The sequence below is a fragment of the Lynx rufus genome, unplaced genomic scaffold (genome assembly GCF_022079265.1).
Source record: "Lynx rufus isolate CCGP_SWC_20201006 ecotype Redwood Valley unplaced genomic scaffold, mLynRuf1.p SCAF_19, whole genome shotgun sequence".
Lineage (NCBI taxonomy): Eukaryota > Metazoa > Chordata > Mammalia > Carnivora > Felidae > Lynx > Lynx rufus.
The window spans coordinates 23,897,640-24,028,138 of NW_025814833.1; the positions used below are offsets into that span (position 1 = coordinate 23,897,640).

General features: G+C 39.2%; 2 protein-coding genes and 1 long non-coding RNA gene across 3 annotated transcripts; 1 reads left to right on the forward strand and 2 right to left on the reverse strand.

Moving 5' to 3' along the window:
- The first annotated feature begins 3,974 nt into the window (after nucleotides 1-3,974).
- Nucleotides 3,975-14,475, forward strand: RAB33A (RAB33A, member RAS oncogene family). The gene is made up of 2 exons (XM_047082064.1): nucleotides 3,975-4,267; nucleotides 14,020-14,475. The coding sequence occupies exons 1-2, from the start codon at nucleotides 4,010-4,012 to the stop codon at nucleotides 14,473-14,475; spliced, it is 714 nt and encodes a 237-aa protein (XP_046938020.1). The 5' UTR covers nucleotides 3,975-4,009.
- A 1,807-nt stretch (nucleotides 14,476-16,282) lies between these two features.
- Nucleotides 16,283-20,216, reverse strand: LOC124514016 (uncharacterized). The gene is made up of 3 exons (XR_006962562.1): nucleotides 20,164-20,216; nucleotides 17,920-18,005; nucleotides 16,283-16,675 (listed from the first exon to the last, which is right to left on the reverse strand). It is a non-coding gene; the product is annotated as an uncharacterized LOC124514016 (long non-coding RNA).
- Nucleotides 20,217-30,941: 10,725 nt separating this feature from the next.
- ZNF280C (zinc finger protein 280C) lies at nucleotides 30,942-92,205 on the reverse strand. The gene is made up of 20 exons (XM_047082057.1): nucleotides 92,115-92,205; nucleotides 84,209-84,254; nucleotides 84,043-84,089; nucleotides 77,876-78,022; nucleotides 74,922-74,987; nucleotides 74,684-74,820; nucleotides 70,620-70,734; nucleotides 67,547-67,717; nucleotides 67,292-67,401; nucleotides 60,870-61,090; nucleotides 57,037-57,194; nucleotides 56,279-56,379; nucleotides 55,369-55,515; nucleotides 48,433-48,564; nucleotides 44,726-45,039; nucleotides 44,114-44,254; nucleotides 36,060-36,122; nucleotides 32,915-33,033; nucleotides 32,730-32,766; nucleotides 30,942-32,605 (listed from the first exon to the last, which is right to left on the reverse strand). The coding sequence occupies exons 3-20, from the start codon at nucleotides 84,071-84,073 to the stop codon at nucleotides 32,596-32,598; spliced, it is 2,220 nt and encodes a 739-aa protein (XP_046938013.1). The 5' UTR covers nucleotides 84,074-84,089; nucleotides 84,209-84,254; nucleotides 92,115-92,205; the 3' UTR covers nucleotides 30,942-32,595.
- Nucleotides 92,206-130,499: the final 38,294 nt, after the last annotated feature.

Sequence of the window (130,499 nt, forward strand, 5' to 3'; positions counted from 1 at the left end):
GATGGAGTAGCTACGGAAGGACTTCATCCAAGTGGTTCTTGAAGTGTGTCTGGAAGGATGAGTAGTAAAATTCAAATAGTGGAGGAGGAGGAATGATATTTCAAAGGGTTAATACATTGGGACCAAAGGTAATATTTTTAGTGGTTAAGCACTCCTTGACTTTGGATCCAGTCTTCCTAAAGGTTGAATCCTGCCTCTACCACTTGGGCAAATCACTTAATTGTGCCTCACTTTCCTCACCTACCAATCTCATAGGGTTGTTGTTTTGAAGATTAAATGAACTAATATTTGTAAAGTATTTTAAAGGAAGCACCATGCTGTTTAAAAGGCTCAGAGGTATAAAACAAACCCCAGCATATTTTCAGGGGACAACTGCCTCAAATACTTACTAAGAAGTAGATAAGGACAGGCTAACATGGTGGGACCAGATGTGACCTGGCAAGAGTTTGGCGCTAATCTTGTAGGTGATGAAGTTATTATTATTATTTTGTATTTGAGAGAGAGAGAAAGAGAGAGAATCTTAACCAGGCTCCACGCCCAGTGTGGAGCCCGACATGGGCGCTTGATTCCACAACCTTAGGATCATGACCTAAGCGGAAAGCAAGAGTCTGATGCTTCAACCAACTGAGCCACCCAGGCGCCCCTAGAGAGAGAGAGAGAGTATTTTTTTTTTAAAGATGTGTATTCATTTTTGAGAGACAGCATGAGCGAGGAGTGGGAGAGAGAGGGAGACACAGAATCTGAAGCAGGCTCCAGGCTCAGAGCTGTCAGCACAGAGCCCAGTGCAGGGCTCGAACTCACAAACCATGAGATGATGACCTGAGCCAAAGTCTGACACTTAACCAACTGAGCCATCCAGGCGCCCTGAGAGAATCTTAAGCAGGTTCCACACTCAGCTCAGAGCCTGATGCACGGCTCAATCCCACAACTCTGGGATCATGATCTGAACTGAAATCAAGAGTCAGATGCTCAACCAACTGAATCACCTAGATGCCCCTATTGTTTTTAGTGGAATAGGGATAGAGAATGAAATTACAAAGGCCTCGTTTTTGGAAGTTTAACCAAGGAAGCAGGCTTAATTGGGGGAAAATAATCCAGGGTTTCCTTATTCATTAAAAATAATTTTCAGAAGTGCAGGCAATGGGTGACTTTTTACCTAGGACTGCTTTGGGGGATAAATATTGAAAATACCAATTACACAATAGGTCGTTAAAATTGTTTATATTTATTTAATATATTAAATGCCTAACATTGATATTTATTGCTATTTCTAAAAGCCAATAACAATAATAAATATGGAATACAAAATCATATCTGTTGGTGACAGAGGCTTTGGAAAACAGTGTCAAACTGATCAGGTACCTATGAAAACAGCTGGGTGTATTTGAAAGTCAATCATTTAATAATGCACAACTAACACAAAGAAAAGGTGCTGTATAGCACATTTATTTTTGCAATAGATGCAATGAGGTACTTAAAAAATCTCTTTAATGAAAAATTATATTTCATCATTTTTTTTGCAAAAGCAATATACACACAACAACCTTACTTCCAAAATATAAGTGGAATTTCCCCCCAAATCTCACCCCACAGAGGTAACAAACGCTCTTTATTAGGGTATGGAGCCCATTTCGAGATACCATAATGCCAGAAATCAATGTTTCTACCTTACAAATATATAAACTCTCAGACATAGTGACAAGTTTTTGGTGGAAGCACACATGTAAATAGTCTTAGGAGGATGTAACGTTTTTATATCCCTCAGAAAGTGAGCACTGATTCTGGCTGTGAGTTGGCAGAGCTCCTTTCCACTCTACCTACTGGGGTATGACTAATTAATACTTACTCCCCTAACCCCCTGCTTTATAGCTACTTTTCTGTAGATAATTTTCACCAAGAGCATTACAAATGCAGAAGAGAATAATGCAGGAAACTATTATTTCTATATCAGCCAATCAAAAAAACAAAATACTGCACATGAAGATTGCTATTCACACTGTACAATAATAATTGGTATTCATAATGATGACCTTGGATTAGCCAACTAAGATTAAATCCTTCTCGAAATGGTTTTAATATTGAATAGTATAATCTAGGATTTTAGAGTGACTCTAGGGTTTAGTGAGTGACTCATATGTATGAGAAGAGTTAGCTATAAATATATCTGCTAACTCATCTAAGAAAGGTTATTAACTAGAAGACCCAAGTTTTCACAGCCATTTTGAGTAACTTGAATTTGGCTGAGCAATCACATTCCAATTTGCATATAGATCTATCACTGATGCACTGAATTGTTCTTCTCATAGTGGGAATGGATTTAGTCACGTTTGTCTCTTCTGCAGCTCAGCCTCACACACAAATAAGATGGCAGCTCTTGTGTGCTGCTGGTATCCCTGACTTTGAAGGCATTAGTGAATAACTCATATGTCGGTGCAATCAACATATGTCAAAATTGCCTTAGCCTATGAAATGTGTGAGAGGAGGGAGAAAGTTTTAAAAGCAAACAAAATGGGTGCATTTTATTGTATGTAAGTTGTACCTCAGTAAAATTGGTTTCAAACAAGCAAACTCTGAACCTGCAAATCACTCTTGGGAGACGGAATATAGGTCTCCACCAAGATGTGTGATGCTTAGTAAGCTTTGGGAAGCTGCCCCCTAATACCGTAAGAAAGTTCTGTTCATTTATCATCTTCCAAGCATAATCTAGACTTCGGGCAAAGTAGACCCAACCACTTTGTTCTACATTCAGTTGCAGAGGGGTGAACCCTCCTTGGGGTTTCCAATTCCTTTTGAAACTGCACCATTCTGGAAGGACTTATGATTATATGGACATTATTTCAGATGGAAGACACTGTAAGGTTTATGCTATGTCCCAAGATCCCTCCTCCTAGGTCTGTAAGGGTTAGTCCAAGAAACAAGGTTCCCTTTTGCTGGAGCTGCCACCACTAGCTTCCCCCCTTCTCCTACCCTGTATGGCCCTCTCCGGCGGCGGGCCTTCCCCATTGGCCAGCCAAACACAACCGACCGCGACAGCCAATGGAAGCCGCTCTCCTGAACATTCAGAGGATGGGTGCTCATGGTGTGATGAAGGGAGGTTGGCGCCTGGCACGCGCCACCCCCCCCTACATCTGGCAAGTCGGTGACAGAAACAGTAACTCCCCCTACACACGCACACCCCGCGCCCCCGGCTCCCTCCTGTCAGCTGCGCCGGCCCCCACAACCCAAGGCGCGTCTTGGCAGCACCCTCCCCGGCTCCTCTGGGCGCGCGAGTGCACCTGCTTACTCAAAAAGACAGAGCATCTCTTTATCCCCAGGCTTGGGAGGGAGCCGAGGAGGCGTGCTCAGGAGGTGAAAGAGGTGTCTCTGCCCCTCCCCGCCCTCCCTCCGGGTACTGTTGCTCCGAGGCCGAAGTGCTCCCGAGAAGCCTTAGGGTGCAGCTGTCTTTGTCCTCCCCAGCTGTGCCCCCTGCCCACCGACCCCGCGCGCTCTGAGAACGCGGGGGTGGGGAGCCCGCAACCTATAAAATCAATGGGGGCGAGGAGAACGGAAGACCTTCCCCGGTCGGCGTGCGCCGCTCTCCACATCCCCTCCCTTTCCTCAGGCTTCCGCCCTCCGGTGTGTCCCAGGGGTCCAGGCAGGGGAGGGCCTAGGCGGCGGCCGCCTGGAGAGCGCCGTGGGGCCGCCCGCGCGAGCGTCCGGTCCGGGGCACGGGCAGGAGGAGGAGGCTCGCGGCCGGCCCCTTCCGTCTCTCGCGCACTCGCCGGCTTTTGTGCCGGTGCCTCGGAGCTGCAAGGAGGGTGCGCTGGCGGAGGAGGGGGGCCTGGGGTGAGAGGCACCCCCTTCACGCGCGCGCGCACACGCCGCCGGCGCACGCACACACGCGCGGACATACACTTACAGACACGCACACACACGCACAAAGCTCGCTCGCCTCGAGCGCACTAACGTGCCCGCTCTCTTTGTGTGGAGCCCTCGAGCGGGGTTGGGGCCCCGGTCCGGTCCGGGGGAGATGGCGCAGCCCATCCTGGGCCATGGGAGCCTGCAGCCCGCCTCGGCCGCGGGCCTGGCGTCCCTGGAGCTCGACTCTTCGCTGGACCAGTACGTGCAGATTCGCATCTTCAAAATCATCGTGATTGGGGACTCCAACGTGGGCAAGACCTGCCTGACCTTCCGCTTCTGCGGGGGGACCTTCCCGGACAAGACTGAGGCCACCATTGGCGTGGACTTCAGGGAGAAGACCGTGGAAATCGAGGGCGAGAAGATCAAGGTGATCCAGACGGTCAGGTCCGGGAAGGGAGGGATCTGGGAGGGGGCCTCGCTTGAGGCATCGCTCTAGTGGTTGTAAACGTCCAGCGCGTGGCCGTGTCGCCGCGTGCCGAGCCGAAGACCCTCGGCACCTCCTCATTCCCTTTCGTTTCTCTCAGTGGCACGGTCCCCACCTCACCCGTTTTGTTAGGGCTGGCGGGAGTGGTTACACTCCTGCCCTTTGCCCATGCCTGCCACCTGCCATAGGAAAAGCATGTTTGATCCCATCCTTGACCCTGAGCCGTGAGCAGTGGCACCTGTGGGCAGAGGGAGGTATAAGGCTAAGGCATCTCTTGCTCCCGGTCTGTGGGATGGATCCCAAAGCCTTTGCACATCCTGAGGTCTCTTCTACTTCTTGGGTGCTGGTGGGCTGCAAAAACCCACTTCGGCTAAGCCCTGAGGCGTTAGAGAAGGGGAAAACATGGAAATCCACAGTGAATGAAAACCGCTTTATTTTAAACTACAGTTTATGGTTAGGATCAGGACTGAGGTGGAACAGGGGTGAAGTGGGGTGGTTCCGGCACAAAGCCATGAGCCCTTTTAAAGCAATTGAGGCAGGGTCACCCGCCAGCCCTTCATAACAAACTTGTTCTTTTGGAACAGTCTCCTCTCAAATGGTATCTTGTTTATTTGTCTGGGATACCTAATGAATGAACTACCTCATTACTCATTCTGTTGGTATTGTCTTCAGCAGGCCCTTGTAAAAATGCAGAGCAACTTATCTGAGGGCCAAGGAAAGTGTCTTGCTCCTTCCCACCCCCACCCCCATTAGCTTATTTATCAAATTGGCTAAGTACGGATATTCTCATCTGACCATTTGTGTTCACGCTGGTTCAGAAAAGGTAGAAACTCGACAGGACAGATACATTTCTAGGTGCAGAGGGAGGACATGGCAAGGGCAGCTTCATGTGTCAGGGGTCAGAGGGGGCAGGATTATGGGCAGGAAAGCACCTCAAAAGGCCCTGGGCACTAAATACCAACTCTACTGGATCCACAGCTAGGTTTTCCTTGAGCCTATGGTCTGACACTGGCTGTTGGGTGGAGGTCAATTTCCCTCTTGCTGGTCAGGAGCCCAAATGACCCCAAGGTGCCTCTTCTGAGTGATGTGGAGAGAAGGGCTGAGTAACGGGGGAGAATGATGAAACACTAAACTGTGCACAACTCCAGATTCCTTGATTATTAAAATGAATGTGTTTTAAAATGGCTTCGGAAACTGGGCCGAGGCACTGGATGTCAGGAAGATGGGCAGCTAGGTACTGGTAAGGGAGAGCTCTGGAGAGCAACTGAGCCCCAGGGTCAGGAAGATGGCACACTGTTTTGAAATAGAGACCTTGTTTGCCCCTTGCATTTTGGGGGGAATTGCTACATTTCCTTTTTAGTATATGTGCTGCCGAAGCGAGCACACTACATTTCCTTTTTAAAGTCAAAGTAGCTGTCTGTATCTTTTTCTAGGGCTCATATATTGACGTTTGCTTGGTTAGGACTTTCTCTAGTGTGTCTAACTTCTTTAATGTAAGGTTGTAAGATTCTGGAATTTCTGGGCACCAGGGTGGCTCAATCAGTTGGGTGTCTGACTTTGGTTCAGGTCATGATCTTGCAGTTCGTGGGTTCGAGCCCCATGTCAGGCTCTGTGCTGACAGCTCCGAGCCCGGAGCCTGCTTCAGATTCTGTGTCCCTCTCTCTCTTTGCCCCTCTCCTGCTTGAGTTCTCTCTCAAAAATAAATAAACATTAAAAAAAAACTAAAAAAAAAGATTCTGGAATTTCTGAAACATGGCTTTTTAATTTATTATTTTCATTTTTTAAAAAAATGTGTATTTATTTTTGAGAGAGAGGGAGAGGGAGGGACAGATAAAGAGTGGGACAGAGGATCCGAAGTGGGCTATGTGGTGACACCAGTGAGCCTGATGTGGGGCTCGAACCCACCCACAAACCGCAAGATCATGACTTGAGCTGAAGTTGGATGCTCAACCAACTGAGCCACACAGGCACCCCTATTTTTTTTTAAAGTTTATTTATTTTGAGATACAGAGAGAGAGAGGGGGAGAGAGAGAGAGAGAGAGAAGTGGGGGAAGGGCAGAGAGAGAAAATCCCAAGCAGGCTCCATACCGTCAGCAGATACCAATGTGGGGCTCAAACTCATGAACCCATGAGATCATGACCTGAGCTGAAGTCAGGCGCTTAACCGACTGAGCCACCCAGGCGCACCCTGAAACATGCCTTTTTATATCCAAAGTAGAAATATACTTATGGATGTGTTCTTAAACCCTCAAAGACCTTAAAATTTAATGTTACTGCTTGCTTAAAATCAAGTGTCACATTGAGCCAAAGAATTCTCTGGATTTAAAAGAGGGAGAATAAGTCCACCTGAAATTCAGATGGAGGAGAAAGAAAGTGTTTGGGAGTTTGGGGCAAGAGGAAGGAGAGAGAACAGGAGGAGAGGAGAGGAGAAAGCCAGAAGTGGGAAAAGGGAGGTGAAAACAAGTAGAAGAGGGTCACTGCCCAATGGCCTTGGGGACATTTTTAAAAGACTCCTTCCTTCCTAACAACCAAGTACTTAGCTAAACTGGAGTTTACAGTCTTTGCCAAAGATTCCAGACTTTTTCCCAGAGGGCAGAGCCTGTGACAGTGTGACTCACTAGAAACAGAGCTCAGCACAACACCATGTGCCGATAAGTGCTTAATACAGGCTTTTTTGGGAAGATGATATTTTTGAGAGGGCAAAGCCTTGTGACACCGTTCATAGAGGAGCCCTCCGAGTGCAGATTCCGAAGGAGCCCAGGGTGGGGTGTGGGAGTAGGGAGATAGTGACCCTGCCTCTTGTAGAGCGGCTGCAACTTCAGGGCCAAAGGCAGCAGGCAAGACCAGCATGTCTGTGGGAAGATGGCAGAGCAAGGCAGCTAGCACATGATCTAGATGGGAGGAGATTTTGCCCCACACTCTGGCTGGCCTGGAGTTTTTCAAGGAGCAAATGCCAAATCCATGCTAGGAGGTGACTGCCAAAGCCTTCTCCCTTTGGGGGAGGGAGAGAAGTCCAATGTGACAGGCTGAAGTGGCCCTAGGCCACAGCCAGCAATAGAAGGCCATCAGGCTACAAATGCCAGCCCTCACAGGAGGATGGCAGAGAGGTCTCTGCAAGCCCTTCTCTCAGTCCAGGGGTAGGGTGTGGCCTCTCCTGGGCAGCCTCCCTGTGTCCCAGGGTAGTACATACATCAACCCCTGCAGGGGGGTGACTGAGTTCTCAAATTTAGGGCTACTCTCTTAATTACAAGGGCCATCTCTAGGGCTTCGAAGCCCCATTTGGTGTTTCCAATCAATGTGTCCCACCCCCTCTCCATCACAACATTTATAATCCAGTGTTTCCTGGTTCACATGAACATCAAGAAAAGCTTCCAATGAGTAGGCAATAATAATAATAATAATAATAACAACAACAACAACAACAACAACAACAACAACAGCTTCTACATATTGACTAAACCAAGAGCCTGGGTTAGGTGCTTTACAGGCACTATCTTATCTGATCTTCACAGCAGCCCTATGCAATTTGGACTATTATTATCATTCCTATTCAACAGATAAGGAGACCAAAGTTAGAGAGATTAAATAACTTGCCCAGAGGCGCATGGATCTGAGTTTCAGTCTTTGAGCCTTGAGCCCAAGCACTTGTCTCTCTCACTATCCTGAGTTCTCTGTGACAGAGTCAGAACTTCAATGTGGATTCAAAGCCCAAGCTGTTTAACACCACTCTCTGCTCTAGGGGGCAATTTCTAGCCTGGGGGGTGGGGAGGTGGGGAGTGTGCTCAGCGGGAGATGGCAGGCTGGACAGCTGTCCTTGTGGTCACTTCTAGGCCAAGGGTCCAGGGTTAGAGCCCTGGAACTTAGGAGCCTGCAAGATGTCTCCTTCAACTGCACCCCAGACACTGAGCTGAGTACCTAGGTTTTACTTTTTGCATCTTGACTGTCTCCCTTTGGATGTGAGAACCCGAGAATGTTCAGAGATGGAAGAGACCTTAAAGAATCTCTAAACCAATGTGCTCATTTAACAGATAGGAAACCGAGGCTTGGAGAGGGAAAGTGACAAGATCACACAGGGACAGGCCTTCCACTCAGGTTTCCCAATTCCCTTGTGGGTGCTCTTCCCTAGCAATTTGGGCTGGTCCCATGGTGCGTCCAACCCACGCAGTTACCTGTGACAGGGATACAGAGGGGCGTCATATGGGAAAGCTGATGGCCCTTCATGACATCAGCCTAGGAAGTGTGGAGGCCTTCTTGATCCTAAAGGAAGGGTGGAGCTTTCCTTAATGACATGATATGTCCATCTCCTACAGGTTTAGCTAAATCATATTAAGCCTGCCTCAGTCTAAAAGCACTGGAAAGTGCCAAATAGGAGTGTGTGAGGGGTGAGATGGGGGAGGTAAGAGAGGAGAGGCTCAGAACTAATTTTTGAGCCATTCTTTGTAAATTCTCATGGAAGCACCCCTGCTCCTGTCTCGTTTAGCTCCCCCAACAGCTGGTACCCCTCTGCCCCAGCCCTCCCGACCAGGCAAACTGCAGGTCAGCTGCGGCTGTGGGCAGGTGCCACCCAGGACTGTGGACTCTCTTCCTCTGCTGAGCGCTTGGACAGACACCTTCCTGTGTTATATTACTGAGGGGACAGAGGCTGAGCTCAGTGTTCCCTCAGAAGCTGCCTGCAGTCAGAATGACATCATGTCTTCCTTAGGGCTTCTGAACTTCCATCTTATGCCAGTTCACTTAATGGCTAATTATCCATCAGTGTGTGTTTCTCTGCCTGCCTTGCTGCCTCTCTTTCTGTGTGTGAGTTTCTCTTTGTCTCTGTCCTCCTTTGCCATTCTCTGTGTCAGCCTTGTGTATGACTGTGTGTGTATCTTAGGTGCAGATGGGACAGTCCAGCTAAATGAAAAAAGATTTGTTTTCGACTTTTCCCATCATCCACTTGGGCATCCTCCAAAGGTTACAGATGTATCTGTCTCCCTTTTTCTACTTCTACCCTCCCCCGCTGGCCTCCAACAAAAGGACATTCACTCCTCATCTATAGAAAGATGCCAGATATGTTCCAGAGGGAAAAGAAATACCCGTGTGAGCTAGGAGCACGTGCAGGGGTGGGGGACTTGCTGAAGCTTGCTCAGGCAGCGGCAGCCCCAGGATAATGGTTTAAAAGCCTAGATTTCTCTTCGGCAGCTCTCCACACTGTGCCCCTGGAGCCTCCTCCAACACCCCTGTCACTCTGGGCCTGCCCCCAGCCGCCTGTGGCACGTTGCTGGCATTGCTTTCTTTCCCCCTCCCCACTGACTGCCTTGGCCTTGGCTCCATGCCATCATCAAGAAGCCAGGCTTTCTGTGCTTTCCAGGAGGAGAACCAGTGCATCCAGGGAACAGTGCTACCAGGACAGCCGATGGGCCCTCTGAAACAATGGCAACAGCCAGCACTTACAGAGTACTTCTATTTTGCAAAAGCTCTTTCTAGTGTGTTAATCTGCCTCGTCATTTACTCTGCTACTAAGTAGAGGAGCTGGAACCCAGGTCTCTCAATGCCATGCCTACTGCTGCTGCATCTGTGATAGCACCCGCTCAATTAGCTGTTGGACCAGACTTGATGGTGGAAGTTTGGGGCCAGGGAGGAAGGGAGAGTACGTATTAGGCACTGTGTCATGTACTCATGAGGAATGCTAATCCTCACAGCATCCCCACGGAGATGGCTGAGGTTATCTTTAGCTTCCAGGGGAGGACACTGAAGACAGAGTAAGTAACTCACCTAAGAGCACCTGATTAGTACATGATCCTGTTGAGGTTTGCACCCAGGCTGGTTGACTCCACGATGCCCTCACTAGCCCTGGGAGAGAAAAGAGGATCTGGGGAGCATGTATGTGGCTAGGGAGCAGCCAGCACACCTGGCTACCATGTGGATGCGGTGCCCACAGGAAGGGAAGAATGGATGAGAGGAGTGCCAGCTGGAAAGCGGGAGGAGATGCTTTCGCTGTCTGGCAGGGATCAGGGGTTTGTGAGGATGCTAAGAACAGGGACACCAAACTCCCAAACAGAATGAGGTCATTTGTGTGCAGTGAACTGACTGCTGCGCTCTCCCTTTGTGATGGCTCTGAGGCCACACCATCCATTCTGACTTTGTGCTATGAGCAGCCTGCTTCCGGACTCACCGCTTGCCATTGACGGGGGTGCAAAGAACTTAGAGTGGGGTTTATAAAAAGCTGCAATGGGAGCAGTGCTACACTTTAAATTCTGAGCCTCCAAATAAAAGCTTCAAGGCTCCCCGTGGCACTGGAAAGGCAAGGAGGTCTACAGCAGGAAGGATCCTCCCTGCAGCTCTGGCAGTTTGGATGGTGTATACAATTCTGAAGGCAAAGAAAAGCCAAACAGCCAACCCACTCAGCCCCAAACACCTCACACACTCCCACCCGTGTTCCTGCTGGTGGCAGGTATTTTTAGAGTTCTGAGCTCATGGTGTTAAAGCATCTGCCACATGCCTGAGGGCTGGTAGGGATTCAGCCTTACTCAGAGGCAAGAGTTAGGACTACTGGAGGGTGGAGGTGGGGATCAGGAGCCAAGTGGTAATGATATTCTTGTGCTATACCTGCTCTCTTCCCATTGACCTCCATACCTTTCCTGGCCTGCTCTTTCTTTCTGCTCAGAGCACTGGAGAGGTGGAAGAAGTGAAAATCTTTTCTCTCTCTGCTTTCAGAAGCAAATCAGTGTTCAAGGACTTACATTTTTCTGTGTGACCAAAGTCGAATGTTCTTTCTGAAATCGCCTTGGGAGATACGTAGGATGCCAGACTGTAGTTTTGGTGGCTCATTACTGCCTTTTGATGATGATGATGATGATGATGATGATGACGACGACGACCATGGTGACAAGTGATCTGATGCAGAAAAAGGCTGCTTACAAGTTTGGCTGGAGAAATGTCAAGAGCACTGATGAAACAAGTAGACAACAAATAATATATTCTAAATGGTGTGGTACAGACTCAAAGTACAATAGAAAGTTAGAAGAACAGAGAATTGAAGAGAAGGTGGAGAAGAATGGAGTTTTAGGAAGAATGTGGGCATGAGCCGAACCTTGAAGGATGGGTGAGATTTGGAGAGGGCAACAAGGGGGCGACCTGTTCTGCTGGGGAAGGACGGACTAGCAGGACCAAAGGTACAGAGGAGGGAATGAACGGGGTATAGCTGAGTAGTTTGAAACCAGGCTGGGCTGGGCTGAATGATGTCAGACACTTTTCCATTTGAGGCCACATGCAGAAGAGGGCTGTCATAATTTCCTAAAGAGGAGGGTGTCACGCTGATACAAGCAGGGATTTAGGAAGCCTAGTTTGAAAGCAGCATGCAGGAAGCACTGGAGTGGAGACATCAAGAATCCAAAAGACTTTGCTGTAGTCCAGGAGTGAGGAAAGGAGGGTCTGGCCTAGGGACATGAAAATCAAAATAGAAGGAGTGAATCTGACAGTTGTGCCAAAGGAACGTGGCAGTCATGTCAATAGAGGAGATGAAGGAGAGCCTAGACAATGAAAATTGATGTTCAGAATGATGATGACTTGGGGCCCTGTAAGATCTTCACTCAGCAAAGAGATTCAATTATATTTACCAGATTACACTTACTGACTGCTAACTGCAAATAAAGGCTATACTTGGTTTTAAGAGCCATAGTAGTCAATTAGTGACCATAATCAAATTTTCTTTGATAACTGAGAATTGCATAGGGCCTTGGGCCATCGTTCTGAGAATAAATTTCTCTTGTCCAAGACTTTGGATGTATAAAGGGAAATAGATGGGGTGACTGTGTGTCTTCTACTCCAGAGTATCCCTTGGGAATTGTGTCTTTGTATGTGTAACTGATAATCAGCATTTTTTCCTTCATAATTTGGCCTTTATCCCAAAAGCTGAGATGCAGAAGAAAAATCCAGTGAGCTAAATTGCCTTTTTCACATCAAAGAAGTGAACTTAGAATAAATGGAGCTAAAAGGTGAGATTTTTTTTTTTTTGAGAGAGAGAGGGAGCTAGAGAGCAGGGGAGGGGCAGAGAGAGAGGGGGACAGAGGATCTGAAGTGGGCCCCTGCTGACAGCAGCAAGCTGGATATGGGGCTCGAACTCTTGATCTATGAGATCATGACCCGAGCTGAAGTTGGACGCTCAACCGACTGAGCCACCCAGGTGCCCCTAAAAGGTGAGATTTTAACACTTTGTTTTATTTAAAAAGTCATGCAAAGGGCACCTGGATGGCTTAGTCAGTTGAGCGTCTGACTTTGGCTCAGGTTATGATCTCACAGTTTGTGAGTTCGACCCAGGCATTGGGCTCGCTACTGTCAGTGCGGAGCCTGCTTCAGATCCCCTGTCCCCCTCTCTTTTAAAAATAATAAACAAACATTTAAAAAATCATTTGTCTAAAAAAATAAAAAAAAATAAAAAGTCAGGTAAAAATACAAGACAAAGTGTTTAGAAAATTTGGAATATACCAAAAAAAAAAAAAAAAAAAGGAAATAAATAACACCTATAGTCCCACTGCACATAAATACCATTAATATCCTGGTGTGTACACTTCCAGTTTCTCCTAGGTATATGTCTATTTTTTTAAGTTTATTTATTTTGAGAGACAGAGAGAGGGAGGGAGGACGCGTGTGTGCACGTGAGTGGGGGAGGAGCAGACAGCAAGGGAGAGAGAGGGAATCCCAAACAGGCTCCACACTGTCAGCACAGAGCCCGACACAGGGCTCGAACTCATGAACCATGAGATCATGACCTGAACTGAGATCAAGAGTCGGACCCTTGACCGACTGAGCCATCCAGGCACCCCGGCATATGTCTATTTTTAATATTAAAAATATTAAGGCCATAGCATATAAAAAATTTTGTATACTGCTTTTTTCACTTCCTGATATTTTATGAGAATTTCCTCCACCATTTATTCTTTGAAAACATTATTTTTAATGGCTGCATAATAGCCCACTGTATACATATGTACATACACTTCTGCTATTCTTAGTGATCATTTAGGTTGTTTCCTGTTTTTAAAAAAGTATAAACACTGCTATTAAGATCCTTGTACAGGGGGAGCCTGGGTGGCTCAGTCAGTTAAACATCCAACTCTTGATTTCAGCTCAGGTCATGATCTTGCGGTTTGTGGGTTTGAGCCCCATATCAGTCTCCACATTGACAGTGCAGAGCCTGCTTGAGATTCTCCCTTTCTCTCTCTCTCTCTCTCTCTCTCTCTCTCTGCCCCAACTCCATTCGTGGGTGTGCACGCTCTCTCTCTCAAAATAAATAAGCTTTTAAAAAATTAAAAAAAAAATCTTTGTACAGAAATTTGACCGCATCTCTGCTACTTTGTATGGATTTCTGGAAGTGATATTATAGGCTTGAAGAGTTTTGAAAATTTTCAAGGTTCTTGATAATATTGCCAAATACTCCTCCAGAAAAGCTGACCAATTTACATCCCAGTTTTTCAACTAAAAGCCTTAATATTTTTCAACTCAAGATTTTCAACTCAAATTTTTGAGAAAAATGTTAAAACCTGGAGAGAAACTTCTCTGTATACTTCGAAAAGTCCATTCTGTCAGTCTTTCAAAGAACCCCTTCCTGTGTCAGGGCTTTTCACCTCATTTTTATAAGATCACAGAACCATATTTTCTCCTATCCATTCATGTTTCCTTTTCTGACTCCAGATATGGGTTTTTGTATCTTCCAGGTTCAAGTATGGGACACAGCAGGTCAGGAACGCTTCCGCAAAAGCATGGTTGAGCATTACTACCGCAATGTGCATGCAGTGGTCTTCGTCTATGACGTCACCAAGATGACATCCTTCACCAACCTCAAAATGTGGATCCAAGAATGCAACGGGCATGCTGTGCCCCCACTAGTCCCCAAAGTGCTTGTGGGCAACAAGTGTGACTTGAGGGAACAGATCCAGGTGCCCTCCAACTTAGCCCTGAAATTTGCCGATGCCCACAACATGCTCTTGTTTGAGACTTCGGCCAAGGACCCCAAAGAGAGCCAGAACGTGGAGTCAATTTTCATGTGCCTGGCTTGCCGATTAAAGGCTCAGAAATCCCTGCTCTATCGTGATGCTGAGAGGCAGCAGGGGAAGGTGCAGAAACTGGAGTCCCCACAGGAAGCTAACAGCAAAGCTTCCTGTCCTTGTTGAAACCAAATGGTGTAAATACAAGATCAATTATTACTGGAGTTTTTTCTTTCCCTTTTTTTTCCTGTGCCTGCAAAAATGCTGACATCTGCTTGTTTCCATACAAATTGATATTAAAATAAAATTTGTATAGATTATCGCACGCCTTGATGTCTTGCTTTCCACCAAGAAGACATTTCTGATTGTGAGGAGAAGAGGCAGCTCGCCCTACTAGAACAATAATGCTTTGCCAAGGCACACGCCCTACTAGACTTCTATGCCACCTGAATCATTTGAGTCACTTCTTCAGGACTAATTCATTCTGTCACTCAGTGTCATCAGTGGGCAGAAACACCCAGAGAGGGTGGGATATAGACCAGATATGTGGAAGGATAGAGAAGTCTTGAAAGGAGATGCTAACTTACAAATATTTCCTAGGTTCCTTGGATGTTGAGAGTAGGCTGCTCTCTCCTCATTTCCCAAAGTTTAAAAATAAAAAGTATAGGTTGCCCAAGGGGCCCAGTTGCTTCCAAAGTAGTTAAATCCTGCCTCCCATTTTTTTTTTTTTTACCAAGCAGTCTGTGACAGCCAGAGTGGTATTTTCCCCCTACCCTTTCTTGAAGAGGGCAGGGCTCAAGCTAACAAATATCTGTTATGCCCCCAGATCCTTGCTAGGTGCTATGGAGGAAACATAACAAGGGGACGATTTGTCCCCTGTTTCCAAAGACGCTCTGATCTGGTTGTGGAAACAGTGCCCATACTGAAACTACTTGAGAACAAAAATTAAACAATATCACCAAGTTTGAGGCTGTGCTATGGGAATTGAGAGCATTATGTACTCAATGATAGGGAGGAGCCACTGAAAAATAACTTATTTTGTATGTTGAATAAAGTGTTCCATCTGGTTTGGTGGCGGGGGGGAGTGGCCAAAATAGGGAGGCAGGAATGACCTTGGGGGTTGAATGAAAGGACAAAAGCTGAGCAGCCCTAGTGGGGGAGCTGAGGATAGGGAGGCGTACAAAAAGAGGCAGGACAGTTTGTTGCTCTTTGAGGCAGTGGGAGTTTTTGTGGTTTTCCAGCAGGAATCCTGTAGGTATTTGTTAAATGTCTGGTCCTATGGATGTGAAAGTCCCTTGTCCAATTGTTAAAGTAATTAAGAGTGGCTATAAAGGCATAGCTATAACAGCCTCAGAAAGATTTATTTCAGGGGTACTCTTTTTTTTAAATGTTTATTTCTGAGACAGAGAGAGACAGACCATGAGTCGGGGGGGGGGGGGCAGAGAGAGAGGGAGACACAGAATCAGAAGGAGGCTCCAGGCTCTGAGCTGTCAGCACAGAGCCCGACGCGGGGCTTGAACTTATGGACTGTGAGATCATGACCTGATCCGAAGTTGGTCACTCAACTGACTGAGCCACCCAGGAGCCCCAATTTTTTTTTAATGTTTATTTATTTCTGGGACAGAGAGAGACAGAGCATGAGTGGGGGAGGGGCAGAGAGAGAGGGAGACACAGAATCAGAAGCAGGTGTTTCAGGGGTACTCTTTAAGGCTGCTCTCTTGTCAGAAGCCCATGGGGAGAGGGTCCTAGGCAGACAACCCCTGAGCACTTTCTTCTGGTGGGTGAACCCAGGTCTGTTCCCTATCCTCCTCCCCACCCCCACCCCAGCAAAAGATCATATATTCCAGAAGCGCCTCCCACCCAAACAAATAGCCTGTCTGGTCCTGCCTAGTTGTCCTTAGAGCCCTCTTCCTCCAGAACTGGCTAACTCCCCACCCTATCCCCATCCCACCCCCACCTGGCCTCAGGCTGAGTCCCAGTCACCGGTTTGGTTTTCATTACTTGGCTTCTGCCTTGATCCGTCTTTGAAGCCTGCCTAGTACCCCAGTTAGGGCTAGGTTTTGTTTTTTTTTTTTACTAGTTGTCCCCACCCAACATCCTGCCCCTGAATCTCACCCAAGGGGCTAGGAGCCTGTTGTCTGTTGGTGAACTGCTTGCTGAACCCCCTGTTGCTATACTTCTCCCCAACTGACTTGGGCCTTGGGCCTTGTCTCAGACTTCAGATGCTGAGTCCTTACCCAGGACACGACCTGCTGTTGTGTGGTGTCTTTTGGCTCTTGACTTGGCTGCAGGGCTGGGCCATCTCTCAGTCGCTGCAGGTACACTTATCCATTCTGATGGTTACATTTCAGTCTGGGTCTTGGCCTGTCTTGTTCAGGGTCCTTCTCTGCCATAACAGGGTCAAGATAACAACATTCTGAGTCCTCTAATCAGGATTGCCTCTTCTAGACTGGAATTGCCTCTGACACCTTTCAGTCATTCAACAAATATTTACTGACCATCTACTATGAGCCACTGTGCTAAGCCCTGGGGATAATGCAGGCGAACAATTTAAATCCTGCTTTCACAAAGGAGATAGACACTATACAAGAAGTGAGATACATAATGAGAGAATTTGAGAGCAATAAGGACTCTCAGGGTCATAAAACAGGGTAAATGGATGGAAAGTGAGGGAGGTGGGGGAAGGGCAACATATTAGATACAGTGATCACAACAGGTATCTTCGAAGAGGTAACATTTGAGCTGAGACCTGAATGGAGAGGAGCAACCAGGTATGAGGTCAGAACGAGAACCCCAGGCTGAAGAAACAGCAAATGCCAAGGCCCTGAGGCAGAAGTGAGGTTGGTGTGCTTGAGAAACAGAAAGGAGGCTAGTGGGAGCAAGGGACAGCATGTGGGCAATGAGGTTGAGAAGTAGGTGAGGCCAGGTCTGTTGGGTTGGAGTTTTATTTAAGTGCAGTGGGAAGCGAGTGGAAGGTTTTATCATTACCTAGACTCAATAGCCTTTGGTAAGATTCAGCAGGCTTGCTGACCAGCAAGAGCAAAAAGCCTCTACTTTCCTTAGCTCTTCTGAGAGGAATAGACACCTTTCCTGGATGACTCCTGAATGTGGGCCTTAGGACTGTCATTTCCATACTGGCTGCCCCCCACCTTAAAAATCAGACTCTGAACTTCCCCAAGACTATCATCTTTTGGTCCTGCCAAGGCTCTGGTAATTTTGCTCTGAATAGAAGGTGCTCACCAATCCTACCTGCCTCTGTCCTCTGAGCCTCACCTGCGTGATCCTGTCCTTTCCTGCAGTAATGACATTGTTCTCCCTCAGGTGCCTGGGAACAGCCAAGAAGTCCTGGGGCTTCCCACTGTGACCCTGGGAATCCTGAGAACCTCCAGGCTCCACCCAGTCTCCTAGCCCTAGAGCTTGCTGCTGGCATCAGCAGGGTGGCACAATGGCACTCAAGCCTCCATCAGAAGGAGCAAAAGGATTTGGGAATGGGCTGATCCCAGAATGCCACCAGAGGAAGGGGACTAAGGAGGCCAGAGAATCATGACATCCTTGTTGCTGTTGAGGGTGGTGAGGAACAGGGAGAATCAAGTGAAGTGAGGTGCTTCCAGGCCTCTCATGCAGTCTTACTATGTCTCTGGAATGATCCATGATAGCCAGTATGTCTCCTCTACAGATCGTCTTCACTTTTCAGAGCTACACCCTTGAGTCTTCCCCTGTGTAACAGAGACAGGACCAAGAGAAATAACTACCAACAGTTGAATGCCTATTATATGCCAGGCTCTGTGCTAACACACCACATTCCTTCACTAGCTCATTTAGTGCTCCTTCCCCGTGAGGTGCGGATAACAATTTCCATTTTACATATATGAATATAGATGTACTGATTTAGTGACTTGTCCAATATAGTAAGTGGTGAGGCAAGATCTGTCTCACTTCAAGTCTGGGCTCTTTCTATGATATTATACTGTCATTCCAGGTAGTTCCAAGCTCCAGAACCTTTGCAGGGATTTCAGGTTCACTCTAGCCGGTCCCCCTGATCCACAGGGGTTTGGCAAGCAGGCCGTTCAGTAACCAGGTGGCCAGCCTGGGACATTCCTCCTTGAATGGGATGTCCCTGGCCAGATTCTTCCAAGAAGCCCAAGTGGCTGACAGAAGTGTCAGCTCTGGGACAAAGGACCCCCTAAGATGTCCTTGCCCTAGACAATAAGCTGGGAACCACACAGCCAGGTGGACTCTGCTGCTCAGCCTTTAGGGCTACAGGATTTGTCACTGGGCCCCCCAGAACTACCCGTCCCCCAGCATCTGTGCATTTGCTCAGGCCCCCACATTCAGCCTGACGACTGGCTCTGGCCAAGTTCATGAGGCAGAGGACTCTCTCAGCAGGATCCTTCGGTCAATCAGCCCAGGACCAGATCCTGCTCTGAGCACACCACCGAGAGCAGTGCCCGGGAGGGACACCTAGCCCAGAAGAGCTGGAGAAGCCCACCCCCCACGTGAAGCTGACTTCAGACCACCCTGAGTACGGGGTGGGATGGAGGGCGTGGAGGTGTGCCGAGAGCTCCCTGGATAGCACGGCTCAGCTTCTCTAGCAACAATGGCAGATGCAGAAAGAGGTCAACGATCATTCTCTTGTAACCCCTGAGGGGACAGGGTTGCTGCCTTAACTTCTAGAGGCTCTTCTCCACTCACCATCCCTCATCCCCCCACTGGGAGAGGCCTTGCTCTCTGGAGGGCTGGGCCAGGCTCCACTGGTTTCAAATCTTTTTTTTTTTTTAATTTTTAAAGTTTTATTTATTTATTTTGAGAGAGAGAGCGAGAGAGCAAGTGAACATGACCGGGGGGGGAGGGGCAGAGAGAGAGAATCCCAAGCAGGCTCCACACTGTCAGTGCAGAGCCTGGTATGGGGCTCGAGCTCATTAACTGCAAGATCATGACCTGAACCAAAATCAGGAGTTGGATGCTTAACCGACTGAGCCACCCAGGGGGCCTTCAAATCTTGTTTTGTCCACGACCCTAACGACTGGCAGTGGGGCAGTAGTACTGAGCCAGGATCCCAGAAATTTCCCTAGATTACAGGCTTCCAAATGCTGGCTCGTAGACAACTGCATGAAAACTGTCGGCAACCTGTTAAAATACAGATTTCCTGGGACACTAACGCCACTCTGATCTACTACATCTGGGAGCAGGGCTCAGGAATTTGTTGTTTCTTTAAAGTTTTATTTAATTAATTTATTTAGAGAGAGAGCATAGGGCAGGGACCGAGAGAGAGAGAGAGAGAGAGAGAGAGAGAGAGAGAATCCCAAGTAGGCTCCATGCTACACGGGGCTTGAACCCATGAATTGTGAGATCATGATCTGAGCCTAAATCAAGAGTTGGATGCTAAACTGACTGAGCCACCCAGGCACCCTGGAATTTGTATTTTTAAAATGTCTATAGTTGATTCTCATGTGCCTCCAGGCCTCCTCTCTCTGGCCCTCTCTCCTTCTCTGTGGTTAAGTGAGTATCCTCAGGCTTCCTGATGAACTCTAAAATCAGAAACTACTTTTCCCAAGCCAGAGCTTCATGGAACCCAGCCTGGTAAGGTGGATCCTTTCAGTGTCTTTTCTTAAGATAAATGAAAGTGTTTCAGTCATATCAAATGTCCTTGCACTGTTTGTCTGAAATTACTAGGCAAGTGCCTTTTAACCCTGAGAGACAACTGAAGAACTAATTCGGAGTATAAACACCTCTATGCTGTGAGGACCATGCTGGATGCAAGGCACAGATTAATTCAGTAGAGAAATTGCATGTCTGTTGTGTGCCCTCTGCTGGTTAAAATGAATGAAGGTTGGAAAGTGTTTACCAGTAGGAGTTTTTCTGACTGGTACTGACCATTTCCTGGGTTGGAAGCCCATCTGAAGGAGCTAATCCTGGTCCCAGTCTCGGCACTTAGACACCTGAAACTAGAAGGGTTACTAATTAAAAAAAAAAAAGCTTTATGAAGGTATAATTCATATATATAAAACTGAGCTTATTTAATTTATACAACTTAATGAGTTTGGACATAGGCATATGCCCATAAAATCATTACCATAATCAAGGTAATAAACATATCCATTACCTCCAAAAGTTTCTTTGTGCTTTTTTTGTGTGTACTTTTTTTTTTTGTTTAAGAACACTTAAAATTTGTTAAGAGGGGAGAGCTCATGTTAAGCTTACTCTTCTAAGTAAGCTACCTCTATCAAATCACTGGGGTTCAACTCTCCTAAGGGAAATCTGTGAACCCTGGTAGGAACTACTAGCGTGGCAGCAGGGAGGGAGAGGAGACATTGAGAAGCAGCTCATCTGCCCAGGGAGAGAAGTTTTGAAGCTGGGTAGGTAAGGAGGCCTGAGAGCCTTAAGAGACACCATTGAGGGCACAAGGATGCTCCTCTACACCATGACACAGTCTTGAAATAGACTGGGAAACAGACCTCATGACCTGAGCTCTCCAGTTGGTACTTAATCCCTTCCCTAGTGACTAAGTATGTGACCCTTTGCATTTAATCTTAAAGTACTGGAGGAAGTGCCAGGTAAAAGCATAGGTAAGAAATCTGGCCTACCTGATCCTTACCCACCAATCCCAGGTGGAAATCTCAATGCTTCAGATAAAGAGGATGGACCCCAGCTATTGTGGTCTCGCCTATCCTTCCAGGGAGATCACTAGATGGGAAGAATATCAGACCTAGCCTAGTTTCCAACCTCTATACCTCCAACTGAAATAACGACAACTATTAGTGGCAGCTAACATTGTTTACGATGCACTGCTAAGTACTCTGTTATGTGCCTAACAGGAACTATCGTGTGTAATCCTCACAACCACCTCTGAGGCACAGAATGATCACAGTAGCTTGTTCAGGGTCACAATGCTGCCCAGTGTTAGAGCAGGGTATAGCCCAGGTCCGTCTAACTGCACAGCTAGAGCCACAATGCTAACTTCTCTTATTCGTCTCTATTTCTCGTAAGCCTGAGAGAAAGATGCGCTCCTGGGCCTGAGACTAAGGACTCCACCCCTGCTGCACTTACACCAAGTAATAGATGAAATGGGAGTGGATGCTAGGCACTGGGTCTTGAGCTAGTGAAATCACTAATAGCTCAGGTATAGGCCCAGAACCTGGGGGCAGGGACTGAGTAGGTAGCCAGGGATCAAACTGTCCTCCTAGGAGTGAGGGCAGGATAAGGAGATGGAAAGTCTAGGAATGGGCTGGCTTTAACAATTGGAACTGTTTTCTTTTCTTTTTTTTTTCATTAAAAAATTTTTTTTTAATTTTATTTAGTTTTGAGAGAGAGAGAAAGACAGAGCACAAGTGAGGGAGACGCAAAGGGAGAAGGAGACACAGAATCCGAAGCAGGGTCCAGGCTCTGAGCTGTTAGTACAGAGCCCGACGTGGGGCTTGAACTCACAAACTGTGAGATCATGACCTGAGACGAAGTCGGACGCTTAACCAACTGAGCCACCCAGGCGCCCCTGGAACTGTTTTCAAAAGGGGTATTTTAGAAGAGCTTCTTTGCACCATTTGAGATGGGAAGAAATGACCTCTAAGATTCTTTCCAGTTTTCCATTCCAATGTACAGTGTGATCATGCATTAGGTTTTTTTCAAGGTCCACATGTATTTTAAGCCCCTTATGAAGACAATGCAGTTTTAGGCCTCTGAATAAGGATTGCTTATTTGTCTACAGATTGTAAGTCAGCGCTGGGGTGCTTGGGTGGCTCAGTCGGTTGAGCATTCGACTTCAGCTCAGGTGATGATGGCATAGTTCATGGCTTTGAGCCCCACGTTGGGCTTTGCACTGACAGCCCGGAGCCTGCTTCAGATTCTGTCTCCCTTTCTCTACCCCTTCCCTGTTTGTGCGCACTCTCTCTCTCTCAAAAATAAACATTAAAAAATTAAAAAATAAAAAGGAGTCAGCTTTGAAATTGTGCTTGTTTTCATTAATGAAAATGCTCAGATTTGACTAAAACCAGGGCAGGGAGGATGATGTTTCCGTAACATGAACAAGTCAGTACTTTCTGATACCATTTTATTTTCAGAATGACAAGTGAACTCAGTTTGTTTATCTGTAAAATGGGATTGAAAATCATCTTTACAAGACTTTTTTGAAATTTTAACTAAGATAACATATGTGAAATGTAGTTTACAGAAAAAATTCATATATTATACTTATTCAATTTCCCTGATACAAAGGGCACAGGGAAGAAATGAAAATGGAAGACATTCAGGTTTTTCCTGATCATTCAGTTTTGAAAATGAATCTGCATTGAATATATTCTGGTTTTAAATTATTCAGAATGAGATAATTTGACCACAAAGCCACTTGAAAGTCACCAAAAGAACTAAATAAACTTTGAAAATCACTCCACACCGTGGTCTTTAGGACATTTGATCCAATCAATATCAGACAACTGATTAAATAGCCTAATTTTCTAAGCTTAAGATATTTACTGATTCACTCAAGAATTCTTATGCTCTGAGGCTCCAAAGGTTTGCGAAACAGAATTACCTCATTCTATTGTCAACATTTTATCAAGAAAAGAAACTTGTACAACTTAAAATGTTCCTTCTATTGTTGACATTTTAAATGTCCATCAACTGATGAATGGATAAAGAAATTGTGGTTTATATACACAATGGAATACTACGTGGCAATGAGAAAAAATGAAATATGGCCTTTTGTAGCAACGTGGATGGAACTGGAGAGTGTGATGCTAAGTGAAATAAGCCATACAGAGAAAGACAGATACCATATGGTTTCACTCTTATGTGGATCCTGAGAAACTTAATAGGAACCCATGGGGGAGGGGAAGGAAAAAAAAAAAAAAAGAGGTTAGAGTGGGAGAGAGCCAAAGCATAAGAGACTGTTAAAAAGTGAGAACAAACTGAGGGTTGATGGGGGGTGGGAGGGAGGGGAGGGTGGGTGATGGGTATTGAGGAGGGCACGTTTTGGGATGAGCACTGGGTGTTGTATGGAAACCAATTTGTCAATAAATTTCATATATAATAAAAAAAATAAAAAATAAAAAAATAAAAAAATAATAAAATGTTCCTTCTATAATGAATGTAGTCAGGTAGATATGTTGGAGAATTGGAGAAGGGAGAAGATGATAAGGGGCAAACAGCAATTCCAAGATTGAGTGACAATATCCTTTACCTCTGAAAACAAGGGTACTTCTTTTTTTTAATGTTTATATTTGACAGAGCACAAGTGGGGAAGGGGCAGGGAGGGGGACAGAGGACCCAAAGTGGGCTCTGTGTCGACAGCAGCGAGTCCAATGTGCCACTTTACTGCTGGTATTTACAATACTTATAATTTATAATACTTATCCAACAGGATAAGTAGCTGAAATTCCTGGAAATGAATTCCTGGTAACAATTACTTAAAAGTTTCCTGTAAGGAAAGGACTCTCTAAGCACAAGAGAAATGTTTTCCTCCACAGTAGACTGGATTCTATACTAGTTTTCAACAAGACAGTGTCATTTCATAGCCTTTAGACAGAACTACACTCATTTTCAATGTTAGAGAATTACACCACACGTAATTGAAGCACTGTGAGAACACATCACCCACCCAGCAGTTTGGAGGAATGTATTACAAGACCTGGGCACTATAAGACAAAGTTACAGATAACCACAGTCCTGATGGATTGCCACTAAAACTGTCAATGAGAAGATTCCACTTACGAACAGCTTCCAGGGTCTTCTCTCAGCAGTGGTAATAGTAGCAACAGCAATGAAAGCAATAACAGCAGAAGCAGCAGCAGGAATAGCACTAACATTAGGGGTAGTAGTGTAAGCAGCAGCAGTTATTGAATGCCTACTTTTTGTCAAGACAGCACCAAATCAGGGGCGCTTGGGTGGCTCAGTCGGTTAAGCGTCCAACTTCAGCTCAAGTCATGATCTCACGGCTCGTGGGTTCGAGTCCCACATCGGGCTCTGTGCTGACAGCTTGGAGCCTGGAGCCTGCTTCAGATTCTGTGTCTCCCTCTCTCTCTGCATCGCCCCCCCCCCTTGCACACTGTCCCTTTCTCTCAAATATAAATAAACACTAAAAAAATTTTTAAGACAGTGCCAAATCTTACACACACACAATCCTTATAGCAAATTTGTGAGGAAATTGTCATTACATACCTTTCACTGATGAGAAACTGAGGCTTGAGGTAGTTTATTTGAGGCTCCACAACTGGTTAGACACAAAACCAGGATTTACACCTAGGACTGTCTTATTTCAAGGCTTAGCTCTGTTTACACCACCATACATTACAGTGGTATGGATAAACACGCATGTTTCAGCATGAGAGATTAAAAACAGAAGAGATACACACTAGCCTGAGTTTGTTAATGACAGCAAGCTTTTCAGGTGGTCGAATAACAAAGTGACAGGGGTGAGGCTGCAGAAGGATCTCAGAATCAGAGAAGTGAGGTGTGTGAGTTTGAGTGTGAGGCAAACCATGGTGTGGTCAAGAGTAAGGCAGTATAATTTAGGGAAAATACCTTAATATTATTTAAAAAGGCAGTTATGACTCAGATGAACCTAGGAGCACTCATATAACTTCCATAAAAATAAAAGTCTGGTGTGCTTGCGACACCACAAATCTAATGGCATGCCCACCCAGTACTATGTGCTTCAACAATGACTCTCAAGAAAGACACAATGGGTTAGGAAAAAGAGCTTATCAGAAATGATTGTAGAAAGGTCATAATGAAAAATAGGCTGAAGATCTATCTGAATAAAATGAAAACAACAATAAAATCAGGAAGGGTGGTAATAAACTAACAATAATAGTAACAATGGGGACTTACATTCCTGTGTGCCAACCACTGTTCTAAGTGTGTATACCTAAGTGTGAAGTCATTTAATTCCCTCAGCCTTATGAGTAGGTACTGGTGTCTGCATTTTAAAAATGAGGAAACTGAGGCACGGAGCTCAAAGTCACACACATTTGGACATTGGTAGGGCCACGAACTCCATCCAACCTCGGCAGTCTGCTGCAGAGCCTGGGCTCTTAGCCACTCACCCACACTGCCCCTTTATGGTACAGGGAGGGTTTACTCTGGGGTCAGGTATCAAAGCTCATATCAAGGAAGATCTCTTGAAGCTGTGTAAGCAGGAAGTAAACTTCACAAAGAAACCCCTTAATAGATAATAACAGGCTAAAAATAGTAACAGTTGCAAGAAAAGTAGGCAAGTGGGTAGACTGATAAGCTAAGCATAACAAGTTATAGAGAGAAGCTAGACATTATTACGATAAGCTTCTTGAGTTTGAAATAATTTAAGATGACCACACCCTCCAACACAAATTACTGGTCTGTTCCAGTTATTCATTTCTTAGATTTTACATACATCATAATGAACATACAATTTTTTTTCCTGATATAATTTCTAAGACTATGAAAATGGATACTGCTAACCTGTTACATACTCCACCTTACAAATGATTCATGAACATGAATGAAATGTCTAGAAGTTCATCTTAGTCAACACCCTCATTCAACTATTTTTTATTTTCCAGTTCAGAAAATCTGACTAATAACTAATCTAGGCCAGCATTCTCCACTGTATCTTGTGGAGATTAATGTTTAGAAGTTATTAAGTATGGGGGGGGCAGAAATTCCAGGGTCAAAATAAGTGCTGAGTTCTCTTAGAGAACCAAACACATGTAGCATGAACAATCCAATAATAATCTATACAAGTATAACCCAGTATTTCCTAAGTTTATTTGACCATGGCACCTTTATGTTGCAGACCATTTATAAATTATGGACATTCACTCTAGATCTAGATGATTTCTTTTTTAAAAAAATTTTAATGTTTATTTATTTTTGAGAGAGAGAGAGAGACAGAGTGTGAGCAGCGGAGGGGCAGAGAGAGAGGGAGACACAGAATCCGAAGCAGACTCCAGGCTCTAAGTGTCAGCACAGAGCCCCCTGACACGGGGCTTGAATTCATGAACTGTGAGATCATGACCTGAACCGAAGTCGGATGCTTAACCATCTGAGCCACCCAGGTGCCCCAATATAGATACTTTCTTTTGCAGAAGTGGAAGAGTGTTATTTTTACGAAAGTCCATGGTGGGGAGTTAACCATGCCTAGGACTAACTGGGGCATTTCATTCTATTAATTTTGAAAGAGTGCCTGTTTCTGCTATTTGGGGATAGTGGTATGTGGCATTCTGAATTCACTTTCTTCTAAGAACACTTTATAACTGATGTTTAGGTATAACCAAAATAGCATCATAGAATCCAAGAACTCTAGAACAATTTAGTACCCATGGTGTACAAATAGGACCTCTGAGATCAAGGACACGGTCACTACCCTGGAGTTCCTTTCACATTACCTGCAACTCCTTACTCTCTCCTCTGCTGATTCCCTCTCATCTCTCTAACTTCTTGTTGTTGGAATGCCCTGGAGCTCAATCTGTGAACCCTGTCCTTACTCTATCCCTAGTCTATCCCCTGGTGATTTCATAGCCTTGTAACTCTTTAATAAATTTAAATGTTACTGACAGCCTGGACTTCTCCTCTAAACCCCAAACTCACACATCAGGATGTCCATGACATCCACACCAGCATATCTAATAGGCATCTCAAATTCAAACATGTCCCAAATCAAAGTCCTCATCTTCCCTTCCAAATCTGCTCCTCCTTTAGTCTTCTCCATCTCAGTTAACAACATCACCTTTCCAGTTGCTTAGACTAATGGCTGTGCTGTCCTCCACAACACTTTTCCTCTCATACCTCATACCCAAACCACCAACAAATTCTGTTGGCTCAACCTTCAAGATAGTCCCCCAGTTGAGCCACTTATCACCTACACTTTCACCTATCCTAGTTAAACCTCTACTATCTTCCATCTGGATTGTTAAAACAGCTTCCTAGCTGACCTCCCTGATTCTGCCCTTGGTCCCCTACAGCTTATTTTCAAGACAGCAACTAGTGATCCTGTTAAGACTGTAATTAAGAATGTTTGTTTTTCTTTTTTCAATTTTTTTGAGGGACCTCTCCCTTTAAGTATATTTATTTATTTTGAGAGAGTGCCTGTGCATGTGTGTGGAGGAGGGGCAGAGAGAGAGAGAGAGAGAGAGAGAGAGAGAGAGAGAGAGAGAGAGAGTTTCAAGCAGGCTCTGCACTGTCAGCGCAGAGCCCGATGTGGGGCTCAAACTCACGAAACTTGAGATCATGACCTGAACTGAAACCAAGAGTCTGCTGCTTAACTGACAGAGCCACCTAGGCACCTCAGAATTTTTGTTTTTCATTGAGGTATAAAAGACTTCTCCATTCAAAATCCACTAATGGCTTCCTATCTCTGAGTGAAAGCCAAATCCTTACAATTGCCTAGAAGTCCCTATACTACATGGCCCACATCATCTCACAGGCCCCATCTCCTACTACAAGCTCCCCTGTCCAACACCCCCTCCACTGCAGCCCCATCGGTCTCGTTGCTGTTCCATGAGCCAAGCGTGACCTTACTTCAGGACTCATTATTTCTACCTTGCATCACATTATGTTAGCTGATTTTTATTAGGTTAGGTTAAAAAGGTTTCCTTCAAATTCCTAATTTGCTAAACTTAATAAAGTTTGTTTTTGTAGAGGTGAGATTCACATAAAATCAAAATTTAAGAACTCAACCATCTTGAACAATTCAGTGGCATTTAGTTCATTTACAATGTTGTACAACCACCTATATTTCTTTCCTAAACATTTCCATCATACCCCAAAGTAAACCGTGTAACCATTAAGTAGTCACTGCCCATTCCCACTTCCCCTCTCAGGCCCTGGCAACCATCAATCTGCTATCTCTATGGATGTATCTATTCTGGATATTGCACATCAACGAAATTATACAATATGTGATCTCTTGTGACGGGTTTTTCTCACATAGCATGTTTTTGAGGTCCATCCACATTGTAGCATGAATCAGTACTTCATTCCTTTTTTTATGGCTAAATATTATCCCATTGTATGAATATACCACAATTTATTTATTCCTTCATCTATTGATGGCACTTGAGCTGTTTCCATCTTTTAGCCATTGGGAGGAATGCTGCTATGAACATGCATGTACAAGTATCTGAGTCCCTGCTTTTTGATTCTTTTGGATATATACCTAGGAGCAGAACTGCTGGGTTATATGGTAATTCCACGTTTTAATTTCTTGAGGCACTGCTGAACGGTTTTCCACAGTTGCTGAACCATTTTACATTCCCACCAGCAATGTGTAGGGGTTCCAATTTTCTCTTCAGGGCTTTTGCATTTGCTATTCTCTCTGTGGAACGCTCTTCCAATAGATAATCAAGTGGCCTACTTCCTCACTTCCTTCAGGTCCTTACTCAAGGTCCTCTTCCCACAGAGTCCTATCCTGACCACCAGATTTAAAATGGCAACCTCCCAACCCCAGCCCATACTTACCATCCTCCTTGCCCACTTTATTTTGCTCCATTGCATTGATCATCATCTAACATACTATATAAATTTCTTATTTTTTATTGTCTTGTCTTCCGCCACTGAAATATAAGCTCCACCAGGGAAGAGATTTCAGTCTCTTTCCAGAACCTGGAATAGTGTTAGGCACATAGTAAGTGCTCAATAAGTACTTGCTGAACAAGGAAGTGAAGCCCAAAGAGATGTTTTGGCAAAGTGTGACAAAAAAGGACAAGAAGCTAAGTCTCTGTAGTTCGGAGGTTATTTTTCTAATAATGGTGATGGATTGAAACTGAGCCAATCACACCTTTATTCAGCTGTAACCTTTTAAAAAGCACACATGTGAGAGATGGCTATTTCTAAATCAAGTGAAAGAACTATTTAGAATACCCTGAGGGTAATGGGATCAAAATGTAGAGCTAATACTCATTTGCACCAATTAACACTCAACTAACTGCCTATAATAAGAAGCTTAGTAGTGACTGAAATGTTTTATTGAAACAAAGCAAAAAAAATGGTGCTACAGGATACAGAACTTTAAGAGTATTATACTTTGAGAAAATGAACCTAATACAAACTGTAAGAAACAGAATCTTATTGGAAGAACAAAAAGCTGTACCCCTATCTAAAATATTGCTATAGCAACAATGTGTTTTGGTTTATCATATTCTTGAACTATAACAGATCCAGAGAAAATATCTGTATATAAAAAGAGAATCTATGTTGAAACCACAAAGAAGTTATTTCTGGGTAAAAGTTTAAAACTTGGTGTAATTGGTGCTTAATTTTTCACTTGAACATGGTTAACATGGCAAAAATTTATGTTTTCATTACAATTTTTGAAAAGTAAAAAAAAAGATAGATGGTGAATGAAAAAACATTCTAGAGGGACAGATAGGGAAATAAAGACTCGAATATTGTCAAGTCTACTACTAAGAAACAAGTAGTAGTAAAAACACTACTAACAAACCACACTTTTAGAGATTTTGGAAAATCATTTACAGCAGAGATCAGTCTGGGGGTGCCTGGGTGGCTCAGTCGGTTAAACGTCTGACTCTTGATTTTGGCTCAGGTCATGATCTCATGGTTCATGAGTGTGAGCCTCCCGTTGGGCTCTGCACTGGCAATGCAGAGCCTGCTTGGGATTCTCTCTCTCCCCCTCTCTCTGCCCCTCTCCTGCTCACGTTCCCTCTCTCAAAATAAATAAATAAATAAACATTAAAATAAAAAAAATGTCTGGAAAATTAAAACTAATAGATTCCACATTTTTGACTGAATTACAAATAGATTACATAACAGGTGGTCATTGAAATTGGCTTTCAATATGTCTCTGCTATAAGCTGAATGTTTGAATGTGATGGCATTAGGAGGTGTGCCTTTGGGAGATGACTGCATCATGAGGGTGGAGCCCTCATGAATGGGATTAGTAACCTTATAAATTAAAATGTTAATTTACTTTGAAAGAGAGAGAGGGCACCTGCAAGCCAGCTGTGCAGAGGGGAGGGGCAGAGACAGAGGCAAAGAGAGAATCCCAAGCTCTGACAGCATGGAGCCTGACACGGGGCTTGACCTCACGAACCATGATATCATGACCTGAGCCAAACTCAAGAGTTGGACGCCTCACCGACTGAGCCACCCAGGCACCCCAATGTCCCTATAAATTAGACACAACAGAACTTTCTCCCCACTTCTGCCAGGAGGATACAGCAATAACATGACCTTCTATGCACCAGGAAGTGGGTCCTCGCCAGATACTCAATCTGCCCGTGCCTTGATCATGGACTTTCCAGCCTCCAGAACTATGAGAAATACATCTCTGTTGCTCATAAGTTACCTAGTCAATGATACTGTTATGGCAGCCCAAAGGGACTAAGACAGTTTCAAAGTGCAAGTAAAAAGTACAAGAAGTTCTGATGTTAAGATGAAAAAACCACTCATGATGGAGTCAAACAACTTCAAAGCCTGACCACCTTAATAGTTATTAAGATCACAAAGGGGCTTTGTCAGCCTCCAAAGTCCAAGAAATTAGTAAAGTATAAATAGTGAACTTTTAACTGTGCTGGAGGAAAAACTGCAAGATGCATTTGGTGAAGCTCTCAGTCTGTAGGCCAAGGAATCAGGCTTCCATGTAAGAAGCAAAGCAATGCTCCTAGTTACACGGTAAAATCTACAGCTTTTATATGACGTTATTTATGAGAAAATAATTCCTGAGGCACTTTACCAATACAAATTTTATTAAAAAAATAAGTAATAACATCAAAACTGTTCAGCAAATCTATATTCAATGTAACCAAAATAAACAAACACCAAATTAAAAAAAATATACATCTATATATATATGGGCAAGAAACAAGTGCATTTTTTGGTCCCAATATTTTCTGAATATATTATCTTTATCCAAAGGAATTACATTAATGGCTAAGAAGATATTATGTATTAGATGTACAGAAACATAACTTTAAAATTTGTTTTAAGGGCTGTAGGAAGTGTTTTTTGCCAATTCTTTATGTCTTTGAGCTCCTAATCACTAAGATAATGTTAATGATAGTCCCAAGACAGACAGAAGATGTAATCCTGTCTAGTGGTCTGAACAACTACCAAATCTAGAAGCTATCAATAGGTAGCTACGTGAAATTTGTAGAGAATTCTAAAGAATTTCTTGGAGTTCTTAACAAAACAAAACAAACACAAAACAAAAGTTTTAAAGAAAAGAGATAAAAGTGGACATAACAAACACACATCAATAAATTTGGTGAAGAACAACATAAAATCAAGACAAAATTAAACTTAAAAAAATTGAATATTAGTATTGCTGAAAACTCCTAGGATTAATACTGGATAAAACTTTAAATGACAGTACAAATAACTATAACGTTGGAACTGTAATTTTAGAAACTTATTTTCCAAGAACATGAAAGTAACCTTGGTTCCCTACACAACCAGTTTTTATATTCCTTGGACTGCATGCATACTAGACGAAGATTAAAGGGCAGCAGCCAAAATGATTAAACTCCAACTTGGACGTTGAAGCATTGATTTGATGGGCCTTGCTTGGTCAGAATGAACCCATAGCGTAAGATCAAGAACCAAAGCCCCCAGTGGGAAGTTGTGCTCAATTTGGTGGGCCTTGAGGTCATCTCTGGCCAAATTAGCATCAGCCTTATGGGAGGCCAGTCATGAAGGAAGGGACTCTCCCCAAGATCTGATTTCTTAAGGCCACAATCTAGAGGAGGTCTCACAGTCAAATAATTCACATTCCTTGGAAAGAGAGAACAGGCATCAGTTGTGTCCATCGAAGGGGGACACTGACCAGGAGTATCCTGGACATTTTTTGAAATTTCTGTGTTGCTTCTGCATCTGAAAAATATGAAAAATAGAACAATGACAGACAAGGAAAGAGGAAAAAGACAGCTATCTGACCTAAAAATGTAAGACTTATAAGAAATTAACTAAGAAACCAGACAAAACAGACAAAGAAAATGAATAGCCATATCATTTGGAATGCAATATTCTGAAGGCAAGTACAGCAGAGAAAAACACAAACTATTTTAAGCAAAGCAAAAACGACTATGGCAACAAAAGCTATTTTTGGAGAGAGCCAACTGGAGAAAAAAGCTTATGTTAAGATATGTTAACCTGACACAAAGATAAGGTGGAATAAGAATCTAGTGCCATCTGAAAGCTGAAAAGAGCTGAATCAGAACTAGTGTCATGAACTGCTTAACCGCCTTCGTGTGAGAAAACACTTCAGAAGTTTGAACTTAGGAAACTGCCTTTGTGTAAGAAAACACTTCAGAACTTTGAACTTAGGAAATTCCAACTTGTCTTGCACCAGGTTGCACGAGCTCCATAGAGCAGGAATCTATTTCAACAAGCGCTTTAAAAACAAAAACAAAAACAAAATACTTTAATATTTTTCATTTCTATTAATGGTACATTTAAAAATGCAACAGTGCTAAAATCCATCAAAGAAAAATGCACGAAATGGAAATTAAACTTACTCAGACGAGGGTTCAGAAGTTGAGGTACTTTCAGGAACTGAAATTAGAAGAAGAGGTTTACATTTACAGTAGTATAGGTGATGAGTGACACCATCAGTTTAGTACGTAAGAGCCCATATTGTGGCTGATCAAAAGTACTGGAATAAGTATCAGAAATTCAAAGTAACACAATTATAAATACATACCATTCTCTATTACAACTTGGCAAGTATGAGTTTTACGCTGACTTAGGTGTTTAGCCATACGATCTAAGCCAGAAGAATCAGTTAGGAAGTCACATTTAAGGCACACTAGAGTAATGCCCCTATGAAGAAGAAAGGAAAGCAAAGGTTTTCATCTTTTATCCAAGTCCATAGGCACGTTCAATAATTATTTTTCCATGTAATAACTCTTGATTTGCTTTTTATGTGTTATGACCATCAATTGCCAATTTTGTTCTATAAGCCTGATTTATCTGAAATGGTACCCTAGAAAATGACATAGCCACATTTAAGTTATGCTAACATTTACTGCTTTATAAACCACTTCCTCTCATACTGGTTGCTAAAGGACAAGAGTCAAGAGACCTAAAGCCTAATCGTGGCTCCACTAACAATTTGTGTAGCTTGTGCAAGTCACATTCTTTCCGTGCTTTGGCCCATTTCTGAGGACCTTCTTTCCACACACTCTACTGCTAGATGTGACGGATACAAGAGTGAACAAAAGAGGGCAAACTCTGTGGAGCCTATAATCTAGTATCTTATTTTAGAGGTGATAAAATTAGAAAAGAAATGGGAAGGCTTTAAAAGTAAATCATATAATTTAATTATTGTTATTACCAATTAACGAGCGTAAACATAGTTTTATAGTTCACTGGATGCTTTAAATTTAAGTACTTCGACGTGTCAAGGAATAAAAACCAGTAGCATACCTTAGACTGACTGCTCCCCTGTGGTTCTAGTCTTAACAGCCTGCTATATATTTATACCTGGGTGTCACGCCGGAACATCAAAAATGATCTTCATACACTGAAATTGTGCTTTCCTCCCCAGTGCCAAAAACCATTCCCCCTAACCAATCTCTCTTATGATGTCATGCTCCCAACACAATGGCTCAAAATTATCTCTGACTCTCTTTTTTCTTAAAATAGTCAATATTTCAAATATTTTATATTATTAAAAATTTATTGAGCACTTAACTCTGTGCCATGCTGAGGGTTTTAGATATATTATCTTATCTGAATCCTATAACAAACCAAAGACGTAGGTGTTATAATTATTACTTTTTTTTATAGAGGACAGGGTCAGGTTTAAAAACCTATCAAGGCCAAAATTAGATTTGAAAGTGAGCCCTTTGATTTCAGAGCCCATGTTCTTAAACAGTGTAATACCACTTCACCACCTTAACCCAGATTCTTATTAAGTCAATGTTAACTACCATAATAATCTTAAACAGTCCATGTGCCTCCTGCAATTGAGAACTGCGAGATCATGACCTGAGTTGAAGTCAGATGCTCAATTGAGCCACCCACGCGCCCCTGCAAACCTTCTTATGTTACTGTAGTTACTTATATTCACACCTTAACATATATTGTACATTCCTTGAAGGTTGGACAAGCCTTCTTCATCACTGTCATCTTTATGGGAACTGCTACGATGTGTTATACATAATAGGCACACAATAAATTAAAAAAATGAACATTGCATTTTAACAAAATAATAATTACAAAATTTATTGTTCTATAGAATTATAAATATGCTAAGTCTCATACACAGAAACTAATCAATTTTATATTTAAATCTGAGGCCCATCCAAATTGAGAAAAAAAGTCTCAGATCTTTAAAGTCATAGAATCAATTTAAGAATCAACCACACAACTGAGCTTGATAACAATGATGTAAAAATAAAATAAACGCTCATCTTTAGAATTAAAAAGTCCTTTTTCATTCTTAAAAATTCTACTTCCTTAAATTTAGTAATACTTTTAAAATAGCATGAATATATTTTTAAAATAGAATCAAACTTTCCTCTGCCTATGAATTGTTGGTCCAACATCATCCACATATGTAATTTTCAACATGTACATTAATTTGCTCAAATATTTACAGAATGCCTACCATGTGTCAGGCACTATTCAATGCTCAGTAAACATATGGCATAGACAAATATCCAAACCACACACATTCTAGTGAGAAGACACAGACAATAAACAAAACAGTGAAGTATACAATATGGTGGAAAGCAAAAAGTGAAGAAAAATAAAATAAATGGAGATAGGTAGTGGTGGGGATGGGGCCTAGGGGAAAGGATGCTATTTTAAATGGAGTAGTCAAAGAAAGTCTCACTCACTAGACTAGAGATTTAAAGGAAGGAACTGGCCATGCAGATATCTGGGGAAGAGTGAATAAGGCAGAAGGAATAATGAATACAAAGGTCCTGAGATGTATCATCTCCCATTCCGCTTTTCCATTAATCCAAAGCATCAAAACAAGTACTGGCTAAACTTAAGTCTACGTCTTAGCCATAAGACATCTTTTTTTTTTTTTTTTTTAAATTTTTTTTCAACGTTTATTTTTATTTTTGGGACAGAGAGAGACAGAGCATGAACGGGGGAGGGGCAGACAGAGAGGGAGACACAGAATCGGAAACAGGCTCCAGGCTCTGAGCCATCAGCCCAGAGCCCGACGCGGGGCTCGAACTCACGGACCGCGAGATCGTGACCTGGCTGAAGTCGGATGCTTAACCGACTGCGCCACCCAGGCGCCCCGCCATAAGACATCTTGATGCTACCAAAATCTTGGCACTGATATTTCAAATAGCAATGACAACATGAACAAAATAAACAAAAGAAGATGAAGTAAAAAGAAAGCAGAAGAATGTGGAAAAATGATGCATAGTGGATTCTGAGCTAAGCGTGTGTGGTATAATTAGGGTTAATTATCAGTGCCTTTCGAAATGTTCATCAGCAATTCCTTTTGTAGAGTAAACAGGTTGTGTACTTTATTTAAAAATGAAAAAAAAAATCCCAAGAATTATGAAGGCTATATATTGCTCAAAATCAAAATGTGTTAGTCAATTTACTAGATTATTTTAAACCTCTTTTTAATCTTCAAATATTTTTTATTTTATAATGTAAATCCATGAAAGTTTCGCCTTATTGCCTAACACCACTGAAACAAAGTTTAGCCAGAGAATATAGGCTATTTCTGCTTTGTTCTATGCTATAATGAAGAGAACTGTATTATGTCTGGTAGTAATCACTTCATTTTCCAAACAAGGTACTCAAGAATCAGGTTAAAAAAGTTACTAGAATTTTTCAATAGAGAAAATGGAAAAAGATCAACTAGTTACCTGAGAATTCCAGAATGCTTCTTAAAAATATAAAACCGTTTACTTGGATGGTTGCTATGAGAGCTGGAAAAAGGACAGATGAGATGTTATTATACAGTAATTCATATTAATTTTATGAACATATTTCAAGTACATGTTTAGTTTCTTAGCTTTGAATAAAAGATCATGAGCTAAATTATTAAAATTCTATCATTCATCTGTTTAATTCAAGATTAAAAAAATGTTTATTTATTTACTTTGAGAGAGAGAGAGAGACAGTGTATAAGCGAGGGAGGGGCAGAGAGAGAGGGAGAGAGAATCCTAAGCAGGCTCAGCGCTGGCAGTGTAGAGTCTGATGCGGGGCTTGAACCTACGAACCGTGAGATTATGGCCCAAGCCGAAACCAAGAGTCAGATGCTTAACTGACCGAGCTACATAAGTGTCCCTAATTCAAGCCTTTTATTTTGTATTTTCTTTTTTAATGTTAATTAATTAATTAATTAATTATATTGAGAGAGAGTGTGTGCATGCATGTGAGCAGGAGAGAGGGGCAGAAGAAGAGAGATATTCTCAAGGAGGCTCAATGCTTAGCACAGAACCCAATGCGAGGCTCGATCCTACAACCTTGGGATCACGACCAGAGCTGAAATCAACAGCTGGATGCTCAACTGACTGAGCCACCCAGGTGCCCCTTCCTGAGAATATTCTTAAATGATCAGTACCCTCACCATTATTTAAAAAACCCTCAAAGTTAAAAATGCAAAGAGCATAAAATTAAATTTTTTCAACTATTAAGAGTTGAAAACTATTTATTTATTCATTTTTAGAGAGAGAATTCCAAGCAGACTCTGCACTGTCAGCGTGGAGCCTGATGTGGGGCTCAAACCCACAAACCATGAAATCATGAGCGAAGCCAAAACCAAGAGTCAGACGCTCAACCGACTGAGCCACCCAGGTGCCCTAAGAGTTGAAAACAATTTAAAAGGTATTTGCTAATAACGTATTTTGCTATAATATAAATTGTTATGAATAATAATTATCACTTTCTTACACTTATTAGCAAGGGGAGAGAATCTGAATGATCCTCGAGGTAAATGCTACTTGGGATAAATTACATTACTTGCCATCAGTAAAGTGAAACATTTAAAGAATCTTTTGCAATTATTAGGAGAGCCTTTAGAGAAAGCGAATTAAAGAAAACAGAGCTCTATGCCCAGAACAAAAAAAACACTAACCAAATTTTGCAACAAATGGTAATAGCTTTTATATCCCCTTCTAAACTGAGAAGGAAAGCTTTCCTGTATTAGAAAACCAGGCAGGATTAACAAGGACTAGCACACAACAGTATCCAAAAGTGTGGTTCATGGACCAGCAGCATCCATACCCCCTGGGAAATCATCAGAAATACAAAGTCTCAGGTCCCATTCTAGACCTACTGAATTCATCGCTGGCAGTGAGGCCCAGAAATCAGTTCAAGTTTTTCAGGTGATTCTTATGCAAGCTACAGTTTGAGAAACACTGGCCCTAGCTTGCACTGACAGACCCAAACCAGCCAACACACCAGATCAATGATTATCCTGAGACACAAGGTAACTATCACCAGCATACCACCTATGCATGGAAAAAGAAAGATTCTGGCTAGTTATAATCCTGTGAAAACAGCTGCAGAATAGGTGCCATGATGAATGCAAAGAACTGTTTCTCAAGTAGATAAGACAGGCACATATTTAATACGAGGCAGAATAGCTGAATGGTACAGAACTCAAAGGAAGGAATGATTCCTATTAAGTGGCTGTGGGGATCAGATTCCTCACAAAAGAAGGTAAACTGAAAGGGAAGGAGAGGGGGATTCCAAGGAATAACAAATAAGGAAAGACACTTTAGATACTGAATATGAAACAAACTATATGTTGGGGAAGATTAATTAATTTGGGGGGCCTGATTTGTGGTTATAGAGTTAGTATGGGCTGGGAATAAAGGTACTCAACCTCTAAGAAAATGAGGCTTCTGTGGATGCAGAGCTCAAATCTATGACAAAAGTCCACACTGGGTCAGGGTGTACCATTCAGGGGGAGGGTACCTGAGGCAACAAAGGAAGCAAGGCATCGCTGAATTAGGGGAAATGCAAAGGCCCTTAGAAAAGTAGAAGTGGAAGCTTTCGGTTCTATATGAGGCTAATAATAAGTGCTCTGTGTGTGTGATGACAATGCAATGTAGGGTTGGGGCTCACTGGAAAATAGGAGAAGGTTACAAAGGAAGCCTGAGGCCAACTGGAAATATGTGGGGACAGAACTGATATGGGAGGTCCTACAAGACAGCCAAGGAACCTATGGAAAATGGGAGACAGGAGGACGGAATGACCATGGGTTTAAGAAACACTAAAAATATTTTCCAATTTAATCTCCTATAAATTATGGGTAGAATTAAAGCTCCACTGGGGCAGTCGTGTGTTTGGCACAGAATAAAAGACCAGCATTCTTAATCGCTTTCAAAATACCAACAACATTTTTCACAGAACTAGAAAAAATAATCCTAAAATATGCATGGAACCACAAAAGGCCCCGAATAGCGAAAGCCATCTTGAAAAAGAAGAAAAAAAACTGGAGGCATCACAATTCCAGATTTCAAGATATACTACAAAGCTGTAGTGTTCAGAACAGTATAGTACTGGCACAAAAACAGACACATAGATCAATGGAACAGAATAGAGAACCCAGAAATCAACCCACACTTACATGGTCAATTAATCTATGACAAAGGATGCAAGATACTGACAAAGACAGTATCTTTGATGAATGGTGCTGGGAAAGCTGCACAGCCACATGCAAAGAAATGAAACCGGACCACTTTTCTACACCACACACAAAAATAAACTCCAAATGGATTAAAGACCTAAATGTGACACCTGAAACAATAAAAATCCTAGAAGACAACATAGGCAGTAATTTCTTTGACACCAGCTGTAGAAACATTTTTCTAGGTATGTCTCCTCAGGTAAGGGAAACCAAAGCAAAATTAAACTACTGGGGCTACAACAAAATAGTCCAGAGACATTTTTCCAAAGAAGACATGCAGATGACCGATAACATGAAAAGATGCTTAATATCACTAATCATCAAGGAAATGCAAATTAATTTTTTTAAAAAGCTCTATGCCCAATATGGGGCTTGAACTCAAGACCCTGGAATCAATCTAAGCCAACCAGGCACGCCTGGGGAAATGCAAATTAAAACCTCAGTGAGATACACATTAACATCTGTCAGAATGGCTAAAATAAAAACCATGAGAAATAAGTGTTGGCAAGGATGTGGAGAAAAAGGAACCCTCATGTACTGTTGGTGGGAATGCAAACTGGTGCAGCCACTGTGGAAAAAAGTATGAAGGTTCCTCAAAAAAACAAAAATAGAATTACCATATAATCCAGTAATTCCATTACTGAGTATTTACGCCAAGATAACGACCCCTATGTTTACTGCACCATTATATTTATAATCGCCAAGATACGGAAGCAACTCAACTTATGTCCACTGACAGATGAATGGATAAAGATGTGGTGTGTCTATCTATCTATATAAAATGGAATATTACTCAGCCATAAAAGAGAATGAAATCTTGCCATTCGCAACAGCATGGACAGACCTAGAGGGTATAATCCTAAGCAGAATAAGTCAGCCAGAGAAAGAAATATACCATTATGATTTCACTGATATGTGCAAATTAAGAAACAAAACAAATAAAGAAACAAAAAAAGAGGCAAAAAACCGCCTAAACTCTTAAATACAGGGAATAAACTGGTGGTTGATAGAGAGGAGGGGGGAAGGGAATGGGCAAAATAAAGTGGATTAAGAGCACACTTATCTTGACGAGCACTGAGCAATATATAGAACTGTAGAATCATTATATTGTACACCTGAAACTAATCTATGTTAATTATACTTCAATTAATGAAAACACCAGCATTCCTCCCAGCAGTATACCGAGAGAGACTGGCTGGGGCCTGGTTTAGGGCAACCACGGAATGGAAACCCCTGCAGTAGATGGGAGGCAGAGTGGTAAACTGCAGCAGGTAGACATTCAGGAAGTCATTATGAATGGTGGCAGATCAAGAGAGCACCACAGCCTTCAGAAACTTAAAGGGTATTATATTTTGCTGATGCTCCACACTTCTGCAAACGATACCTTGAGACAAACTGAGCTTAAAGAGTATTGGGGGTGATAGTAGTTTGGATCCTAGACAGACAATAATGTTTGACTTATTTTTGTTCTTCATAGATGCCAGTGGGTCAAAGATAAAAGTATCTGTCAAGCTGATGAAGAGATGGATCTTAGGAAAACTCAGCACTGAAATTGGAGGATTTACAGTAGAAAAGTAAAATAACATTCTGAGAGTGATTAAGGTACCAAGAAAGGGAAAGTAAAGAGGCAAGAAGGATTGAAAAAAAGAAAAGGTAATGAAATAAAGGTAACCTACTGGATGGAAGAAGATATTTGCAAATGACATATCCAATAAAGGGTTAGCATCTAAAATATATAAGGAACTGATACAAGTCACACCAAAAAAACCAAACAATCTAATTAAAAATGGGCAGAAGACATAAACAGACATTTCTCCAAAGAAGATATCCAGATGGCCAAGAGACACATGAAAAGATGCTCAACATCACTCATCATCAGGGAAATACAAATCAAAACCACAATGAGATGTCACCTTACACCTGTCAAAATGGCTAAGATCAAAAACACAAGAAACAACAGGTGTTGGCAAGGATGTGCAGGAAAAGGAACCCTCATGCACTGTTAGTGGGAATGCAAACTGATGCAGCCACTGTGGAAAACAGTATGGAGATCCCTCAAAAAGTTAAAAATAGAATTACCCTAGGATCCAGTAACCACACTACTGGTTTTCTACCCTCCCCCCCCCCGCAAATGCAAAAACTCAAAGGGATACATACATGCATTCCTATGTTTATTGTAGCATTATTTAAAATAGCCAAACTATGGAAGCAGCCCAAGTATCCATTAACAGATGAACAGATAGAGAAGATGTGGTATATATATGTACACACACACACACACACACACACACAAATGGAATATTATTCAGCCACAAAAAAGTATGAAATCTTGCCATTCACAACAATGTGGTAGAGCTAGAGAGTATTATGCTAAGCGAAATAAGTCAATCAGAAAAGATAGATATCAGATAATCTCACTCGTATGTGTAATTTAAGAAACAAAACAAATCAGCAGAGAGAGAGAGAGAGAGAGAGAGAAACCAAGAAACAGATGCTTAGCTGCAGAGAACAAATTGATGGTTACCAGAGGGGAGGTGGGAGGGATGGGTGAAATAGGTGATGTGGATTAAGAAGTGCACTTGTCGGGGCGCCTGGGTGGCGCAGTCGGTTAAGCGTCCGACTTCAGCCAGGTCACGATCTCGCGGTCCGTGAGTTTGAGCCCCGCGTCAGGCTCTGGGCTGATGGCTCGGAGCCTGGAGCCTGTTTCCGATTCTGTGTCTCCCTCTCTCTCTGCCCCTCCCCCGTTCATGCTCTGTCTCTCTCTGTCCCAAAAATAAATAAACGTTGAAAAAAAAAATTAAAAAAAAAAAAAAAGAAGTGCACTTGTCATGATGAGGACCCAGTAATATATGGAATTGCTGAATCATCATCTTGTACACCTGAAACTAATATAACACTGTATGTTAACTATACTGGAACTAAAATTAAAAACTTAAAAACTAAAAAATAGTCTGAGGCAAAAAAAAGAAAAGGTAATGAAATAGAGAAGTAGCCAAAAGGGAAGAAAAAAAGTGATGGTAACAGTTTAAGTTGACAAGAAGATTTTCAAAAGTGAGTGATGAAAAGTATCAAATATTCTAAAGAAGTCACGGAAAAGTAAGAATAAAAAATAATGAATACGTTTAATGATTAGGATATGACTGATAACCTTTAAAGGGGAAGCTTTAACTGATAGGTGGGGGCAATACTCAAATTCCAAAGGGTAAAGAAATAGCAAATAAGATAGTAAAGAAACTCTTGAAAACGTTGACAATAAAAGGAAGACAAAAAAATACACAAAGAAAACGCAAATCTCCTTCATTCTAGAAAAATACCTGAAAATATTAGCAGGCAGAAGGAATGTGGTAGAAAGAGATGAAATGAAGGCACAAAATAAAGGAGTAAGGTTGTGGAGCAAATGGAAGAGATGAATGCAAATGAAAGCAGGATTAGCTTTTGAAAAGTGAGAAATGTCTTTTTCTGAGATACCTGGATAAAGGGGGAAAAACTTGCGACAGAAAAAAGTTAATCTTGGGAAAAATGAGAAGGATGACCTCTGGGTAGTTACTAGGAAAGAGACTAACAACTAAGAGACTAAAATAAAACCTTGAGGGTATTGAAAAGGATTTAAACAGGTGCTGCAGAAAAAAATAAAGAAGTCTTTTTAAAAACGCACAACCAGGGGCGCCCGGGTGGCGCAGTCGGTTGAGCGTCCGACTTTGGCCAGGTCACGATCTCGTGGTCCGTGAGTTCGAGCCCCACGTCGGGCTCTGGGCTGATGGCTCGGAGCCTGGAGCCTGTTTCCAATTCTGTGTCTCCCTCTCTCTCTGCCCCTCCCCTGTTCATGCTCTGTCTCTCTCTGTCCCAAAAATAAATAAAAAACGTTGAAAAAAAATTTTTTTTAAAACGCACAACCAAATTAAAGTTAAAAATCATGAATTCAGAGGGTTGCCTGAGTGGTTCAGTTGGTTAAGTGTTAGACTTCAGCTCAAGTCATGATCTTGTGGTTCCCGGGCTCGAGCCCTGCATTGGGCTCTCTGCTGTCAGCTCAGGGCCTGCTTCGGATACCCTGAAACGTCCCCCACCCCCCCTCCCTCCCCTGCTTGCACTCTCTCACTCTCTCTCAAAAATAAACATTTTTAAAAAAAAAATCATGGATTCAGAGATAATTAAATCAAACACAGTTTGGTAGTTTGGAAAGCAGCAGAGAGAAAGATCAAAAAGGGTAACAGATTCAAGGATAGTAAGGTTAAACATGACTGAAGATATAAAAGATTCTAGGACAAAAAGCAAGCAACATTCAAAACAGATGACCTTAAGGGTGAGGTTGATATCAAGTTTGGTGCTGCTGCACTGGAAAGAAGGGTCAAGACTCAAAATCATCAGGTAATGAGAACTCAAAATGAATAAATATTGTATATGATGAAGTACATTGGGACAGTGGTAAGGAAGGGGGGTAACAGGTAACAGAGGTCTTGTTATGATCTGCAAGAAAACCACTTTATTTCTGACTGAAAATACATGGAACGACCTCAGTTTGAATAATCAACTTAGCATATTTATATCTGAACAATTCTTACATATTTTAAAAAAATCCTTCCTGAAAGAATAAAGTAAGCTACTACTAATGAGGTTCAAATGAAAGTAGTGAAGTAGTGTGGTCTCTGAAGTTTTTCTCTAGCACAGAGTACATGGTAGGTGCTCAAACTGAACTTTTGTCTGAAAAGGAATTCTAACAGCAGCATCATGACTAAAATATACCTATAGTCTCTCACTTCACATTTCATTGAATGAATACAAAGATAAATGGCTTGAAAGGCTAATGGACAGAAAGATGGATGAAAGGGAAGGGGCAGAAGGGAGGGAGAAGGGAGGAAGAGAGTCCATTCATGAGAGTGCCAATATTGTTCTTAGCATCTTTGACAAAACTGGAGTCTCTCAAAGTGACTCCTTTGAAGAGGCTAACACTCTTGTGGTTACATGTATTTATTTGACAAATATTTTAAAAACATTAAAAATTTTATGTTTGAAAATACCACTTCTTAAAAGACTTAGAAAAACAAATTTCCTAACAAACCTATTCTAATTTCATTGGTCTAACTGCTCTTAAAACTTTTGTCCCCTTAATTTCATTAGGTATTACATTGGAAAATAATATTAAGTAATATCCTAGATGTTCCCTATTGCTAGATCCTTTTAGCCCCTTATGTGACAAACTGGCTTCTAAAAAAACAACTTTATTTTTAAAAAACAAAATTGTTAAATAGCAATTTTGATTGGTGGTGTACATGTTTAACTTACCTCACCATATGATTTATAAAGGCTTTGTTACAGTTAGTGTTGTATTTGCAAAAATTACAGTGGATATATATTGAAAAGTGGCTTGCAAAATCTTTTATTTTGGAATGACACTCAATGCACTTGTGAATTCCCCGACGGCACCTTATGGAGACAGAAAAAAAATAATGAAAATTTCTCATGAAACAAAAATAATAAGGTAAAGCCTTAACATTTTATTAATCAAAGCTAAGATGTTTAAATTAGCATCTTTAAATAGAGACATAATTTGAAAATTTGATTGGAAACAATAAGCTAGAATAAGTGTCAAAAATCAAACACCAGTTAATGTTCCCTGGAATAAAAAGACTGCATTAATGAATTCAATTATTACAAGATATAAGCACAAAATAGAAGACTAGTGTAAATGATGACAACTGTACAATGAACACTAATTCTAGTTCTGCTCCGCAGTTGTAAAAAGTACCTTTTTATTATCTTCTAGGCCTTTAGGCCAGACAAATGATCATCATGTCAATGTACAAGGGAGCTCTGTGATATGGTAAATTATATTAAAATAAACCTTTAATATTTAATATTCAACAAATATTACATATCAGGAATAAAAGATATTACCTTAAGTTCTTCAAAGCTATGCTGATTTTATTCTTTCTGTTGCGTTGTTTCTTTTGTTTACAAGAGGTTTTTTTGGTCTTATATTTAGATGCAACTCTACCTTGCCTTTTGGCATGAGGTTTACTTGCACTGGATACAGCTGCATGAGGCTTACTTGTCTTAGATTTACTGGTAGTAGATTTTATATTTTTAGCAGTTGTACTTTTAGACCTTGGAGGTGAGATTTGAAAAGAAGAAGTGCTTGGAACACTGCTACTGGGAGATGTAGTTACTGGTTTTGAATGAAGAGGTCCAACTGAGGCTCGAATAGTAACCTATAATAATGAAGACAATATATACATATTTTAGAAAATTAATCATCGCATTAATATTAAAAAGATTACTTCATACCTTGACATTATGGTCAATTGGTTTTTGAAAAGGGTACCAAAACAACTCAGTGGAGGAAACAATAGTCATCAAACAAGTGGTGTTGGAACACAGGATAAATAGATGCAAAGAACCAATCTGGATCCTTATCTCATACTAGATGCAAAAATTAACTCAAAATGTATCAAGAATCAAATTGTAAGAGCTAAAACTGGAAAACTCTTAGAAAAAAGCATAGGAGTAAATCTCCATGATTTGGGGTTAGATGATGACTTTTTAAATATGACAACAAAAGCACAAGCAACCAAAGAAAAACATTAACTGGACTTCATAAAAATTTTAAACTTTTGTGCTTCAAAGGACACTGTTAAGAAAGTGACAAGACACCCCACAGAATCAGAGAAAATATTTGCAAATCATATTTCTAATAAGGGACTTGTGTACACAATATATAAAGAACGCTTACAACTCAGCAAAAAGACAAATAACTGAATTTAAATATGGGCAAATGATCTGAATGAACAAGCATTTCTTTAAAGATATACAAATGGCCAATAAACACTTGAAAACATACTCAACAATCATTAGTCATCAAGAAAATGCAAATCAAAACTCCAGTGAGGTATCACTTTAGACCAACTAAAATGGCTACAGTAAAAAACAGACAGATTAATAACAAGTATTAACAAGATGTAGAGAAACTGCAATGCTCAGCTCATATATTTCTGGTAGGAATGTACAAGGGTGCAGTGGCTTTGGAAAACAGTTGGTAGTTCTTCAAAATGTTAAACTTAAGAGTTATCATATGAGGCGCCTGGGTGGCTCAGCTGGTTAAGTGTCTGACTCGATTTCAGCTCAGGTCATCATTTCATGGTTTGTGGGTTCAAGCCCCACATTTGGCCCCACACTGACAGCATGGAGCCTGCCTGGGGATTCTCTCTCCCTCAAAAATATAAAAATAAAAACTTAAAAAAAGAGAGTTCTCATATAACCCAGCAATTCCACTCCTTAGTGTTCCACTCCTAAGCAATTCCACCTAAGAGACATGAAAAAGTCCACACAAAAACTTGTACATGAGCTTTCATAAGAGCATTATTTACAACAGCTAAAAAGTACAAACAACCCAAATTCTCATCAAATAATGAATGGATAAATCAAATAAAAAGAATAAATTACTGATACAAGCTTTAATATTGATGGATCTCACAAATGTTACACTAAGTGAAGGAAGCCAATCATAAAAGACCACATATTGTAGGATTCCATTAAAAATTTTTGTTTCCATGTTTATTTTTGAGAGAGAGACAGAGCACGAGTAGGGGAGGGGCAGAGAGAGAGGGAGACACAGAATCCAAAGCAGGCTCAAGGGTCTGAGCTGTCAGCACAGAGCCCGAGGCAAGGCTTGAACCCACAAATCATGAGATCATGACCTGAGCCAAGGTCGGATGCTTAAACTGACTGAGCCACCCAGGGGCCCCTATATGATTCCATTTTTATGAAATGTCCAGAATAGGAAAATCCATAGGAACAGAAAGTAAAGTTTGCCTAGGGCTGGTGGAGGGGAAATAGGGAGTGACTCCTAACAGGTATAGGGTTTCTTTTGGGGGTGACAAAAATGTTCAAAAATGGGTTGTAGTGATGTTTGCACAACTCTGTGAATATGCTAAAAACCACTGAATTATATCTCAATAAAGCTGTTTTACCAAAAAAATCACTGCAGTTCAAAATTTAAATATCATTATTTTGAAAATGGTAAATATAAACTACAATCAGTTAAGTATCTCATTTATTCTAAATGGTCATACCAATTAAATGACATTTACCTCATTATTTATTTACTGTTGTAAATTGCAGTTTTGTATTGATAGCATTTCTATGTTAACAGATATTAACGGATAATTAGGAGTTAGTGCAAATTATATGAATATCAAAAAAAGCACATTCCATGTCTATTTTATTCTCTGATATAACTAAGTAGCTTTCACAAACACAGAAGTCAAAATTTAAATCTCAAAACCAGAAATAATAACCTTGGAAAGTCCTGCATTACTCTTTGGTAACTATAAAACAGGTCTCCGGTAAATGTGACCTGCTCTATCTGGAGGCTCATTGGTCAGGATTTATAATTCCAAAGGTTATTGTGGAGGTTACATCAATTAATTATACAGAATGAAGAGTTTGAAAATATTCAGAATTTCCCTAAAGGGAACTAACATAACATTTATCATTTAGTATTCAAAAAAGGTGATGTTCGGTTATACCCACTTATTAATAATGGAAAACACAGTTGCCTATTAACATTCCCTTTAATCACTTGACTATACTACTCCCATGTACTTGAGGACCAGCCAATGAGGAAGTCCTTTGAAATACATGTGACCTGGTATCATACAAAAAGCACTGAATTAGGGGTCAAAAGACCCAGGTTAAATCTCAATACTACCTCTTGCTAGCCATTTGACCTTGAGTAAGTAACTTATCCTCTTTAAGCCTCCTCATTTATAAAATGGAAATAATACCTGTCTTGTCTACCTCACTAAATTGTTATTAATAGAATGTATGAAAAATCACACAGAAAGCTTAATTCTAAAGTGTTACAAGACACCTATTACTATGATGATGATGATACACTTGTTATTATTATTATTAATAAGAGAAGATATGGGAAAGGACTGTACTGCTTACAGTCTAGCAGCTGAAGCAGACATATACGCTGCCAACTGGAAGAACTCAGAAACAGCCTATAAAATATTGAAACAACTCACTGACACAGCCTATGGTTAGTCTAGTTGCACTCACTACATAGGAATATGCTCCAACATAGCACATGTCAATTAAGTAAAAAAAAAAAAAAAAAAAAAAAAAAAAGGATAGGTTTCTTTCTAAGCAAAACAATGGTAAAACCTAAACTTAAATCTTAATGACAAGCAGAAGTTAATTTTTAATATTATAGTCCATAGATAAACCCAGGCAGGGGGCACCTGGTTGGCTCAGTCAGTAGAGCATGTGACTCTTGATCTCAGGGTTGTAAGTTCGAGCCCCACATTGGGTATAGAGATTACTGGAAAATAAAATCTGGGGTGCTCGGGTGGCTCAGTCACCGACTCAATATCGGCTCACGTCGTGATCTCGCGGTTGTGAGATCAAGCCCCGCATTGGGCTCCATGCCGCGTGGAGCCTGCTTGGGATTCTCTTTCTCTCCCCCTCTCTCTGCCCCTTTCCCCTGCTTGTGCTCTCTCTCTCTCAAAATAAATAAATAGACATTTAAAACAAAACCAGGCAGGAATTTACTTCTACTATCACACAAAATGTTAAAATAAAACATATTTAAAACTCACTTTTGTACCAGGAGGCAATCCTTCTAGCTCTTTAGGCTTTATAAATGTCCGATGCTGGGTCTTGTGATCCAGTTTCTCTTTGCAGGTCAAAAATTGTAGTCTGCACTTGGTACAACGATGAACTCCTTTTTTCTGTTTATAAGAAACATTAAAAATACTATGAGAAATAACAACTTCTATCACCACAAATCCTGGAATCTGAAATTGCTCTTAATTGTAATAGCTAAATAATTTTAAAAAACCAGTATTTTACTATATCCCATCATAAACAATGCCAGAATATTCTTTCATTTTTTTCAAGAACACTGCTTGCATTAGTATTTGTATTTCAAAAGTATTTGTGGGGCACCTGGCTGCTCAGTTGGTAACACATGGCAACTCTTGATTTCAGGGTTTAAAAGTTTGAGCCCCACACTGGGTGTAGAGATTACTTAAAAATGAAATCTTTAAAGTAAGTATTTATTGCCATATAGGCAATCAAAACAAAAGTTTTATCAGTTAGGTTCAAATGTGACAAGTCCTACACCTTTGTAGTGTGAAAGCTTTTTTAATTATAAATTTAAGTATAAACCATTCAAGCACACGATACAGTGAAAATGAGTTATACTATATTTTTATCCTAGAAAAGGTGAAGTTATTTTTAATTTTTAAAATTTCTTTTTTTAATGTCATTTATTTTTTTGAGAGACAGAAGGTGGGGATGGGGGGCGGGGTGGTCAGGGAATCCCAAGCAGGCTCCGTGCTGTCAGTGCAGAGCCCAATGTGGGGTTTGATCTCACGAACCTCGAGATCAAGACCTGAGCCGAAATCAAGAGTCAGACACTTAACCAGTTGAACCCCTCAGGCGTCCCAATTTTTTAAATTTCTATTTGTTTCACAAAAACAATTGAGCTTTCTATGAGCACCTGGGTGACTCAGTCAGTTAAGGGTCCGACTCTTGATTTCAGCTCAGGTCACAATCTCGTGGTTTATGAGATCAAGCCCTGCATCGGGTTCTGTGCTGACGGTGTGGAGGAGCCTGTTTGGGATTCTGTCTCCCTCTCTCTGTGCCCCTCCCCCACTCATGTTTTCTCTCTCTCTCTCTCTCTCTCTCTCAAAATAAGTAAACATTTTAAAAGATTTGAACTTCCTAAGACCAAAACAAATTTAACCAGACATCCCCTCCAAAAGTTCTGTTACAGAAATGATTGTATAAAGCAGTGTTGTCCAGCAGAACTTTCTACAGTGTCTGATAACATTACATAGTTGCACTGTCCAATATGGTATTCACCAGCCACATGTTGTTATTGACCACCTGAACTGTAAAAAGTTCAACACAGGAACTGATTTTTCAATTTTACTTAATTTTAATTAATTTAAGTAGGCACAGATGGCTAGTGGCTGTGATACTGGCCAGTATGGCTACAGAAGTACAAATGAGAACAATTGATCCCAATCTATTGTCAGAGAACCCCTTAACTACATCCCTTCTCAAACTTAGGCCTATTATTTTTTTATCAATGGGAAATAGGACCCAAGAGAGATCTAAGTCATTTGCTCATAGCTAGGTGATGTTCTTTCTATTACACATTATCAACTGCAATCTTTATGTATATGCTTTCATTAATTAAAAAATATATTCTATATTTATAGGTAAATTTAGAACAACATACAAATGCAAAAGAATGTTTTCTCCAAAGCTGTATCTCCACAGGCCCATCACTATTTTCATGTAAAGCATAATTATTTAGGAAAAGCAAATGAGTTAACATGTGTAAGTAGCTAGTGATTACTGGTGTACAGCAGGCATTTGATAAATAAAAGTTCTGAAAAAACTTCAAAGCAATATATAATGTTTGTATTACTATTTGAGTTTCATTTTTAAGACAATTTTGCATTGGATCATATCCTAGGTATAGGCAATGTAAACAGATTCACCTAACATGTGTTCAAGAGAAAGAAGGAAGGAGGGAAAAAGATCCCAGTCAAGAAGCAGATAGCAAGGTTACAGGACAGGTAGAAAATTCCCCAGAGTACAATTCCTAGAAATCTTTTCTCTACCTGTGCATATACCTCATCCAGTTTCATGATTTTAAATAGCATCCATCCAACTGCCTACTTGACATCACTACTTGATATTTAACAGTCATTTCAAATCAACATAAACAAAACTGAACTCTATATTTTCCCCCATCCACCCTGCAAAAAAAAAAAAAATCTGTTCCTTCCCTAGTCTTCCCAATATCTCAGTGTATGGGAACACCATTCTTGCAGTGGCTCAGGACAAAAGAACTCAGTTACACTTAATTCATGCCTTTCTTTCACACCCCACATCCACCAACCCATTAATAAAACCTGTCAGCTCTACCTTCAAAAACAATCTTTGCACTTTTTATCACCTGTTCAGCCACCATGTCAGCCCAAGCCACTCACCTGGACTTTTCCAATAGCCTCCTACCTTCTCCTTATTCCCACCCTTTCCTCCTAACAGTCTATTCTCTCTATAGCTGCCAGAGTGATCTCTCACATGCTTAAAGCTTCCAATGGTTTTCCACACCACATCAAAATCCTAACTCTGGCTCACAAGACCCTACACCATTTACTCTGCATTCTGTTGCTACAGTCTCATTTCAACCTACTCTCCCTCCCACTTGTTTGCCATGCTCCAGCCACACGGGCCCCTTGCTGTTCCTTGGACATCTAGATAGGTGCTCACCTCACTGCCTACTTACTATTCCCTCTCCTTGAAATATCCTCTCTCAGATATCCACATAGCTAACTCTCTTATTTCCTTTGGAGAGGCCCTCTTTGACCATCCCATATAAAAACAGAAATGGCTTCCTTCACCTCCTAAGCCCTGGCACTCCCTAACCTCACGTTTTCTTCCCATGGTACTTATCACCAGCTGGCATACATTTACATTCAGACATAATACACATACACTTTCTCCACTACCATGCAAATTCCAGAGAGCACAAACTGTTTTGTTCACTTCTGTTAAACAGTCCCTGGCATATATTAAGCACTCAATAAGTATTTGTTAAATAAATAACGAGGAAGACAGCAAGAGACTGAAGGAGCATGCATATGAGAAGCAGGCACAATTTAACTAGTTGAAAATGTCTGCCATGCCATTCAATGAGCATTTGCCCAGAGCCCTGGGATGGGAGACATTAATCTACTATTCCCTTAGTTGGACTTGAGTCTTGCATATCTCTCTTATGCATATATGCTTGAGATGTGGTAAGGAGAATAATACAGAGGGACGCCTGGGTGGCTCAGTCGGTTAACCGTCTGACTCTTGATCTCAGCTCAGGTCTTGATCTCAGGGTCGTGAGTTCAAGCCCCGCATTGGGCTCCGCGCTGGGCATGAAGCCTACTTAAAAAAAAAAAAAAAAGGATAATACAGTACAGTTTTAAATAATATGATGTTCAACCAAAAAATTGGTGATCTATTCCAAGGATAATTACCCGTCTGCATTGAACTTTCTGACAAACATACTATATTGTTTGGGTGATTTGAGGAATTTTCAAGGCTAATTCTGACTATCTGTAATATCTGCTTTTAGACCTAATGTTGGTAAAGGATATGACTCTATGGTAAAACCTTGGGCTCTAAGTCAATTTTTGGCTCTGCCATTTATTAGGGAATGTGGCACTGGGCAAAGTAACTTACTGTCTATAAAGCTTTATTTCCTCATTTATGAAATGAAAATGATCATAACTGCTTTGTAGGATGTTTGTGAGGATTAAACAAAATAATGCAAGTAAAAACACTGTGACTGTCATACGACAAGTGATTAGTATATATTAGCTACTTGTTATTTCTATAAAGATTTAATAAGAATATCTAACATATAAAATCCTTCATCCTTTCTTAAAAGTTGTACAAACCATATCGATAGCTCTTAAAATCACTTAAGACATACTAATATATTCTTTTTAGGAAAAGGTTACAACCAAAGTCTTCAAAAAGAATAAAATGAGCCACAGATTCGATAATTCCTATTATCTAAAATTACACTAATGTTAGCTCAATTACAAGTTTATAATCCTGCTCAGCTATGGTTTTTGAGTCTTTTGTGGACAACTGCATAAACTGAAAGTACTTTGAAAAACTCTTGATGATCCTATTATTAGACTCTTTCCTCTGTTGACTGCTCACTGGCTACCTCTTAGGTACTCCAAACTCACAAATATTGGGCACCAAGTCCTTAAGACTACTCCCAGGCTTGATGATGCAGAAGAACTTACAGGATTTAGAAATTGTTATACTCATAGACACAATTATTACAGTGAAAGGATACAGAACAGGATTAATAAAGGAAGAAAAATGCATTGGGTGGAGTTTGGAGGATATTGGCACCAGTTTCCAAGTGCACTCTCCCAACAAGATGCATAGGACACGTTTAATCAATCCCCCGGCAACTAACTGCAGCAATACGTATGAAGTGCTTTTTACGAGGAAAGCTCTCTTGAGTCTAAGAAGCTAGGTTTGTTCTTTTTACAGGGTTCAGTCACCAGAAGCCAGGTTTATTTTTTTTTAAAGCGTTCAGTCACCAAATCTTCAGGCTCCCAGAAGAAAAGCAGGTGTTTACCATAATCATATCTTTGTACAAATGATCTAGAAAAGCTGGCACAATGTGGCTCAAGGTCCTAGGCATGTAAAACACTCATCAATTAATAACAAAGGCTCAATTTCCAGGAGTTAGCCAAGGGCTAATTATGCCAATATGCAAACAGACCCTTCTGAAAATGTACATGATTTGAACAACGCAGACCTGCTGGGTCAACTCTTTCCTATATACATGGCAAGATAAGGCATACAATTTAGGGTATGAAGAGTGACTATAGACCAGGTAAACCACTTAAGAGACACGGTCCACATGGCAGGCCCATCCATCTCTGTACCTTTCTAGGACACTGTTACTCCCTCTGCATCTGTACCTCACTCTGGAGATTAGTAAAGCATGGTAGGAAGAATTATGTTAAAAGCTTCATAATGAAATAGAGCTACTGTTTTACATCTCATTCTTCCTTTCAAAATCAAAGGTTAAAACATGAAATAAAGCACCAAGACCAGTGTTTTCCAAACTATTCCTCAAGAAATGTTAGTATGCATTGCGCAAACAAAGGATTAAATAAACTTTGGGAACAATATAGACAATATCCCTTCCTTGGAGATTTATAAGGTTTTCTAGCATATTAAAAGCTCTATTTTTAAACATAAACAAAAAATTGTTAATTTTGTAAATCCAGCCAATTACGGAACTTCTTTTTCCAGGAGCAATTTTAGAGTGGAACATCTATTAACATCTGATGGAACACTCCTGGGAAACTCTAGAATAGAAAGATTTTGCCAGGGGGGCACCTGGGTGGCTTAGTCGGTTAAGCGTCGGACTTCAGCTCAGGTCATGATCTCACAGTTTGTGAGTTCGAGCCCCACATCGGGCTCAGAGCCTGGAGCCTGCTTTGGATTCTGTGTCTCCCTCTCTCTCTGCCCCTCCCCTACTTGTGCTCTGTCTCTGTCTCTGTCAAAAATAAATTTAAAAAATGTAAATTTTTTTTTTTAAAAAGAAAGATTTTGCCAGAGGTTCTTAAGGGTGAGATGGCATACCCAGCGTGTTGGAACCATCCCAGTCATGACACAGGTGATCCTGAAGGTATTTGGGTATTCTACTTTTTATAATTTTTTTTCAATTAACAAGTACAAGTTGATTTCATGGTCATTTAATGAGTGGAACTGAAAACAATACTGAGTAAACAATGCTGAGAAAACCAGTGCTGAGCAAACTGGCCATGACAACGCAATCAATAATAAGACAATGTAATGAGCTTATGAGTGAGGAGACAAAACTCGATTACATAATTGCATTTGGTAAACTCGTTGACTTCTAATTTTGGCAAAGGTACCACTGCTCTTTCAAACACTCAAGAATAGACTTACTGTTTAAAGGTGACTGGGTGGCTCAGTCGAGTTAAGTGTCTGACTCTTAATTTCGGCTCAGGTCATGATCTCGTAGTTCATGAGTTCAGGACCCGCACTGGGCTCTGTGCTGACAGCTGACAAAGCCTGCTTGGGATTCTCATTCCCTCTCTCTGCCCCTCCCCCCACTCTCAAAAATAAATCAATAAACATTAAAAAAAAAGAATAGGTTTACTGTCTCATCAAAGTTTTCAGCCTAAATAAAGGATGGTCTAATTGTGTCAGGAAAAGACCCAGCAAGAATAAACTGAGAATTCAAGGGAAAGGTGCAAGCACTAACACTGGTATCCCAGAAATGACATAGCTAAACTGGCAAAAGTCATCTAGGAAACAAGTTCTAACCTAAATATAGTCCTCTGGAAGAGTTCACATATCTAGAAACAAGTGTCATTGCTATTTCCTTTGTCACTGGCTGCTACAAAAGACCATTCTAGGTTGCTAAGACAACCACATGTCTTTTCATAATAAAAACTGAGCTAGAAAGTAGAAATGAAGTTTGGAGAAGGAGAAAAAAAGATGGAGTCCTCAAGCTTATCTTTCTCAGTTCAAAAATACCCTTTTCCCTGCTCTTGATTCACTACCTTTAAAATCATTCCTGTTTTCACCACTTGTAGACCCCTGAAATATTCAACTTCAATATCTCCCTCATGTTCCCTCTTCCCCTCTGCTCTAGGCCTCCCATTTCTACCTCAGAACTCTCTCTATTCAAGAGCCTCACCACAATAGGAAGTGGACAAAGATACGGAGTGGAAATTTCACAATTCAGCATAAATTGTAAATTATTCATGTCATTTGTAACCACTTAACTTTCCTTTTAGAACAAATCTAACCAATGCTCTAAGGTGTGTGTGTGTGTGTGTATACATATATACGTATATACACATGCATACGTATATGTGCACATACATACATATATACACACACACGCCTTTTTACTAAGACAAAATGAACAAATAACTGCTAAATCTCACCTGATGCTTCATGTAATGATTCATGTAGGGAGTTGCCATTTTACTAACTTTGAGGCAAAATGGACACAGCAAGTTCTTAGTGTTTTCATGGGATGCTCTAAAATGATTCTCTACATCAGAAAATGTTGAAGATCTAAACTGGCAAACCTAGAAATATAAAGAAGGTTTGATTTAACTTGAAAGTTTATAACGGACATGCAATTACATCAAAGTAGTAATGATGAGTCATTTATTTAGAGGAATATTATGTAACGCTAATTCAGCTCTGCTGCGTATACAACCAAGAATTCTATTACTGAAAATAATAAGTATAATCTTTGAAAAAAAATTATCTTTCAAAGTTTAGGGATATATTCCTAAATATAACCAGATTTTCTTCTTTTTTTTCAGACCTACTGCCCCCCTATCTTGTTTGAATTTCCAAATTTTGACACCTCTTGTCCTAGAAAGTTTTTCCTGCTATATAAAATAGAGTATTCTCTTCTTTGGATTTTAAATGGCACCCAGGCTATGACAGAGGCAATTTATCTTGCTATCTGATTGGGAACCATTTCAAATTCTGGAAAAATACTGGTCTCAAAGCATTTAGTTGAGTTCCCCATAACTAATAGCATTTCTTATTTCTCTGTCATATCTATATTCTTCTCTACATGGTAAGAAAATCCATACATGTGTCTTTCTGCAGCAGGGCATTTTGTTTGTCTAGTCCAGGGATCAATAAACTATGGCCTACAAAGTCCAAGCCACCATTGCCCATGTATATGAGTTACATCAATGGAGTTTCCATTATTGAAGAGTGTCTTCAATTTTAGTAACTCGTTTTATTCAAACAGTTAAAAAGAGCAACAGAATATGATTTTGTGGCACATGAAAGTAAAACAAAAACCTAAGTACATGATAAAATGTGTACCTGGCAAATATATGGCATTTCACCGGGTTTATGAGTGTCCTTCATATGTTGCAAAAGAGCATGTTCGGTTTCAAATGATAATTCACAGATTTTGCAAATAGCTGAAAGTGGAAAAAACAATTACACCATTTTAAGGATGTATAGAAATAAAAGATGCATTTTGTTTACCCATAACAATGGCAATAATAACAGTAATAGTAATAGTGATGGTGGTTCCAACGGTTCTAGAGTTGTTAACTCTGTAACACTGTTCTATGGACTTTACTTATATGCCATCACTGAGAGAGGTACTGCTATTTTTATCCCCATTTTCCAGATGAGGAACCTGAGGCACAGAAAGATTAAATAACTTGCCGGAGGTCTTAACAGCTATACTAAGATGCAGAACTGGAATTTAAATCCTAGCTAACTCCAGACTCCATGATTTTTAACTATCATCGCAGTTAGTTTTCTTATTAGGGTGTAAATCAAGGCCATTGATTCCATAATTGCAAACTGGGGCATCCGAGTTTTCTAACATTAGCCCCCTATGTACGATGCATGAATTATGCAAAGGAAGTTTCTATTTACAAGACTTCAGTTTGAGAAAGCAATTCTAGCGAAGAGTTTATACATGTTAAAACTTGATTTTCAACTGTGTCCACAATCCAAAGTCTATTTCTTTTTCTTACGTTTCTCATCAGAAATCGTAAGGAGTCCTCAGAGCTTAGATAACCAAAGTCATGGATGTTCACGACTTCGGCAAAATGGTGACTTACTAGAAAACTCATGCGGAGTGTGTGTGCTCTCGATGTGACACTGCAACTGGAACGGTGTGGGATACTGACGGTAGCAGTGCTGGCAGGTAGTATGGTTTTCCCAGCTCTCGCTGTTCTGCTTCTCAAGTTCCAGATGGTGTTTCATGTGGTTCATAAACCTATAAATGATTGTCAATAGATGCAAATATTCAGATTTATAACCAAGGAAAAAACTCACAGATAAGTATTTGAACTTAAATGTTAAAAATATAGTTATGTTACTCAAAATAGTATCTCCAAAGCCTTAAAGTCTTCTAGAAAAGTGTGCACTTTAAATAATCACTTTCATTAGGTGGCCCAGTAAACATTTCTCTCTGCATCTTTGTTTGAGAATCATCCATTAATGTAGTTCATATGAAATACCACTAATTTGCTACAAGCCTTCATCGTTCATTCAGATTTTAAAAAGTTTGTAAAGAAAAACAACAGGCTTCTTTTCCACACATGAAATACTATTTCCATTTTAAATACATTAAATACATAAAGAGAGAAAACCCTATCACCAAAAGCAGCTACGGAGCCAGAGAGAAGTCTTTTAAAGGTCTTAAAGACATACAATAGGTTTCAGCTGCTTAAAAGACAAATTAGTATTTTTATTTGTGTTTTGGTTTGTAAATGCATGTAGTAGCAATTTTAATACCTATAATTACAAGAGCTTTTCTTAATTACAAGAACATCTTGTTTTATTTCATGATAGTGGTTTACTATTAGCACAAACACTTCATTTTGACCCGCAGGCCATGCCCCCTGTAGCGCAGTTCATTTTTTACATTCTGCTATGTCAGGTTCCCTAATAGGTTTCTTATGAGAAGGAAACTATGACCTTCGATGGCAGAGAGTACAATATAAAAAGGCAGATCTATTTCAGAAAGCTCACTGAAACTTTTTACTGAATTTCAAAGTAAAGCTATTCAATCACATTAACAATTTTAATACAAAGTCAAATATTAACAGTTACTCATTATGAGTCCCCAAAGGATACAGTCTTGAAGTGATGATGTCATCAGCCTAGACAGCAACCATAATATGGAGGTTTTAACATTTATCTTCTGACACGTCCTGCTTACAGTACACCTTGACATATTTTTTCCTCCTTTTTTTAAGTAGGCTCTATGCCCAATGTGAGGCTTGAACTCACGACCCTGAGATTAAGAATCACATACTCTGCCAACTGAGCCAGCCAGCAGCCCCTCTTCCCCCTTCTTTAATTTTAACATCATCTTTATTAAAATCTATTTTTAAAAATCCACGTTTTGCCTAAATATTTACATATAAAGGTCATGAGCCATTAAACTTTCAGCTCATAACTTTTAAGTAGTACAATCTACCTGTATAAAGTGATCTGTTAACTAGCTATCTCTCAATTATTGTACTGCCCCCATCTGCAGTGCACATTTCTCAAGCCAGGAGATGGAGATGTGGAAAAAAGTAACCACCTCACAAAGCCATTCTCAGAATAAAATAGCCCTAACTGGTTTTGGTAACACTTAATGTAGAAAAAAAATCCTACAATATCTTGACAGGGCAGAGAGTAGAAATCTTGACCTATTCACTTCTATCACCCTCTAAAACCATCAATTTGCCATCCTAGATTTACCGTTAAGGTAAAATGTTATTTAACATCTACAACATCTTTGGTTAACTGTTCAGGTTTTATTTACTAAACAATATGACAAAAATCCTACAAGATTTCTAAGTGTTATAAAATATGGTTATCTTAAAATTTCTAGATGTTCTGATAATCTAGAAATCTATAACCAGTCTTTTGAAATGAAACAAAAAAGGAAATTTCATGTTTAATATTAAACAGGCCAATCTTAAAGGAAAAACCAAAAGGCTATTGCTGAAAGAACTTCCAGTATCACATGCCTAACATTTAACTATAATAAGTTAAATACTTAAACAGTGATCCGCTTTCCTATGCATTTGACCAAACTTACTATTATTTTCTGATGTATTTTATTGTAAAAATGGTAAAGATATGGAAGGAAGTCACAGAATTCTCATCATAACATTGTTTCAGTGTTACATCTCAAAGCACAATTCTCTTCTGTTAAGCTACTGGCCATTAGCTATTGATGGCTGTTAGGGCTTAATAAAAGGAGGTAAAGAAATGTAAAAACTCATATGAATCATATATGTGAAAGGTCTTTGAATAGAAAGCACTGCCACAAATGTAGCATTCATAATTGTTTTAGGTTTATATTACAGTGCATTTCAGGGGTTTTCCAGGTACTTCATTTTGGACCCAAGAATTCATCAGAAAATAAAATAAATACTAGGCTTAGAAATGACCTGCAGGATACTTAAGAATGCTAATTATAAAGCATAGCTATCAAGGGTAAATATTTTTAAAAGTTTACAAATACGTGTGTGACAATATACACATATATATATATCAGTATCACATCTAAAGGAAGTGCACTGATGCCTGCAATTTACTCTGAAAAGTAAAAAAACAAAAAAACAAAAAAAACAAAACATCAAATGGAGCCTATGGATGAATAGGTACGTGGCAACACAAGTGAGGTAAAATGCTAATGGTAGAATCGAGGAGGTAAATATACAGATGTTCACTGTAAAATACTTTCAACTTTGCTGAGTATTTGAAAAGTTTTATAATAAAATGTTGAAAAAAACAATGTCAGACTATATACCCAATGAAAAATACCAGTCAGTGTGTCTTGCTTGTTACTTTGTTCATTACTATCTTACTTAGGATGACAGTAATATGCCATATTACTCAAAGACTGCAAAGTATAAGTTCCTAAAATTTAAACCATACACGTATAAATCTTCAAAATCGAGAATTATATCTCTACTTTTAAAATATGTTAAATTATAAAATAAAAGCAGACAAGTTTCATAAACTGGAACTTCTCTAAAGAAGATCATCAGGAGCACCTGGGTGGCTCAGTTGGTTAAGCGGCCAACTTCGGCTCAGGTCATGATCTCGCGGTCCGTGAGTTCGAACCCCGCGTTGGGCTCTGTGCTGACAGCTCAGAGCCTGGAGCCTGTTTCAGATTCTGTGTCTCCCTCTCTCTGACCCTCCCCTGTTCATGCTCTGTCTCTCTCTGTCTCAAAAATAAATAAACGTTAAAAAAATTTTTTTTAAATAAAAAAAAAAAGATCATCAAAAAATATCACTTTCTAGGGGCGGTTGAGTGTCTGACTTCAGCTCAGGTCATGGTCTCACAGATCGTGAGTTTGGGCTCGCATCGGGCTCTCTGCTGTCAGTGTGGAGCCCATTTTGGAACCTCTGTCCCCCCCTCTCTCTGCACCTTCCCCTCTTGTGCACTCTCTCTCTCAAAAATAAAAAAAAATTAAAAAGTATTTTTAAAATATCACTTTCTCTGCAAGGTAAATGTGGTAAAAATGATACATATGAATTGAAAACTAGAGCATTAAATAAGACTAATATGGAGGAGGTCAAACTGGATGAAGTAGTTCTTGTGATAGGAAAAGTAGATTCAAAAGTAGCTAAATAATAAAAATACCTCCTTGAAAATTCCTAGTTCAATGATAAATACAGACAAATGTGATTTTTCTCTAAGTTAAAACAAATTTTTTTCCTTTCTTAAGCTTTATTAAAAAAATACAACAAAGTGGATCTAAGTGTCAAACACCTAAAATACAATAAGAAACAAAAGATTTTCGACACAATAATCTGCCTTTATTCTTAGTAGAAAGTGTTAAAATTGCTTACCTAGGATAGCACAGGAAAATAAAGATATGATATTTACATCAGTAGCATACCAATTTTCAAACAGAAACAGTAACAAATATTTACATACCTAATATTATTTTTAAGAACTTTCAAGCAACTGAAGCATTTAAAAGTTGTGTAAGTCTTCTGTTCATCATCAACAGCTCCCTCGTGTCTTCCATAGTAAAAGTCACTAACTAACATAATTAATTTTCCTTTTTCTGCACCAGTCTTATTTTTATTTTCAGTATTTATAAGTTCTGCTTTAATCATTTCCAAGAATTTATTTACCATGTCTGGACAACAACGCTGAAAGAGAAAAAAATATATGTATGTTTTATTTACATCTCTCCAAAAAGTTAGGTGCCATAAAATGATTCTGTGTTTATAACTAGGACCAGCTTAGGTAAAAATATGCTTGGCAATATATCTGGAGAGAGAGTCACCAAAATGTTTGCTTCTTTCTTTATATAATCTAAAAAATTCAAACAATAAATACTCATATCTTAATAATTTCAAAAACAAATTAAAAACCTTAAGACCAGGGATAGCTTTATATCTAATACCATTTTCCTTGTAAGTAAAATTTTCAGATATAAATATTTAACAATAATTTGATCCTTGGCCTAAAGTCATTCATTTCATATTTGTCATGATATAGCTTAGAGGTGCCTGGGTGGCTCAGTGGGTTAAGTGTCTGACCCTTGATTTCGAGTCAGGTCATGATCTCACAGTTTGTGGGTTTGAGCTCCACAACGGGCACCGCACTGCCTGCTTGGGATTCTCTCTCTGCCCCTCCCCTACTAGTGTGCATGCTCTTTCTCTCTCTGTCTCTCTCTCTCTCAAAAATAAGTAAATAAAGTTAAAAAAATTTTTTTAATGTTTATTTTATTTTTGAGAGAAACAGAGTGTGAGCGGGGGAGGGGCAGAGAGAGAGGGAGACACAGAATCTGAAGCAAGCTCCAGGCTCTGAGCTGTCAGCACAGAGCCTGATGTGGGGCTGGAACTTACAAACTGTAAGATCATGACCTGAGCAGAAGTTGGACGCCCAACCAACTGAGCCACCCAGGCGTCCCTCAAAATAAATAAATAAACTTAAAAAAAAAACAACCCAAGACCTCATATAAACTGACCCTAATGTGGAATACTTACATACATAAAACTTTAATTTTCAATTAGATAAAACTAATTCATTTATTATACACAATTTGCAGTTGTGGAGTTTCTCTAGAAGAATTCTTTAAGAATAACTAGAGATCAAAAATATAAACTTTTCTAAAAACTCAAACTACATACTCACAATGCAACCACAAAATGAAAAGTTTAGAAAAATAAAACACAACAAAAAAATTGTGACAGAATCAAGACCAATTAAACCTACCAGATCAATTAAATCTATCCTGTCAATTAATACAAATGGATGGGTTTAATTCAACTACTGAAAAAAGAAATTTCACACAAGATCACAAAAGAAAAAACAACTCTGTGGAAGCAAGAAACGTACCAAAAACAAAGTGATTTGGAAGGGGTGAAAATAAAAAGATAAAGAATATAAATGTCAAACAAAATAGAATCCAGGCCAAAATGGGAACACTTTATAAAAATGATATAGGATACATTCACAATGAAGTTAAAAGAGATAGATCCGTCTATATCCTAAATAGCAGCAGCCATAAAAACAGAATTGGAAGACATCAAAGAAAATAGTGTTAATTTGAAACTTAAAAAAATGACAGAGCAGGTAGATGAATATAAATGAAGATACAGGAATCTAAATAACATATTTGTATGTTAGAACTGACTGATAACTATCAAATTCCATACTCTTAAAAACAAATAACAACCCTTATTTTCAAGTTTCTATGTAACATCCAAGAAAAGAGCCCATACAATTTTCAAAACGGAGAGAAAAGTGTGGGAACCTGGACTTTGCCATCAAAGAGACTGAGGTTTGAATCCCAGCTCTACCAATTAATTGGCTATAAAACAAGGAGAAAAAGATCTAGCCTGAAGAATTTTCTATGGATTAAATGAAATAATACTTTAAAGCTTAGTAATGTGCCTTAGATAAATAGGATGTTTCATTTACACTCTAAAATACTTCCTTTGGAAGAAAATATTATCTTTGTGGTATTCCAATCTACATATGTATAATAACAGCAAAAGATTATCCACAAATAATCTAAAATTCACATTTTTTCAAAATGGAAATCCTTATTGTAATATTATAAAAATTTAACTGATATATAAAAATGTAAAGCTAAAATGTAAAACCCTCACATAGTTTTAATCACAAACAATACTACAATGAATAAAAGCTACATTTTATTTTTTTTTTTATTTTTTTTTATTTTTTTTTTCAACGTTTATTTATTTTTGGGACAGAGAGAGACAGAGCATGAATGGGGGAGGGGCAGAGAGAGAGGGAGACACAGAACTGGAAACAGGCTCCAGGCTCTGAGCCATCAGCCCAGAGCCCGACGCGGGGCTCGAACTCACGGACCGCGAGATCGTGACCTGGCTGAAGTCGGACGCTTAACCACTGCGCCACCCAGGCGCCCCTAAAAGCTACATTTTAGAGAACGTGTGTGCCACTTTCTTCAAGTGAAGAAATATATGTAATATGCTATGATTTGTGTATAAAATATATGAAAAATAAGAACATTCACGTCTGCCTATACATTCAGAAAGAATGTCAAAGAGTATATAAAAACGTTAATAAAAAAATATTTTGGGGCTCCTGGGTGGCTCAGTTGGTTAAGCGTCCGACTTGGGCTCAGGTCATAATCTCAAGGTTCTGAGTTTGAGCTCCTCATGGGACTCCGAGCTCTCAGCTCAGATCTGCTTCGGATGTTGGTCTCCCTACCCCCCCCCCCTCTCTCTCTCTCTCTCTGCCCCTCCCACCCCTCAAAAGTAAACAAAACATTAAAAAAATTATTTCGTTTGCAACTCATACTGGGAACCAGGCAAATAGGAGACAGGATGGGATTCTTCACTGTATACGTTCTTTTTTATTTAAGTTTTTATTTTAATCCAAGTTAGTTAACATACAGTGTTATATTAGTTTCAGGGTAAAATACAGTGATTCAACACTTACATACAACACCTGGTACTCCTCAGAACAAGTGCATTCCTTAATCTCCATCACCTATTTCACCCATCCTCACCTCTGGTAGGTATCAGTTTGTTCTCTATAATTAAGAGTCTGTTTCTTGGTTTGCCCCTCTCTTTTTTTCCCTTTGCTCATTTGTTTTGTTTTTTAAATACCACATATAAGTGAAACTATATGGAATTTGTCTTTCTCTGACTTATTTTGCTTAGCATTATACTCTCTAGCTCCATCCATGTCACTGCGAATGGCAAGATTTCATTTTTTATGACTGAATAATATTCCATTGCGTATATATACCACATCTTCTTTACCCATTCATCTATTCATCTATAGACACTTAGGCTGCTTCCATACCTTGGCTACTGTAAATAATACTGTTATAAACATAGAGGTGCATGTGCCTCTCTGAATTAGTATTTTTGTATTCTTTGGGTAAATACCCAGTAGTGTGACTGCTGGATCATAGGGTACTTCTATTTTTAACTTTCCGAGGAACCTCCATACTATTTACCACAGAGGCTGCATCAGTTTTCATTCCTACCAACAGTGCAAGAGAGTTCCCTTTTCTCCACATCCTTGCCAACACCTGTTGCTGACTTTAGCCATTCTGGCAGGTGTGAGGTTATATCTCACTCTAGTTCTAATTTGCATTTCCTTGATGGTAAGGGATGATGAATATCTACCTTCTTACACTTTTTGAATCACGTGACTATATTACCCACCCACCCCCAATTAAATAAACCAAGGATAACTAAAAAAGTATATCTCTATATTACATAGATAGGAAAATTGAAAATGCTGGTAAAAGCTAATTCTTATATAAAACCAAAACCCAAAGTTCAGTTAACGGGAATCACACTCAGGGAGGTGGAAATAATCATGTTTCCAATATTCAAATATTCAATATTCAAATACAGTTTTGCCCAAGAATAAAGATTGCACTTGGAGTGGCACCTGGGTGGCTCAGTAGGTTGAGCATCTGACTTCGGCTCAGGTCATGACTCATGGTTCATGAGTTCAAGCCCTGCACTGGGCTCTGCTGACAGCTCAGAGCCTAGAACCTGTTTCAGATTCTGTGTCTCCCTCTCTCTCTGCCCCTCCCCTACTCTCTGTCTCTCAAAAATAAATAAACGTTAAAAAATTTAAAAAAAGATTGTACTTGGAATTTTAGGACACTTCTTCCTACATTTTTTATAAAATGTTGAATTTCAGTGAAAAATTTGCCAATCTTTGAAACAGCAAGCAATAACTTTTCCTAAGTTGCTTCTTTGCCTTGCACTCTTCTCATCCCGTCTTTCCTAAATATAATCTACATGGCCTTTTTTCTTGCCTCCTTTCCCCCTGCCTGCCATTTATATTGGGCATACAAGACTACAGACTCTCTTTCCACAAACACAGAACACTGCAATATAGGTGGCTCAGTCGGTTAAGCATCTGACTCTTGATTTCAGCTCAGGTCATGGTCTCATGGTCATGAGATTAAGCCCTGGGACGGGCTTCACATTGGGCATAGAGCCTACTTGGGATTCTTTCTCCCCACCCCCACCCCGTCTCTCTGCCCCTCCTCCACTCTCTCTTTCTCCCTCTCAAAATAAATGAACATTTTTTTAAAAAGAAAATTACCTAAAACCTAATTTCAAGAGCTTCCTACACCAACATAAAGCTAGAATTAACCTGTAACAATTAGTAACATGCATTACTTATGAAATGTTCTACCATTAGTTTCTGCCTGATGAATAAACACTAAAATGCAAGACTAAGATTTTCATTGAGTAACGTGACACACGTATATCACCAGACAAAGAAAATAACGTTAAAGAAAAGAATTTTTAAGTACCATGAAAGATTAAGCACCTAACAAAATGTCTGCTTTACAAGAGGTTTGAAGAATGGCATGACCTAGTCAATAAAATATTCTGATCAATACATTATTTTCATTAGAAGTTAAAATACAGTATGTACAGAGATTCAAGCACCGTGTGTGAGTGCTGGCTAAGGGTGCCTCGGCCCAGGGCCCGGCGGGCCCTATCAGACAAAGGCTGCAGCCCCTGCATGACTTGGTAGCTGTGGCGCATGGGACTAACTTATCTGGGAACCATTTGGGATTGAATAAAGCAATGGGATTGAATAAAGCAATTGGATTGGAGGCCATCCAGGAGCAGGAGAGGATTCCTCCACCCATGAACCATTTCATAGGTAGGGGCAAATGGTTTTGCAAATGAGATTTGCCATAGACATTTGTCCTGCAAGTGGTAAAATGCTAGAAACGAGGGGCACCTGGGTTGCTCAGTCAGTTGTGCATCCAACTTTGGCTTAGGTCATGATCTCACAGCTCGTGAGTTCGAGCCCTGCATTGAGCTCGCTGCTGTCAGCACAGAGCCCACTTCAGATTGTCTGTCCCCCTGTCTCTTTCCCGCTTGCACTCTCTCAAAAACAAATAAATCTTAAAAAACTTTTAAATTAAAAAAAAATGCCAGAAATGAAGAGAAAGAAATGTTAAGATCTGAGAAATAAATGATTCACCTGGGAAAGCTCCAATACCTGCAAACATTCTAAGGGCTGTCGCTAAAAGAAACACTGGACTTTTTACAGTCTTCTAGATATAATACTTTAAAAAGATTGGAGGGGGGTGCCTGGATGGCTCAGTCGGTTAAGCATCCAACTTCAGCTCAGGTCATGATCTCACGGTTCATGATTTCAAGTCCCACCCACATCCAGCTCTGCGTTGACACTGCAAAGCCTGCTTCAGATCCTCTATTTCACTCTCTGCCCCTCCCCAGCTCTCTCTCTCTCTCAAAAATAAACATTAAAAAAATAATAAAGGGGTCAGAGGTAGGGAAGATCTCCTCCTCACTTGGGACTATTCTATTTCTTAAAGTACTACACACTGTGTTTAATGTATTCATATATTCTAAAGCCTCAGAGAGAGATCAATGACAATCACATCTCTTAGAAAAAGCAACATCTAAAGCTTTGGTCTAGCATCCTTAGTTTTAAAGCAATTCCCAAACGCTGTCAATTTCACTTTACTTCATCATCCAGCTCCAGAAAATGGATATTTTTATTGATAATTTTATGGCTGATAAAGCTATTATCACATTTAATAAAATTAATGAAGGATTACTTGGTATCCTCTAATGCCCCCTGTAAAATACAATATGCATATACTATAGTACACATAAGCTAAATTTAAAATTTCATGATTGGGAAAGATTTTTAAATCTTGTATAAAGACAATCATCATGAATATCAATTTTTACTTAAGTTATATGAAAATATCAATGAGCAAGATTCCTTATCTAAATACCCGGACAAACGAGCATTTACAATGGACCAATCCTTAATGTTTTCAGAGACTTGCCAGTATTTTTAAAATTCAAATTTTGAAAAAATTTTACCTTCATGTGATATTTCAAGGGATCCAAAAGATTAAACTTTACATTGCACCTCGGACAAGATCTTAGAAAAGGCGCTCCAGTTTTATAGTGAGATGATGAGGTATTTGTACCTAAAATAGATTAAGGACTTTTGTGAGTCAAATTCTTTTTTAAACGTGAAACAACCAGTAATAAAAGTTTAAAAATTCATTAGAATGTCCAGAATTTATGTATAAGTAATATAATTTCTATTTCACATGCTAGATTCATATTTACCTTTTGATATCATAACATGGGAAGATGCCACCGAAGGAGAGTTAGTTAAGGACAACGAAGCACAAGGACTTATGTCAGAACCACTTTCACTGGTCTTTGGCTTTTTTGGATTAACACTGTTTACTTTAGAAGTAGAAGAACGTTTTATTATAGGCAGAGTTTCATCTATACCTACAATGATTTAAATAGTGGGGAAAATATGTGTAAATACTTTAATATAGACCATTGCTTACAAATGCTACTAAAATGGCTTTACATTTAAATTTAAGTAAAAATACTTTGAAGCTAAATTAAAGATAATATAAATGAATTATAGCATACCAATGACAATACAGAATGATCAAAACTTAGATGATCAAGATAGAAATTGTACAAATAGTTATTATGAACTACATACATTTGAACAATTCATGAAATAAACTTTGTATGCAAGAAAATTCTAAAAATACTTCCACATAAAGACATATATGTAAATAGGTAACATAAAAGAAGGCAGACCAAAAAAATCCCCAGCAAAAAAAAAAAAAAAAAAGTTGAAGCACAGGGAACATTCTAAGCTCAGTTCCCATAAACAGATTTACCTTCAGATGCTTAAATACCTTTGGGCTTGTAAACAAAAACAACTTTTATTTTAAAAATTTAGAGAAAACCTTTAAGATACTCATAAAAAGTTCTTTTTCTACTTATTAACAACCTGATAGGGAATAAGCAAGTAATTAAAACCCATGAACAAAGTGCGAACAACTAATCCTGAATGATAATACCTCACACATTCATATGGAAAAACTTAAAAAAGTATGATGGCTTTCAAACTGTATTCCCCTGAGGCTAATGGTTTTGTCTTAGGGAATATAGTAGGCAAATCATTTAGAAAAACTCTCCTTTTACCTTTTTAAAGAAATTAGACTTTTACATAAAATTTTGTTTGAGAGGAGATTTCATTACTAAAGACAGTTTTGAGTTTGAAAACCATCACCTTAAAGGCCAAAGAATCATGTAATTCAGGGTATTTTCAAGAGAAGTGGGGCTATTTAGGCTATAACCAGACCCAGCAGAAGTCCTCTAGAAAATAACACACAATTGTACTTTGTGATAAAGATTCTAAAACTGCACATCCTATTTTAATGCTCCCAACTGTACAGTAATAGGAGAAGCAGCAGAACAGACAAATAACAGGAAAATGAGAGTATTGTATTAGTGGGCTCCACTGTCAAATATGTGCTTCATTCTTTAAGATAACATAGAAATGATTTTTCCCATCTTCAAGCACATGCTTACTGACAGCTATACTGTAGGCACTTGGGATCAATTTCTGTGTAATCACGAACATTCTTCTCAGATACTTAGGTTACTTGAACAACCAATGATTGCTGTTATTTTGGCAACTGATTATCTAGCAGGCTGTACAATAAATATAGACTGTTTCATATATAATTTTTTAAAGCATGAGTAAATTCCCAAGTTAAATGAAATCACTCTGAGCTCAATAGCTTTAAATTCTAACCCCTTAACCTGTTTATTTCTACTGTCTTTGGCTTGTGCCATTCACTATCTTCAACAGTGCCAATAAAAATCCTATTCTCATTCTTCCAAAATCAAGTTAAATCCAACCTTCTCCAAGGACTTTCTATGATTATTCTAGACAGGAGTCCATTAATCAGGCTTCTGAACACATAATACATATTATCATTCGCAATTATCATTCTAACAACTGTTTACTGTCAAGTCCTTTAAAGCTTTAATGCATTTATCATTTCTCACTTATCTCATTTGAGCCTCAAAAAAGCTCTGAGATAAGTAGAGCAAGAATTAAAATTATATCTCCAAATGGCTGACTTCAGGTCTGGAGAATGAATGTATTATCTGACAAAAATAAAAGTATATATTTCAATAAAATGAGAAATCTGAAACATAAAGATGTGACATGATAAAGGCCACAAAAACCTTTAGAATACAGGCTCAAACCTATACTTTGCTAATCAACTATAACCCCATTTACCATCAAGGCAAAGTTCCACTCCCTATAGTATAACAATTTACAAGAGGATTAGGTGTCACTGTTGTTACCCCCTAGAAGCTTCAAGATTTCAGACATTTTCTATGAATAAAGACCATGTGCTTTATAAAATCAGACTTCAGACAACTATTTTACCTTCTCATTTATTTTGGTTCTTGGTTATTTTACTAACTTAGATAAGTGACCCTAGATTGGTAAATAAACCAAGTATTATCAAAATGGGAAAAATATTTTTGCACACATATTACTATAGATGTTTTTTCTATTTTGGTTTGGTAAATGTGCATGAATTTGTTAGGAAACAATTTAAATATTAAAAAAATCTTTACATACCTCTGTCCATTTAGTGAAATATAACAAATTTACTAATATACAAATAGCAATTGCTATGATTATAAGGGAATTTTTAACTAAATAAAATTCATGGCATACTAATTTATTTCAAGTTAATGAAGAACTTTGTTATGGTACACAATCAAAGAACTGTAATACTTCAATTGAAAATTTTCATTATTCCTTCAATGGATATTTACTAGGTACTTACTATGTGCAAATAACCATTTTTTTAAAGACTGCCTTTTTATAATAATACTCTATAATCATATTTAACTATCACATCAACATGATTTATTTGGAAAGAAAGACACTAGCCTATTTAAAAAATCAACTATAACCATGTGCTTTTTCTCATACTAATGGCCTTCCAAATGATTAATACTTTTTTTTTTTACATGATAGTATTAGGACATCAGGGGACTTTCTTGACTCACAGAAATTATATTAAGATTTTTCAGGCCATGGCTGGTTCCAAGTGAGAATGAGCTAAAAAAAATACATGTTAGCTAACTTAATAGAAAGAAATACAATATTCTACTATTAAATTCAAATTTATACACAAGAAATCACACAAGAAAGGCAGTCAGGGATTATTAGCTTCTATCTTATGGTATATGAAAAACTTAACATGAAGGTATGGGTTTCAAAATAGAAATTCAATCCACATGTATATTCACGAAGTTTCTTTTTATTATATTCATAAAATGTGCTAAGCCAAACCTTCTATATAAATTGTTGATCCCTCCTGGGACAGTGGAATTGTATCCTGGGTCAAGTCAAACAGTAAATCTGAAGAATCATCCGATTCAACTTGTGATAAATTCTTTGTAAAATCCTGTAAAAAGTTGTAATTATTTTGTTTCATAAACTTTTATGAAACACACACACACACACACACACACACACACACACACACACACATATAAAATTATCTTCTAGACTGCCCTAAAGAGCTGTTGTGGTAAGAGAAGAATGAAGCTTAACGTTTTCAGAGAAAATTCCCTTACATAGGATTCTCAATTGATTTGAAAATATATATCTGTCATTCTCCATCCTGGCTCACATTAGAATCACCTGGAGAGTTAAAAAAAAAAAATCTATCATGCCCAGGCCTCACCCCAGATCAAATGACAAAAAAAAAACCTGTCTTCTAAAAGCTCCCTAGGATTGGGAAACTGAGGAACTTTGATTAAACAACCATACCCACAGAAACAAAAAATTCTGAGTCTGAGTAAGCTCTAGTTTCTAATTTTTTTAATATGAAAGATACCACCCACTCCATTATTCTTTTTCCCTAGGTCAAAGGTAGGAATGATTTTCATCTATCTCCATGTAAATGATTATATTCCTTTTTGCTTTTTTTCCCCTAAATGCCAAACAGCTTATGATAGCATGAGAAACCACTGAATTAGTCTGATTCCAGCTAAAATAATTTTTACATTTTTGGCAGCCTACCATTATCAAGAACACCTATTAACTGCATTAAGAAATCTACTCCTGAAATCATTGTTGCACTATATGCTACCTAATTTGGATGTAAATTAAAAAAAAATTTTTTTAATTAAAAAGAAAAACATCCTGTGGATGCTTAGAGGATCCAAGTTTGAGAGCCAGTAGTTTGGGTAAATATTCTTATTTTAGAAATGAAGAAAATGAGGGCCACTGAGGTTGTGACAATGCTCTAGCTAGAATTAGCACTCAAGCCCCTCATTTTCTTTTCTTTGTTTTTCTTATACAGTTTGATTTAAGTAAGCTCTATATCCCATGTGGGGCTAAAATTCACTACCCTGACTAAGCCAGCCAGGCGCCCCAAGTCTCTCTCATTTTCAATTCAGGTTTTTTTGAACTACTACTCCAGAACTCATATTATTATTGATAATTGTTTCAGAATGCAGAGACAAGTTTTCCAAAAATCTATCTTTTAAAATTTAATTTTTTAAGAGAGAGAGTGTGTATGTGTGCACACAAGCAGGGGAGGGGCAGAGAAAGAGGGAGAGAGAGAAAGAGGGAGAGAGAAAATCCCAAGCAGACCCTGCGCTGTCAGCATGAAGCCCAACACGGGGCTCAATCTCACTAACTGTGAGATCATGACCTGAGCCGAAATCAAGAGTCGGACCCTTAACCAACCGAGCCACTCAGGTGCCCCCAAAATCTATTTTTTAAAGAAGTTTTATTTAAAGCCCCCAACATGGGTCTTGAACTCACAACTCTGAAATCAAGAGTCAGATGCTCCTCTGACTGAGTCAGCCAGATGCCCCCACAAAAATCTAATTTTTGCTTGAAAGCTCAAATTTTATCATTGACAAGAATACTATCAGGTTTGTTTGTTTGTTTTTCTGTGACAGGCACACTTTGTACATTTTTGAGGACTGAAAAACTGTGTGGGCGATTCTAAAGGTGGCCCCCATGACTCCCTCCTAATATTTACACCCTGTGTTATCTCCCCTTGAGTGTGGGTTGGGCCTGTGATTGTTTCTAACCAACAGAGTATGGCAAATGTGATAAAATGTACATGATTATGGTATATAGCTCATCTTGCTAAGGACTCCCTTTCCCTTGCTGTCTTTGAGGTAGCAACCAATCATGTTAGGAAGGCTTACATAGCAAGGAACTGAGGGCAGTCTCTGGCCAACAGCAGCAAGAAACAGATGCCTTCAGTCTGATGACCCACAAAGAACTGGATACTGCCAATGACCATGTGAGTTTGGAAGCAATATTAAATGGTATGGTAGCTCTGGCTGACACCTTGACTGCAGCCTTGTGAGACCTTGAAGCAGAGGACCCAGCAAAGCCATGCCTTGACTCCTAACAGAAACCATGAGATAATAACTGCATATTGCTTTAAACTGCTAAGTCTGTGATCCTATTGTTATGCAGCAATAATTAATACATGGTGCTTTGCCGATCATCCTTTCAAACAAAAATGTCTTTGGATTAAAAAAAAAAAAGCAGCTAGTTCAACTTACAATTCAAGTGGTTTTCCTCAAGAAAACCTTTATACTGTAGATACAGAAATCATTTATGCATACTACCTATTTCATCACACACAGTATTTCAAAAGAAGTGTATTCAAGGACTAAGAGTTAATAAAATTAGTAATTTAAGGGGCACCTGGGTGGCTCAGTCGGTTGAGCGTCCAACTCCGGCTCAGGTCGTGATCTCACAGTTTGTGAGTTTGAGCCCCGCATCAGGCTCTGTACCAACAGCTAGGAGCCTGGAGCCTGTTTCGGATTCTGTGTCTCCCTCTCTCTCTGACCCTCCCCCATTCATGGTCTGTCTCTCTCTGTCTCAAAAAAATAAATAAACGTTAAAAACTTTTTTTTAATTAAAAAAATAAAATTGGTAATTTATTACATCTTCAAGGTTATTCTTAAGTGAAAGTGAAATTTTTCTGTGAGTGTTTGCTGGTCACTAATACAAAAACTACTAGCACCCAATTGGTGCCACTGCTTTGACTCATAGTAAGGCACCAACAGTTTTATCCTCCATTGCTTTTGCATCATCAGTACAAATGCTGACAGTGAAAAGAGGAAATGTCTCACTGTACTTATCACAACAGTTTTAACTTCACAAACCCCTGAAAGGGTCTCGGGGAATGCCAATGGTATGCGGACTATAACACTGCTCTAAAGCAATGTTTCTATGTATAGCAATGCTAAATTATGGATGGATATGTGTACGTGCATATTTTAAAACCTCTGGGCTAGGGGATCCCGGGTGGCTGAGTAGGCTAAGCATCCGACTCTTGATGTCAGCTCAGGTCATGATCTCATGGTTTGTGGGATCGAGCACCGCATTAGGCCCTGTGCTGATGGCACAGAACCTGCTTGGGATTCTCTCTCTCTCTCTCTCTCTCTCTCTCTCTCTCTCTCAAAATAAATAAACATGAAAAAAAAATTTTTTTAAGCTTTAAAAAAAAAACCCCAAAACCAAGAAACAAAACCAAAACACCTCTGGGTTAACCTGGATTGAAATCCCATATCCATAATCTATTTACCAGCTATATGGCCTTGAGTGAATTATTTAGCCTGAGTCTCAGTTTCCTCAAGTATAACATGGGGATAATAATCATGCCTACTTCATAGACAAATCATAAGAATTAAATGAAATTAATTTACATACAGCATTTAGAATAAGGACCCATAATAACAAACATTAAATATTACCATTAACTATTATATCTGTTAAAAGTTTTAAAAGCTAAGCCACAAAGGGGCACCTGGGTGGTTCAGTCTGTTAAGCGTCCAACTCTTGATATCAGCTCGTGGTCTTGAGATTGAGCCCCATGTCAGGCTCTCCGCTGAGTGTGGAGCCTGCTTGGGATTCTCCCTCTCCCTTTCCCTTCCCTGCTTACACATGCGCTCTCTCTCAAAATAAATAAACTTAAAAAAAATAAAAGCTAAGCCATGAAAGCATGTTTTCAGAATAAACAGGAACAATGACCTCAGAACAATTTCCCAAATAAGAATACTTGGTTCAATTTACTGTCTTAAGAATTTTGCCAGTATGCAACAATCATTACTGATCTTTTTTACTCACCTTTAGATAGCATAGTTTTCAATATTCTACCTATTTAAGCATATTACCTGATATTGACAAGTTGGCTAGTTCCTACAGTTATTACTTTGGGTACTGATTGAGCTATCATAAAGATATTGACATTCTCTGATTGCGATTATGCTTCTAATGGAATGGTGACTAGCTATGACAGTCCACAATTCTAACTGGATATTATACTATCCAATGTGTCCCTGAGCTAACTGTGTAGTTTCAGAAACACTTACAGGTTTAGACATGTTCTGAACAATAACAGAGCTTTGTGAAGATTTAGATTCAGGATGAAATCTAGGCAAGGCAGCCACTGGATTTGATGTTGGATCTTTGTAGTGTTGACTTGTAGGCTTGAATGTATCAGTAACACCTGCATTTTAAAATTACACAGTATATTGAATATTGTTCCACACAACCAATTTTATCAAAATATTTCACTTTAGAGTTAAAATCAGTACAATAATACCATACCTTGAGTGAGTGTCTCATTCTTTATTCCCTTTGAAGATGAGCCGGGGTTACCTCTGTTCAAAATATCTACAAGTAGAATTAAATATATATTAAGATAATAGAAAAAAATTTCCCAATATATCCATATACAACTAATAATTTAAGTATATACCCCAAAGCCTGAAAGTTTCATCATGGGCAAGCTGATTAGATTATCTGTGCCACTGCTCTTGAGTTCTGAAGGGGACACTACTGAAGACCACAGACTAAACTTAACCTAGAATTTACCAGAATGTCTTAAGCCTACTATTATACCAAAAGTCAATCTGAGCCTGACATGACCCTCTGAATCAGTTTAAGACTGTTTACTCCTGGGGCACCTGGGTGGCTCAGTGGGTTAAGTGTCTGACTTTGGCTCAGGTCATGATCTCACAGTTTGTGGGTTCGAGCCCCGCATTGGGCTCTGTGCTGACAGCTCAGAGCCTGGAGCCTGCTTCGGATTCTGTGTCTCCCTCTCTCTCTGCCTCTTCCCTACTTGCTTTCTCTCTCTCTCTTTCTCTCTCTCTCAAAAATAAATAAAAGGTGAAAAAAATTTTTTTAAAGATTTTTCACTCCTATACCCATGCAAACCCATAACTTCTAGGTTATTAAATCAAATACAATTTTAGAAGAGCAGACATTTGCTTAAAATTGCTTATCAGGAAAAGGTACAAAAAGTTTTAAAAATCACATAAAACCCCAAAATATTTCCTTTTCTCCCTCCTAGGGGAAAAGAGCTAGATTTCATAGAATAATTCTGTAAAGTAAAGGGTCACACAAAAGTAGGGTTGTTTTAAGAAAACGGAAATTCAGTTCTCTAAGACTAGGCACCACAGAAGTCTTCTGGGAGAAAAATCTGCTCAAACAACTTGATACTGTTTTCATTCATAAATTAAGGTAGGTATTTACTCAAACCATTAAAGAGTCAATCCTACAGTACTTTTTGGTGACTGTAATCTATCAAACACAACTTTTTACCACTACCCCTAACTTTATGATGGTTCTAAATCAATATTTAGCTCATGGTCCATATGCCAAAAATATTTTTTGGCTCAAAAATTAAACATCAATAAATTCATTTAAATTCTGAGTTCATTTAGAAGAGAAATTTCACTGAGGTCAACTTTCTTTTTGATAGAATTACTTAAAACTAATACACATTATTCTAGATAGAATTACTTAAAACTAATACATACTATTTTAGTTGAGTACTGTTAAGTTATCTACAATTGATATAAATCCGACTTGAACTACCATGATTTCAATAGAATTATTTGAATAATAATTTTGAAATATCGTAATAGTTCAGGATAAAAATAATCACAACAACTAGGAAATAATTACAATATTCTGTTCCACTGTCAGCAACCAACATGCCAACATACTTCAGTTTATAACTGAAGTGGCATTCCACTTGGCACTTCTCAATTTGCTACAGGAAATTATATTGAGAATTAAATTAAATTATTCTATCTCTGATAAAACTGAATAGAAGTGCTATACCAAGTTTGGAGTCAAGAAAAGCAAGAACTGGGCTTTCAAAAAAATTAAAAACTCATGTCTTAAACACAATATAATGTACTGCCATGGTAAATAAGAGAACACTGGTATGCTGGCTACATTCTTTGCAAAATTCTCCTGGCTTAAAAAAAGTAAATATAAAGGAAAAGAATCTATTTCCTCTTTCTCCCTTGAAATTCTCTATGTTGCTCCTCTGCACTTTACACATTGTTGATTGGACATTTTAACAAGTGTGATCAACAACTTCACTATAACATTATCACAGCGTCAAGACTAATTACTCTAACTGAAATCTAACAATCCACAAAATTACTGGACATGTTCTACTAAAAAGCCATGATAATTAAGTAAGCTAACTGCCTGCATTGTCCAAGCACAGTGGCTAAAGACCAGACCCTCCTTCCTTCATGAATATAATCAAGAGTTGCTGGAAGATGGGTGTGGCCAAAAACTATAGCCCATGTTGGTACACAAACAAGAGACTGGAGAATCATGCAGTGCCTGTTCATTTTGTAGCTGTGAATCAAGATGACACTGTGTTAAGGCAGTTGCCTGTATGTGAGCATCCCAGAGACTAACACAAACGTATTTAACATTCTGATATTTTATTAAATGTTATTTATTTGTTTTGAAAGAGAGAGACAGACAGACAGACAGACAGAGACAGACAGCATGAGCCGGGGAGGGGCAGAGAGAGACAAAAAACACAGAATCCATAGCAGGCTCCAGGCTCTGAGCTGTCAGCAGAGTCCATCGCGGAGCTTGAACTCACAAGCTACGAGATCATGACCTGAGCCAAAGTCAGATGCTTAACCAGCTGAGCCACTCATGCACCCTTATTTTTTAATGTTTTACTTATTTTTGAGAGACAAAGTGCATGAGCAGAGAAGGGGCAGAGAGGGGACAGAGGCCAAAGAGGGCTCTGTGCTGACGGCAGAGAGCTCGATGCGAGGCTCAAACTCATGAACCATGAGGTCATGACCTGAGCTGAAGTTGGATGCTTAACCGACTGAGCCACCCAGCCACCCAGTATTCTGATATTTCAAGCAAAACATTCCAACGCTTTCTTTTCTAGGTGTATTTGGGCTTAAGGGAGAAAAAGAAAACCGGTGAATAGGCTACTCAGCTCCACTAAAACTTACGATTTCCAACTTTAGAAGGCTTACAATGCTGTTAGGTAATCTTAACCTTTAGTTAACTTAGTTAACATTTCATTTTTTTCAAATGATATTTTAACCTCTCTCCTCCTTACTCAAGTCCTCAACCACATCTTCCCTCTGATTCTTACCAATTCTTACTGACCTGTGTGCTCCAACTCCTTACAGAATAAAAAGGACAGATAAGACAGCCCACAGGTTTTTCTAATAGAAATTGCATCTTCTATAAAACTTTACTTCACTGAAATAAATGCTTACTTGAAATGGCTGGTTTTGAACTTGATATCTCTCCAACAAAGATCAGCTCATCATCGTCTTCATCCAGAATTTCTTCTACTTTCTTCTGCCATGGTTCTAGCTCTTCTTCTTCACATTCCATAAAGAGTTCTGCCATTTTTGAATTATCTAAATGTCAAAAGGAGAGAAACATATTTTTGAGTAACTTTTTTTGCAACGCATAGCATGATATTTAAGATCTACTTTAGTAATCCTAATATTAGTTACTGAATTGATATTTGCAGTCAGTACATGATAGCAAAAGAAACTCAGTTCAATCTCTAAGATCTATAGTAGTAAAATTAAGCTAGCTGGCTAAGTAACAGGTAACATTAGTCATCAGTAGTGGCCAATAAATGTTAAGAATAATCAAATACAAGGGTTGCCTGGATGGTTCAGTGGGTTAAGTGTCAGACTTTGGCTCAGGTTTGTGAGTTCAAGCCCCGCATCAGGCACTGTGCTGACAGCACAGGGCCTAGTTTGGATCCTCTGTCTCTCTCTCTCTCTGCCCCTCTCCTGATCTCTCTCTCTCTCAAAAATAAATAAATATTTTAAAAAAGAATAATCAAATCCAAGAAAAACTTGAAACATCAAAGTTTCAGTAATCAAATCCAGGGAAGAATATCCAATGAAAGAGAGTCTCTTCAACAAGTGGTGTTGAGAAAACTGGACAGCAATATGCAAAGGAATGAAATTGGACCACTTTCTTACACCATACACAGAAACAAATTCAAAATGGATTAAAGACCTAAACGTAAGACAGGAAACCATCAATATCCTAGAGGAGAACACAGGCAGTCACCTCTCTGACATCAGCTGTCGCGACTTCTTACTAGGTATGTCTCCTGAGGCAAGGGACACAAAAGCAAAAATAAACTATGGGACTTCACCAAAATAAAAGCTTCTGTAGCGTGAAGGAAACAACAAAACTAAGAGGCAACCTATGGAATGAGAGAAGATATTTGCAAACGACATAACTGATAAAAGGTTAGTATCAGAAATCTATAAAGAACTTATCAAACTCGACACCCAAAAAACAATCCAATTAAAAAATGGGCAGAAGACATGAATAGACATTTTTCCAAAGAAGATCTACAGATGGCTAACAGACACATGAAAAAATGCTCAACATCCCTCATCATCAGGGAAATACAAATGAAAACTACAAAGGGATATCACACTTGTCAGAATGGCTAAAATCAACAACAAGAAACAATAGGTGTTGATGAGGATGTGGAGAAACGGGAACCTTCTTGCACTGCTGGTGGGAATGCAAACTGGTGCAGCCACTCTGGAAAACAGTATGGAGGTTCCTCAGAAAGTTGGAAACAGAACTACCCAATGAGCCAGCAATTGCATTACTAGGTATTTATTCAAAGAATACAAAAATACTAATTCAAAGGGATACATACACCCCTATGCTTATAGCAGCATTTTCTACAATAACAAAATTATGGGAAACAGCCCAAATGTCCATCGACTGATGAATGGATAAAAAAGAGGTGGTATATACAGATACAATGGAATATTACTCAGCTATGAAATGAATGAAATCTTGCCATTTTCAATGGCATGGATGGAGCTAGAGAGTATTATGCTAAACAAAATAAGTCAGAGAAAGACAAATGCCATATGATTCAATTAGATGTGGAATTTCAGAAACAAAAGCAATGAACATAGGGGAAAAATGAGAGACACAAACCAAGAAACAGATTCTCAACTATAGAAAACAAACAGCTACCAGAGGGAAAGTGGGTGGGGACATGGGTGAAATAAGAAATGGGAATTAAGGAAGGCACTTGTGATGAACACTAGGTGTTGTATTCAAGTATTGAATCACTAAGCTGTATACCAGAAACTAATATTACACTGTATGTTAACTAACTAGAATTTAAATAAAAACTTAAAGAATAGTCAAATCCAATCAAAATGAGTTTCAGTTTTACTAACAAAATATGATTATACCTATTAACTACCTAACTATATCTGAAAAAAAAAACTCATAAACTTTTACATTAACAAAACGGAGATAAACTAAAAACAAGAGGCAATAGGTTAGACTTTTACCAGAAAAACCGAACCAGCTTCAGAAACACTAGGCACACAGCAAAGCAGCAATGAGGTGCTAGAATGAAAACAGGGGACTTAAGGTGAGGTTTATTCCATCCCAGGAAAGATTAGACATTTCTCACCTGGAGAAACTAACCAAAGAACATACTGTTAGTACCACCAGCCTACAAGTGCTGACTAAGCACTCAGAGTTCCGAGGAAACGTTTTAATGCCTCATTGTTAAATATGGACACCCAATGAGCACCAGAAATAGGACTAAACCTCCAACGTGAAAAACCAAAACAATAAAACAGATTAAAAGATGTTTTAAAATCTTTTTGAGAGAGAGAGAGAGAGCGGGACAGAGGGTCTGAAACAGGCTTCATGCTGACAGCAGAGAGCCTGATGTGGGCCTCGAACTAATGAACCGTGAGATCTTGATCTTAGCTGAAATCGGACACTTAATCTACTGAGCCACCCAGGCGCCCTGCAGGTTAAAAGATCTTAAAAAAAAAAAAAAGAGATAGTACAGAATTCAAAAAAAAGTTATTAGAATGTAATTAGCATTTTCAGAGAAATAAGATTATAAAAAATAACATGCAGAAAACAAAAAGATTAAAAAGACAGCCAAAATTCAGTAAAAGAAAAGCCCCAAAACCCAAATGCCAAAGTTGAATAAATGTCCCATAAGTGGACTTAAAAGATAAAAAAATATATATATACTAATCAATGTCACCTGAAAGAAGTTTCAAAAAAATTAATAGAAAAAAAGGGAAGGGGATGTAATCAAAGGAAAAATACAAAAGAAATTCTTAGTTCTAAAGGACATAAATGTCCAGATTGAAAAGAAAAAAATCTACACTATAGGAATATATCACGAGATTTGTGAATGCTAGACATAGAAACTATCCTATAATCAGAAAGAAAGTTAGAATAATGTTTTCAGGAGTATTAGTAAAAATAATTTTCAATTTCGAATTCTGTGCCCTGCCAAGATTTTCATCAAGCATGAGGTACATATTCTTTCATCAAAAATAAAGATCACCAAGATCACAGAAAATTATCCCCTATTCACTCTTCCTTTCTTAGGAAGAATCCACCAAAATATGGGACTTAGGAAGGAGGAAGATACAGAATGCAGAAATCGTAGCATTCAGCACAATACCAAGACAAAGGAAAGTCCCAGGATAATAGCTGTTCAATGGGTCTAGATAACAACCAGCCAGAGTAGAACAAGAGAACATTACTCCCAGGAGGAATGTCTCCAGGAGACCACACACACACACACACACACACACACACACACACACACACACAAAGTGTTAGATTACCTGATGAGTTTTACCATATAGAAAATTGAATTAAGAAGCTACAGAAGGGTGTGAGAAGACTTGGCTATAGACTTTAATGAAATTTAGCAAATTTAGTCAACTATAATAAACAATATAACTTTTAGCAAATTTTAAAAAATGAAACATTTGAATTTCTGAGTATATAAAAAAGAGAAAAAGGCAATGTATGCATAGCATATTAATACCATAGTACTATGCTCATCAGTGAACAATATTACGGTCATCGTAATAAAAACATTTAATGATTTAACCAAAATTTGAGCTATAACTGCAGTGAAAGATGCTTGGAGGGAGGGCTAAGTGTAAGAAAACTAAAATCCTCATGTTAGATAAAAAAAAATTATTAGATAATGACAAAAAAATTGATTGAAGAGACAGCAGTACACATATGTGTTAAAAATTTGGAAATATGGAAATAATTATGAGAAAAAAGCTAACCTATTGAAAGGGAATGCCTGAAAAAATAGGGAATACATACATCCAGATCACACACACACCTCTCATTCTTACCCTTCAAAAACTGTGGTTATGCAATTTATAACTTTCAGATTGTTTCTTAAAACTATGCATGTATTGTTATGGTTTTAAAAAGGTATTGAGGAAGCACCTAATTTAATATAATAGCAAGGAGGATGGATATAAGTGGTACTAGATATGTGGAGTGAGATGCCTGCCGATGGGGGGACAACTAAAAAGTAACAAAACAATAACTCCAGGATCTGGCTTAGACAATGATCATCTGTTTTTTAAGACAATGATATCTTCACCTTTTAAATGCAATAATTTCTAAACATAATTTTGCTAGATTAAATGTCATTTCTAATTCTGACTCAGAATTAGTGTGTGAAAACAATAATGTGGGGATGGCATACAAAAGAAACACCTTAACAAATCAATTGGCACTATTCTTTTAAAATTATTTAAACATAATTTGCTCTTCTATATAGGTATGCCAAAATCATTTCTTGCATAATGTTTAATGTTTGGTGATTTACTTACTATAAAACAAAACAAAACAAAAACCTTCCTACCCTTCCAAATGTAACCAATTTTACAAACTGTCTTTTCTAACTTTACTTTAAAAACATATATACAGAATGCTCTAAGTCAAATAAAGAGTAATTCATAGTTTATCATTTACATATCCTGAATACTTGAAAACACCATCTTCATTGTGTCTCCTGGACCTCTCATTTGTATTATTTCTTCTACCTAAAATATCTTCCCTCCTTACCTTATATTGTCCACGTTGAGTATAGTAGGAGCATGGACTTCACATAAAATTGAATAGTTCAAATCTTCATTGCACCATTTCTAATGATGTGACTCTGGAGAAATTACTTGAATCTGTTTTCTTACCTCTAATATGTGTACAATATCTACCTAATGGAAGTGGTAATGTAGATTGAGGAAAATGCCATATAAAGTACCTAACCTAACCTCAAGCAGATACTCAACAGTACCTTAATTCCCAACTCTTGGTTCAGTTACAACCTCCTTAGTAAACCAGTAGACCTGTTTTTCTTCCACCTTTTACTACATTGACATTCTATGCCATGCAGTTCCAGACTTACTATATATGATCTCAAACTGCTCACTATTGCTTAATATTTCTTTATCTAAAAAAATAAAAAAAAATAATGTGTATTTATTTTGAGAGAAAGGGAAAGAGTGAGCAGGGGAGGGGCAGAGATAAGGAGAGAGAGAATCCCAAGTAGGCTCTGCACTGTCAGCACAGAGCCTGATGTGGGGCTCAAACCCACAAACTGTGAGATCATGACCTGAGCCAAAACCAAGAGTTGGACACTTAACCAAATGAGCCACCCAGGTGCCCCCTTAATGTGGATTTCTTAACTGTATGCATCTAACTCCAAAGTAAGATCCAAAGTGAGAATGAAAAACATATTTTCTTCTTCCTTTGTATCTCCTCCTATACACAGAAGTCTACTGAATAAGCACTGACACTTAACATGATAATCAACAAGCTAAGAAACTAGGCAGTCAGGCAATGCCAAATTAAAAAAAAATGAGGGACACTCATGTATGCAGATAATTAAAAAATCATTTATATCTATGTTGATACCATGGTCTTGATACCATGTCTAACACATAGATCTTCCTCATTTTTTTAACTGGGTACTACCATTGTCAATATATTCAAGATAGATTGTAGAGTAAAAAAGTAAAAAAAAATTATTATTATTTTTAATTTTAGAGAAAGAGAGAGAGAGAGAGTGTGAGTGCGAGTGGGGAAGAGGGGCAGAAGGAGAGAGAATCTTAAGCAGGATCAATGCTCAGCACAGACGCTGACATGGGGCTTGATCCCACGACCCTGGGATCATGACCTGAGCTGAAATCAAGAGTCAGACACTCAACCAACAGAGCCACCCAGGCGCCCCAAGTAAAAAAAATGTAAAGCCACATAATAGCATAAATAGTATGATCTTATTTAGAAATAATTTATTTTTTGTCTATGCATAGAAAAAAGTTTGTGATAATGTATACCAAACCAGTAATAGTAATTATTTCTGGAGATGAAGAAGACACACTTCATTTCTACTTTACTGACATTCTTATTGTATATTGTTCTTTTTTACTATGCACATGTATTACTTCAATCAATTTAAGTGTTTTGGTATTTTTTAAAAAAACGTGCCTATCACTGCTTCTCTCACCTTTTATTATAAAGCAAAGTTATCAGTATAAAAGCCATGCACATTGGTATCACTTGCAACAGCAATACTTACTTTTTGATGGAAAAGGGTTGTCGTCATCCATCAAGTTGCAGAGTCACCTAAGACACCAACACATGACATCAATCAATTTTATGAGTTACTTTAACACCAAATATTGAAACATGAGACTTGGGATTCAGAAATTTTTGGGTCTAATCTTGATCTCCAGCAAACTCACCATATGACTCCAGACAAGATAGCAAGTTAGGTCTTAGTTTTCTGCCCTATAAAAAAATAAGGATAACTACTATTAGGGTGGATTTGTTAAATGTACACACATTTAATCTTGTTCTACAAAAAGTTTACCTTTTGAATTTATTATGTTTGATATACATATGCTACTCACTTTCCATGATTGGCTCATTCCTGAATGAATGAAAATTTAATAAATAAAATGCTGAATGTATTAAGCATTTATTACTTGAAGAAATCTGACGATTGTTAAGTTGCAAATAAATTTTGAAAGATACCTTTTTGTAAATATGACTAACACATGTTTTAGTAAATACATATTTTAGTTAATACATGAAATATACATGCTTTAGTAAATCCGAATTTTGAAATGCTAAGTGACAATCTTTAACCATTATTTATTCTTCATATTTCAGAAATAAATGTAATTACTACAAAACACATTAAAAAATGTTTAGTTTATATATTTTTCTTTCTTATTCACACTAACTACAAGAAACAAAAAATTAGTTGTATATACTTCATCATAGATAAACTCATTAAAAATAATTAATTACTCATTGCCTTCTGTGTTCAAAATGATGTGCTCAATTCTCAGGAAAAAGTTAAGATGAATAAGGCATAGTCCTTGCCTTCAGAAGATTACAATTTAATATATCTACAGTTCTTTGAGCTTTTAAAAAAACCTGTTATAGTAAACATTATCAAAAATTTTTGAATTGTTTTCTTTAAAGCAGGTATTTGTGTTCTGAATTCACACACACACACTTTTTTTTTGCAGACAAAATAAATGTTGTAAAAAACTATTTCAGTTATAAAACAAAAAAAAGTTAAAAAATAGTCATCAGAGGGGCGCCTGGGTGGCGCAGTCGGTTAAGCGTCCGACTTCAGCCAGGTCATGATCTCGCGGTCCGTGAGTTCGAGCCCCGCGTCGGGCTCTGGGCTGATGGCTCAGAGCCTGGAGCCTGCTTCCGATTCTGTGTCTCCCTCTCTCTCTGCGCCTCCCCTGTTCATGCTCTGTCTCTCTCTGTCCCAAAAATAAATAAACGTTGAAAAAAAAATTAAAAAAAAATAGTCATCAGATACCTAAAGTATTAGGATGAACAGAGCTGAGTCTTCACATGCGTCTTTATTTTCAGACTGGCAAAAGCAAACCTTCCTGCTTTTTCCAATTCCAAATTATTTACACTGAATTAGACCAAAGGAAAAAAAAAACCTACTTTCACTCCAGAAGTTGTTATTGGTATAAATGTTTGAATTACTATCACAAAGATCTCAAGTGAATTCTGAACTTAAGTAAATTTCCCTTGTTGAAGTTTGACTACCGAAATGTCTTTAACTCAATTACTTGAATAGTTACCATTTCTCCCTAAACTAGGTAAGGTAATGCATATGTCACGTAGATAAATCCATGTCAATTCTTGCTCAGCATTAAAGACCTATGGCTACCAGGAATACGATTTTTTTTTAAGAGTCATAACCACATAGCCTATGGAGACTCATGTATAACACTTTTATTAAATGCTCAAATAAAATGTCTATTGGCACAAATAGCCTAAAATTAGTACTAAATGTACAAGTAGTTTATATAAACAAGTCATATACACTGCCTATATCTACAGAGATGAATTTTGAGGCCCATAACCATCACCAAGGAGCTTCAATTGGTACATTCATAAACACTCAAAAAAAGTCAAAAATCCCCAGATGCCATTAGAATCATAACTTCATCTAAAGTTGTGTTATACAGTAAGGTAATCAAGCCCTCCAAAACTATCACCATCATCAGAGTTTTGGCGGGGAATTCTGTGGGAGATTAAATAATCTGTTAGAGAAATGAAATACCCAGCAAAACATGCAATGAGGATCTTAGAGCTCCCATAATAGCAACTCCAGAGGGTCTCTACGTTCTGCAACTCAGAACTGGCACCAAAACGGCAGAACAGAAGTCTCCACTTCAGCTATTGACTCAGAGTTACTATGCCCATAATACACTGTTCCTATGGGGCAAAAGTGAATTCCAAGTAACTAATGAAAGACCTCTTGGAATACGATCGTTTTTGGAGACTGCCTGTATAAATACTTACTTTTTAGATATTTTATGGTTTCAGCTTCTACATATTTAAGATTCACTTTTAAGAGTTCAAGTCTATGATATTTTCAAAAAAAAACATTAATAGATTAGTTAAAATGGTAAACTGTATGTTATGTGCATTTCACACCTAGTAGGATGGCTGTAATCAAAAAGACAGATAATAACAAGTGTTGGCAAGGATATGGAGAAATTGGAACCCTCATACACTGCTGGTGGGAATATGAAATGGTGCAGACACTATGGAAAATACTTGGCAGTCACTCACAAAGTTAAAAATAGTTACCATATGACACAGCAATTCCACTCCAAGTGAGAGAGAATTGAAAGCATATGCCCACGCAAAAACTTATACATGGGAATGTGTGTAGCGGCATTATTTATAATAGCCCAAAAGTAGAAACAACCCATATGCCCAACCAATAAATAAAATGTGATATACCTATACAATGGAATAATACTCAGTCATAAAAGAAATTAAACACTGACACATACTATGATATGGATGAACCTTGGGAACATATTAAGTGAAAGAAGACAGCAAAAAGACCATGTATTGTATGACTTCATTATATGAAATGTCCAGAAATGGCAAAGTCATAAGGAGAGAAAGTATAGCTTAGGGCTGGAAGGATTGGAGGGAAATGGGGAGTGACTCCCAATGGATATGGGTTTTCTTTCAGGGGTGATGAAAATGTTCTAAATTGATTGTAGTGATGGTTACATGACACTGTAAATATACTAAAACCATTGAATTATACACTTCAAATGGGTGAAGTGTATGTTATATTAATTTTATCTCAATAAAGCTGTTAAGAAAATAATAAGCTGGAAGGATATAAGCCTGGGAGTAATGGAGTCACTGTGTGGAGAAAGAATGTCTAAGAAAGAAACCAAGAAAAAAAATAGCAAAGCCTTAAGATTCTGGCGGTAGAGAAAGAGGGTAGGGTAGGGAGATATTCAAGTTCTGATGACACCATTTAAACACCTGAAGCTAGCCATGCTTGAAGTAAATTATTAAGCCTTTTCAGTTAAAAAAGGGAATAATTGTTCACTTATGGTTTAATCTACTTTGAGCTAGGTTTCTGGTACTTGCATTCAAGAGTAATAATACACTTACCAATGGCTTATACCCCAATATTTTTCAAACTAATAGACCTCTGGGGAAAATAGATATATAGAAGATGGTGCAAGAGAGCTCTAAAACAATATATTGTTCTGGGGCACCTGGGTCGTTCCGTTGGTTAGGCATCCGACTTCAGCTCAGGTCATGATCTTGTGGTTCATGAGTTCAAGCCCCATGTCCAGCTCTGTGCTGACAGCTCAGAGCCTGGAGCCTGCTTCAGATTCTGTGTCTCCCTCTCTCTCTGCCCATCCCCCGCTAGTGCTTGTCTCTCTCTCTCTCAAAAATAAATGAACATTAAAAAAATAAAATAAAATAAATTTTTGTTCTATCTAAAAACTTTCAAATATACAACATAGTCTTATTACTGTAGTCACAATACTATACGTTACATCCCCAAGATTTTTTGGCCATCTTCATCCAATTTGCCCATCCCACACCCCCAACCACCAATCTGCTCTCTATAAGTTCCTTTGTTTTAAAATTCCACATATAAGTGAGATCATATAGTATTTGTCTTTCTCTGATTTTTCACTTAGATTAAAACCCTCAAGGTCCATCCACGTCACAAATGGTAGGATTCCTTTCCTTTTTAATAGTCCATTTTATATTTATACACCATATTTTCTTTATCCATTCACCCAATGGATTAACACTTAGGTTGTTTCTATGTCTTGGCTATTGTAAATAAAGCCGCAGTGAACATGGGGATGCAAATATCATTTTGAGTTATTGTTTTCATTTCCTTCGGATAAACACCCAGAAGTGGAATTGTTGGAGCATATTAATACTCATGTTTTTGTCTGTCTTTACTACAGCATGTTCATCAAGTACTACCACTTTTAATGCTGCTGGCTAGTAACAAACTCAAGAACATAGGAAGAAAATATCTAAGTGACGAATTTGCACCAAATGAAGGGCAAATGACAGTATAGTTAGCTACAGAAATGATGGTATTGAAAAGATTCAAATAGAAAAATCTTGCTATTGTTTAAGATAGGTATGAAAAACTCAATAATAAGCAGGCAGTGACTCTGTTTCATCAAAATGTATTATCCATTCAATGTATTAAAGTTGACTCAAATAGTATTGATTTTGTAGTTTTATAGGACTATTTTATGATCGTGTAAGAGCTCTAGAGATATTTTAAACATTTTTAGTAGGAAGAGGTCTGTGAAAATGTTTTCTTATAATAGAAATTAATTGGTACAGTACTCACATGCAAGAAACCATGGATTATACCTTAGTTCCTTAGACAATTTCATTGGCATCTAAACAATTCAAACTCTCAAACCAGGTTTGGGGAACAAATAACATATTATTTAGAAGAAAAACATAGGCTCACCTTTTTTCTTATTTAAGAAATTTTCATATTATGGGAATTATTTTTTGAAAGTCTGAACCCATTTAGTCCAGGCACATTTTGAGAAGACATTTCTTTAATAACTTTACTATTTTCTCCCTAATTTTATTTAGGTTTTCAATTTTTCTGTCTGTTGATTTTCGTATTTCAGCTATTTGTAGAAAACACCTAGTTGACACTAAGATTAAAGTTCATTAACATAATACTTTGCAAAGATTGCTTATATTTTAAAACATTTTCTTTTATGTTAGTTTTTGGGATGGGACACAAGAATAAAATTTACTTTCTGCAAAGTAATTTGTATATCATACTCAGGGTAAATATTTTACCTATAAGAATGTGTTTTTATTGTAGTGCATATGTAAAAGGCATAACCTAGAAAAAGACTAATTGGCTTTTCAAAGCCAAATTATATAATAAATATTTTATATAAGCTTCATAAAATATTCTATAATCACTAATTACTAAAGTAACCTCAGGAAGTATGCTTATTAATTAATGCACATTTTATAGGAGTAAAACTTATCCACTAGGGAAAATATCAAGAAAAAAAGTAGAGTACAATGATGAAAAAACTTGAAATAGGGGTTGAATAACTGGGAATTTTGAATCTACCACTTTATGATCACCAAACCTATAGGATTTTTTTAATGTTTATTTATTATTGAGAGACAGACAGAGACAGATCATGAGCATGGGAGGGACAGAGAGAGAGGGAGACACAGAATCCAAAGCAGGCCCCAGGCTCTGAGCTGTCAGCACAGAGCCCAACACAGGGCTCGAACTCACAAACCACGAGATCATGACCTGAGCTGAAGTTGGACACTTAACCAACTGAACCACCCAGGCACCCCAAACCTATAGGATTTTTAATCAACCTCTCTGGGCTTAGTTATTCTACCTGTAAAATAAAAAACAGTAATACCTTCCTTGCAGCACTATTGGGAGGACTAAATAAAGCACGTGAAAAATTATTGTACAGTACTTCACATTATTTTACTAAACTTTTCCTTCTGTACTGAAAGTCATACTACATGTTGATGCATATAAGCACTAAAAAGAAAACATAAAAAATAAAATAAAAATGGTCCATTTTATCCAGATGATACACAGTGATGACTATTTTTGACATACTGAGGGTTAATAAAACCACTCCTTAAAAGAAAACTGCTTTGCAGAGAATGAATCAAAAACACATTTTTGATACAAATGAGTAAACCACATCTCCCTGAGTCATTATTTAAAACCTGACTGAAAACCAAACATTTTTAAGTCCCTCTCTGAAGCAGGAGTACAGAAAAAAATATTCAGGGCTATATTAATTACTGAATGTATCATAAATATTTCTGTTCTTTGAAAATTTACTTTTGGAATAACAAAACAGGTTTTCTCAATATAAGTTCCTATATCCGGTCACTAAAACTATGGATTACTTTCTATTTATAACAATTGCTTTTCATTTAAGTAATTTTCCTGTCCAATTAATATAACAAAAAATTCTTTGGTATGGTTCTAAATGTCCTCTTGAATAAAGAAAACAAATTGGAGAGAAGCAGGGGTACAGAATTATATACTCTTTCTGCTTACTCTGCTTTTCTATTTAAAAAGCTGGTGCTGGGTAGTAAAACACTGGGCTGAAGAAATCACATTGGACTAGAAAACAAGTGAGGAAAATGGGTTGAACAGAGAAGCTGAAATCTGGAGCCCTTCAACATCAGAACTTTTTCTGATGGAAAAAATGGGTTATTGGAAGAATGAGCTGTTTTTCAACTTTTCAACATGCTTGGAAACAATGATATTATTTATTATTTAAATACTACAAAGTTGAAACGATACGAAGTCTTAAAATGAAAATATAAAGGAAAGGGGAATTGAAAAATGTCTCCTATATTTTTTTAAGTGAGTATCCTTGCTTATTCTCCTTGACCACCTCATTCCCATGAAAAGTGGGGCATGTTATAGTGAATTGAGCATTGGAGGAGTCAGAAGACCTAGGTTCTATCACTTCCTATCCAAAGTGACCTCAGGGAAAGTCCTCTCCTTGAGGCTATTTTCTCACTTTCTAAACAGTTCTACCAACACTCCACAGCTCATCTTAAAAGGACTGTCAATGAAATATACAAATGCAAGATGCAATGACAGCAGAACTTGTACAGATGTTAAAGCACCAAGGGCACACAGCCCTAACTTAATTTTATAAGCAAACCAGTTCCCTCATAAGCTCAGTAAAGTTTCTGCTTAAGGAGGCAGCTTGAGTTTTTACAGTAACCCCCCAAACAGGGCACCTCACAAATGCTAGAAGACTTTTGTAGTTTGAAACTCTATTTCTTGGTTTACATTTTATGTCTAATGACACTAAAAAATATTTAAATTCACAGTTCAAATCTGAAGACAATAAAAGCAAATTTTAAGTTCACAGATTTTTTTTTAAAAAACTAAAAAATCTTTGCAAACAAAGAGAATCCCCTGGATGAACATCCCCCGTTCTTGCAGAAGCTGGTTCACTTGACATTTTCTTCTCTGATTTCTCCTTTTAAAAAGCATTAAAACTTGAGAGAAGTTAAGAGGTATTCCCTCTGTGTCTAGAGAAGGATAAGACCGCAAAATGAAACATTTGTTTTCTTCTCAGCAAAAGGTACAAACTGTACTGTTAAAAACTAGGTACCTAACTCCACGTTTCTCCTTAGGGCTCTTCTAGACAATAACTGAATGGAGCACGATTTCTATGAGGAGCACAGTTCCTTTGGCAAGAACAAGGGTATCAGCACTGAATGAACGGTAACCTGGATGGGGGGAATAAGGGCTGAAAGGAGGAGCCCGAGGGGCCCTGAAGCCAGAAAGTTCGGAACCTTCTGTGGTTTCGCCAAACATTTGTATCAAATATACAAAAGACCAAAGGGAGTTGCCACCAGAAAGAAAAGCGAAAACCAGGCTGAGCGCTGACAGACGCACAGGCCCTGGGCGGTGAGGAGGCAGCGGCGGCGGCCCGGCCGGCCGGCCGGCCAGCCGGCCATGGCGTGAGCGGGCCTCCGAACCCGGCCGGCCGCCGAGCAGCTACCTTTCCGCGATCCCTCCCCCGCCAGGGCTGGCGGCAAGATGGTGGCCCACCCGCCACCGCGCCGCCAAATTCGTCCCCTCCCCCGCTCCCTGGGCGATCCCAGCAACACACGCCGGCAACCGGACCCTCAACCTGTTCTCCTCAGAGCCGGGCCGCTGCCGCCACCCTCAGAGCAATGCGGCCACCCTCGGAGAAATGCGGCCACAGCCGTGTGGCAGAGCCGCTGCCTAAGCAGGCGGGGGCGGGGGACACTTACCGCTAGCAGTGCAGGTCGCCCTGACTGGGACTGGAAGGAGGAGGAGAAAGAGGAGGAGGAAAGGGAGGAGCGCGAAAACACTAGGCGGCCGCCGCCGAAACAGCGGCAGCCGCGACGACTCCCAGCGCGGAATGAGCGCCTCAGACCAAGGCAGAAATGTATAACTACGCGCACTGCCTCATGGGTAGACGCCAGCTCCTCCCCGCCCATGCACATCCGGGTTTCTTTTCTAACCGATCGGGGAGGGCGGCACGGACATGTGCCCGGACTTACACATTCTCGAAGGCAGAGGGACAGGGTGAGGGTCCTAGGCTGATGCCAACGTCCTCAGGGAATCTACTCTTCATCTTGAGTTGCATTCTTGAAATTTGAACTGCACACCCTGAAAATGTGCTCCTTGTGTATAAGAGTTAGGAACACCAATTAAAAAAAAAAATACTGTGCCTTAGAGGCAAAGACAGAAACCAGATGTATAAAAGGAATAAAAGTTAGATTATTTAAATTATTGGTTAATTTTGCCAGTAAATTTGTTTTACACCATATAACTTTGCTTTCAACTCTTTGTTATTCCTGTCATATAGATATCTATAATAGTTATTAAAATGTTAAGAAAAATATACATTTACAAGAAAAACATTTGTTGGGGCGCCTGGGTGGCGCAGTCGGTTAAGCGTCCGACTTCAGCCAGGTCACGATCTCGCGGTCCGTGAGTTCGAGCCCCGCGTCAGGCTCTGGGCTGATGGCTCAGAGCCTGGAGCCTGTTTCCGATTCTGTGTCTCCCTCTCTCTCTGCCCCTCCCCCGTTCATGCTCTGTCTCTCTCTGTCCCAAAAATAAATAAAAACGTTGAAAAAAAATTTAAAAAAAAAGAAAAACATTTGCCAAGATACTGCTTGAACATTTTCTAAATATGTGTGTTCTGAACAGTTAAGAAAGTTTCCTCTAGGGGCGCCTGGGTGGCGCAGTCGGTTAAGCGTCCGACTTCAGCCAGGTCACGATCTCGCGGTCCGGGAGTTCGAGCCCCGCGTCAGGCTCTGGGCTGATGGCTCAGAGCCTGGAGCCTGTTTCCGATTCTGTGTCTCCCTCTCTCTCTGCCCCTCCCCCGTTCATGCTCTGTCTCTCTCTGTCTTAAAAATAAATAAACGTTGGGAAAAAAAATTAAAAAAAAAAAAAAAAAAAGAAAGTTTCCTCTACCAATAGAACTTCAGAAAGTCTGTGGCACTAGTGGTACTGTTCTCAAGAGTTACCCAGACTTAGAATCTTGTTTCACTAGTTCCTTAACACACACATAAGTTCAGTCAGTCACTGAATCCTACCAATTCTTCTATTTAAATTAGTTTCTTCTTTCTCATCTATACTGTCCTTTGCTATTGGTACTGAAAATAAGCTTTACAGAAAAGGACAGAATAAAGTAACAAATATGGAAAGTTAAAAGTTCCAAAATCTTGAGGCATTCAGAGATTGCTCCCCACTTCTAGAGAAGCTGATAGAAAAGCCCAGTGCCTTCTCATTTGTTGTTAGTGGGAAATTTAAACTAGCAAATTTACAGCCCTGGCACCCCTGCCCTTGGTGCTGGTGGGGAATTTAAAACTTGCAACTCTCCAGCCAGCCTCCTCCTTTGGTGCTGATGGAACATTTAAAACTGGCAACTAGGGGCGCCTGGGTGGTTCAGTCAGTTAAGTGTCTGACTCTTGGTTTCAGCTCGGGTCATGATCTCATGGTTAGTGGGATTGAGCCCCGCATCAGGCTCTGACAGTGTGGAGCTTGCTTGGGAATCTCTCCCTCCCTCTCTCTCTCTCTCTTCCCTTCTCCCTTCCTCCCTTTCTCCCTTTCTCTCTCAAAATAAATAAATAAACGTTAAAAAAAAAACCTGGCAACTAACTGCAGCTTGCCTGCCATATCCTTTGGCACAGGTGTGAAATTTAAAACTTGTAAGTCTACAGCCCATGAGGGGAAGCTTTTCCCCAGTTCCATACCTTAGACACTATAAAGGTCCAGTGCACTCTCTCTGTCTCTCTCAAGCCACGCCAGGCCTGTTTGGCCCTCCTGCTCTCCAGGGAGTTTCCTTGAGTAATAAAATTTCTTTCTAATTCTCCTAGTGTATAAAGTGTCATGAGGCTCCACATCCAAACTAAAATTAGTAGAGGGGAGGGTCAATTTCTCCTCAATGCGATGATCAGAAAACATTTATAAACCAAATCAAAATTCCAATGCAAGTTATTCTGTTTTCGTGGAAAATATAACAACCAAGAAGACCAGAAACCTGGTTGGTAAATTTTCTCTCAAAAGGAAATGTACTCAAGAAGCCCAACTATAATACAAAGTGAGAATGTACTTAACACATGGGAAATTATGTGAATGATTGACTCTGCTTAAAACCCCTCCCCGAGCTTCTATAAAACCATTCTGTTAGTACTTTTGATGAACTGGCCACTGGTGTTTTTTTTTCCCCCAGGACTGCCATTAAATGAGGATTTACTCCTATATAGCCTTTGGGGGGGCAATTTTTAAAATTGAGGTACTTGCATAAAAAAACTCACCGTTTTAAAGTAGCTTCTAATATATTCACAGTACTGTGTAACCATCACTATCTTATTTCAGAATATTTACTTCTTCCCAAAAAAGAAACCTCATACTTGTTAATAGCCACTCCCAATTCCCTTCTACCCACATACGTTGGAAACCTTTAATCACCTTTGTGTCTGTACAGATTTACCTATTCTGGACATTGCATATAAATGGAATCATACAATATAAAGCTATTTTGTCTGTCTTCTTTCACCTATCATGATGTTTTTGAGATAGGTTCATCTATGTGGTAGCATGTATCAGTAGTTCATTCCTTTTTATGGCTGTATAATATTCCATTATATAGATTATACCATATTTTTGTTTATCCATTATTCAGGTGATGGATATTTGGGTTGTTTCCACTTTTGGAAAGTGGGAAATTTGGGGGATTTTTTTGAGTCTATATCCATAGGGATAATGGTCTACAATTTTCATTTCTTTTTCTTCTTTTTTTGTAATGTCTCTCTCTAGTCATGGTATTAGGGTAACACTGACCTCATAGAATGCGTTGTGAAGCATCTCATCCTATTTTCTGGAAGCATTTGTGAAACATTGGTATCAATTTTTCTTTAAATGTTTGGTAGAGGGATTTATCCATCAAGAATATCTAACAATTGTAAATATTTATGCTCCCAACTTGAGACACACAAATATATAAATCAATTAATAACGAACATAAAGAATCTTATTGATAATAATACAATAATAGTAGCGATATAATAATAGTAGGGGACCTCCCCCACTTGCACGCTCTGTCTCTCCCTCAAAAATAAAAAAAACATCAAAAAAAATTGCAGATCAATATCCTTCATGAATATAGAGGCAAATTTCCTTATCAAAACATTGCCAAATAAAATAAACAGCATATAAAAAGAATTATGCTTCCAGACTAAGGAGGATTTACCCTCTGGGATAATTCAATGTTAATTTAACATCCAAAAATCAATCAATGTAACTCACTATAATAGCAGTATAAAGGAGAATACCCATACAATCATTCCAATAGATTCAGAGCACATATGACAAAATCCAATATCTATTCCTGGTAAAAATTTTTAGAAAATTAGAAACAATTAAGGACTTCCTCAAATGAATAGAGGGCATTTATAAGGCATATAAAAAAGCAGTATTGTATTTCCATACAATGTAGCACTTTTTGTGAAAAATTGTTTTTTTCTGAGAAAATATAGGAATGATTAACTTGGGTGAATTTTGAAACATTAAAATAGAAAATAAAATTCTATATTACCATATATTCCCCAGTAAGTAGAACCAAAGGAGGGTAGGTAACAGTAAATATTTTATCTCCTGAAAATACATCTATAAGCTATTCTGTTGAATAGTCAGATCAATTCCTGACTATGAGCAAAGAAAGGGTAACAACGCTGATGGTACATAAATTTGGATCAGATACTGGCTCCATGTTTGCTGTAATCTGTATCCTTGGCCTATTCCACTCAGATGACAAACATACTGTTAATAAGGCATATTGTACCACAAGTATATCCTACAGTGTTTATCTCATTGGAAACAGTGACTGAAACAATGCCCTCAGTGGAAAATGTGACAAGAGTTGTATAAAGATCAAAATACTTTATACTAATAATAGTAGTTGTGTGTGAAGGATTAAAACATGGGTTGTACTGTATAGAGTTAATAACTCTACATTGCTGCCAGGTTTTGTTTCCATTCTGGTCCCTGCCAGAGAGACATGAATTTCAAGCCAAGTCTTGTGGGAAAAATAGTTTTTCTCACCAGAATGTAAGATCCATGAAGGTTGGGAACCCTGATTCATTCACCAATGTCTCCCTAGCATATTGTTCTTGGAACAGAGTTTAATATTTGTTGAATGAATAAATGCCTCAATGGCATGTAAGAAAAGGGAACAAGTTTTGAGTTCAAACCAAGTCATTCTCAGTCATTCTCGGATTTCCTCCAGGATAAATTAGAAAATTAGAGTGAAACTCAATTTCCAAGGGATTGTGGCTGGTGGGGAATGGAAGTGGCCCCCAAAAGACCCCAGTCAAGTGGCTGTGGATGCCACATGGCAGTCCTACATACCAGAGTGGGACGGAGAATCTTTGGGTATAGAATTCTGGTAGGACACAATAAAGCACGTTCTTGGTCTTTGCCTCTCCACCACCACTCCTGCCCCATCTCATAGGGTTTGAAAGTGTTCTCGAATCTTTAAATCTGTATTCTCCTGGGACAAAGAAAAGGGCTTCAGATCTCTTCTGATTCTCAGTTATGGAGTGCCAGTTGGAGCAGCCTATAGGTGTGGTTCAGGAATAGAGTGAGGTTCTAGGACAAGAGCAATGTCGAGGATACACCAAGTACACAGATAGAGGGCCAGGTCTTGAAGTGGAGGGGTATTACTTCTCAGATTGAGATAGTACAGAATCTAGGTAAAGACAGGACAATTTAGAGGTGATGAAGAGGGATAGATACAGAAACATTTTACAGTAGATAGGAGTATGTACAAACCTTTGAAGTGGTGGAGAGGGAAGGTGAAGGAACTCATTGAGGCCCAAGCCATAGCCACTTATCCTTATTTCTGGAAAAATATGATTGCTGTTGGAGCCTACTCTGTTGCATGTTCTGGAAAGGCGATTTCTCTTCTCAGTATGAGGAGTGGATTATGATTAGTCTCATTGTCTTTATAAAGAGTTAGTTTAAGATGGGTACATGACACAGTTTTGCCTAATGAGACCCAAGGGAAATTCAGCTAGAGGCCTCCTGAAAGATTTTTCCTTCCTTTGTTTAGAGGGAGGGTGTAGGGAATGAATCACAGGTCTGGGAGGCATCATCCCTCTTTGCTGGATGCCTCTATTTGCATCTGATGCCAAAGAATGCTGAAGCCATGGTATAGCCCTGACAGATGACAGGAAATATTACCATCATGCTGGAGATGGCAGAGCAGAAAGAAATCCACTTGGGCCTTTGATGACGTACTTGAGCTATTCAATTAACTAACCTTGGAATCATCTTCCTCCAAACTTATTTTATGAGGTAACACATTTCTTATTTTTAAAAAGTCACCTCCAATCAGGTATTCTATTGCTTGCACTTGTATTGATGCCTTCATCCTTTCGGAGTAAAGTAAGAAATAAGAGCATGTGTGATACATACAAAATTTGGGATTTGAAAGGTTTGAAACAGATATTTCAGCTTTTATCTATAGCCCCACTCCCTCTTCTTCCCTTCACTCCATCCCACCCCACCGCCCTTTGGACTTGGACAAGGGCCAGGAGACACAGAACTGGGCTCAGAGAATCTCTCCCTTCTGATGACCTAGTCTTTGTTTTTGGTTCAAGCTTATTGTGTCTGGTTTCTTCTTCCTTGAGGACACGTTCTCTCTCATGAGGCTCCTCAGTCACTGGGGTAATCAGACATGTCTAAATCTCAACCCACAACTTAGGCTCAAGTGGGGGGCCCCAACTTCAACACCATTGTTTTGGCCTGTATCTAGAATGCTGTGCTGCCTTTGAGCACAAACAGAAAGAGATGAAAATGGACCAGACTCAGGGCTGGGAACTGGCACAGGTATAAGAGAAGGTCAGAGTACATAGGAGTTAGCATTGCTCCCCTGGGTCATAACTTCCATGAAGACCACATAGCACACAACCCAGAATGCCACATATACAGAGTTAGTGCTCAAAAGATGTGCATTGAATTTAATTAAATGAATGGTTTCTAAACTGAAGGTCAAATGGCTTTCTTCTACTGAATGTTCCATTCAGAGAGCTCCTTTCACCCACTACTTCCCTCCTTAAACAAAACCTTCAATATTTTCACCTCAATTATCTAAGTTTATTTTTGTAACATACTTATGATATAGGGAAGGTAAGAACAGTTTAATTTAATTTAATTCAATTTACCAAGAAGAAGTGAAGGTACATGGAGTTGTGTGCAGAGCTAGAGTGATCCACTAAGTCCTCAGGCTCTGAAGCCATTGTTCCGATGTCCCTGCATATACTTGTTTGATATCACTTTCTTTGTTCTTTCTTAGTCGCTTGCTAATTACCCATGCCAATCATATTCAGGAACACCATAGGCTACAGGTCAAGCCATAGTCTCAGGAGGATGTAATGCAAGAGAGAAAACAAGGTACAATATTAGTATTTTCCTCTTTCAAACGTATCAATTGTGGCCCATAAGTCTGAAAATGTGTGCAGGAGGGAGTGGTGCTGTTTTCCCCCCTCAGGTGTAATGAATAAAAGATATATCAAATGCTCTGATTGGACCACAGCTGAAAACCAAGTGAGAAATTCACCAGTTCAAGATTCTCTTAATAGAGAACACTCAAGAATGTTGAAAGGGTTCATCACTGAGTCACTAAAGAATCAGAAGGGATGCATTCTTTACTCCTCCTCACTGAGAAGTCTCCATTGCATAACTTTACATGTAGTCTGTTAAGAAAGCCTGGATGGCAGTGGAACGTTTGGTATAAACATTGACAGAAATGCTAATTACTATTCTAACAAACACTCTCTTTGCTCACTCATCATTCATTTTCACTGTAGAGAGAAATATCAAGGTGTTTAGAAGACAGGGTCCCGATCTGGAGAAGGCTCAAAGGAGAAATGGTGTGGGTGTGGAAGAAAGAATGCCCAGGATGAAGGGGAGCAAGGCTGTGGGTGGAGGCTGCTCTATCCAGAGTGAAGAGATTCTGCATTAGCCTTAGGCTAATCTCCTGCCACTCAACTGGCCAGATGAGCAGACAAGGGCACTGGGGCCTCAAGCCTTGGACCCCTGCTGCAGAAGGACAAATTTCTCTCTCTGGCTGCTCCACTGCCCAGAGGCTGGGCCAGAGGGAGGTGAGTGGACTGGACCGCAGCTCCACTCCTGGGGCCACATGGATGGATTGTACTTCCCTGGGCAAAGCATTCAGTTTCTATAGTTAAGTCTGATGCTCAATCATTGTTGAGTGTAATGTTAGCTGTAGGGTTTTATATATGTACATTATCAAGTTAAGGATGTTCCCCTCTATTTCTAGTTTACTGGGAGATTTTATTCTGAGTGGAGTTTGGATTTTGACAAATACTTTTCAGTGTCAATTGATACAATCAGAGGATTTTTCTTCTTTAAGCTGTTGATATGGTTTGTTGTGTTGAATGATTTTTCTTTTTTTTTCTTTTTTTAAGGTTTCCATTCTTTAATTTTTAACATAATATACAGAACCACAATACTATTTCAATTTCAAATTATGGGAGCTCACATTCAGATATGCTTGGATTACAATACTGGGAAAATTCATGAAAAAGGTATTTAACAGTTTGTAAGATAATCAAGTATCTCTTTGTTATGTGGGCGAATGCATTAATAGTAACTTTTTTAAAAATGCAGTTTTTTGGACTTCAAATTATTATAAAAGAATATGAATATTATATAGTGATACTTTCTAAATTTCTCAAGTTCATTCCAACTCGAAGGCTGAAGGCAAATGTTACATATCAGACATTCATGAGACCATTCATTTCTCCTTTGTACTTAACTATAAAAATCAAAAACGAAACCACACTTTCCTAAAGACATAGCTATTTCTAGGCTACATTAGTTTAATCAGAAAAGACTACTGGAACTAAATTATCACTTTTACGTTAACAACTTTCACAATACAGCTTTCCTAAAAAGACAAAAAAATTGAGAATTTGGATTTCCCTTACTGAATTTAACATAATAGAATCTGATACTTTCTGGCTTTAATAAACTTCAACTCTTTTTTCCAGTAGGAACTATCTACACAGGACAGTACTACAAACAACTATTCCAGTGAGACGTATATTTAGATTTACAATATGATCAGCACAATAGTGCCATAAAAAGTTTTTCTGCAGGTAAAAATGCTAAGAAAGGCCACAGTGGACAGTGTCAGACACTGAGAATACAGTAGATTACAGGTACCACTGAGATTCAGAGGAGACCACAAGTTTCTAATTTTTTTTTAGCAATGGAAAAAAGAAAACATTTAGAGAAACATAAGAGTAAAAATATATAATTCCACTGTCAATAATGTGACTTTTCAGACACTGCTTTCTTAAACAGGCAAATTAGCAGAAATTTAAGTTAGAGAAAGTGAAAAAGATCAGAATATGAAAGATGTTCCTTGTTTTTGCATCAAAGGAATGAACTAGGGTTAGCACGAGGATCTTTCTGGTTCCTGTGTCTGTAGGTCAGCCAAACACCCAGAATCTCTGTAAAGCTGAAGAAGAGGCCAATGCCACCGACAAATCTCAAAACCTCCCCCCCCGCAAATTTCCTTTTTTTTTTTCCATATTTTCCTATTATTGGAGCGTATGGTGAACATGGGTGGCTGCTTTTGACACAGCTAGCCAGACAGGTGTCATTTGGGTTAAAGGTTCGAAACCCACAGCAGTCTAAATTTCTCTGGATTTCATTTCGAGCACTTGCTGTATTGTTCCGACCAACTTTTCTAAAAGCTGACCTGTGTACAGCAGCTTGAGCGCCGCACAGGCAGTTCTTGGAACACGAGAAGCCCCCCTCACACCATCTTGGAGCCGGCGGTTCCCGAAACCGCAGGTAAGCCTGGCTCGGGCGGAGCCTCTGTGACAGCCTCTTTTTCCTTGCCTTTGGGGCCTGGCCGAGGCCGGGATGGGGGGGGGGGGGTGCTGCAGTGAGCTGCGCGCTCGCCGCCACTCAACTAGAATCTGCTCCGCTTTGAGTGATTTTTAAATGTTGAACCAGCTTTTCGTACCTGCAATCAATCCCGCATGGTCATGGTGTATAATTCTTTTAATAAACTGCTAGATCCTGTTAACTGGTATTTTGCTGAGGACTTTTGTGTGTAAGTTCATGGCAGATACTGATCTGAAGTTGTTGTTTTGTTTTGTTTTGTTTTTGCACTGTTACCTCTTATTCTATTTTTGTAAGAGGTTGGGTAGAATTGTGTTATTTCTATTTAAATATTTGGTATAATTATTCAGTAAAACTATATGAGCCTGGAGATTTCTTTTTAAGAAGGTTTTAAATTATGAATTAATATTATTTAATAGTTATAAGAAGGAGCATTCAAAGTATCTCTTTTGTCTTTAGTGAGCTTTATTAGTTTGTGATTTTCAAGCAATTGGTCTACTTCATCTAAATTCTAAAATACATGTGTGTAGAATTGTTTGTAATATTTCTTTTTTTATCATTTTGGTGTCTGCAGGATCTGTAATGATCTCTGTCCCTCTGCCCCTCCCCTGCTTGCTCTGTGTCTCTCTCAAAGATAAATAAATGAACATTAAGAAACAAAAGAAATGCAGAACCTCTGGCCCGCCTCCAGATCTGCAGAATCAGAATCTGGTTTTTAACAAGCACGCCAGATAATTTTGTATGTACATTAAACTTTAGAAGTGCCCCTCTGCATTATACAATATGTAGTCCTTTTTAATTTCCAAAGATCAATCACTATTACTGTTTACTCATAAGTAGGCTTGTCAGATCTAGCTAATAAAAATACAAGATTCCCAGTTAAATTTGAATTTCAAGATAAACAAGAAATAATTGTTAGTGTAAGTATGGCCTGTATTTTATCTGACGACTCTACTTAACCATATACCCCTTTCCCCACAATTAACAAAATGAACAAACATAAAAATTGACATAGCCTACACGAATGCATGCAAACCAGTTTTGTTGTTGTTCTTGTTTTGGCAAGATTATAGACGGCATGACAGCAGGACATGTACACTCCACCCAGTCTCAAGAACAGTGGGTTCTGTTGTAAGCATTCCATATCTGGGGTCTCTATTATTTGAAGGAAGAGTGGCTTCTCCTATTAACTATCCCATAGAATGAAGTCTTCCCCACGCCAAAGTACACTATGAGTTGCAACTGCTTTTACTTAATGAAATTTGACAGAAAGCACCTTTATCTCATAGAACCTGACTTACATTTCTTTCAAAATACAGATGAAATGAGTCTTAAAGTAAGTAAAGAAAATACACAGTAGGGGAAGCTGAGTGGCTCAGTCAGTTAATCCTCATGGTTCGTGGGTTCAAGCCCTGCGGCGGGCTCTATGCTGACAGCTCAAACCTGGAGCCTGCTTCGGATTCTGTGTCTCCCTCTCTCTCTGCCCCCTCCTCTGCTTGCACTCTCTCTCACTCTCAAAAATAAATAAACATTTTTTAAAAAATTAAAGAAAAGAAAATACGCAATAAATTAAAAAATGTGAAAGTATGTACTGGCATCTCTGGAGAATGCTTTTGTTTTCTTCCTAAAGGTTGTTGCCCATGTCTGGGAGTCTTAGAAAAATAGTTTTCAAACATTCTGTCTGAGAAAAAGAGAAATTCTATAATGTATCAATAGGAATTAGAGGCATCATGTTCAAAAATTGAAGAAAACTTTTAGTACTCCAAAATATATACCAATTGCCTTGGTGTGTGTGTGTGTGTGTGTGTGTGTGTGTGTGTAAAGTATGAGATGGCTTAATTCACTCTAACATTTCAGCCAATACAAAAATTGCCAAGCAAACAAATAGGGAATTTTGGGTGGTTGGGAGTCAGTGACTTTCCATTTATAATTCTTAGGAGTAAGTGAGTAGTTTTCTAGATAAGAACTTCTTGGAGAGGTGCACAAGAAGTGAGCCACCTCCAATGAAGCTTAACAATAAAAACCTTTCAGTTAACTTATTCCCACCAAGTCTTATCTTCCTGGCTGGTGATGAAATGTCTAGGAACTGTCAGAGGGATTATAGTTTCAGGAAGCAGAGTATCGTTAAGGGCTAATGAGTATTAGGGACTAAATATATATACTTTTCCCTCCAGAGATTTTATTTCATGTTTGGTGCCACTTTTTATTTTTTTAATTAATTTTTTTTGCTGCCACATTTTAATTCATTGTTTGCAAGCCCTGCTCTAGAGGGCAGGTGTTTTTAATAGGTTAATGATGCACACTAGTTTATGAGTCAGGCCATAAATGAGTCAACTGACTAGGCTTTCATTAAATATTAAATAATAAAGAAAAATATAAGCATGCCATCAGTCATCTTATATATACTATTTCTATAAAATAGCTCAGTGTTTAATTCATAATGCAGAACAGTTAGAAACTATCTAAAGCTCTTTCCCTGCAAATAGTAGACTGGTTAAATAAATAATAGCACATCCATAACTTGCAGGCATTAAAAGCAATCTTGTCCAGGCATCCTTGGAGATATAGCTGACTTTAGGATTGGAGCAGAAAATTACAAGATGATCCTGGAACATGTTGTCATATCAGAAGTATGGCTGGCTCATGCTGGCTCATGCTAAAAAGGACTCAGGAGCCACCTTGAAGATCCTCCTGCTGCTCAAAGAGGGGACAATTAGAGTAGCAATGAGAAAATAACTCTAATGGATTGAAACATATCAAATCTATTTCAATGCATTAGATCTGACTGATACTCTAAAAACAATGCTAGGGAACCAACTCATAATTTTAAAAACTGGAAAATAAAAAAGAATGAAGTATTTTATCTCGCCTTTCATTTCCATATGGTACCTAAGGGTATCCATGGAGTTAATAAGGGGATATTTTTTAACAGAAGTATTCCAGTTAATAAATGGAGAAGAAATGATAGAATGTCATAATTTTATTATCTTTAATGAAAAATTACAGCTAGGACAGGATCTTGAGTGGCTGTTAACTTCCCCCAGAACAGACAAGCAGACATTATTTGCCTCCTGATGGCATGTATACAGCACCACATATGAAGTATTCTTGTGAAAAATCACACTAGGCACCTTGGTGGCTCAGTCTGTTAAGTGTCCAACTTTGGCTCAGGTCATGATCTTGCCTTTCTGAATTCAAGCCCCGTGTCGGGCTCTGTGCTGACAGCTCAGAGCCTGGAGCCTGCTTCAGATTCCGTGTCTCCCTCTCTCTCTGCTCCTCCTCTGTTTGCACTCTGTCTCTCAAAAATGAATAAATGTTAAAAAAATTTTTTTAAAAAGGAAAATCACACTAAAGTCTATTAAGCCTCTAAATCTAAATAATAGTTCACAGAAAATATGGAGGATAAAAACCACACCAAATGACACAGTGCAAAAAGCCAGACTATGGAAAACTGTACAGAACAGACAATCCAGGGGTCCTTGGGTGGCTAAGTGTCTGACTCTTGATTTCATCTCAGGTCATGAAACCTGCCTCAGATCCTCTGTCTTCCTCTCTCTCTGCCGCTCCCCCCCCCGCCTCATTCTCTCTCTCTCTCTCTTCTCTCTCTCTCTTTCTCTCTCTCTCTCAAATAAATAAAATAAAATAATTATAAAATTATAATATTGACATTCTTGTTACGGTTTTAAGAAGTATCCTTACCTTTGGGGTGCCTGGGTAGCTCAGTAGGTTAAGTGTCCGACTTCAGCTCAGGTCATGATCTCATGGGTTTGTGAATTCAAGCCCCATGTCAGGCTCTGGGCTGACAGCTCAGAGTCTGGAGCTTTCTTTAGATTCTGTGTCTCCCTCTCTCTCTCTTCCCCTCCCCTGCTCACATTCTCTCTCTCTCTCAAAAATGAATAAACTTTAAAAGAATTTAAAAAAAGAAGTATCCTTACCTTTTATATATGTATGCTGAAATATTTATGGATAATATGAATTGATGTCTGGGATTTGCTTTGAATTACTCAGGAAGTGAGGATGAAGGAAAATTGGCCATGAGTTTAATATTTGTTGATCCAGGTAGTAGATTCATGGGGGTTAATTATACTGTTCTATTCATATTGTAAGGAAATGATTTTTTTAAGTTTTATTTATTGGGGTGCCTGGGTGGTGCAGTCGGTCATGATCTCACGATTCGTGAGTTCAAGCCCGCATTGGGCTCTGTGCTGATGGTGCGGAGCCTGCTTGGGATTCTGTCTCTCCTTCTCTCTGGACCTTCCCTGCTTATGCGTGCGATCTCTCTCTCTCTCTCAAAATAAATAAATAAACTTAGTTTTTTTTTAATTTAAAAGTTTTAAGTAAAAATAAATAAATAAAAAGTAATTTTTTTTAAAGTTTAAGTTTTATTTATGTAAGTAATCTCTACACCCAATGTGGGGCTCCAACTAACGACCCTGAGATCAAGAGTCCCGTGCTCCCCTGACTGAGTCAGTCAGGCGCCCCAAGGGTATGAATTTTTTATAAAATATAGATTGTAAAATTATATTTGAATATGATCTCACTTTTAATTTTGAAATATATGTTATATATGTACACACACACACACACACAGAATAGAAGAGAAAGAAACATACCAAAAAGTTCTTATTAGCTGTTTGGCGGGATTAGAAGTGAAATATAATTTTTTAATTTGTTTCTATATTGTTCATTTATAGAAAGCATAGTTTTAATTGAGTTGTAGTTCACATACCATAAAATTAAAATTGAAGTATAAAAATTAAAATTAAAATGTACATTTTAAAGTGTGCAATTCAGTGTTTTTAGTATATTCAAAATATTGTGCAATTATCACCAATCTAATGTCAGAACATTTTCATCACCCTAAAAAGCAGAGTATAAATTAAAAGTTTAAAAATGTAAGGCTGCTATGAACATTCATGGACAAGTTATTGTATGAACATATGTTTTCAGTTCATTAGGTATAGAATTAGGAGTGGGAGCAAATGGCCTAATCCAGGAACACAAGGATCTGCACCTATGTTTCCTTGCAAGAATTTTAGATTTTCAACTCCTACATTTAGGTCTTGATCTCTTTTGAGATAATTTTGGATTATGGTATGAGGTAGGTGACAAAATCCTTTTGCATGTGGATATCCAATTCTCCAATCTAATCTTTTCAATTGGTTGAAAAGATTATTGTTTTCTCATTGAAAGGTTGTGGCATCCTCATTGAAAATCAATTGATTATAGATGTGTGAGGTTACTTCTGTACTTTCATTTTATTTCACTTCTCTATGTTTTCAATATGATGTTTGTTCTTCAGGGTACTTTTCAATTCCATATGAATTCTAGGATTTATTTGTCCATAACTGCAAAAAAGAGGCAGGTTTTTAAAAAAATTTTTTTTAAACATTTTATTCGTTTTTTGAGAGACACGGGCAGAGTGCGAGCGGGGGCAGGGTAGAGAGAGAGAGGGAGACACAGAATCTGAAGCAGGCTCCAGGCTCCGAGCTGTCAGCGCAGAGCCTGATGCAGGGCTTAAACTCACGTACTGTGAGATCATGACGTGAGCCAAAGTCAGATGCTTAACCACCCAGGGGCCCCAAAAAGGCAGGTTTTGGTAGGCTTTTCATTCAATCTTTAAATCAATTTGGGGAATTTGCTATCTTAACGATATTATGTACTTTAGTCCATGAAACTGGAATGACTTTCCCATTATCTATGTCTTCTTTAGTTTATTTTGACAATATTTTGTAGTTTTCAGTTTATAATAAGTCTTTTACTTCTTTAGTTAATAATATTCCTAAGTATTTTTTAAATCAGTATTGACTCTATTTTAAATGCAATTATTTTCTTATTTGCTTTCAATTGTTCCATGCAAGTATATAGTAATACAATTTAAAAAAACCCAGGGGCATCTGGATCGCTCAGTTGGTGAGTGTGTGACGTTTGACCTCAGGGTTGTGAGTTCGAACTCCACATTGGGTGTAGAGATTATTTCAAAATAAAATCTTTACTCCATTGTATATATAAACCACATCTACTTGGAAATGAGAAAGAATGAAATCCTGCCATTTGCAGCAACGTGTATAGAACTGGAAGGTATTATGCTGAGTGAAATAAGTCAGTCAGAGAAGGACAGATATCATATGTTTTCACTCATATGTGGACCTCGAGAAATTTAACAGAAGGCCATGGGGGAAGGGAAGGGGAAAAAGTAGTTACAAACAGAGAGGGAGGGAGGCAAACCATAAAAGACTCTTAAATACAAAGAACAAACTGAGGGTGGATGGGGGGGTGGGGGAGAGGGAAAAATGGGTGATGGGCATTGAGGAGGGCACTTGTTGGGATGAGCACTGGGTGTTGTATGTAAGCCAATTTGACAATAAATTATATTCATAAAAATAAAAAAGAAAAAAGAAAGGGAGAGTATTTAGGATAAAAAATAAAATCTTAAAAAACAGCTTTATTGACATATAATTTGTGAATATACAATTCACCCATTTAAACTGTACAATTCAGGGGCGCCTGGGTGGCGCAGTCGGTTAAGCGTCCGACTTCAGCCAGGTCACGATCTCGCGGTCTGTGAGTTCGAGCCCCGCGTCAGGCTCTGGGCTGATGGCTCAGAGCCTGGAGCCTGTTTCCGATTCTGTGTCTCCCTCTCTCTGCCCCTCCCCCGTTCATGCTCTGTCTCTCTCTATCCCAAAAATAAATAAACGTTGAAAAAAAAATTTAAACTGTACAATTCAATGATTTTTAGTATAGTATAGTCATAGATATGTGCAACATCACCACAGCCAATTATTATTAACATATTTTTGTCACCTCAACAAAAATCTCATAGTCTTTAGCAATCGTTTCCCTAGCCTGCAAAACCTTTACCATAATAAACAACTAATCTACTTGCTCTCTCTTTAGATTTGCCTATTCTGAACATTTAATATAGTTGGAATAATATAATGTCTCCTTTGTGTCTGGCTTCTTTCACTTGGCATAATGTTATCAAGTTTCATCCATGTTGTGGCATGTGTCACAAATCATTCCTTTTTAAAGCTAAATAATATTTCATTATACACATATACCACATTTTGTTTATCTATTTATCTGTCAATGGACACTAGGGTTACTTCCACCTTTTAGCTATTGTGAATAATGCTGTTATGAACATGGGTGTACAAATACCTATTTGAGTCCCTGCTATCAATTCTTTTGTGTGTATATCCAGAAGTGGAATTGATAGGTCATATGGTATTGTTATGGACTAAATGTTTGTGTGTCCCCCTTAAATTCATATTTGGAAGTCCTAACCCCCAATGTGATGGTATTAGAAGTTAGGGCCTTTGAGAGGTAATTATGTTTAGATGAGGTGATAAGTGTATATCCTCATGATGGGATTGGTGTCCTTATAAGAAGAGACAGGAGAGAGAAGCGCCTGTGTGTCTCAGTTGGTTAAGCGTCCTACTATTGATTTCAGCTCATGTCATAATCTCATGGTTTGTGAGATCGAGCCCCTCTGTCAATTTCTGTGCTAAGAGTGTGGAGCCTGCTTGGGATTCTCTGTCTCTCTCTCTCTCTCTCTCTCTCATTCTCTGCTCCTCCTCCTTCAAGATAAATAAACTTAAAAAATAGTGGGTATTATTATAAAAAAAAAAAGAAGAAGAGACAGGAGAGAAATAGAGCTATGTGAAGATACAGCAGGAAGGCAGCCATGTGTAAGCCAGGAAGAGGGCTCTTACTAGGAATAGAATTGGCCAGTACCTTGATCTTGGGCTTCCCAGACTCAAGAACTATGAAAAATAATTATCTGTTGTTTAAGCCACCCACGCAGACTGAGACAATAATTATATGTCTAACTTTTGAGGAACTACCAAATTGTTTTCTATGGGGTGCACCACTTTACTTTCCCACCAGCAATACACAAGGGTTCCAATTCCTCTATATTCTCACCAACATTTGTTACTTTCTCTTTTTTTGAATACTTATAATGGTGGGTCTGAAATGGTATCTCACTGTAGTTTTTCTTTTTTTGAGAGAGAGAGCGCGTGTGAGCGAGTGGGGGAGGGGCAGAGAGAGAGGGAGACATAGACTTCAAAGCAGGCTCCAGGCTCCAAGAGCCCAATGTAGGGCTCAAACCCACGAACCATGAGATCATGAACTGAGCTGAAGTCAGATGCTTAACTGACTGAGCCACCCAAGCGTCCCTCATTGTAATTTTTATTTGTGTTGGAATGATGTTGAACATCTTTTCATGTGTTTGTTAGCCATTTGGGAGAAATCTCTGTTCAAGTCCTTTGCCCAATTTTTAACTTGATTGTTTATCTTTTTGTTGTTGAGTTTGGAAAGTTATTTCTGTACTCTGAACTAGACCTGTATGAGATATATGATTTGCAAATATTTTCTCCAATTCTGTGGGTTGCCTTCTCACTTAGTTTCCTTTGAGGCACAAACATTTTTAATTCTGATGAAGTGCACTTTATCTATTTTTTTCCTTTTGCTAATTGTGTTTTTGGTGTCATATTTAAGAAAGTTGGATAATCCAAAGTCAAGATTTATACATATAGTTCACTCTAAGAATATCATAGTTTTAGGTCTTTGACCCATTTTAATTTTTGTAATATGGTATGAAACATGGTACAAAATCATTCTTTTGTATGTGGATATCACTTGTCCCAGAAGCATTCATTGAAAAGACTAATTTTCCTCATTAAATGGTTGTGGCACCCTTGTCAAAATCAATTGGCCATAGTTGTATGGGCTTACTTCAGGACTCTCATTCTCTTCCACTTGTCTACATTTCTTTTTTTCAATTAAAAAAATGTTTATTTATTTTTGAGAGACAGAGCACAAGTGGGGGAAGGGCAAAGAGAAAGGGAGACACAGAATCCAAAGCAAGCTCCAGGCTCAGAGCTGTCAGCACAGAGCCTGATGCGGGACTCAAACTCAAACCGCGAGATCATGACCTGAGCTGAAGTGAGATGCTTAACCGACTGAGCCACCCAGGCGCCCCTCTATATTTCTATCCTTACATTAGAACCACACTCTTTTGATTACTGTAGCTTTGTAGTATGTTATGAAATGGAGAAATGGGACTAATCCTACATTGTTCTTCTTTTTCAAATTTGTTTTGGCTATTTGGGATCCTTTTCAATTTCATATGAATTTTATGACCAGCTCATCCATTTCTGCAAAAATAAAAAAGAAAGGAGGTGATGTTTTGACTAGTCTTACATTCAATCTGGAGGTACAATTTTGGGGAGCATTGCCAATTTTTTTAGAGAGACAGCATGAGTGGGGGAGAGGGGAAGATAGAGGGAGGGAGAGAGAGTGAGTGAGCGAGAGAGAGAGAGAGAGAGAGAGAAAATCTTAAGCAGGCTCCACACTTAGCTTGGACCCTGACACAGGGCTCGATTCCACAACCCTAGGATCACGACCTGAGCCAAAATCAAGAATCTGATGCTCAACCGACTGAGCCACACGGGCACCCTGGGGGAGTATTGCCGTATTAACACTAACACCCCTTAACACTAATAAACCCTTAATCTACTTGCTATCTCTCTATATTTGCTTATGTTTGGCATTTCATAAAATTTAACCATACAAAATGTGGCTTTTGTGCCTGGCTTCTTCACTTAACATATGTTTTAAGGTTCATCCATGGTTCAGCACATATCAGTACTTTATTCTCTCTTATGGCTGTATAGTATGCCACAGTATGGATATAAAGTATTTTGTGTATGTATTTATCAATTGATGAATATTTCGGTGTTTCCATTTTTTACTATTATATACAATACTGTTAGGACCTTTGGTGTATAAGTTTTTTTATGAACACATATTTTTAATTCTCTTGGGTATATACCTAGGAATGGAATTGCTAGGTCATACATTAAGTCTATGTTTAACTTTGTAAGGTATGGCCAAAATGTCTTCCACAGTGGCTGCACCATTTTACATTCTTACAAGCATTATATAAGGGTTGGGTAATGGTTTCTTCGATTGACACCAAAAGCACAAGCAACCAAAGAATAAATAAGTTGGATTTCATGAAAATCAAAAGCTGTTGTGCTTCTAAGTACATTATCAAGAATGTGAAAAGACAGGGGCCTGGGTGGCTCAGTTGGTTAAACGTCTGACTCTGGATTTTGGCTCAAGTCATGATCTCCAGGTTGGTGGGATTGAGCCCTATCAGCACAGAGCCTGCTTGGGATTCTCTCTCTCCCTCTCTTTTTGCTCATCCCCTGCTTGCACGTGCATGCACATACTCTGTCTCTCTTTCTCAAAATAAATAAATAAACATTAAAAAAAGAATGTGAAAAGGTGACTTGGAAAATTGTAGAAAATATTTGCGAATCATATTTCTGATAAGGTTTTAACATCCATAATACGTAAGTGACTTTCACAATTCAACAACAGAAAGATAAGCAACCCAATGAAAAATTGGCAAAGGACTTGAATAAAATTTTCTCCAAAGATATGTTACAAAAGGCCAACAAACACATGAAGAGATGTCCGTAAGGAAATGTAATTCAAAACCACGCTGTGATACCACTTAGTACACACTAGGGTGGGTAAAAAAAAAGTGGATAATAAACATCTTGGTGAGGATATACGGAGGTAGGAATTCTCATACATTCCTGGTGGGAATGTAAAATGTCGCAGCTGCTGTGGAAAACAGTTTGGCAGTTCCTCAAATAGTTAAACATAGAATTACTATGTGATCTAGTAGTTCTAGGTATATTCCCAAGAGAAATCAAAACATGTTCACACAAAAATTTGTACAGGAATGTTTACAGCAGCAATATTCATATTAGCCAAAAGGTGGAAACAAACCAAATGTCCGTCAGCGGGTAAAAGGATAAACAAAATATGGTGTAATCATAAATGGAACATTATTCAGCCCTAAAAAGGAATGATGCATGCTACAACATTGATGGACCTTTATTTTTAAAAAAATTTTTAAATGTTTATTTATTTATTTTGAGATAAAGGTGGGGTGGGGTAGGGACAGAGAGAGAAAGGGAGAGAGTGGATCTCAAGCCGGCTCCACACTGTAGGCCCAGTGCAGGGCTCTATCTCGTGAACAGTGAGATCGTGACCTGAGCCAAAATCAAGAGCGGGATGTTCAACCGACTGAGCCACCCAGGTGCCCCCATTGATGGGCCTTTTAAACATAATGCTAACTGGGGCACCTAGCAGGCCCAGTCTGAGGAGCATGTGACTCTTGCTCTCTCAGTCATGAGATCGAGCCCCACATTGGCTGTAGAGATTACTTACATAAACAAACTTAAAAAAAAAAAACTAAAACATAATGCTAATTGAGAGAAGCCAGACACAAAAAACTCACATATTATATGATTAAAATTTATTTTAATGTTTAATTATTTTTGAGAGAGAGAGAGAGAGAGAGAGAGAGAGAAACACAGTGCAGTGGGGGAGGGGCAGAGGGCGAGGGAGACCCAGAATCTAAAGCAGGCTCCAGACTCTGGGCTGTCAGCACAGAGCCCGATGCAGGGCTCGAACTCATGAACCACGAGATCACGACCTGAGCTGAAATCAAGAGGCAGATGCTTAACCGACTGAGCCACCCAGGTGCCCCATTTTGTTATTAATTTTTATATCACATTGTTCCCTTTTTCCCAAGTGGACAGAGCTATTATAGGAAATCCACTGGTGGGAATAAAAAATGTGTCATTAAAAATCATTAAAAATGACACATGAAAAGACTGTATTGCAGCATAAAAATTATTTCTGTTATAATGTCAAGTGAGTGATAGATATGATTCCAGCCCCAATTTTTGAAGTGTCTTTTGCATTAGGTATATGTTGTGGAAAGAGGCCTGACAGCTCCAACCCTGATGGAATATGCAATCTAATGGGGAAAAGAAAGTATAAAATAAAATATCACGGGCCATAATAGATATGAAAAATTGCACTATTCGGAGATCAAAAATGGAACCAAAGTCAGATTTCTTTCCGCCTATACTTTCTTGATGTCTGCATTATTTAAACTTGGCTCTTTGTTATGGTTGATATATGGCTGCTCAGAATATCAGAGGCTCCTTGTTTCTTTGAGCACATGCAGAAGAGGGGGTTGCCTCTGAAACTCTTCCAGAACATGAAAGAAAAACTTTTCTCAAAGCCCCCAGGAAATTGCTACACTCACTAGCCCCAATTGGGTCATGTTTTTAGCCAGTCAATGCCAGGGAATGGGATTATGTTGATTTAGATTTGCATTATGTTAATTTGCTAAAATTGGAATCAGAAGGCAGTCAGGGCAGGGATGTAACATTAAGGAACAGGAGGTGGCCACCAAAATAAGGAGGAGTGGATATTGGCGAAGTTACCACAGGGTCTGTCTGGCACAGGGTCTTGGTTTGGCCACTGATACCTTGGAAATCCCCACCCCCAAAATTGCCTTCCCTGCCTTCGTAAGGAATTATATCCATATATTTTCCATTGAATCTACCTCCCTGTTTTCATCCAACTCAGAGTACCTATGGCTCCTTCTTGCCATGTTGTTGCCCTCAGCTATGACTATTTCCTTGAATTTATTACTCTGAATATATCTTCTTTCTCTGCACTGTCTCTTCTGCTTGGGACTTACCGGTTTTATTGCATTCACTGATCCAAAAAGATGTCAGAAGAGAAGTCCTTACTTCCATGCCTGAATTGAACGTAATAGAGGTTTAGTAATATTTTCTTTCTACACCTTTGAGGCTTCTTCCTCAAGCCAAGTTCAAAACTTGTGCCAGATAGTGGCTATGTGACAAAACCTGTCTGGTTCTCCTCTGTAAAACGAAAAGCATTGTCCTGATCCATTTCCAAGGACTGGCTCCACTGCCCAATTCCGTGGCCCCGAACAGGATTCGGGTGGGAGGAAATGATTGTGAACATGAAGGGGGAGGGGTTGAGTGACTATAGTGTTTGGAAACATGAAGCCCACACTGCTTTGCAGAATTCGAGGGAGGTTTTGCCCTTTATTCTGCATTGGGCTCCGCACCGAATCTGAACAACCAAAACGATACTCCGAAGAGAGGGCCGACGGGGCCTGGCCTCCCTTCCGCCACGCGCGCATCTTCAGCGCCGAGAGCAGCGCAGCCTCGCCCGGCCTCAGTCGCTAGCATGCAGCACGGCTCGCTGGGGGAACGGCAGCCAGCCGTGGAACCGGCAATGGATCCAGATGCGTCCGCAGCTGCTTCTCCTTGTGGCTCCGCTTCAGGGCGGAGGAAGGAGTGAGAAGAGCGGGAGGCAGGCTGTGCGGGCGCCCGCCGCGCTGCGCTCCCCGGGGGGGCCTGCGCGCCTCTCCCGCCCACCCCGCCTCCCCCCACTGAGGGCTTTGTCCTCCAGCAGGTCCGCGGTCGCTCCCGATTCCCGCCGGCTCTTCCGCGTTCCCTCACCCACCCTACTTCCTCCGCAGGTGACTAAGGGGTTAACTAGCGGCTTTTCCAGGCGCAGCGGGCGCCAGAGCGGGAGCTGAGGCCAAGCCCTAGGGCTGAGACCACCCCAGGGAACAATTGCCCGCCCGAGGAGGCCCACCAGTTCAATTCCCGGGCGGGGGGCGGCCATTTCGTCCCGGGAGGGGGGGTCCCCATCCCCGCTGGGACCCAGAGCCCCCTGGGGCAAAGTAAGCCTGGGCGCTCTCCTGGCCAAAGCGAATTTTAGTCCCGATGATTGGATGCGGCCACAAGGCTGCAGGCAGTTTCAGGCTGGAAGAGGGGCGCCCCTGGCCCGCGCTCCTCTGCAGGGTGCCAAACTCGCTGTCGGCTTCACGAGGAACAGCTGAGTGGGGCGGCGACTCACGGTCACAAGCCCGCGGGCGGCGCGCTCGGCTGGGGCGGGTGCCGGGGTTCTGGGGCAAGTGGGAGAGCACGTGGCTTTGGCGCGTAGCGAGCTTCGTGGGCTCAGCAGGTCTAGGGCTGGTCACTCGCGGACCGGGCATCAAAACCGGGAGGAAGCCCGGCGAGAGTGACATTAGGGGTCAGTTTCTGTCTCTGTTTCCTTTTTAACAACGCGCCTTGGACCTGCAGTGGGGAGCTTTCCGACCCCAGACTGGGTTGGGGACTTAACGGCCACAGCTCGAATTCAGCGCTGCTGAAGGCGTGTTCCCTGCAACTTGTCAATTCTGTCCTTGCCTGGCAAGCCGGTCCCTTCTCGTCCTTCATCGCCGCCCAGTCCCGGGCTCTCCCCCCTCCTGCTCACACTGTTTTGGTAACAAATGGGGGACATTGGAAACCAGCCCAGCGCCCCAAACTTTCAAACTCTTCCTGATGCCCTGCCCCATCTCCCCACTCTCCACTTTGGGCTTTGGTCTGTCTCCCACGGAGCCCCTCTTCTCAGCTTTAAGACCTCCCAGAAGTGGCCAAAGATGAATCCCAGCAGCAGCGCACGGCCGCTAATAGGGATCGGCTCGACTTCAGTGCCACAGGAGAATTTTCCGCGGCATCTTGGAGTTTACAAAAGGAGCAAAACAAAGAAACAAAAAAGGCGATGTGGAGACTAGGTAGCGTGAACTCCATCTACTTTGGGTAGTAGTTCGGGGGCCTGGAGTCCAGCTTCCCCAAGTTTGACATCTAAATGATGTAATGTCTAGCCTTGCAGATTTAAAATGTGAATGCCAGAGGGGTCATTCGATTTAACCACTTAAAAGGATAACAGTGTAATCATATGTCACCCTCTGATCCTGATATTTATTAGGAATTTAGGGAAGGGGTCTTATATGAAAAAAATATTTTTTTCAACATCCCTTTCCATTCCCCTCCCAAGATCATATTAATATAGTTGATGATAACCTGAAAGGTGTCAGTTATAGGAAAGCCAGTACAGAGCTAGAATTTCCAGCCATTTGAGCGGGGCACTTCTATTTTTTTTATTTTTATTTAAAAAAAAATTTTTTTTTCAACGTTTATTTATTTTTGGGACAGAGAGAGACAGAGCATGAACGGGGGAGGGGCAGAGAGAGGGAGACACAGAATCGGAAACAGGCTCCAGGCTCTGAGCCATCAGCCCAGAGCCTGACGCGGGGCTCAAACTCACGGACCGCGAGATCGTGACCTGGCTGAAGTCGGACGCTTAACCGACTGCGCCACCCAGGCGCCCCTAGGGGCACTTTTATTTTAAGACTGCTTTGGAATTTTATGGGGGAGGGGGGTAATTACTAATGACAAAAAATATATCAGCTGAAACCAGAGGGCCTGCCCTTACTTTTAATGGGTTGGATTTTGTTGTTGACTGCTGGGTAGGAGGCAGGACCAATACCTGCTCTATAGAACTGTGTTATAATGAATCTTTCCTGCGGCAGAGTTATTGGACACGATTTTGACTGCATCCATGTAAATGTAAATGTAATGAGATTTACTTTTTTCCAAAGTGGAGATCATAAGCAAAACTTTACAATTCAAACTTAATCTTAGAATCTCTCATATAAGTGGTTTTCTAGAATAGAACATAACTAATATTTCCAAGTAGTGTTAGGTAATAGTATCACTTAATATATTTGCCTTATATTTGTGGACTGTTATTTAAAATGTTAAGGAAATAAGTGAGACAAATAAGTAGAAATTTAGATTTAAAATTAGATTTTATGGGGTGCTTGGTGGCTCAGTTGGTTAAGCGTCTGACTTCGCCTCAGGTCACAATCTCACGGTTTATGAGTTTGTGCTGACATCTCAGAGCCTGGAGCCTGCTTCAGATTCTGTGTCTCCCTCTCTCTCTGCCCCTCCCCTGTTCGTGTTCTGTCTCTCTCTCACTCAAGAGTAAAATAAACATTAAAAAAATAAAAATAAATAAAAAGTAAAGTTAGATTTTATTTTTGTAGTAGTGCTGTCTTTAAGTTTACTTTCTGCATATTTATGACTAATTTCCATTATTAAATTTTTATCCTATTTGTGTACTTTGTTTTTCTTGTTTTAAAGTTTATTTATTTTGAGAGAGACAGAGACATCGCGAGTGGGGGGAGGGCAGAGAGAGAGGGAGAGAGAGAGAATCTCAAGCAGGCTCCGCACTGCTAGAGCATCTCCCAATGTGGGGCTCGAACCATCAAAGCCATATATGATTGCGACTTGAGCTGAAACCAAGAGTTGGAGGCTTAACGGGCTGAGCCACCCAGATGCCCCTGTCCTTTGTTTTTCTAACTTTTAAAACTCATAGTTTTTTATAAGCATTCCGGAAGCAAGGTCCATTTGATCTCATAAGGAGGGTATGAGAATTATATACAGGAAACTTTTTAAAGTGTTTAGCACAATATCTGAAATTTCTTAAGCACTCTATAAACATTCATTCCTCTTTTTCTTCTCTTCCAATGAAAAGTTACAAATTGATTTTGATACAAAACCCATATTAGTAACTCTTAAGAAGTCTTGGATGCTCCTTAGAGAGGCAGCTGTTTTGAAATCCTACAGTTTGCCCTGAATAAGATGATGCACGTGTTATTGTTTTTAGCTGCTCAACAAGAAATTATGTAAGTCAGGGAAATCAAACTCTTTTTATAAAATTGGGGTCACTGGAGGGGCGTCTAGGTGGCTCAGTTAAGCGTCCGATTTCAGCTCAGGTCATGATCTCAAGGTTCATGAGTTCAAGCCCTGCATCAAGCTCTCTGCTGTCAGCACAGAGTCCGCTTCAGATCCTCTGCCTCCCTCTCTCTCTGCCCCTCCCCTGCTTGCACTTTATCTCTCAAAAATAAATAAACATTAAAAAAAATTGGGGCATTGGAGAAGTTCGCCGCATTAAAACAACTTTGGTTTTGGAAATTATTGGAAAAATTGGGGCAACCCAGATTTTGATGACAGAATGCAGGTTCTTAGAAGATGCTTTAGTTCCTCAAATCTTTTTGAAACCCGTGGGGAGATGTTTACCTCACAACGTAGTTGTGAGACCTAAATGAGTTTATGTATACCAAGAGCTTGTCATGATCAATGTTAGTTCTTTTTGCGATGTAATTTTGTTTTCATATATTCTACTGTTTTTATTTTGAGAATAACCAGTTTGAAATGATTTCCCTCTACACATTGAACTGATACTTATGATAGATGTTCAGTGCTATCCAACTGAAATAATTTTTTAATGTTTATTTTTGACAGAGATAGAGAAACAGAGTGGGAACAGGGGAGGAGCAGATAGAGAGGGAGACACAGACTCTGAAGCAGGCTCCAGGCTCTGAGCTGTCAGCACAGAGCCTGACACGGGGCTTATACTCATAAACCGTGAGATCGTGACCTGAGCCGAAGGTGGACACTTAACTGACTGAGCCACCCAGGCGCCCTGAAATAACTATTTTTTTAAAGTAGGCTCCACCCCAAAGTGGGGCTTGAATTCACAACCCTGAGATTAAGATTTGCATGCTCTACTGAGTCAGGCAAGCGTCCCTGAAATAAGTATTTTAATGTGGTTATGTCATAATGTGCTATTTTTCTTTTCTTTTCTTTTCTTTTCTTTTCTTTTCTTTTCTCTTTCTTTCTTTCTTTCTTTCTTTTTTTGCATGGAGCAGAGCATTTTCTTGGCATCTAGTATAGATAAGTATTTAGAGATGATGCAATAATGTACTAATTGTCCTGAGCCAAATACCTTCTCTCCATTGGTGATACCACTACCTCTCATTGGGTCCACTTTCTTGATTCCTTGTTGTTCGAATACTGTTCCTAATACTTCTCCAGTCCTGCCTCTCTCCCATACGTCACTTTTCCTCAGTATCTTTTTGTCCAACTTGGAGTCCTCTACTCTTCTCTTGGATGTCTGTACTCTTGTTTTTGGGCTATTCACATGGAAGTCCTTTAACCATCCCAAGTCCTTTCATTCATGGAACATTTACTGAGATTCCACTATATTCTACTCACTGGAACCACCTGGGCAAACCAAAAATGATCAGTCCACGTTCTCTGGGCAGAGGGAGTGCTCAGTCTAATGGGGAAGACAGATTACTGTACTATATGATGACAAGTGCTATATAATAGGAACAGCCCTTGGAGTAGTTGAAGCACAGAAACAGAAGCAGTACTTGTTTATGAAACCTTCAAGACATATCCCATACCTAGTGAAAATGATAATCTGTTGCATAATGCAAAGAGCAGATAATTTGTGCCTGGAGACAAGTGGTCTTGGTCAAGTGAGTTACTGTCTCTGGGTAGCAGATTCCTCACAAGTAAAGCAAAAGTGTTGAACAAAATCATAATTTCCAAAGTGTGTTTCATAGAATATTACTAATGTGCAAATAAAGAGTTCCATGATCAAATACATTTATGTGTTACTGGATTAAACAAAATTAAAGAGATTTGTTTATTGTTGAATTTATCAGTTTTTAATTGGTTATTTTAAATTCCAAATCTTTAGGAAAGGAATATAATTCTTCACATCTTTTTTACATGATGGAATCCCTCTATATCCCTCTATATCAGATTAAGTTTAACTGCTACATAAGAGTTTCAAGAAACATTTTAACACCTTTAGGTCTATAGTTGATTGTTAGTTTATTTTTATATATGACATAAAATGAGTCAAACTTTATTTTTTTGCATAAGGTTGTCCAATTTTGACAGCATCATTTGCTGAAAATATCCTTGTCACTTTGGTCAAAAATCAGGTGGCCATATATGCAACCTGTACCTTCTATTCTGGACCCTCTATTCCGTTCTATTGGTCTGTGTCTCTATCCTGGCAATACTACTGTCTTGATTACTGTACCTTTATAATAAATCTTAAAACCAGGTAGTATGTCTTTTAACTTTGTCATTATTTTTCAAAGATGTTTTGCTTATTATTCTAGGTTCTTTCCATACCAATTATGAATTTTAGAATCAGCTTGTCAATTTTTACAAGAAAGTCTCCTAGGATTTTGGTTGGTATTTGTTGAATCTATTTATCAATTTGTGGAGGAATGACAACTTACTAATATTGAGTCTTCCAATCCATGAGTAGAGTATATCTTTCTATTTAATTCTTATTTAATTTCTCTTACTAATGTTTTTGTGGTTCTCAATGTATAAGACTTGGACATTTTTAACCCAATTATCCTGAAGTATTTCATGTTTTTGATGCTTTAAAAAATTTAATTTCCAGTTGTTCGTGGCTAATGTGTAAAAATACAGTTGATTCCTGTGTATTGACTTCCTGCAACCTTGTGAAACTCACTTATTAGTCGTTGTTGTTTGTTTATGCATTCTGGAAGATTTCATGTTTTGACAACTTATCATCCATGACTAATGAGAAGTTAATGTTTTCCTTTCCTTAAGGTTTTCCAGTTTAGATGCATTTTTTTTTTCTTGACTTACTGGCTTGGCTAGAATCTCCAGTATAATATTGAATGGAAATGGTAAAAGTGGATAGCCTTGCCTTGTTCCCGATATTAGGGGGAAAGCATTCAATTCACTCTGTCATCATTAAATGTGATTTAGCTGTACGTCTTTTGTAGTTACCTTTCTTCTGATTAAGGAAGATTCCTTTTATTCCTACTTTGCTAAGAGATTTTATGCTAAGATGTTGCATTTTTTCAACTGCTTTCTCTATGTCTAATGAGATGATGATATGTTCTTCCTTTATTCTTTTGTTAATATGGTGAATTACAGTGATTTTGATTGTTCAACCTACTTTGCATTCCTCAGATAAACCTCATTTGGTCATGATGAAGTAGCTCTTATACATATAGATTCAATTAGCTAAAATTTTGCTCAGAATTTTTGAATTTTTTAAGTTTGTTTTCTGAGACAGAGAGAGAAAGCGAGCGGGGGGGGGGGGGCAGAGAGAGGGAGAGAGAGAACCCCAAGCAGGTTCTGTACTGTCAGTGCAGAGCCCAACTTGGGGCTTGAACTAATGAACTATGGGATCATGACCTGAGCCAAAATCAAGAGTTGGACGCTTAACCAACTGAGCCATCCCAGCACCCCAAGAATTTTTGCATCTAAGTTTATGAGCGGTATTGGTCTTTGTTTTCTTATAACGTCTTTAATTGTGGTATCTATAGGATCTATAACTTCTGTTCTTTCTCTCAATCCTAATATTGGTTAGTTGGGTCCTGGTCAATCTTTCTAGAGGTTTATCTATTTTATTGACATTCTCAAAGAACCGGCTTTTCTTTGTTGTTGTTGTTGTTGTTTTTAATTTTCAGTGTTTGATTTCTGTCTTTACTTTAAGTTTGCTTACTTTAGGTTTAATTTGTCCTTTGTCTTCTAGTTTCTCAAGGTGAAATTTGAGGTCACTGTTTCAAGATCCTTAATGTTTTCTAATATAAGTATTTACTGCCATAAAATTTCTTCTAACCATGGCTTTATCTCCATCCCACAATTTTTCCTGTTTTCATATTCATTCAGTTTCAGATGCTTTATAATTTCTCTTTTGATTTCTTCCTTGACTCCTGTGTTATTTAAAAGTTTGTTTCTCAGGTTCCAAATATTTAGGCATTTTCTAGAAATCTTTGTTTTATTGATATAATTTAATCTAATCTAGTAAAATCTAATTTAATTTCATTGGGTTCAGAGAACACACAGTTTTATAATTCTAATACTTTTAAATGTGTTGTGAATTGTTTTGTGGCCCAGAATATGGTCTATTTTGGTAAACGTTCTCTAGCCATGTGAAAAGAATGTATATTCTGTTGTTCATTGGAGTGTTTTATAAATTTCAATTAGGTCAAGTTGGTAGACAGTGTTAAGTTTTCTATACCCTTACTGATTTTCTGTCTACTTTTACTATCAATTATTGAAAGATACGTTGAAATCTCTAAGAGTGTATTTGTTTATTTTTCATTTCTTTTTAAAAAAATTTTTAAATCTTTATTTTTGAGAGAGAGAGAGAGAGAGAGAGAGAGCAGAGAAGGAACAAAGAGAGAGGGAGGCAAAGAATCTGAAGCAGGCTCCAGGCTCTGAGCTATCAACCCAGAGCCCCACAACTCACCAACCGCGAGTTCATGACTTGAGCCGAAGTCGGACACTTAACTGACTGAGCCACCCAGATGCCACCTTTCATTTCTATTCTATCAGTTTCTGTTTCATATATTTTGAAGCTGTTATTAGATGTATAAATATTTAGAATTGTGTGTCCTCTTGCAAGATTTACCCACCCTTTTATTTTTTAATTTTTAAAAATGTTTAAAAAATAAAATATTTCATTATTTTGAGAGAGAGAGTGAGTGGGGGAAGGATAGAGAGAGAGAAGGAAAGAGAATCCCAAGCAGGCTCCATGGTGTCAGCACAGAACCCAACATGGGGCTCTACCTCATGAACTGTGAGATCATGACCTGAGCCAAAATCAAGACTTGGACACTTAACCAACTGAGCCACCCAAGCACTCCCCCCGCCCCCTTTATAATCATATAATGTCCTTCTCTCTTTCTACTCATGTTTTTCTATTTTTTAATGTTTATTTTTGAGAGAAAGAGAAAGAGACAGAGCGTGATCGGGGGAGAGACCAAGGGAGAGGGAGACACACAATCTGAAGCAGGCTCCAAGTTCTGAACTATCAGCACAGAGCCTGTCGTGGGCCTAGAACTCAAAAGCTGTGAGATCATGACCTGAGCTAAAGTTGGACACTTAACCAACTGAGCCACCCAGGCACCCCATCTCTCTACTCATTTTTAATTGGATTGCTTCTCTTTCTGTTGAATTATGAGAGTTCTTTATTCTAGATACTAAAACTATTATCAGATATATGATTTGCAAATATTTTCTCCCTTTCTGTGGATTGTTTTTCTACTTTCTTGGTAGTGTCTTCTAAGGCTCAAAAATTTCTATTTCTTAATTTATTTTAGTTTTTTTAAAGTTTATTTATTTAATTAGACAGAGAGAGCGAGAGAGTGAGCACAGGGGAGGGGCAGAGAGAGACAGGGAGGGAGAGAGAATCCTAAGCAGGCTCTGTGCTGTTAGCGTGGCACCCGATGAGGGACTTAAACTCATGAACTGTGAAATCATGACCTGAACTGAAATCAAGAGGTGCTTAACCAACTGAGCCACCCTGACACTCCTTAATTTTTTTTGAGGCACAAAAATTTAAAAATTTTGAAGAAGTCTAATTTATCTAAATTTCCTATATTGTTTGTTGTTTATAATATTCCCTTATTTTGTTGCCTGGAAGATCTATGGTGATATCCCTGCTCTTATTTCTGATAATGGTAATTTGTGTCTTCCCTTTTTTTTTTCCTGATTAGTCTGGATACAGGTTTATAAATTTTGTCGATCTTTTGAAATAACCAGCTTTTGGTTTCATTGATTTTCTCTATTTTTTCCTGTTTTCTATTTCATTGATTTCTGCCCCTGCTTTAATAATTCCTTTCTTCTGCTTACTTTGAGTTTCATTTCTTCTTATTTTTCTAGTTCCTGAAGATCAAAGCTGGAGTCATTGATTTGAGGCCGTTTCTTCTTTTCTTATATAGGAATTCAGTGCAATAAATTTCCTTCTAAATACTGCTTGAACTGTAGCCCACAGCTTTTGTTAGGTTGTGTTTTCATTTTCATTTAGTTCAAAATACTTTCTAATTTCTCTTTCAGTGTCTTGTAGCAGTGAATTTCAGGGATACACATGAAATATCTGTGTCCAGTAAAGACCATTTTGAGTCTCAGGTTTTGGATCACAGATGGGAAGGCTGGTCACATATGTACATCTTATTGACGAGTGGCCATGACCAGGAGATTCAGGACCCCAACAATGAAACCAGGTTCACATCATCAATCTTCATGTTTGTGCAAAGTAATCATAACAAGATAGCATGGCCATGGCCTGTTACTGTAGGTGTACACAACAAAATCATCAATCTGTTGTTGTTAAAAACAACACTTAGATCCTCATGGGTTGCCTAAGGGTCTCTCATGGTTCTCCTGGAGACAGACAAGGAGTAAGCCACCAGACCTGCTCTGTTAACTCTTTCCTCATAACACCCAAATCCCTATTGCTAAACCCTGCCAATCTGAGGTTAAGGCCTCAGAGATGGGGGAGTAAAGGATGGTTAGGGATTGGGCACCATTTGGTCTATAATCACATATAACTAGGAGTCATTTGTTTTAATGGGAATTACTCTCTTTTTCATTTGAAAACATAAGGGATAGACACCTCTATGTTTTGTAGGTTTGCTTTCTCCTGATTATGTCAACCTTCCCAAACTCTTAAAAAGAAGATCCAAAGTTTTTACCATGATATACACAGCCTTACCTGATCTCCTTCCACTCATGACCTCTCTGACCTCATCTCCTACCGCTGTCCCCCTTCATCCCCCTGCTCCAGCCACCCTGGTGACCTCAGGGTTCATCAAACACGCCAGGCTCAGTCCTGCTTCGGGGCCTTTGCTGTTACTGTTCTCTTTGCCTGGAATGAAATCCTCATAGCTCACTCGCTCACCTCCTTCACACCTTTCCACTAATATCACATTAGATAATGTGGCCTTCCTGACTAATCCAAAACAGCAGCCCCTGCCATTCTCTGTGTCCTTTCCCTGCTTCATTTTTCTTCACACCTGACAATATGTCATCCACCTGAATATCGACTTCCTTTCTGTTCACCCCTCCCCCAACCAGATTGTCTATTTCAAGGGGGCAGGGACTGTTTCTAGTTCACTGCTAGGTCCCCGTGCCTAACACGATGCGTGGCACCCGACAGGTGTTCCATAAGTACCTATCCAGTGACTGGATGAATAAATTGCAACTGTTTGTCTGTCTGTCTACCTACCTACCTATCTATCTGACACTGAATGGAGGGGAAGGAAAGTATTTAAAGCACAAAAGATTCCTTAGTCTCAGTTCCAGACTGTAGAGGAAATGCTCGACGGAATTCCCAACTTTTCTCTCAGGATTAGAGTATGCAAACATTATATTTAATACCATAAAACTTCTTTTATAAAGATGATTTTAGTTTCTCCTTGGAGGTTTACGCTGTACAAAAGATTTTTTATTTTTATTTTTTTATGATTGGAAGTAACACTTTTGTAGAAGAAAATGTAAATAGTGCAGAAAGCACTAAAATACAAAGTGAGAGTCCTCTGGACTGCAGGCTGGGGAGAGAGGGCGGGTGGGGGAGTGCACTGTGATGGAGACAGCTGGAACGGGGCGGCTGCGTCACAGCAGCTGTGCCGGTGGGGCTCATCAAAATGTCCCCATGCAGAAATTGGCCACATTGGACTCCCTTGCTTGACTGTTTCTATCCTTTGCCTGTTTTTCTGCGAAAATACCTTTGTTTGTATTTATTTAATTTGTAAAGCTTGTTGTATATTAAAGAACTTTTTGTCTGTCAAATTAGTTACATCCCCCCCCCCAAATTATTGCTTATCTTCTAACTTCTTGGTGTTTTCAGCCATGATTTTTATTGTGTGGTTGGTCCCAATAATTCTTTTTAATTTTTTTAAACATTTTAATTTATTTTTGAGAGACAGAGCACGAGCGGGGGAGGGACAGAGAGAGAGGGAGACACAGAGTCCGAGGCAGGCTCCAGGCCCCAAGCTGTCAGCACAGAGCCTGATGCAGGGCTCAAACCCACAAACTGTGAGATCGTGACCTGAGCTGAAGTCGGAGGCTCAACCGACTGAGCCACCCAGGTGCCCCCAATAATTCTTCTTTTTTAATGCTTCTTTATATTTGAGAGAGAGAGAAAGAGAGCGTGAGCAGGAGAGGGGTAGAGAGAGAGGCAGACATAGAATCCGAAGCAGGTTTCTGTGTGTCAGCACAGAGCCTGATGCGGGGCTTGAACTCACAAACCGCGAGATCATGACCAGAGCCCAAGTCGGATGCGTAACTGACTGAGCCACCCAGGTGCCCCTGGTTCCAATAATTCTTTGTTTGATGTCTCTGCCTCTGATAGCATGCTTAGAAGGTCTCCTCCACCCCCAGGATTATCAAAGTGTTCAGCTACACGTTCTTTGAGTACTGTCATGGTTGCACCTCATTTTTCATGTTTAAATTGCCAGGGCAACCCGAATTTACTTGATGAACATAGACATCTCCTGAGTGCTTATGACGAGCCAGGCTCCGTTCCACATGCCTTATGTGGATTGTCTCATTTGAATGCTCAGTAACCCCAGAGGTTGGTGCTAGTAGGTTCTTTGTTTTCACAGCTGAGGAAACTTAAGGACGGGAAGGTTGGGTACTTATTCAAGACCACACAGCTGGCAAAACCTGGTCCATCCAGTGGTAAAGCCTACACAAGGTTGTAGTGAGGATTAGAGTCAGCATGGGTGACCTTCTGGAAAAAAGGCATTCAATAGAAGATAAAGTTCATTATGATTGCATACTTCTCATAAGCATAATTTCTGATGGCTGCATATTATTTGAAAAATGGTATATTTTTTTTATTTATTTTTTTATTTTTTTAAATTTTTTTTTTCAACGTTTATTTATTTTTGGGACAGAGAGAGACAGAGCATGAACGGGGGAGGGGCAGAGAGAGAGGGAGACACAGAATCGGAAACAGGCTCCAGGCTCTGAGCCATCAGCCCAGAGCCTGACGCGGGGCTCGAACTCCCGGACCGCGAGATCGTGACCTGGCTGAAGTCGGACGCTCAACCGACTGCGCCACCCAGGCGCCCCGAAAACCTTTATTTTAAGGAACAATTGTCATAAAGATAAATCCTGGAAGAATCTGTATGAACATGTGAAGAGTTTCATTGGATAATGGGATTATTATAATTTTTTTTAAAAATCTTTTTTCTCTCTGTATTCCAGTTTTCATAAAAGGGTTAAAATTTTTTTTCTGATCTGAAAAATAGCCACAATAACTCCTGTTTTTTTAAAGGCTATGATAAAATGGTGCAGCTGCTGTGGAAAACAGTTTGGTGGTTCCTTAAAAAGTTAAATATATAGAATTACCATATGATCCATCAATTCCATTCCTAGGTATTTACCCCAAAGAGTTCAAAGCGAGGACTCAGATTCTTGTACACCACTGTTCATAGCAGCATTATTCACAATAGCCTAAAGGTGAAAACAACCGAAATGTCCATCAGTAGATGAATGGATAAACAAAATGTGGTACATACATACAATGGAATAATTATTGTAAGAAGGAAGGAAATTCTGATACAGTGTATAACATGGATGAATGTTGAAAACATGCTAAGTAAAATAAATCACACAAAAAGACAAATATTGTATGATTTCATTGATAAGAGGTATCTAGAATAGTCAAACTCCTAGAGACTGAAAGAATGATGGTTATCAGGGGTTGGGGGGAGAGGAGATGTGGAAGTGATTGTTTATTTATTTATTTTTTAAAAATATATGAAATTTATTGTCAAATTGGTTTCCATACAACACTCAGTGCTCATCCCAACAGGTGCCCTCTCAATACCCATCACCCACCCTCCCCTCCCTCCCACCCCCCATCGGCCCTCAGTTTGTTCTCAGTTTTTAAGAGTCTCTTATGCTTTGGCTCTCTCCCACTCGAACCTCTTTTTTTTTTTGGAAGTGATTGTTTAATAGGTTTCAGTTTGAGATGATGAAAGTTCTGGAAATGGAGAGGTGAAGGTTGCACAATATTGCGAATGTAGCTAACACCACTGAATTGTACACTTAAAAGTGGTTAAATGGTAAATTTTTATGATTATGTATATTTTACCACAATAAACAGTGACCACAACAAAAGGAGTCAAAATTGGCAACTATCTCATAGAGTGTTGGGCTTAAATGAGATGGATAATTGATGTGAAGTTCTTAGCACAATGCCAGGCTTACGGGGAATCTTCAATAAAGAAGAAATGTTTTTCTACTAATTACAACCATTTAAAGAAGGGGCAGGCTTCGTTAGGGATGGAATTGGGGGTTCCTTGCTACTGGAAGTGTTTAATAGAAGGCAGACCAGACTTCTTAAGTTTCAAATACAAATGAATCACTTGGGGATAGTGCTAAAATGCAGATTCTAATTTAGATAGGTCCTGTGTGGGGCCTGAGATTTTTGAATTTCTAGCAAGTTCCAGGTGATGCTGATGCTACTAATTGGCCACATTTGAATAGCAGAGCACTAGATGATTTTTGGTTGGGGGAGGTATGTAATCATCTATCAGATGGAGCAATGAATTAGATTTCTTCTGCTCAGTATGGTGGCCAACTCACCACATGTGGCTATGGAGCACTTGGAAAGTTAGTCTGAACTGAGATGAACTGTGAGTGTAAAATACACAAAAACTTAGTATATAAATAAACTGTGAAATATCTCAATAGTTTTTATACAGATTATGTTCCAAAATGATATTACTTTGGATATATTGGGTTAAGTAAAATATTGTTTAAAAATTTTAAAGGGCTATGAATGGAAGGTGATTGGGCAGTATCTGGAGGGTGACACAGGATTAGAAGAGGATTTTCTTGTTTTGGTACCCTGGGAAGAACATGAAGCTATTAGGAAGGATAAATGGAGGGAGAGGTTGGCTGTCCAGGATGCAAGGGAAGGAGTGAGGGAGTGAGATTTGTGAGAAGCCAGGAGGTAAGACAATGTTTATGAGGTATATATACAATTATGTAAAAGATGGAGAGACTGGAAGGAGACACATAGAAATGTTAATGGTGTTACCTGGGTAGTTGAGGGGACTGGAAGGAAACACATAGAAATGTTAATGGTGTTATCTGGGTAGTGGGGGTGATGTTTACGTTTTATTTTACTTCTTTTGGATTTTTATCTTCTTGTTTATGATTTTTATATTTTCCCTTTCCCTCTATAAAGATACATAACTTTTAAAATTGGGGAAATGTGGGAGGACCATAGGTAAGAGGTAGCAGAGACACTGACTTCAGCACAAGGCCACCCTGTAGGAGCATGGGACAGAAACGTGCACATCACAAGAATGATAGCATAAGTATGTGTGTATGTCCCAAGAGAGGGCTAGAAGGAGGCTCTCCACACTGCTAAGAGTAGTAGTCTTTAGGTATTTGGTTTTGGGGTGATTTTTTACGTTCTTTCCACTTTTGTGTACAGTTTAAATGTTTTATGATGACTATGTACTTTTTTATAATCTGAAAAAGAAGCTATTGTAATTTTGAAAAATAGGTGTAGACTTCATCACGAAAAATAATTGTCCCGCTAAATTCTGTGTTGATAAAACCTCATCTTAGGCTCTCGTTCTGCTGATGTGAAAGAAGCTAGTGGCCATATTGTGAACTGCCCATGGAAAGGGCCATGTTGCAGAAAACTGGGACAGCCTCAGGAGCTGAGAGTGGCCTCTGGCCAACATGGAGCAAGAAACTGAAGCCCTCAGTGCTACAGCTGCAAGGAAGTGAATTTCACAACAACCTGAGTGAGCTTGGAAGTGAATTTTTTCCTAATCAAGTCTTGAGATAAAAACATCTTGATTGCAGCCTTGTGAGACCCAGAGCCCAGGACCCCATTAAGATGTGCCTGGATTCCTAATCTGCAGAAACCAGAAGACAATAAATGTGTGGTGTTTTAAGCTGCTAAATTTGTGGCAGTATTTTTTATGCAGCAATAGAAAACTAATACAGCCTTCCACCAGCAGTGTAAAAGAATTTGAGATGCTTTCCACCAACCCCCTTCTTGTCAGTCCTTCTAACTTTGGCCATGTTGGTGGGTTTGTATTGTGATTTTAATTTTAATTTTCTATATGCCTAATAATACTGAACACTTATTCATATGCTTATTGATCATTTGGGTGTACTCTTTTATGAAGTGTGTTTCAAGTATTTTCCCCATTAAAAAAATTGAGTTTCCTGTCTTTTTTTTCACGGGTATGCAGACTTAAGAAAAAAATTTTTTTAGATTATTTATTTTTTTAGTGTTTACTCAGAGAGAGAGAGAATGAGCAGGGGAGGGGCAGAGAGAGGGAGACACAGAATCTGAAGCAGGCTCTGGGCTCCGAGCTGTCAGCACAGCACATGGGGCTTGAACTCATGAACCGTGAGGTCATGACCTGAGCTGAAGTCGGACACTTAGCCGACTGAGCCACCCAGGCGCCCTGAAAAAAATTTTAATTATTGGAGTAGAACTGACATACAATGTTATATTAGTTTCAGGTGTATAACAGTGATTCGACAATTGTATATGTTTACACATTGCTCAGCATGGTAAGTGTTCTTACATCTGTCACTATACAACATTATTACAATGTTATTGACTATATTTCCTATGCTGTACTTTTCATCTGCGTGAGTAATTTATTTCATAACTGGAAGTTTGTACCTGTTAATCCCTTTCACCTATTTTGCCCATTCCCTCATCCCCCTCCCCTCTGGCAACCACCGGTTTTGTTCTCCGTGTTTATGACTCTTTGGGTTTGTTTGTTTTTCAGATTCCTTTTTTTTTTTAAATGCTTACTTATTTGCTTTTGTGTGAGAGAG

Coding starts and splice junctions, on each gene's coding strand:
- ZNF280C (XM_047082057.1), bottom strand. CDS start 84,073: ATGGATGACGACAACCCTTTTCCATCAAAAA. Junction 67,718..70,619: donor ATCAACAATTTATATAGAAG/GTTTGGCTTAGC, acceptor AAATCATTGTAG/GTATAGATGAAACTCTGCCT. Junction 45,040..48,432: donor GATTGCCTCCTGGTACAAAA/GTGAGTTTTAAA, acceptor TCATTATTATAG/GTTACTATTCGAGCCTCAGT.
- RAB33A (XM_047082064.1), top strand. CDS start 4,010: ATGGCGCAGCCCATCCTGGGCCATGGGAGCCTGCAGCCCGCCTCGGCC. Junction 4,268..14,019: donor TCGAGGGCGAGAAGATCAAG/GTGATCCAGACG, acceptor TGTATCTTCCAG/GTTCAAGTATGGGACACAGC.